This window comes from Pollicipes pollicipes, unplaced genomic scaffold (genome assembly GCF_011947565.3).
Source record: "Pollicipes pollicipes isolate AB1234 unplaced genomic scaffold, Ppol_2.1 Scaffold_4881;HRSCAF=5763_pilon_pilon_pilon, whole genome shotgun sequence".
Taxonomy (NCBI): domain Eukaryota; kingdom Metazoa; phylum Arthropoda; class Thecostraca; order Pollicipedomorpha; family Pollicipedidae; genus Pollicipes; species Pollicipes pollicipes.
Window position 1 is genome coordinate 31,080,116 of NW_023596576.1, and position 122,953 is coordinate 31,203,068.

Sequence of the window (122,953 nt, forward strand, 5' to 3'; positions counted from 1 at the left end):
CACGACAGAGGTTACACCACACGGCAGACTTCAAAACGCGTTGGAAGCCCGGTCACGTCGCACAGGCACCATGACAGGACGCAGAGGTCAGCACACGTAACGCAGGGGTCCACACGTGATGCAGGGGTCAGCAGGCGTGACGCATTGGTCAGCACACGTGACGCATTGGTCAGCACACGTGACGCATGGGTCAGCACACGTGACGCATTGGTCAGCACACGTGACGCGTTGGTCAGCACACGTGACGCAGGGGTCAGCACACGTGACGCAGAGGTCTGCACACACGTGCGAATGGTCAGCACCAGCGTGCGATTGGTCAGCACAGGGGACGCATGGGTCAGGCAACACGTGACGCGGGGTCAGCACACGTGACCAGACTTGACGCGGGGTCCAGCACACTGACGAGGGGTCAGCACACGTGACGCAGGGGTCAACATGCGTGCAGAGGTTGGAAAACATCGTACAAAGATTGGGGCACACGGCACACAGCGCGGGACGAGCCGAAAGCACCAGTCCGCGGAGCGTCGGCAGCTGGTACCGGAACACAAGATAACCGCATCTGTCGCCGCACGACGGGAGTTCACAGGCAAAAATACACGAGGTCACCAGGCCACACGAGCAATCCGGTCATCCGCAACAACGCCAGCCCCGCACGATCCACCGGTGGACGGACGTCACCGAGATATGCCAGTGAAAGATGCCTTGAGCCAGCGCAGGCTGACGGCCTGGCACGTGGAGTTCGGCTCGAACGTGTCGTGTTGGACTGCACAGTAAGTGGGCCTGCGTGTCGCAGACAGAAACACTTCACAGAGGCCTCGTGTATTTCCAGTTCCCAGAGCATGCCCTTCGAACGCCATCCGGGCCCGTAACACAACCCTCCGCCGGACGGCGGGCGGCGCGCTCCAGAAGTCACTCACGGGGTCGCCTTGAAGACGTAGATGCCGAGCACAGCGAGGATCTCTTGCAGCGAGCGCACTGGCACTTTGGGGAAGATATGCTTGACCAGCTCGTGCAGGCTGACGTACAGCTGGGAGAAGTCGTGCGGCGAGCCGTTGATGCACAGCACTGGCCGGGACTCGATTGTCTGTGGTCAGAGTCAGAGGCTCGGCTCAGTGACCCCGCCGCCGTACGAGCAGACGTTCGAACGGTCCGCTATCGGTCCGATACACTGGGCCCTGCATAACCGGCTGAGGCAGCTCAAACAATTCCAAATGCTCCAACCACATGCCAGCTCGCGGGGCCGTGAAAGAGTAGCTTACCAGCCGCCTATGAGGCACGCATGATGTCTTGACCGATCTGAGGCGATGATAACTGCCAACACACCTGATGCCTGATGGGCCCAGTTTTTGACATGACGGAGCAAGCGAGCCTGCCAACCCTCGCGTCTGCCACACGCCACACCCAGGCCGCCGCCCTTCTGACGCGACACCCGGCCCGCGGCCACCACTGACCGTCTTCTGGACGACGAAGGGCTCGGGCGAGGTCTGCGGCGCCCTGAACTGGGCGCGCGGCAGCGGCATCAGCCGACCGACATCCAGCGACGAACGGCTGAGGTCGACCGGCTGCGGCTCCGAGGACGGCGCCGGGCGCTTGGCCGCCGACATCGGCAGCAGCGGCGGCGCCTGGCGGCCACCGGGCACGGCGCTGGCCGGCCGCGGCGACGGGCCCGACGAAAGGCTGCCCTGCGCGGAGGCGGCGGGGCGAGGTGTCACGCGCGGGTCACGCAAGCCGACCGCGGTGGTGCGCCGCTGTTGGGTGGGTGGTGCGACACCCACCCAACAGCGGAAACGCCACCGAGTGAGCAAGTGGAAAGCGCACAGAGCGAGGAAGATGGACGAGGACGAGGACAGGACAGGCGGAGACGGAAAGGGGTTGGCACAGACGCGGGGTATAGGAGTGAGAGAAAATAAACCCTGACGGGCCAGCGCGCTAGAGGGAACATGACGGCGGCTATGCGGGTCTGGTTCACAGGGATAAACTAGGCCAAGGCCTAAAACTCCAGCTCATAACATTAGCCCAGCAACCGTGCTGAGCTAGCAACGTAACGTGGCATTTCTAGACAGTGGTAACAGTACGAACCGACGGTGCGCGCATATGTGGTGTCCGCCGCGACTTAATACCCCAAACCCTGTGTTCATAGGTCATGTTGAGTTATACAGGCGTTAGGCATGATTTCAGGCACACTTATCAATTTTGAAAGGCTCCAGCGCAAAGACTCGCAAGCAAAACGCCGAAGGAAAACTCCCACATACATAGCCGAGGAGTCGAACCTGAAGAAACAAATTCGAAGGACAAAAAGCCAAAATGCAAAAATCCGACTGGAAAAATTGGTCAAATTGGTCAGGTTAGGTCAAACTGGGATGCAATTCAAGAACAAGTTGGACAAAAACCAAATTTGAGGGGATGAAAGTAAGCGGACTAGTGGAACACAAGACTGGAAGCAAAAACTATCAGGATTTGACGCCTGGTACAAAAGGGGGACATAGCAGCGGCCACTAGGGAGCCGCAAGCGGGCAATCCGCTCGCGGTGGAGGTCGCTGCTGCGTCACGGGGCCAAGCAAGGGTCCGGGGCACGGACGACAATCACGGACATGGGCCGCGCCAATGATGACGCTTCTAGTTGAAGTACTCAGGAAAAATAGAAAAGGGTCAAAATGGAAAATAAAGCGAAAAACGTCAATGAAAGTGATGACCATGGGATTAAACAGAGCCTCGGCTCAAGGAAAAAGCCATCAAATTGGTTTGCGTGGACGATTTCGGCTCAGGGTGCGTGGTTAACAGAGCTTGCTGCGTTGACTCCCTGAGCAAAACACCCAGTGCCCAATGCAATGCTAGTTGCAAACATAATTTTGGCTCCGGCTTCCTTCGCCACGCAGCATAACTTTGATTTTTTCATGCATGCAACAGCACCAAAAGCCTAGACAAATTTATATCTATCTACTCTTTCCGCTCCGCCTTTTCCGAACGACTTTTTTGTCCGCACACCATCCTGAACACCCCTGCGCGAGGCTGCGGACTACGCAGCATCGAAATATGACGCCATCGGCTTCGGTTGGATGCGGGACGGCCACTTTATAACAGAGCTCAGCACTGAACGGGAGCGGGCACGGGTGGAAGCTTCAAGCGTCCACTCGACCCGCGAGAGGCAAGACTAACATCCGAACGCCGAACGTCCGCACGGCCGGACGAATGTACGCGCATGGACCGTGTGGTCGCGCAGCACGTCGGAGGACGGCAGCAGCACTGACCTCCTGCCGCGGTACGCTGGGCGCGCTGTAGGCTGACACCGCCGACGGCATGTGCATCTGCGCGAACAGCTGCTGCGGCGACAGAACGGCCTGGTAGCCGGGCGGCACCACCGTCTGGTTTGCCAGTCTGCCAACAGATGGCAGCATGTGAGGTGGCGCCCGGCGGGGCTCAGCTGGGAGCCGGGCGAGCAGCTCGCTCGATGGCCGGATGCACCAATCAATAGCCGAGCTGTGCTGCCTGTCAATTACGTGTGACTGACGTCACCGGCAGGATCACCGTCCCAGCTGGGGTGGTGCCGTACCGCTGCAACTGACAATACTGGAACACAGTGACTGCCGGAGCGCGAATTGACACCGTTCTGTACAATATCATGATATGCGGCGGTGAGTGCGACAAGGATTCGAATTTTCCTACGCAAAAACTTCTGACAGTCATACAAAATATTGAAGCCTTCATATGCAACACCCATGCTCCAAGCAAATGACCCCTGATCACCATGCGTCATGAAGTATCAGTCTAACTCCCGTATTCGCCAGGAATGCGAACAGTTCTCTAAATTCGAGTAAGCGCAGAGCGCCCCGAAAATTGCTCACTTTTGTGTTTGATAGCTGACATCCGCATCTAAAAGTGTCAATTTAAGCAACAATCGTAATGAGAAATTGCAAAATGTCTGAACGTTAGGGGGAGGGACACTTCATTGCCCGACCTGGGGCCCGTCAGACTTGCCGCAATGCTCCACTGCTGGCAGCTTGCCAACGACGGGGCATCCATGTCGAATGACTCAACTTCTTTGCCACGAATACGAACACGTGTGCACGGAGTGGTACACGGAAAATGTTGAGTCACGGCAAAGGCACAACAGTTCATTTTCACCAATTCTTCTACAAATAGTCATGCGACCATGCAACCAAACAAGTGATGGGTCACGAGTCAATAATGAGGAAGCAACCCGACACACACACACACACACACACACAGACACACACACACACACACACACACACACACACACACACACACACACACACACACACACACACACACACACACACACACACACACATTAAATATATATATATATATATATATATATATATATATATATATATATACACATGCCATGTTCAGAACCCATCAACAAGCACAAAACCCCCAATGCATCAGCAATGCAGCAATGGCATCAGCAAAGCAAGGTATTATGATGGCTGCAGGGTTCGCAATGGTTCTGGTCGAAACCGTTCATCCACTCGTGTCCATAACACCAGTCTTATCGAGGGCGAGCACGCCTCAAGAGACTGGGTCCTCCTTTCCTAAGCCCTGGATCGCGGCTGGTATGTGACCTTAAAAATCAGGGCCCGGCTGGTCACCCGTGGCACCGGCAGGGATTATTCAGTCGAGGCCAGCTTCACCCCGTGACGTCATCAGCAGGATTTCCTGCATCGAGCTTTGGTGAGTCGAGAGGCAGGCCAGCGACGTTACGTACCGCGCATATAAAACATGGCATAGGGTGCATTCATCTCTGCTGACCAGAAAAGCGATGAAGCTACTGCACGAGCGCGAGATAAGATGAACACTGCAGCGACAACGCAGTGCACATTTGCATATGGCAGACCAATCCCAATAGCCAAGTAGCCAATAGTTTCGGGAACTGCAGTCCCTCTAAAATGAATAACGGATTAAAGTCGTCTAATTCCGCAATTAAAATGGTCAGACAAAGCGAAAAAAAATGCTTACAATCTTATTTTTCCTTTGAAGGGACACACTTCTGAAACAAAATCCTTCAAAAAAGAAAGAAAAGTATGAAAACCATGTTACTACCACAAACGTGATGCAGATAGAAGATAATTTCGCCACTTTCCAGCGTGTCGTTCAGCTGACCTTGTTACGTACCAAACCCGAGGGTGTCGTCATGTATGAGAGAACTGCCATACTTGCTGCCACAGTTAAAAGTAACAATAATCTCGCAACCTGTATTAAAGCCAAACTTCACAGCGCAAAAAACAAACGAAACTGTCGATGTCATTGGTACGTGTGGCACGAAGAAAGCATTTCCCCACATTTAAAATTGCAATTCATCTCCCGCCCTACGTTCTCGATGTACGCACGCTGAGATCGAATTACATTCCTGACCTTACGTCTGACTTCCACCCCAGTAGCAAGAGCATGCCATCGTAAGTTACAAGTCGCTTTCTCCAGGTAAGGAGGTCGCACCGTGCCTCCACCTGCTTGCCGTCGGCCGGCGGCGGCGGTGGCGATGGTGGCCAGCCCTGGGGGAGGGGGGGGGGGGGGCAGCGGAACGGCACTTGACCGGCTTCTCCCGGCCCCGAGCGAGGCGGCACGGAGCTCACGGCCGGCCAAAACCGGCTCAGGGCCCACCCATGGACGGCTGGGTCAACCACAGGACTGTATACGATGGGTCAGCAGAGGGATGTGTCTCGCGTCACGTGGCAACAAGAAAGAAAACAGAGCTGAAACGATGAACGAAGTGAATACTTCAGCAATTCAAAGGCATTGGACGTAGTCAAATGTTCATATTCTCGTTCCGTGTTTTTTACAGGCCCCAGAAAAAAAAACATTATCTAAAACCAAAGGACCCCCCATCAAGTCCCGAACACATGGAACTGCCGCTGTTGCGTTCCTAAAGGCAATGGGCTAGACCGCAGCCACAACCAAGGCACCACTACGTTGCATCCCTTTTCATGATTGACGGGTTCAAGACTTGCCCTCGAAAGCACGCGATCCGTTCCACATTCTGAACCTGACATTTGCTAACGCTATTGTGCAACCAGGGTAGCCGAAATCACGACCCCGCCTCAAGCCCTCTTTTCACTTCTGACCCTTTCAAATTTTACGTTCATCATGTTAAACGAACGGGGAATTACAAATTTGCGATATCTCCTGCCGCAGTGAGAAAACCAGGACTAATCCCACAGGTGGCATTCAAAATCTTGAAAATGTGGAGCACACGTTTTATATAAATTTGCACGTAGCTACAACTAAAACAAGACGGGACAATCAGTTGCTGCAAAGGGGGTCCGTACGTCCAAGTTTGACCGGTGGCCAGCCGGTGAAGTCACAAAATTTTCGGTTCCTTGAAAGAATCTAACCGTCGCCCTGATCCGCAGTTTTTCATAACGAGGACTGGTGTGGGAAGATGGACTTCCTGCCGTTTCCAAACTAAGATCAAGCACCGCAGAAACAACAGCCAATGGTTTTCAACGAGATTTCGCGATAGGTACTAAGTTTCATGCCACATATCTGCAAATTGATCCCACTAGGCTAGGTCAAAGGTCAACTGTCCTGCAAATTGAATTATTCAGCTGCGTATGCTCGTATGTACGAAACCATGCCCAAGGTGACCTTACACGGGTTCAACTCAGTGTACCAAGGAAAATACTTGTATGTGTTTTAAGCATATAGTCACGACGCAGAACCCTCTCAATACTCCAGTGTTGGCCCACCGCACGAAGTCTGCAGAATCGTCGGTTGCCGCCCGCCGCCCGCGCCGGTCGTAGATCGGCGTGCAGTGCTCCCACAAAATGTCGATCCTAAGAAACCCCAAATTCAAAACACGCGCCATGGACACCCGGAGGCTGCCGAAAGTTTGGGCGCGCTTGCAGATCGCAGAGGGCATCCTCAGAAAACCTTAAGGGCCATATCGAACCCCCCACCCCATCCCTATCAGAACAGAAACTCAAAACAAGTTGGACCCGCAGTCCGATCGATAACATTTCGATAAAGGCTAACATTTCGATAAAGGCTCGACAAGAGGCCGAGTAAAGTGGCAACGCTAGGTCAGGTTTGAGTTTGGTCAAAGTGACAACGCTGGGTTAGGACTATGCGGTCGAAGTGAGTTAGCTTCATAAATTACTGCCCCATTATATTCCTATTTCTGACGGTCTCTTGACGGCAACGGTCTGCGAAATTTCTGGCGTGACATATAACGACATCCCGTGTTCTTCATTTGCCTAGTTTAAAGCGTCTATCTAGAATTTTGACGACAACACTGACTCGAACACAAGTCATAAAATTCACAAGAGCAGGAAGAGGCACGTGCCCCTGGGGCTACCACGTGAAGACGCCCTTGACTGACAATCTGGTGTGAACATAAATTTGTCCGGTTTGATCCAGCGGGGACCTGATGGACTTGGATCAAGGCTGCAGGATTTAGACTAGGATAGTTTCCAAGGACTTTTACTCAGAGACTCGGGTATCGTGAAAAGAAACAGACTCGGACCCAAGTTCTTGAGTCTCATATCACATCCAATCACATCAGATCTTGTAGTCAGACCCATGCCAGAGCACTGGAACGACTGCACGCAAATAGTTCACCCCCAAGGCGTTATGTTTTACAAGACGAGCATTGTTATCAGGTTTACTTATGTCTTCATCTCACTTGAACTTAACTGAACCACATCGGAGCTTTGTGGAGAACGTCGACAGAGAGGAAGAGAAAGAGAAAGAAAGATATATCTCTCTCCCTCTATCTTCAGTGCTACTTGCCACTTATTTCACAGCTAGTTGTGCTGACATGAATGTAATCCTTAGTTAAACTCCCATACTTGTGCTGACAATGTCTATCTTCCAGACGCGAGGCGCTTTCTTTCTGTTCTTCATGCCTTCCGTTTACTTCAACGCTATTAAATTATTGGGAACGCAACCACACATCACACCACTGTCACCTCCCCATGGCAACCCCTGTTCAGGCAGTCTAAGTCCCTTCTTATCGATCCCACGTTGCATTCCCCCAAATTACAGATATGCGCCCCCCACTTCACCCCCACCTCGTACTCTACCCGTACACGCAAACGCACGACCTACCACATCAAACTCGAGCTTCTTGGTCAGACTTAGGTATGTAATGTGGTAGCGCTTAAAATATCCATGCCAAAAATCCTGCCAAAAAATGGGCTGCAAAAAAAATCCTGGCAGCAGCGTCAGTGACGTCGCAAACCACGTGGCTTTGTGACCACGTGATGTGACGTAGGGGGAATAATGGCCGTGGCTGGTGCTGATGCGCGTGCTGAGGACAGATCGAATACGGCCTTCACCGTCCGGATCGCTGCTAACACCAAAATGTGCAGAATCTATGAGGTATGGCACATTGAATGACGCCGACGGCATAGATTCCTTGTAGTCCGGGTTGCTCCGAACTTACCGCAGGCCTCACGCCCAAGTGGAGGGGCCGTGACACAAAGCAATCGACCGGAAGAGCCTGGTATTTTTCACTCGTTCGACAGGGGGACCGTTCCCAGCTGCCTGAAAGCGTTCCCTCCCTGCGACGTGCACACTAGCAGACAGCCACAGACAGCCACGCTGAACCGCGCAAACACCCAGCCATGGCTACCCTGTGCCGTAATATCCGACCACCCCTCAGGTGCCCTGGGACATGGCATGGAGCGCACAGCACCGAAGGCGAAAAGGGCAGAGATATTGAGGATCGAGCCAATGGAAATGGGCTGATGGTAAGTTCCACTGGTGTGCTGGCTGTGCCTGCATGCAGTGAGACAGCGTACCAATTGTGTTTGCGTAAGTGACTAATCAAACCCTTATTTTGCACGCTCAAACACCGCTCGCTTCAATGAAATGAGAATGTACATTTCAATGCTCACAAAGATGATCTGCCAAGGCTTCAACGAGACCAACATTTGAACTGTGCCATACCTGGCATTTTCTGTCCACATAAAATGCACCAAAGACCAATGGGCGAGCATCGCAGCTGCCACATCGCCTGCCCGGGTCGCTCTGGGCTGGGCCAATACGCCAGCTGTAAATTTACGTTAAAATTCTCTTCCCCCTTGGGCTCCCAAGTATGTAACTAATCACGCCACTAGCGAGTCAGGACACTGACCCAGTAAGCCTACAAAAAAGCCGCGGTCCGTACAATGGATGATATTCATCCCCTTGACTACTGCGCAGCGAAACGCAATGCATAGTCCATACGGGTACCCGGCACTAGCGCCAGAACGCCATCTACCGCAACAATCATCACATCTAGCGGAAAACGTTAACGGATCAATGGCGTGTGATACCGCGCACAATTTCCAAGACTGCAGCATACGAGGAATGCCGCGCTACGTAGACTGACGTCAGCAGCTGCCCTCCGTTGGCCAGCTGGCTACCCGCCACAGACAATTCGCCTGGTGGCGCATGCGCACGATATCCACGACGTGTTCAAATGGCGCGCATGCGCGGGGTGGCGTTCGCCGGGCGTTGAACGGCGATGGCGGCGTCACCGCGGCCATTGCTGCTCAGAGGCTGGTGGGGGAAGGATGGCGAACGTCGCCTTCGCTACCGGGGAGCATTCACGGCCCAGGGTTGAGACTATAATGGCCGTCATATTTGCTTCCAATACATCGTGAGGCATGCAACATGCGCTGCGCTTAAGTCGGAAATCCACGCGCCGAGCTTTTGAAACGCCCTAGCAACATGAGGAGGCCGGCGCATCGCCACGGAACGGACCGTTGCGCGGTCTGAGACGTACACGGCGTTCCCACGCGGCTGCGCGTCGCGCGCGCCTGGTCCGCCGCGGAAGTTGGCGCGTAAAATGTGTGTGGTTCTCAAATTGCGAGGGTACGAGCATGTCTTGCCACACAACACGCGCGTATCTAGTAATCTGAGAGCCACTCACCCATTAAGAGTGGGCTTGCGCATGACCCACTTTCGCGCAATCCAATCACTGGAGCCTGCGCTACCTGACTGATGCACGAGATGGGACGACATCTGTAGGCAGTGTCGTATTGAAGTGGGAACGGTGCCCCCCGCCCCATCAACTAATGGCATGCACTAAAATGCGAGCAATGTCTTCTTTGAAAACATCAAGGTAGACGCGTTAAGATTTGAAAGCTGAAACAAAGTAAGGTGTGTCATGTAAGAAATTTGGTGCGCCTAATGAGCACAACGTCGTTTATAATTTTAGCTGTCCTCCTTACCCAGGCAAACCCCACTTCTCCATTCAGAAATGTGGCATAAGTTCCGGCTATACACGGACATTAAAAAATATTTCGGAAACGTAGCCATATTCGATCACGACTGTACACAGCCCCCTTCGCACAACTCCGAGGGTACAGGCAAAATGCGGCCTTGTGCTGCTGGCCTGGGCGCGCGCCTACTTCCAAATCAATGAAGAGTATAAGGAACATGAAAGATGGAGATGGGAAGCCCGCCACATCAGAGCGAAGTGTTTTTTTTCACAGGAGTCCCGTGGAACCCGTGCTGTTAGCCGAGGAAGGCATACCTGTTCCTGAACCCCGAGGCCAAAATCCTACGGCATGCCATCAGACCGAAAGGGTTTTTTATAAATTTATTCCGAATGGTTTGAATGGGTGACTGCGTTCACAGTACCTGCTAAGCATAGCTTGTTGCGTGCACCCTGAACCCACCACCCAAGTCGTACCGCCCAGTTCAACGGATAATGTTGCCTCCGCCCTTGCGCCAGACAAGGCTGAGAGAAAGATGCATCGCTGGTTGCACTAAATGCCTGCTGTACGTGCAGCACACAGGAATTCGGTCAAAACAAAGGTCGGGTCACTCGGCGCTGGACAAAGTTTGAATAAATCGATATGATCTGGTAGTTCACATTAGCCGTCTGGTCTAAGTAGCAGGTGAACGGGCAATCTCCAGCCACATTCGAATGCGAGTGGAACAAATTCAAACCATCTCCGCAATGCGGCGGCCGCAATGCGTCCCGCCGCGCCTACTCATAGGCACGCGCATCCAGTCAGCCGGACGCCGTACCGATCTCAAAGCCAGCGCCTTTTGAGAGCCGATAAGGTGATTTTAACTTTGCCGAACTCTCAGTGGTGTATCAGCAAACTGACTTAACTACAAAGGTCCACCTCATCCGCCCCCACAAGTAATGTATGGCATGTTCCAGAACTGCAAGCAAGTGCGGATTTGGTTCTGATTACGATCAAAGGCCGCGTGGCAGCGTTCGGCTCCACTGGCGACGTTTCCGGCGCCGAGCTGGAGCCGCAGGCCCGTCACAGTTGGCCGGCTTCGTCAGTGGGTCGCGCGCGTCTGTTCTGCGCGCGGCGCGGGCGGCGCCGCACGGCCGTCCACTCACCTCTGCGAGCCGGCCACGGCCCGCGCCAGCGGCGACTGGCGGAGCTGCCCGTTCACCGCCGTCAGCACCGACGTGATGGGCACCTGCGGCAGCGGAGCGGCCGGTCAGGACCACCGCCGCGCGCCGGCACGGCAGGATATGGCATGGGACGACATGGCACGACACGACACGGCACGGTATAGCAGGAAGAATCGGGGTGGACCACGGCACGGCACGGCACGGCACGGCACGGCACGACATGGCACTGCACGGCACAGCACGACGAATCGCGGCGGACCACCACACGGCACAGCACTGCACGGGGGCACCAAACAGCAGTGTTTCGAAGCGCCCCGAATCACAGCGCTGGGCATGACCAGAGGTGCCTTTTCGAGACGCAGGCGAACATATTGTCGGCAGCCTCATGGCCGGCCGGTTCGGTATTTTCGGAGTGGATTGCCCGGAGACTCAGGGAGATCTAAGTTTTTGTTTTCGACAAGTGCTTCTCGGAGTTGGTAATTTGAACGTCTAATGTTCTAAGACTGCTGCATTTGCCGTAATCCATCGGTTACATCAGAATATATTTAGGACATTCTGACGCAATATCAATGGCTCGACAGCATACTTCAGAACATTGCGCCATCTCCCATGTTTGGTTGTGACGGAAGCCAGACGTGTAACATTTACAAAACATATACATAACTTAACATTACATGTAAGCATACAGTGAGTGACGTGGCCAGAGATGACTCTAGCCTCTCATCGATTTTCAGGCTATCTGACAACTTTTGAATAGCAGCATATTACAATTTTGTACTGCCAGCACAGATCATACAGACAGATGAGATTAACCCTGGCAATGACGACTTTGATAGGTACAGACTATAAGTGAGAAGCAGATCTTAATCGAACTAAAGCAATCTAGGGGTGTAAGTATGTATTGGCCCTCCGGGCACGCACCTTGCTTCAAATTTATTAGTTCCAATGGTATGTACGCCAATAAGCGATGCCGCTAAAACTTTGACGCCATTTAAAAATTTGGGTACACACTCAGTACAGGTAGATCGAGAACGCAAGGCGTTGTCTTATGGGCATAACAAGCTTGGTGCCCAGCGGCACGCTAAGCTCCTTTTTTGCGAAAAAAAACTTTCGGTTGTGAGTGTGCCCTGCGCCCCTCTCATCGCAAAATTCTGCATACGGCCCTGAAGCAATCCAAACAGAAACAGAAAACTGCCGGATTTTGAGCTGTGTCTGCAGAGTTGCGGCCTTTGCTCTGAGGAGCCCAGAGTAGCATAGTTTGATTGCATAACCTTTTACCTCTATGTACGCATGCACATCTGAGTGCACACCCACCTCACGCACTTTCACAATGCGTTAGGGGGGCTTTTTGCAGTTTTTATTTATAAGAGTTTATTTATAAATTTATATCATATATTTACATCATATAAATGTAATCTTATATAGCTGTATATTATATAATTTTATATAGAATAAAATTATAATAACCATAAACTTACAAGAGTTAGGGGCAGTTAATTCCAGTATGACCGATCCCACGGGTTATGGCTGATCAGCCACTGCCACGTCTTTCGGCAAAGTGAGTTGGGAGTTCTTACTGTTCATAATCGACCTTCGACAACCCAGGAGCTACTGCATAAATGAGGTCATGAAGTAAGTATTGGCTATATTGGCAAAAGTCGACGTTTCAAACCGTGATCCTAGTCACGAGCGAACCACACAAGGTCACTGCAACTCTCTGGCTGAGCCGCCTACGTTTCTTGCAGCCCCTAACTCCCGATGCCCCAAGTATCGTGCGTCAGGTATTGGGATGCAAAGAGCTCGAATGATTATGTTCACATTTTCTAATGCCAGTGTCGACATGTATTTGGAGATCATTTTTGGTATTCACGTCTCCTGGTTAATCATCGTTTGTTGAACTTGTTGGCTCGCGACCACGGGCACAGCTTGAAATCGAGCGTTGTTACTTTTGTCCATGCTGACTCCATAATGTCATTCAAAGAGTACCTCTTGGTACATTATAGGTCGGGTATTGTTAGAATAAGAACTTACTGTCAAAATGCCGATAACCCACGAGTTTGTCGTTGGCGTCATTGGATCTCTAGGATCCACTCAGCTGTTAGGCTATACGGCGTCGCCCGCCTTTGGCCTGGGGGGGGGGGGGGGCGAAGTCGGGCACAGCGCGGAATCAAAAGGGCCTTTCTTGCTTATGTCAGGCATGACTTTCATTAATAAAACCACCCTTTTTCACACCCATACATGAGCACCATAAGCCTAATGCCATCTGGAGACCTGGGGGAGGGGGGGGAGGGGGGTAATGAAGCAAAAGCCCCCCAAAAGCTCTGTAATGGAGTAAAAGGGGGTGTAATTGAACCAAACGCTACAAGACGTTACCCGCTACAAAGAAAAATAGAAAGCACGGCTCAGCTATTGCATGGATCACTGGTAACGCGTGCCATTAACTGCGAGGCACGCAATTTGTTCTCACACATACCCCGTTGGTAAGCAAAAGCTGGGCGTATGTGGCCGGTGTTGTCGCCACCGCCGCCGCGGCTGTGCGATGCTGATCCTGCAATTGCTGTTGCAATTGCTGCAGCTGCTGCAGATTCTGTTGCCGCTGTTGCCGTTGCTGCTGCTGATGCTGTTGCTGCTGTTGCTGCTGCTGGTGTTGCTGTTGCTGGTGTTGCTGTTGCTGCAGCATGCCGGCGTTGAGTCGGTTTGTGACCCACTGCACCGCCTGCGAGCGGGACGACAGGTGGGCGGCAGCGGTGCCGTTCACGGCCGGCGTGCTGGCCGGCTGGCGAGCGGTCGACGTGCGGCCGACCGCCGCCGACACCGGCGTCACCTGGCTGCTGCTCGGCGGCGGCTGGCATTCCCAGAAGCTCGGCTTCGGCTGGTTGGTCAGCTTGAACTCGAATCGCTTGATAGGCCACCACGTCTGGAACTGGGTGCCGCTGGGGAAGTGGCGCTTCACGTCATCCAGGCTCACCACGTCGCAGGTGTCGCTCTGGAAGAGCTCGCTGCGGATGCCTTGCACCTTGCAGCATAGCTTCAGGTAAGCCAGGTCCCAGCCGGTCAGCTGCTCGGCCTTGTGCTTCAGGTGCTCCGTCTCGCCCTCGAAGTAGAAGAGTGGCACGAAACGCACATCACGCTTTTCACTGTTCACTTTTATCCGCTTTATAGTGAAGGGCACTACCGACTCACCGTTTATCCGCAAGAAACCGCACCGGTCGTCCGGTTTGCTCTGCATGTTCACCATCTTTCGCTCGCACAGCGCTAGGAAATCCGCAAACTGTTTGGCATCGTCCACTAGCACGATACAATCTTTGGGCGTGAACGCCTCACGCCCATAGTGATAGTCACAGTGTCGGTAGTTGATCTCATTCAGCAATTTCGCCTCGTTCTCTGTCACAAAATAGCTTTTGATTGAGGTGCAGTTGCACACGTCCATGGGAAGTTTCTGCAGGTAGGAGCTGAGGATCATCTTCTCCACGGCGCGGACCGGACAGTAGCGCTCGCCCTTGCGGAACAGGCAGGGCAGAGGCACACCGCCGACCTCGGACCAGCCGAACCTCAGCCGCACGCTGTCCGTATCTAGGACTTCCGGCGATGGCTCCGGGCTGGCCCTCTTCTGCCCGCCCGGACCCGCGAAGTAGCTGGTGATGTTGGCCTGCCCGGAAAGGCGTTGGCGCTGCGCCTGCAGCTGGGGCCGTTGCGCCTGCAGCTGCTGTTGCTGCAGCTGCTGCTGCGCCGCCTTCTGTCGGTGCTGCTCCACCATCCGAGCAGCCAGCTGGTTGATTTCGTCATCATCGGCCCGCGGCTCCTGCTTGACGCCGCAAGGAGCGGAAACCTCCATCCTAGAAAGGTCAAGAATTGATGTCACAGGGAACTGCGTTCAGCAAGCCGAAGATCTTCTACGCAATTCATGACGGCTGATTGTGCTTTCGAACACTGAGGCGATACAAGAATAGAGAATAACAACTTTGCCCCTCCCCCTCCCCCGAGGTTGAACCCAAACACCAGTTCCACTTGTCCAGCGAGCTCATAAAGTCATGATTATCACAGAGGCCGGCGACCAGTAGGACTGGGCGGGCCCTGCCGCATAGAAACACCCTCTGCCGGGCAGCGCACAGTGGACCAGATCGCTTTCAAAGCCGCAAATAATTTAAAAAGAACGGCAGAATGAGACACTCATGGATTCTGCGGCTCTTTTATGCGCCGAGCCCGATCAAGTAGCTTTTTTGGCTCACAGGTTGCAAGGGTCTCGGTATGTTGGTCCGGTGTTTTAGAACGCGTGGACTGCAAATGGCCATGCAGCAGGAACCCGGGGAAAGGATGAACTAATAAAGCAAACGGTATGTGATAATGCCCCTCACTATCGTTTAGCCATCAACTGAGTCAAGGCCGCAAAACAGAAACCAGTGAGTTGCTTGTCGTGAAATGAACCCAACGGCATCCAAGCTAAAAAATACGAGCCAAGCGGTGGCCTTTTAAGGCCAATGTGATGGTAAGAGTTGTAAAGAAAATTGCAAACTATATGTTCTTCCGTTCAAAGCAATAACTCGAGTAGATAGACACACCGGATGATAGCCGGAGGACTGCATACAACATTGAACTCATTGGAACACTGAAATCCACTCGCGACAAACTGATAACGCCCCGTTGACCAAATTCGACAGCACGTCTGCACACCATAAAAGCTTTCGGCTGGAATGGTATTTGGGTGTGCTAAGCAGACATAAACTGACACAGTGCACTGGAAATACAGTATCAGCGACCCAATCGACCCACACATGGCACAGTCTCTCGAAGACAGCAGATGCCAGCAGAGTTCAACTGTGGTCAGTGACCTCATATGTTTTCAGGGCACACGTATTTCGACAACAGCGGTCATCTTCAGCGGTGTTCCTGCCGTTGATTGAGGGTTTTGGTGGTTGGTTCTGCCTGCATACACACAAAACGGACGCAACTACACAACTGTACCGTACCATTCACTACGTCTTGCGCCTTGTCACGTTACATTTTACAAGTCTTAATTAGAGGGCCAACATATCTCTCGTTGGTCTCTTGTCCTCTGCACACCTTGCCCGAGTTATTTCCTAAGCCTTGTCACTGGAGCCTGATTCGGCTGAGTCTTTGTGTTTGCAAACTTCAGTTCGGACAGCTGCTTGACGGGTCGCAACGGTCTGCTTGAGGTGGATGCGTATCCGGTACCACTGTCATCCGCGCGTGCAGTGCACCATCCAGCTTATTTCTTTGCTGACTGAGACAACACTCACTGTGTCGTCTAGCACTTTTGTCGCCAAATCGTCTGCGATGTAGGAACTTCTGCAGGTAAATCTTGCACCGTCTCAGTTCACCACCCAATGACTGTGCTCCCCTCTTCCGTGTCAGAAAGCTAGATGAGTCAGATCAAGCAGTCAGATGAGGTATTGGTAGCAACTTCACTTTGCTGAATAAATTCGAAGATCTCGCTCTTGCTCTCTCCCGGAGACTAGCAGCGCAGGGGTGCACAGGAATGACTAAGCCCTGCCGATATGTACGTGATGTTTACAAAATGCTGCCGGCCGTGAGTGATTATTTGTTCTATCCTCGCGTTGCGTCTCCGTACAGAGGCAATACGCTGGTGACTGGTGTGGAACATGACGTAATTCGCTGCGCTTATTTCAAACTTTAAGCATGATTTCGCCGACGTATGGATAACGAAAAGCCAAAGTGGGCAGCAGGCAGAGTGGACAAGGCCGTGGTTCGCCACCTCAAACTTTTTGGGAGGCCCATTTTTCAAACTAAAGGCATTGTAGCCACCCGAAGTTATAAAAATCCAACTAGACCACCGCCAGTGTAGCATCCTGCCTGATCCTCCACCATAGCATACTGTTCTGGATTAAAAGGCTCAGGAGGCCTTTTCTGGAGCAGGTGCCCCTACTTTGGGATAGCGGAACCATTCGATGGACAACCAGAAGGCCCCATCCTGGATTGACATTTCTGTACTTGAAACTGTACATGGTTTCAGTGTTCGTGGTCTCTGGCCGAGTTAGACACCCCCATTGTCTCAGGGGTCCCCAAAAACTGTACAAACTGCGTCATGTCCCCCCCCCCCCTTTAATACGACACCGTCCAAGATCCCCGGCCCGTGGGAGGCTTCATTTTGTCCACAACGCCTCCGGAACACCCTGCCTTAACTCATAATCCGTGGCACCGCCCTGGCAGCAGACATATGTACCTGCTCACTAGCATCTCCCCTTCCCAAAAATTGGCTTTTTCGAATAAGTTCCAGGATTTTTTTTTCGCTTGCTCTAGGAAACGTTATGCAACACAATAGTTGGATGCCTCAAGCCCCAAGGGACAGGGCGATGTATCCACATCTGGGATGGAGGGCGAAGGCTTGACGAAGGACACCCAAACTGATGGGCCCAATGTTTCAGCCAGCCAGAGCCTTGGAGAGGGAGGGGCATAACGTTGCCAAAGGGCCCCTGATAGTTCAAGCCGCTCCTCCCCCCCCCCCCCACATAAAAAATAATCGAATATGGCTCATTTGTTCATGAGGGCGAATTTTGTTACATTTTTCGTTTTTACCTTCTATTATTGGAGAAGAACCCAGAAGCTACCGCGAGATCAATCCAGCCTGAATTTGGACGTCAATCAACTGAAGAAATCATGTGTTAAACAGCCGTATGAAATAAATTACCGACGCCAGTCGTTTTACAATGGTTCAGTGAAATTTCCCAAATCGACAGACTCAGAACCTTTGTCAGAACCTGATCTGAGCTGCAGAGATATAAGGACCCCGCGAAAGTACATCCAAATGGATCAACACTTTGTATTAACATGGCCATGCCATGCTTGTCTGGAAATGTTCAAAACTCAGTTCGAACTGATCAGTAATGTTAACCATGTAACGAAGTTTTGAGCATGCGCGCTCACAAATCTAAGCAAAAAAAAAAACACCTACACCAGGCGTTACAGTCTCCGTAGGTCGCGCAGCATCGGCCTCGTAGCTAACACTAGGTCGTGACCAACGGGTGGACGACAATGATGACACAGTTAACACAAGAACCTTTGACGGCTTTAGCACTTCAAACCGTGCATTTAGAAGACAGCCGGGCGTACATTTCACCTGTGCGATTTTTAAATTGATGAACTAAACCGATTGGCCTTTACAGCACCACGAAGTGGTGCTGGAATCTGGTGGTAGAACTGGAGGCGTAAAGGTAGAATCTCCATGCTTCGTGTTGCTTTCACAGTTAATCTGTCCCAAGGACAGCCGTCAAGTTGTTAGCAGATACGATCAGCATAGCCTTTGAACGGTGCGAATTAATTTTCTAAGACATTTGAAAGCATTTTTTCACGACGGTCGCTCTCGCCCGCGCGGGACCCGCCCGGTTTTACGGAAATTGTAACCCAGGTTATCGCTGTCCTTGGTTCCCAGATTGCGGGTGTGCAGGTTCAAACCTTTTGATTATTGGTCTCACTTGTTCATTCTGAAAAACAATAAACGTTCTCAGAACATGGAATGGCCTCGTTCGTTTCTTAACTCATTTCGGTCCGCTCTTTCAACGCTAATAATGAAATTCCCTGTTTCTTTCTGGGAATGCGCCCCTCTCCCCATGAAAATAGCTCTAGAGGCAGGTTACAGGTTCCGGTATAGGGATGAAGGGCCATTCCGTCCACCGCGGGGTGGCTTCCAGCAGCCATTCTGGCCATATTGGCGGGATTCCCTGGCCGATTCAGAGGTCCTTAGAGATATACATCATGTCACATTGGTCCCCTCCCTGACGCGGAAGGCCTTCTGACCCGCGTAGACCGTAGTTGATCCCTGACCGACGCAGGAACCCCCATTGACGCAACAACAGTCCTGATCGCCGCAGGTGGTCCAACAATTGACTCTTAGACCCCAGTTCAGCTCAACGGGCCCATGCTGGAGTTGGGTTGAAGGGCCCGCCGTTCGGTACTGAGATCCCTGGCTGGGACAGAAACCGTCTATTTCCTTAACGTCATTAATCATCATGAGCAGTCATGCTTTCTTTCACTGTAAGCGGGCCCGGACCAACGTTAAAGGCCTTTGTGATTCGAGGTCCCGTCCCCATCCGTGTTGAGCACATCTTTCTCTAACCGACTCAAGGTCCTCGTTAACACAGAATACCACGTTCGGTACTGAGGCCCCTGACCAATAAAGGAGCCCCACATCGTTGCAGGGGCCAAGACCAAGGTAAATCGCGGGCTCGGCCGTGTCCCTGCTTGGGAAATGGGCCCGAGCTCAGCCCAGACCGACACGGAGCCGACTGTTCGTTGCTAGTGATCTCTGGCCGAAACAAAGAACTGCTCTCTCTCTCTTAGGGTTCCAGTTGGCGCAAGAGGCTTTCCGACATTTCAGATCACGGCCCTATGCCCCCCCCCCCCCCCATCATGTTAGGAACCTCGAACACTGCAAATCGCGGGCCCCGGCGTTGTTCCTACTAAGAGAAGTGTCAGACACAAGGCCCAAGAGCGGACGTAGCCAAGGACCTCCACTCCATTTCGGTCAGGATCCCGATAAACCGAACTGGAGTCACCTGCCAATTATTGGACCCCTGTGTCGGTAAGCGATCCTTTAGTGTTCATGAGGCCCCTGCGTCTATCCGGGATAAGCTACTCCAGTCAAAGGGCCTTCCGCGCCAGGGAGGGGACCGATGCATGATGCACCCCTCTTGGGCCCTCCCAATCGACCAGGGGGACCCGGCCACCGTATCTTCAGAACAGTAGCTGGCAAGTACCCTGGGTGGCGGGTTGGAACGGAAATCCCCCCTTCAACCCTTGACCGGGAAAGACAAGGGGGCCCTAGTGTTCTACTTACGGGGCTACCTGTCCGCGAAAGGTAAGGGGCCTCCTTAGTGTTCAACCCATTGTGCCCCTCAAGAACTCTTTCGTCGGTATGAAGACAAATGAAGAAAACTGGGACCCCTCGACATAAAAAGGGGCCAAATCTGATGATTTTTCGGGTCACTTTTTCACGGGAACCCTTATCAAGCTATGTGCCGTCCTTATCCCTTTTCTCGGCGTAGGTGTTCAGATGTACCCTTTCCGGACCTACGATGCCCACTTTCTCAGTATTAAGCGTGTCATTTCACGATTTAAGAACAGCCCTTCTTGCGTCTACAAGGGGCCCTTCGCACACCTGAGAGGACCCTTTAAGTGCTCACGATGGGCCCCACCCAGACCCGAGAAGGAAGACCTTTTCAGACCGGAAAAGGCTCCCTCCCGCGCTTGAAACCGTTAAAGAGGTTTCCTTCCTTAATATTGGTCCTTTCCGGACTTCAGATGGGCTCTCTACACTTACTCGGATGGCACACAATAACAAGTCTCTTCCACAAACCCGCCAGGGGCCATTTGGGTCACCCGAAATATGGGGAAACAGGTAGTTTTGGCTCTTACCTCATACGTGGGGGACAGTTTGTCTCACGGATACACCACCATTGGCTTTCTGCGCCTACGATGGGCCCCATTCCAGACCATAGATGGGATGTTCTTCTCTGTTTCTCAGCCTTTGCTGGGTCCCTACCTGACTTAACAAGAGCCGTTTCTGAATTTATGATGGACCCTTTCCAGACCTGAGACCCACCTTTACGACCCTAATTAGCTCTGTAAACAAATCCACGCATTAAATATTGATCCCGTCCTCAAACACTTTCCGGAGGACTCTTTCAGCTCACATAACGTCAGCCTTACGTATCGTCATTGTTCATGACGCCGTAGAGGTGACCTAGCCAGGATATGGCCATGTGAAAGGCGAGATCATATTTTGGGCTCGATTTCGTAGCACATAATTAGAGGATTATTGGATAAGGTCGTTTTATCTAGGATCATTCAAGTGATACCCATAAGGGCTCTTTCAGGGCGTTTCATAGACCTCCAGTGTAGCCGCCTCTTCACTCCCATCCCATCCCGTGGCTGTCGTGATATATCATAATCAAAACAAACAAAACGCAAAGCGCAAAAGGTACCGGTCAAGGCATATAATATATATATATATATATATATATATATATATATATATATATATATATGCGAGTGTGTGTCTCCGTTGTGGGTTCATCCAGTTAGCTAATTTCATTTTACACATACGTAGGAAGTTAAAACATTCCTACGGGCTTGGCCCACCCACAGATTTTGGGTTACTTCCCTAAAGTTGTGTTGCGAGATCCTGGACTGAGTTACCGCATCTGTCTTCTCATTAGTTGTTTACGCGTTAAGCCGCCAAATCTTGGCAGCATTGTGTTAACATGGGCGCAGCCTATCGGGGGCATCGTGGTGGCATTACCACCAAATGTATGTGCCAATGTGTTCAAGCATTGTCGACTAGGCGATCCGAAAACTGAGTCGATAAATCCCTGATAGTCATTTCCCGACAGACTCACCGCGCTGACGCAGCGTTTTGGCTGGTCAACGTACTGAACATCAGCGCGAGACGGCCGTGCCACTCCGCGCCACAGCTGCGCGTGGAACGGTCCCACTGCCAACATATTTCGTTCAAGGACGTCGTGAAAGTACGGCGCAATACTCAGGACCGTTCCGTGCGCGAGTTATGGATCGGGTCACGAGGACCGTTCCGCGCGTAGCACGGTAAGACGCACCGGCCACATAACATCGACGTCGTGTGCCGTTATATTGTAACGTGGCCCTCTAAGTCAAAGGCATGATTCGACTGCCATTCGACCGGGATAGACATACCACAACTTTATCATTCAGGATGACAGAATGGCTTGCAAAACAGTTAATGATGTTAACGATAACCGACCTTCCATTATTCTGGAATACTGGCTAAACGTTATCAGGTATACTTGCGTTATGCCCACAAAACTAGACGTTTCAAGATTTGCTGATGGTCAGATCATAAGCGTCAACTGCAACGTTTAGTTTTGACAATACAACATATATTGACCAGCTTTATGACGTATATAACCTGTACCTATGATGTAGGCTATTCAGGTTGATAATGTAACATTGATAAACCCGTACCCCTCGATACATCGGTCACACCTTAGGTAGGTTACTTTGAGAATAAGAACTCCATACTAAAAATGCCAGGAAACCCAAAGCTGCAGGCCTTCTCCTGCCAATATCAAATATAATTGAAATGTAGCATGTCACGTTTAGCGACAGACGCAGTGCGTCGGCTGCTCTGATCAGATGGCAAAGCCAACTGCATCTGTGCGTACGCGTTCGTAGTTGTGCGCATCGTCATGCTAATATAGTGCGCAATGACCTTTTTGCATCGAAACGATATCAAAATACTATACGTTCTGCACGACATGGCGTATTTTGGACACGTGCAGAAGCAAATGAACAGAACCATGAACAACGTCGTTCAGTGATTCGGCATTAATGGAACCATATGTGTCGCCCAACCTTGTCTATTCCAAGACACACAAATCATCTATCAACTGCAACGACCCCGTCGATTACACATTCCTTCACTTCACCACATGACACACACACATGTACGGGTACACCAAGTCCCTGTGATTTGGGGAATCACATGGACTGGAGGGACATAATGGCATTGTGGGTTCAATCTGCGATCTATAGAGAAACCTCACCTTCAAAGTGTGCGGTATAAAACAACTTTTAAATGCGCATGTGCAACCAAAATTGGAGACCCATTTGCAAAAATTGAACAAACATGTTCCTAATCCTCCTGTGGCTCACAACTCACGTCACTCACGACTACTCGGAAGTTTTAACTGCATCTTTCCTGGGGCAAACACAAGATCATAGTAAAAACAACTTTTCACCTCTATCAAGTGCGAGCAACGCTAACCACAGTAGGAAACGAGTTTCACCATTCGAATTACCACTGGAACTGCAATTTCGCATCGCATCGGTGATTAGGTTCAAGCGCTGGCGGGTTTCGTTCAAACACCAAAACGAGGGGTTGTGCACCAGAATAGATGCTGCCCAACAGCCCCTTTGATGAGAGTACATTTCAGCTTGAATGAGACGGCAATGCTTCATTTGTTCCGCTTGAACTCAAACGCGTCCTGGCTACGAACGCGGCGGTTCAGGCGTGCGTACTTATCACACGTTCACTTCGCTGCTCCTTTCAGGTGGCCCCACGATGTCCAGGATTTCATTTCCTTCGCTCCCGCGTCATGACCGACATTTGTCAACTAGAGACGTGGGGAAATCCACAAACAGCACTTGCAATACCGCTGAGTATATAACTCATGTTCCAGCGTGGCTGTGCTGCCACACATGATGGCAAATTCGACAGCCAGACAGGGAGTCATTCTTTTCTTAGCCTCCCCTTCCTCGAACTCGAATCGTACACGTGCTCCTCGGCGATGGTGTTCCCAGCGGGTTTCGTGGTGGCAACATCGCCCTCGTTGGCGCAGGACACACCTGCCTTCAGTTCCGCAACTCTTCTCGTTGGTAATCATACTGGGGCTACGACGGACGGTGACGCACTCCTGCTGCACTCTTCACAGGTCGAGAACACGACTAGGTCGCTAGAGCGATCGCTCTACCGGGTTGTTCGATCATGGGCGTTATAGGCTGCACTCTCCAACCAGTCCTACTGAGAACATCAGCCTTCATCTTGGCCAAACACACACGGGAATATACTTGGTCGAACGCAAAATCTTCGAGTCAGTTAAGATCGCTTAGCGAGGTTAAGCCATCTCCGGTTACTAAAATCGATGCGTGCAATGAAGGACCTACCAGAAAGAGCATCCCTCATCTGAGTTTTTGGTTGACTTGAGTTACCACTCGACATCGTACAAACATCGCAAGCAAGCAGACAATAATTTTGAACATAATTCTTACCTTTGATGACTTCTATGCTATCTCGGTGATAAAGTCCACTCCATTTCATAGAATCACCTCATTCACACGAAATATTTCCCCACATCACAGACCGATTCCATCCAGACGCGCCGGCAGTGACTTGGGAGCTGCCCTCAAGCGACATAATTGTCCCCGCCCCCTATCGCACCCTATTGGTTCCCGGAAAACAGCCCGGCACATGCTGCGTCCTCATTGGTTCACATTTTGTTATCTCTGCGCAGAGGCTAGGTGCCGTGGAGGCGTAAATGCTATCTGAATACACGAGCGTCGTATTCTGGAGCCCTGCTCAGCGGCTATTATGCTTATCTCTGATTGGCTCCCGTTGATTCCTAGCCTCTACGTGGGTGAAAACTTGGTGGTGGGAGAGAGGTTGAGGAGAGAGTACGCTCTCCGCTCTCAGGGGAAACAGCTGACGCCATGACTCAGCCGTGACGCAAATGCCGGCGGGTTTCCGAAGCGCTGCGCGCGGAACGGTCCCAGGTGGAGACCACTAGTTCTGAGGGTCAAACGGTATCACGGGCACGGACTTTGAACCCAGCGTGGGATCCGTGTTCTCCTCGAATGGCAACTGCAATATTGGTGTTGAACAAACGGCGCAAATTGATGCAGTGAGCGGCCCACAGGCGCAGCCATGGATAGAGCGGGGTGCCCCTCCACGTCCCTTGGGCCCGCATTTTTCGTTTTCACCATAGATGCCTGTGACAGATAGTTAAACAAAGTTGGAAAAAGTGGTGCATTGCCGTCTCACGGAGCTCCAGCCCGCCCCTCACGCGCCCTTGTAGTCCGGACCACGCCCCTGTAACAGGCGACAGTCCAACAGCTCTCCTGTAAAGATAACAAAATACTCCCGGAACTAGCAGCGTACATTAGCTTGGACAGTTTCCTGTGCTGGCGCGGAGCGTTTCTCCATTTCAACTCATAGGCAAATCATTACAGCATCGGATATGAAGTAGGACAAGCCTTGAACGTATCGAACGACTGGGTTACTGCGGCTGGCGTCGTTGTCTTTTCATCCTCGAAAGGTAAGGCGCTTGCGCACCACAGCACAGCATTTTGTTGTGGATTTCACTAACATCCGGTCAGAAATTGGGGTTCGAGTAATATTTAAAACGTGCCCAGGTGGCCTTGGATATCCTTCGCTCAGGTGGGGAGGCGGACAATTTGCCCCCCGCCCCTTAGATCTCAGGAACTAAGAGAGCTAGAGATACCAAATTCACAGAGTGTATTGGCCTGTACGTGACCTCACGCAGGTCGAAGTGTGAGATTCCTAAGTCATGACCTTCGGGTCAAATAAGGTCAACTAAGATCAAACTCCAGGCTGGTCTCTGAAGTGCCCGCAAAACCTAGATACCTGTCCTAAGCAGAAGTTTAACGGCTCATTCAATGTCAGTGATCTTGTTTGACCTTTCAGAGGTAATGGCTACAAAAATCATACCAGACTGCTTTGAGTTTGCATTTGAATGAGCGACGACGATTACGCTAGGCAGTGTGTTCCTGAAAAAAAATGTTGAGCTGGGTCACTTAAGGTTGGTGAGGTTTCCTGACCATAAAGAAGTCCATGAAAGATTAGTATGCGGTTCCTGTTGTCAATAAACTTAAAACAAGCACCGGAAACAACCCCACACAGCAATCCCTAGAGCACTACAACAAGTTGGTTTTAAACTTGGTCTGGCCTTTACGTCTTACCCTAGGTCAATGGAATTTGTTTATTCAATTTTTGTGCTACCTAGGAATGCATCTCTGAGATGTATGGCTCCGTTGAACACTGGGTTGTTGCATTAGATTAAGCGACTCCCTAGAAATTGACTTCGCTGAATCCGTGAACTGACTTTGACCTGCCGTAGGTCAGCGACCTTACAAGGTAAATCTAGATCTTTGATACCAAACGGTCCGCTATTCAATTGTCTACAGCTATGCGAAAGTTGGTGCGGCCACGCCGCGCTGTTCAGAAATTGTTCTGGAAAACCTTCGGGAGGGGGCAAATTGCCCCCGCCCACGCGGTACCCATGTTAAATGGCAAAATAATTTTCTGAGCAGCCCAAAACATTTGTAATTTTTTTAGATAAACAGGTAAGTTTGCAAATCAATGGCCGTAATTTTCTAGACCTATTTGACAATAGCTAGTTCTGTTATTTTCGTAGGATATATCAGGCTTCGATTTAACGATGAACGATGCTCCAAACTAATCATTTCTAGAACGAAGAAAACACTGGAATCCACGTGGGCAGCTTCTTGGGCAGAGTCTACACAAACCAGCGCATTACGAAATCGTCGTTCGTGCAAGGTAAGTTTTGTCTCACTGTGCCGTACAACTACGATATGAATGTTGCTAGATTGTGTGTAGGCTACACTTTGTCCAGCGCCAATCAGCCCCATTGAAGTCAATATTTTGCACACATGTTTCGACGCAAGGATCAATTGACAGGAAAAAGGAGGAGGATTTGATATGAATCAGGACGATTTGCATACACTTTCAACTTAAGTGTTTCATAAATATTGTTTTCTAAACCCTATCCATTTCAAGCACGAGTTGGGTCAGTATCGAAAGCCCTAATGATCGCGACCACTAATGCACCGTAACGCCTGATGTATCAAAACCGCTAATGCTTCATAACGCCTAATGTACGTAGCACCTAATGTGTCATAACCCCTAAGGTATCGCCACTCCTAATATATCGTAACGCCTAATGTATCGCAACTTCAGATGTACCATTACACTAATGTGTCATAAGATCTAACGTATCGTAATCCCTAATGCTCGTAGCCTTTAATGAGTCACAACTCCTAATATATCATACTACCTAATGTAGCATAACGCCTAGCGTTTCATAACGCCTGATGTGCCGTAAAGCCTAACGTATCGTAATACCTAATGTTCACAACCTCTAATGTATCACAACTCCTAAAATATCATAACACCTAATGTACTGTAAGACCGTTTATGTATGGATTTATATTAGACCGTATTATTATTATATTATATAAAACCGTAAGATAGTGTATCATAACCCCTAATGTTTGTGACCCCTATGTGAGTTGACGGCAGTAGGTTTGTCGTACGCGATTCTGACCCGCACAGCTGGGCAACACGCAGTCCCCTAAAGTCTACCGAACCAGTCGCCAGTGCTCCGAAGCCACCGCAGTCACGTTGGAACAGTGCCCGTATTGTCCGGGACGGTTGAGAACCCCGATAAGTTGAGAGTGAGTTATACACAAAATGTGGGTGTTTGGTCGCAGGGGTATACTGTGCTGTTACCAGGTGTTACGAAGCATTAGCGGTTTTGATACATTAAGCGTTACGATACACTAGTGGTTACAAACATAAGGACTTCCGATAATGATCCGGTTATCATTCCACACTTCTGTCCCAGGTTGGTAAATTTTAGCCATGTTATATACTAGTGGTATCGCTTTCGAAAATCGGTTAGGGGCTCAGCTGAGGACGTTGAACTGATGTGCTCACAAGACCTCATTTTTACCCGGATTTCAGCAAAAATAATTTTCTTCGTCGATGTTAGAATTTAAAGGAAGGTTTTTGTAGACTTAAAATTGTTTACATTCGGAGGAATGACACTCCATTTCGAGTTAACATGAAGCTGGGGGGAGGGGGATTATCAGAAAAATATGCCCAATGTCATGCAATGGGTTATTGAAACTGGGTCTCGGCCAACAGCAGACTGTAGGTACCAGCACCACCATTCGGCCATGCAAGATATGTGAAAAGCGTGACTCAGGTTCAAATACTGATCAACCGTTTCCCTGTCCTGCAGCTTCCTCACTTTCATGCCACCCTCTACTTTTTTCTGACTTTCATACAAGGGGCACTGAGAACGGATTTTTCATCAATCCCTAATAATATTCTTGTACTCCATTGCACTTCTCAGAGCACATCGGCTTGGAAAGCACAAAAATAAATATGACAAGAATAAAAAATGAGTTTTCGGACAGTACTCAGCTTGCCTTGTCTTCCAGTACAAAATGCGCCACAAATGCCCGCGTGATATAGTAGACTTCAGTGGAAGCTCAGATGTGGTCGAAAGGGTTGAAAATCGCCAGCCCTCGCCAGCGTCGTCAGCTGATATTAGGGGTTACGATACGTTAGGGGTTATGATCCACTAGGTGTTATGACACATTAGGATTTATGATACATTAAGAGTTGCGATACATTAGAGGTTACGAACATTAGGCGTTATGATACGCTAGGCGCTATGAAGCATTAATGGTTTTGATACAATAGGCGTTCTGATACATTAGGCGCTGTGATATATCAGGAGTTGCAATACATTAGGGGCTGTGAAACATTGGGTGATATGATACACTAGGCTTAATGATACATTAGGTGTAACGACACATTAGGGATTATGATATATTAGAGGTTATGAACATTGGGCTTTGTGATACGTTAGGAGTTACGAACATAAGGGGATATGGTGCATTAGGGGACACATAAGTACTTGTGATACATGAGGTGTTTCTTAGGTGTTATGATACATTAGTGGTTATGAACATTGGGTGTTGCGATAATCCCCCCACGAGTTACCAGAGGGACAATTTTTATCCCAGTTTCGGTTGTCCTTCAATAACAACGCTTGCAGTGACAACCTAGCTATGTATGTAAGCTAGTAAGGAGTCAGGTATCACTGCTTGATCAGTGGCAGATCTAGATAAAAGTTAAAGGACGGGCACATTAATATTTGGGGGTCTTCCAGGTTGGGAAAGAGCCTTCTATAGTACCGACCAAAAGTGCAGATTTCCCATTTTAGTTCAGAGTTGGAGGCTTAGCCAGAAGCAAAATGTTATCACATAAGTTAAGTAGGATTAAGCAGGGTAGCTGCTGCCCTCATCGCTCTTCTCCAGAAACGCTAAGCATTGTAATAACGGTATTATCCCTGCGCTGGCGATTGCAGATCTTCTTGGTTCAAATCGGTGAGATTTGGCTCGTTTTTCAAGATCATTACACGTGAGGCGTCACGGTCTTATCCACAGGTTGATGAACTTCTTTTTTAGTGCCGCCGCCGGATTACGGGTATCCACAAATAAAAGAGAGCCCCCTAGGCGGTAGCCAAATTATGCGTGAAATGCCGTGGTAATCGTCCTGTGTCAACGTGCGTCTTCATGCGTCGTTATTATGGAGAGTAGGAACGCGCGGCGCCATAAGCTGTTTAGAGAATGGCAGGCCAGTATCCGCAGTGGGTCCTCGCCGTCGAGCGAGTGTCACCAGGCTAAAGGGGATTCCCATTTAATTCCGGTCCTGCTGATGCCTCCATCTCTCTTGCAGTGTAACTCAAATTCCACATGCGTGTATTCCTAGGAGCACAAATAATGCCGAAGCTGGTAATGCTTCTGGAATGCAAAGCCATCTGTCAGCTATCTTATGCGCAGGTGAACCGAACTTGTTGCGAATTAATTGGAAAACATGACCAAGCACGTGATGGCTTCTACGAATTCGGTGTTATACCAGAGCTAATGTGGTTAAAAAATATCCAGCATGCATGCATCACTAATTCAATGCTGTTGAATTCGTATCTCGACTAGAATAAGGACCTCCTCTCAGTTGTGGCGAGATACTGTCCCCAGCAACAACAGGGACCACGGTGGCCTCCTCTCAGTTCGAAGTGGCCTTCTGTTAGCCGGACCGTGACAGCATTACGAAAACAATCCGCCATGGTGAGGGCCTCTTTTAGTATCAAAGACCCCACTAACTATCGAATGTATCCGTGGTGCAGGGCGGCGGTCTTCTCTCAGTCATGGCAAAGGCCTTTCACTGTGTTTTGGCTCTCCATCACACTGGATCCTTACCATATGGGGAGCTCCTCTCATTTCTGATGAACGCTTTTGGAAACCAATGGGACTTCGCCTTGGTCGGAGCATGGTTCTCCTGGTGCACGGCGGCCTGAAGGCATCCAACTTGTCCGTCCTGAATGCTCAGGAAGCAGCTGTCATGACGTTGATCCTGACTTCAATGTCCGCCCCGGTGGCTCAGTTGGTTAGAGCGCCTGCCTTCCGGTCCACCCACCCGCGACCGAGTGGGTTTAAGTCGCTCACACACACATGCGTTCTATTCATGTATTCACATATCATGGTATCCCATTACTGTATTCATGTATCATGCATATTCATGTATCGCTCGCTCGCTCGCGCTCGCTATTTGCCCTTGGTAGGGTACGGCCTGCGGTCGGTGGCAGCGGCCGCGCTTAGGTCAGTTGACGTCAGAGGGCAGCACGGACCGTGCCGAGCATTGTAGCTACTCTTAAACATTCGTCACTAAGCATTCGCCGTTGATCTGGCATTGCGCGATCGGGTGGTAGGGATCAGGGCTCACACAACAAAAGCACTGCTTAGCATGAGGTCGGATCCTAGAAATCCCTGTATCCAAAAGGTTCGGATTAAGTCTTAAAAAAACGAAAACCTACCTGTGTGGCTAAGCCGTCCGCTGTACTGAGTTGGGGCCTCTTACCCATGTCATGCACTCCTGTCTTATCCTGGCTCTTAACCACTTAAGACCATTACATCATTCAGCCGTCTTCTTATTCGTGAAACGGATGCATCATGACAGGTCGTGCATTATCATCTCTCGTAATTCTCCACAACGGGAACCATCCCTCTGTTGTAAGGGTATTACGTTGGTGAACGCGGCCAGACGTCCTGGCGGTGTCGTTACCACTAACCATGTCCACCGTTATGCAAACTTATTATCGTCGTCATTGGGGCTGTACGACGCAGTCAGCTGCTGTGGCTATGTGACGTCGCCTGCCTCTCACGCTGGCAGGAAGGGCTGGTACTGCGGGGAATCGAACCCCGCAGCTCTGCATTCCCAGACGTGCAATGGTGAGTATGAAAGCGTTAACCACCACACCACAGGCATCTTGTGCAAACTCATGAAATGAAACACAAAGTAAAAACATGAAATTTCGGATGCCTTGTATTTTACTCTGCTCATAACTGTGACACGACGCTGTAATGCATGGCATACCCTATTTTGCTATTAAGAAACATTTAAACGCCGTTGAGGACCGAGTCATCATATCTTTCACAGTCACTGATGACACCAGGATCCCTATAGGTACAATAAGTAAATCTTTGCATCAACAACGTAAGTTGTTAAATGCATTTTCGAGAAACATTATGCACATAGATAAGCGAATAGTAATAGCCTTATTCCCCGTAGAAAAAAAACAGGAGAATAGAGATATACCCACGGTAATATTTCGGCAACATGCCTTTATCGAAACGAATAGCAGGAACAGCTTCAAAATTGTCTGTCGGTGATCCTAAGCTTTTTTTTAATAGCGAACCACATTTCTTACAGGTCACTACCATCAGGGAATTAAACAAGAAACAGTTGCCAGCTATTGCTACGATACAGTGCATGTCTAGCCAAGAATCAGAATGCGCAAAAAATGCGTGTTCAGGCAAGCATGTTCAAGTCAACAGGCATCACGCATCATACTTTATTTAATTAGGCAAGTGAGTCCAAGTAAACATGCATCATACATCGTGCACTTATCATACGTGCAAATGATTTCAATTAAACAGGCATCGTGCATCACGCGTCAAGCATTCCTTCTACATGTAAACGATTTTAAGCTGACACGCGTCACACATCAAGGCACATATCACGTTCGAATAATCGGCCATGATGAGCCCAAGACGTTAAGGTTTGGTCGCCAACTTTTTATGTGAAGAGGTTCACTGATTTCCTGACTGGGTGGCCTCGTGCTCTATAGATGATTTTGAGCTCTAAAAGGGGCATAGGGTCCATACCTCCCTTATTTCAGTCTGAGGGTACTTTGCCAAAAAATGGTCACCGAAAGGGGTATTCGCTGTTTTGTTTTTAGCGTCTCGCAGCGTTGATTATGCCTCAAACGAATAGCGCACATGACCTTCCGACATAGACCATGTCCCCTGCATGCTTTTCACACAGTTAACACTTAATTTTGTAAACCGCGTTCTTGCGTGCAGACCCCCTGAAACCCAGGCTTACATAAATGATATCGATTGCCACACGGGCATTTAAGCTTCGAGATAGAAGATGTCAGCAGAGACTACTTTATCTTATTGTCGTTCTTTCAAGCTATGCGCACGCGCAGTTTTGATTTCCTAACGCTATGCTAGATTTTCCAGAGCAAGTGCTCATCTATGTAAGAATGCGTTAAGAATCTGTCATCCGATAGAACGTGTTCCCACCTCTCATCACCCATCCTCCAAAGCATTCTAGATTCATTGACTATGAAATAACCTAACGTATGTTAAGAGAGCTTAGGCTATATTTAACTACAGGGACAGCTATGAAAAACTGAATAGGAACCTAGCCCCCCAGGTAGGGGCTGAAACAAAAAGGGCACTGAAGGGCGCAGTTAGCGGGAAATTTTCGAACAAAACTATCGAAGATCTAACACCCCAACACAGGGGAATGCCTGCGCTCTATGGCCGCCTAATGATCATAAACCTGCAGTGTCCCTTAGACCTGTCATATCTGCGTGAGGAGGTCCTACAGAAAAAAATCGTGTCTTTTGGAGAAAATACTCAATCAACTCTTAAGGTTTGTTCCGGGCCATGTGTAGAACACCAGTGACTTTTAAAAGTTTTTGTGTAAAAATAGCTTCCAATCGTTCTCTGGCAGAAGGGTCACAAGATAACAGTATTTTTCAGTGTAGATGTGGCAATAATGTGGCAATTTATACGACAATAAGCTGTCAATGAGGCTGTCGCTGCCGTGCAAGCGAAGGTAGACAAACATGTCCATGAGATCGATACTTCTGGGCTATCAAAAGAGGATATCTGCGGTTTTTAGACCTTTGTCTTCAGGAAAATGTTTTTTCGTTGGGAGATGACTAATGCCGACAAAAATGGGGCATGACAATGGAGAACCCATGCGCTTCTTCCCAGGCGATGAGACTTTTAACCAATTTGAAACGAAGGCTCTACACGCCAGTCCATTAATACCAACCTTCTTCGCTAAATTTCTTAGCTAGATTTCTTAGTCAGAGAGGCATGTTGGCATGCTGACGATCAGAGTGCACTATGAGCTCACTGCACCTATGGAGTCAGGCGTTCTATCACGTGCATTGGGTTAAAAGAAGTTCTTTAAAAAGGTTCACAACAGACTTGGAAATTTATAGAACAGTTCAAAATATTCCAACGTCAGCGTTTTGACTTTTAAGAGCCACCCATGGCTTGGTAACCGTTTCAGGCATTTACTTTGTGCTCACGCTGGCAGCAGGCGTCTACACATTTCAGTTATATATATATATATATATATATATATATATATATATATATATATATATATATATATGCGTGTGTGTGTGTGTGTGTGTGTGTGTGTGTGTGTGTCCTGTTCTCCAAACAAATATATAAAGTTTCGAAGATGTTGGGCAGCATTCATTACTCAATGCTCAACGCTCAAGCCCCAACGCTCGAGCCTCAAGGCGATCAGTCAAGTTCCCATTCAACCTATGGTCAGCAAGAAATGTCTGTAAGTGTAGAAATGATGTATAGAAACGCACTAAAAATTTCCGCCACCACCGCCACCAAAAAATCCACCGCCCGCCGGGGAACGTACCGCGATTGCCGAGCGTCGATGACTCCAGCACCACGATTCTTATAAAAACAATCAGAAATTCACGTTATCACTGACATTACTGTATGTGTAAATTCTGGATTTCTTAAATCTGAGTTTTGAGCAGGAACGTGACCATGATGGCCTGAACCTCGCCTTCAGGATTACGGAATTCCCGGAGTATTTCCCAAGGCTAGGCAGCACCGATACACATTTCGTTCTTAAAACCGAGACCGCGTTCATGATTCTTCTAGATATCGCGCTCATGGTTCTCCTGGACATCGCGTTCGTGCTCCTAGATATCACGCTCACGATTTCGAAACCCGACGGAAAGCATCAGCGGCCGCGGTGGCTGCCAGTAAGGTGGCGGTTTTTTTCTGAAAATGCCTGGATGCGGTATTTCCTTAAACAGACCGTTTTCGCCGTCGTCCAACGATTCGGCCCGACCATCGGTGATCGCGCCGCCGCCCTCCACCATTCGCAGCTGATGCCGACGCGAGACAGCGCGGCTCCCGCGCGCTGCTCGGCGGGGCCGCGGCGGCGGTCACTGCACGAGCGTGGCCAATTAGAAGGGACCTGGCCAACGCCAACATGACGTCACGATACACAACTCGGCGCTGGCCAGTTACAGGAAGACTTGCCACGCAGATCTGATGTTATGCCATTCTGTTCAGCACTGACTAAACAGAAGCACTTGCTTCAACAGTTTGATACCCGCAGGCATGAGTTTCTACCAGATTGGCCACTCGACGCATTTCAGCCACCGCGCGACTAGCCCTGCCATCTAGCGAGGAAAATGTTACAGCGGGGGGGATGCCGGCTATGCCTGCGCACTGCAGACAGACCAGATGCCATAACCGCTAATGGGCACATTTATGATTTTTTCGTGGTGTTTGTAGCCGTGGAGCCTTTACAACTCATCTCTGTACCATACATATCTTCAAGCTTCTCTTATTTAAATAAACTGGAAGTTGAGGGTGGTTACCTGTACCTTGTTATGTCGAAATAAGCATAATGAAATGTGACACCACTTTTATAGGTTATGAATCTTTTTTCGTACACTTGCCTTTGTGCTGAACAAGCAGCATAACGGAGCACTGGTGAGCCTCCTCTGCAATGAGAGCAGACTGATATGCTGCAGACTTCCCGCGAATGCAGCTTTACATGCTGTGTGAGAAGGTCAATGGGCTGTATGGGAAGGGTGCCAACAGGCGGAACCGGACAATGCTCAAAGTATGTCCCTGTATGTTAAGTTCAACTCTATCTGGCGTTTTGTCCCAGAAAACTAGATGAAGCTCCAGTTCGGAAAAGCTTTCTTGCAACCGGCCAGCACCGCCGCCCAAACGCAGTGATTCCGTACAGCGGCTAGACCATGGCACTACGTTAACTGGCTTCCTAATTTCCCCTGACTGGTCGTTTTTAGCAATTTTTGGCTCATTTCATTTTCACCGTGCTGTGTTTTACTGTCCCACGGTTGCAATTGACTATGATCTGGCATTTATCCACCTCCATGGAGCGTTTTATAAATACACCTATACTGATGACGTGAACCGGCGTTCGGCGGTTGACTTCGAGCCTTGATTGACAATGTTGACAAAGAAAATGGCTTCGGTGGAACAGCTGCTTAGTGATATCTCGTAGCGGGCTTCGTGTATCACACATCTATGCATCATCTAGTATCACGTCGTGTCAGGGTGAACCTGGGGGCGGAGGAGGCTCAGCGGCAGGAGCCTCCACTCTCCTCGGTCCTCACCTCACTGAGTGTGAGGTGAGGAGTGTGAGTCACACTCCTCGCCTCACACTTCGGATTCATAGGTGGATCGGGGGAGGTGTGTTTTAGGTAAAATGCGAACCTGATGTGGTCAAGATAGGAATGCGTACTAGTGCGTAAAACTGCGTTTCCTCCCGCCACCCTGGGCTGGCTAGCCGCCTAGTACCTCCATAGCTGTAACATAACATTCCCCTCTCCCTCCTCTCCCATTCCCCTCGGCACAATTGGCAGTCGAATTCCGCACCCCAGACATACACATGGCATGGTTACCAATCAATCCGAACGCGCGTTAGCCCCGGCTGGTCGCTGGTCGAAATCGCATCATTCGCTCCCGCCGCTCCCCACTCCCCATTTCCTTGGATGATCGCTTCCCATCCATTCCCGCTGACCGGAGGCTGGATCCGCTGCTGTTTGCGTGCTCATGCTGGCTTGTTAATCTGTCAGGCAGTCGCACCGCGATTTGTTCTACTTAACTTATCGGCTGACCCGCCGTGGAACACAGGTGACGGGTGTTCGCGTGCGTCCCGCTCCTGACTATGATAAATTTACCGCTAGATGGCAGGAGGTCCGCGCGTGGTCTCTGAGAACGATAGTTGAACCCGGGAGTGGTAAATCCCGTAGCAACTTCATCCCTTATACCCATATGGAGAGCGGGGCCATCAGCTTATTACGCGCGGAAACAGACGCGGAACCGTAGGGCGCGTGGCGTCCAGTCTGTTTCCACCAGTGTTAATCACGGCTGTCGGTTTGTATCTTTTGGAGCGGGTCACTGCCCCCCCCCCCCCCCCCCCACCTACCTGATTCCCCTCCCAACGGTGATTTTGCCTCCGCGCCCCGTTAGCTCGCGCCCCGCCGGCTGGGGAGACTGACTTGTCTCCCTCGGATCTTCAACGTTCAGACGCCGCATGGAAAAACAAAGATATCATTTTGAAGGACTTGTTAAATGATAAAGAATGCGTACCAAAAATTTGCCTTTAACTTTGTGTTTATTCTGCTGGTAGTTAGCAGCCAGCTTAAGTATATTTTGCCTGTTTTTCCAAAAGAATTAACCTAAAATGGCAGCATTTACTTATCATTCACCTCACATTTTAGAATTAGCCTAAAATGGCAGCATTTATCATGATCTGGAGTCTTATTCGAATAGAAAGCCTAGATTTCGTACAAACCGCGATGTAGGAGGTCGCCCCCGATCTAAGAGGTTACATGGAATCGCTTGCATATTTCTCTTGGAACATCGCCAAACAATAGGTCGAATTTGAGGTCACGAGAGGTCACAAAAGGTCAAGAAGGTCTTTCAGGTAGATGCAGTTAAAGCCCATGCTAATGCATCAAGACAGATATTGAGGACACGCAAATGAAACGTTATTGCTGTGGTGGCTCCATTCTGACCATTTTTGTTTCCTTACATAGGTCAGGTCAGATCAGGTCACCGTTCAAAATTGATAAGCCAGTAGCCTGCAAGAACTATACTTTTCTTCACGATGTGCTTCCAAGTCTTTTTTATTGAATGCAGTTATCAAACGCAAAAATCCAGACACAAAGCTGTCATGTTAAGGCGACCTAAAAGTCATCTGACGTCGACTTTGGATCAAATTTATGAACCATCCAAATAAAAATGTTAAGTACTAACTGGGTCCATGTGATAAGTACAACGCTTTTCTGTGGTCAAGATAAATGCGTTGTGTACCTACAAGAACTCAAGATTGTATAGTTGTTGTCTACGTTATGCATAGTCCCTTCGACGCTGGACAATGTATTTATAGCAAACTGAAAACAGGTACTTTGATACATGAAATTAGACGTCATCAGCTTCACAGACACGATAAGGAGGTGGTTACATGCCTTGCACTCGTTCATCTGGCCTCTCCGCTGCTGACAACAAAGGCCATTGACCCTGGATGACCTTATATGACATTGCATGTCTCCACATGACTTATTGTGGCCTCATAATGCATTAGAATGATGCCACAACATATCTTCAGTGAGGTGTTTGAATTTTTCATTCCCATTCACCCAATAAAACTGCCTATTTCGAGCTTTCCATTTGTTTTGCAGAAATTACCCGTGGAGACCGGTCATGACCTGTGTCAAGGTCATTTGATTTGACGCCCTATTATGGTTGTGCATTTAATTAAGTACTCTTTTCCTCGTATACAAATACAAAACTACACAAGAGACGTGCAAATTTGCATTGTTCACGAGAAATAAAAATTAACCTGACTCCAGGTCACTTATCTCACGTTTTCCGAAAAGTGTGAAAGATACAAGTTTTAGGCACTTTCATGATCTTATATTATCGTAAGTTTGAACAAAGGAAAATAACCCGCAAAATGTGTGTGATCAAAGATTTTTAGAGGTTGGCCTCTTTGCCCTGGCTTAGGTCACTAATCTTGGTTGATCAAAACTTCAGATTTCCGCAAAGGATGCCTAATTGATAGAGCAACAGGTACTGAAAATTTCGTGTTTCCGCTAGCCTTTGTTTTTGACCTATGCTCAAAAAACATAGGGGATAGTCAACTTTCCCCCGGCCGGGCGCCGGCTAAATGGGAGCTCAAAATTATACGAGCTTTAAAGAAAAAATTTGGGAAGTGTGTCATAACTAAAAGAACCACAGGAAAAGAAGCCTGCGCTGTCATGTCTATTTAAGAACAGCCAGTGGTACAGCCAAGTGGGAGGGCTCACTGGGTTTTAGTCCTCGTCGGGTTAGAGCACAGTTTTTCACCATAGCACTACTGAAGATAATTCCGGAATCCGATGATCAGGAAAACTATTTTGGCTTTGAATCTCAGGCAATACCATAGACAGCGAAATGTATAGCCTAACAATCGTAATTTAGTAAAAAGACTAGTGAATAGACGAGAGAGTGAACATGTGCGTTTCTCAGCTGAAACAATGTCTTAAGGCAACAGGGCAAACCAACATCAATAACGCATTGATACGCCAGGTGCTGTACCTTTTGGCGTTCATGGGGTCTATTAGTCTGTTCTGAGTACATGGGTACTGTAAATGGGGCTGAGACACTTCTAGCAAAATAAGCCCCCTCAATCATGGAAACCCCCATCGTTAATTTTGACCGCGCCCTTGAGTGCGGGTGACTGCAGACTTGTGTTCGACTCGAGCTGAACCACGAATCGGCACATGAGTTATTGTTTGGGACTGAGTCGTGAGCTGTGTCGGCTGGTAAGGAAAATGCCGTTTTGAGTATGAGCTAAATCATATTCTTCGTAAATTTCATGAGCTGAGTCGTGAGTCGATCATTTCTAACAGTGCCTTGTCAGTGAGTCACATGACTCAAATGCAAAAGGTAACATGAGGAAGCATAACACTCCCATACCAACAAACAAACCACATCAGTTTACTAAAATGAACGTCATGCAGCCTTAGTGATATTTTTGGGGGGTAAAATCTGTTCAATGTTTGTTGTTGTCATTTCTAGGCTACTTTATTACCATGTTTGCTGTTGTAACGGGTGGCAAGGTCGTCTCGTCTTATATGCGTGTTGTGTGTTGAGGACTGTTATCTCCAGATGATTACATCAACAACTATTTTCGCACAACATGCTACTTCCAAGTGAAAATTTGGCACCCAAAATTACTAGCCTTAGAATTCGGATAAAGTGGCGCACAACACTTGTCTTTCTACGCAGTGTAGAAACCTATTTTGATTCTTAACTCATCATAGAGTGACCTGATAAGATGACCTGAGATGAACTGACGGAAATGATAGCCGGCGTCTGTGTTGGCCTATCTCCAGTTCAGCTGCTTAGCTCTGTTCAGCTCTTTATCTGCTTGCTGCCCGAAAGACGGGGAACGAGTGAAGTGGATTTTTCTGGACTTGTGAGAAACGTCATCGTGATTTGTAATATATATATATATATATATATATATATATATATATATATATATATATATGTATATATATATATATATATATATATATAACTTCAAGTGAATGTTTCACATCTGAGGATATTGAAGCAAGCATCAGATATGATGAAGCCATAACACTGTGATGTGCGTGGGCGTTTGCTTGCCTCCCATGTCACGGTCGTGCATCCAAGCTGTGTTGAATCGATAGGTTTAATAAGGTCACTTCCCAAGGTGGTTTGGCCCCCTACCTATTCGTCGCCATCGGATTTATAGACCAGAAAATTATCCAGAAACAGCGTCAGACTTGGACGGTAACCGACCGCCCTGTCCAGTTACCAACGTGGAAACCACGCATCACTGCGCCCTGCGGCCTTGTCCGTCCCAACCTCCCCAAAAACGTGTACAATCTTTTAGAATGTGACTGAGCGCGCGGTCGGCGGCCAGCCCGGAAACGTGTCGAAATGCTGATCGGACGCGTGGTGTACAGCTTTTGGTATGCATCAATGCGCCGCGGGCTTGCCCCACCACCAGCCCGCGGCATGCGTGGACTGTCGGTCCGCGCGCGGCTCCGGCTTTTGAATATCAGTGCAAGTGGCCAAAGCGTGGAAAATCCGCGGCCCAATAAGGTGGCATTGTCGACGCCTGAAATGGCGCTTTTGTTACCTCACGCTACGTCACAGAGCTGAAAGGCCGCGCTGTCAGTTTTGGCAGCCGCGTAGCGGAAATCCCTTCACAGCATGTGGTCTCTCCAGCGTTGGGACGTGCTGCATCCCAGCAGCTCACGATGACTGAATGAAAGTTCATGTACTGAACGCGAGGCGCTAGCTACCTTGGACAAAGCGTAAGCATAACTGGCGCTCTGTGTGTGACTCCCATGCTGTTTACTGGGCACGGAAGTCGTCACAAATCATGGTCTTTCCAGTTAGCTGCTTTCTCCGGTGTGGCCAGCGGCACATTCACGCGGAAGCCCGGGACATTTACCCGCCCGCACCCCTTACCAGCTTTATTTCATGCATGCGTGAAAAAATGACGGCAGTAAAAAAAACTTATGGATAAGCACATAACATGCGAAGATCGTGGACGTGCGATGTTTTATACCATGCGACAAATTTCGTGCGCTTGGGGAGCGCCAGACTGAGTTTTCAGTGAAAACTTAGAGCTGTGCACTCACCCATTGCGAAATCTTCCATACGCCTCTGGATGCATATTTTTTCATACATGCGTTTCCTAGCAACCGCTGTCAGTAGTGTTAAAATAGTGCGGACCGAAATCGTCCAGGTCTGGCAATTTAATGCTCTGCTCTGGCAATTTAATGCTTTAATGCCCATTAATGCTCTGGCAAAAATGTTTTGCGTTACGAAATATTAGGGTGGCAATTAATGGATTCAGAACATAATTTTGCATCCTCATCCATATTTTTCTGTGCCTCTTAGACTAACTTTCAAGAACCGTAAAAACAGCGCTTTGAAGCATGGAAGTTCAGGCCACTAAAATCTACTTTGTCAAACAGACAGTGAATGAAAGCGATCGAAAGGCAGCGAAGCTTCCCCAAATATTTTACGCTTGCTTTTTCTCATGTCTCTATGCTTTGTTTTTTTGGCCCGTAGATTTGGCGTCACACAGAGCCGTTTTGTGGTCAAAAGATCGCCACGTGGTCTAGGGGCTTAAGATCGGTTTTCGTCGAGGGTCTCACTCTACTTCTCGGGCCCCATCAAATCGCAGCTGAGCCCACGAGCGTACGCTCCGCTTCCTCCTCATTCTCCCACTGCAGCCTTACTTTCCCATGTAAGGAAGTACCGGACGCGAGGCGCTAGCTACCTTGGACAAAGCGTAAGCATAACTGGCGCTCTGTGTGTGAATGCCATGCTGTTTACTGGGCACGGAAATCGTCACAAATCATAGTCTTTCCAGTTAGCTGCTTTTACGTTGCGGCCAGCGGCACATTCACGCGACCGAACATGGGCCGCTACAAAATAACACATGCCTATTAAAATCCCGCGGAATGCAGGCTTCCGTGAAGGATCTTGGAAAATGCAATATCTTTAGACTTGTTTCCTCTTCCTGGTTCCCTTTTGCCACATAACTCTCAGATACAAAAGGAAAACATAGAGAGAGAAAACATAGAACCTAATTGTACGCTATTTTTTGACTTGGCAAGACAGCGAGGCCCACATAAGGAGATAACGGCATTTATATTCAGATTTAGACTTAATTGCATTCATTTAGCACATTAAGACTTAATTAATGTTTACGGTATATCGGATTGATCAATTCTGCGCTCAGTACTTCTCGTAACATATTTTGTGAAACTAGAGCTCTGATGGGAACCTGTACCCTCTAAAAAAATGTTGACTATTTTGCACCTTCCTGGATATCCGTTTTTAAAGCAACATAACCTAAACCATGTTAATTATACAAATGTCCTGTATCTGTACCATATTTCATGTTGTAACTTGCATAAACACCGACGTAGAACCGGGAGACGAATCCGAATTGGAACGAACAGGCCTCGCGCTATGTGAACAGGAAACTTCCCTCATTTCTTAGAACCCGTTGGCTGTACTCTGCTAATGGCCTAGTCATTGAATGAGATGGTGAACTGCACCGGACGTCATTTCTCATTACCAGGGTCCAGTGGTCCGTGTACGATAATGCCGGCTTAACACTCGAAGAAACACAAATCGTTGACGGTGATTTCAAAGACATTACCATCTTTAACGTGCCGTGCAAGTGCATCCAGAGCGACAGAATATACCTCAGCAGACACAACGCGTGCCGCCTAAACCAGACATGCTCATCCCGCCCCAAGAACTTCTCACAAACACAATAAAACAACATTCACATGCTATACATGTGGTTTATGCAGCCATACAGGAGACCGCACCAAGTGCGGTGCACAGTTTCCTGTCCTCAGGCGAACATATCATCAGACCATGAAATGCATCTGTAAGAGAACGTGGCGTGCACTCGCCTGGACTCGTCCAGTAACCGACGGGAGCATGCGAGCATCGGGTCTCTGCCGCCACCTCAGCGACCGACCCTTGACCCCCGGCGAATCGGGAGACCCGCGGTCACGTGACGCCCCCCGGCACCCAGTCCGATGTAGAGCTCGGAAGACAGCGAGGGCGAGGGCGCACACCCCGGACAATCGCACCACACTTCCACCTGATCGCAAGCAATGATGCCACTCTACCAATGTACAACCACTCATAATCGTCAATGAGATCAGTGGGGACACTGCAGCCGTACAACTCGACTGCTTGCCGGCGAGCGCGACCGCTCGTCCGCGGTTCCTGGGACTCCCTCCCTGTGGAGGATCCGGCCGAGGCGGTGGTAGCGCCGCACCGCTGCTGGACACGAACAAGCCATCTTTGCGCACACCGAACTCATTCAATTTATGCTCACCACAGCACAATGACTTCCATCGCGATCACTCTACGATAGCGATGGGCGCTAAGCAGGGTCCGCGACCAACGGGCTCGATGGCACGGCAGGCGGATCTGACCCCCCCCCCCCCCCCCGTAGACTCATGATTCGACACAATGTTCGTCATCGGCAGCGTGCCTGTGCCGTCCCCAAACTCCTCACCCGCACCGGGCATTCGGCTCCCGTCCGAGCCTTTCTGCGGGTTCCGGCGCCGCAGGTACCGCACGTGCCAGGGCGTGCCGTCGATCTCAACCACCTGGTCCGACACGACCCGCGTAACTACGCCCTGGCGCGACACACCGGTACACCGCGTTGCGGGCCCCCGGCGCCGCATCCACGCCGCATCGCCGGCGCGAAACGACGATGAGACGGGTTCCTACATCAGCGGCGGCGCGGGTTCCGCAACGTGCTGGCCGGTCGGCAGGTCGGTACCGGCTGCGTGGAATACCTACGTCACCAGCGCGCTCAACGGGTTAGCACCATCCCGCGGAGTTGCATTGCACCGATGCGCCGCTTCACTGACGGAGCGCTGTTGGCGGGCAACCATCATCTTTAAAGGTCGGTGGTGGCGCTCCACGATTCCGTTGCCGCCGGCCTCGTGCGCCGCGCGAGACCGCAGCCAAACTCCACACTTCACGGCGAATGCAGCCATTCGCTGGCTCCGGAATTCACTGGTATTGTCCAGCAGAAGCTCAGTCGGCGCGCTGCGTTCTACGAACACTCGATGCAGATGATCCGTCACTTCTGTCGCGTTAGGACCGTCGCCGTGTGTTCCGAATGCTGCACCGGGACGGCCCGCAGTCTACGATCGTGAGGTAGAGGCGGCCTTGGCAATGGGTTACGTGTTTCGCGAGTCGGGTCCATGTTGTCGGGACGCAGAGTGAACCGGACCGCCAGCGTGTCGGCGCCGGGTCAATCGAACGGCACACATCGCACTGGCTGACGACGGCTCGCACATCGGCCCGTGCGACGCATCTGCCGAGGTCCCGTCTGGCGTACCACAGGGACCGGAAGACCCCCTGGTGTCCCGTCCGTTCGTGTATGCTTTTAATCCGGGCACAAACGTCGCTTGTCGTGGGCTCGCGAGCGGCTTCTTGGACAGCCGGGGGCACCGCGACTTCTTCCAGCCCGATAGTCGCTGAGACCGAAGTCGCATCTCGTGGGGGGTGGTGCCGTGAAACATTTTGGCGCGGCGGCTGCTGCGGCTGAAGTCGCATCTCGAGGCTCTGCCCGCAGCCATGTCTGAGGTCCTCGCCTGAGCGCGTCGGCAGGATTGTATTGTGACCGCACCAGCCGGAGGGTCACCGAGAGGTGGAACTCGTCGACCAACTGTCGCATGAGGCTAATCCCGCGTCCGATCAGCATTTCCCCTTGCGCCTTTGTTCTGAGACGAGAACGTCAGCTCAAGGCGTCACTCAGCCACTTAAACACTGTGGCCGAGTCCGTGCGTAAGCTGAAGCGTTTAACGGCCCATGCCAGGTCCATGTTTACGCCACTCATCGCCGCATCCACCTCGGCCGTGTTGATGTGGTCCGCCGCCTTGGACTCTGGCCGGAGCCGCGCGGCATCCTCGAGAACGCCAGGATCCTCCGGATCCTCCAGGACTACCCCGTTCGCGATGGCGCTCGCGTCAGTCCATACCACGTGCTCCCGGCCGACCATTCGCCACGGCCCATGAGCAGGGTCAGCTGCCCGTACCCGCGTTGCGACTTCCCGGATATGCGCGCGCAGCGCATCATCCGACACTTGGTCGTCCCACCCGATCGTCAGGCCGTTCACTCGCCTCTTTAGCCAGGCAGCTGTTGGCCGCAACCATCCCGCCACGGGGAGATGCGCTGCCAACTGCCCGCACCACGCAAACACTGCACGCCAGGTGAGCTCGGTCGGCGGTGGAAGCACCTCATTGTATTGACACCACCGCAGCTCATCATCCGGTGCCTCGACTCGAAGGCCAAGCATTCGCACTCCGTCCGCGACGCGCTTCGGCGGCTTGCAGGCCAGCCCGTACCTCGCAAAGTGCTCCACCACCTTGTCGGCGCTGACCACGTCTTCGTCGACGAGCAGGTCGACCACATAGGCGAGCACTCCCCGGCTCATCGCCTCGCCGTTCTCACGCAGCACCGCCTGAACAACGGCCTTCATAATCAACGGCGCCACATTGAGGCCGAACCCGAGCCGCGTGAGGCTGTAGGTGCGGCCCTTGACCTGCACCGTCTGATACGGCTACAGTCGGCGCTCCAGACGCAGCTGCAAGTGCGCTTTTCGCAAGTCGACCACGGCCAAGTGGGCACCATGCTGGTGCCAGCGGCGCAACTGCTCAGCGCACACGTCGGCATCCGCGGTGTGCGCGGTAACATGCCGGTTGAGTTCGCGGTAGTCCAACACCGGCCTGACCTTCCCCTTGTGCGGCTGTTGAACTGCCATCAAGGGAATCAGGCCCCGAGCGGGCGCGTCCTCTTACTCGTCGTAGGGCCGGAACCATCCGTTTGCCACCCACCCAGCCAACTCTCGCTCGTAGGCCTCTCGTGCTTCAGCCGGCACAGCGTATTCACTCACGGTGTTCCCCAGACGCTCGGGACCACGTCCGTGTGCTCACTTCCACGCCACACTCCAGTGAGCACCGTCGAACCGAGCCGTGAAATCCGCCGCTTCCAACGCCAGTCAGCTTCGCGTGCCGCTGCCCGGCGCCGCCGCGCCGCATGCCGGCTCGTCACTTGCCGACTCCGGCGCCTCCTGCGTTACCGCACCCAGCTGTACGTCAGTCAGGGACCGAACACTGATGCCTCCTAACGCGGTGATGCCGGACGTGCCGATCAGCACGTCCAATCCCAATGCCCTGCGGCACTGCGGGACTAAAGCCCTGCGCACAGCGGCGGTCTGGGCCGGGCCGGCACCCGGGACCGGCACGTAGGGAGCGGCTGGGTACTCCAAGACAAGCATTGTAAATTCCTGCACCCACCACCTCTATTCTTCAGTACCATGCAGACACCAGATATCTTGCACACTTCCGCAAAACAAGTTTAGACTTTAATGCATGCAATCACCTCAAACTCGGTATTTGAACAACTAGAAAGGTCTCAGCCGTCAAAGCCCCATTAGCCTGTTGCTACAGATATGTGCTGTTAGGCCCGGATTTTTCCACAATCTGAGTAAGAACATTTCAATGGCGCGCTGTCTGTTTAACCACCAAACTTGCCGTTTCATGACATCAACTTGGCCTGACACGTTCAGCGACCCAGCACTCGGTTTTGCTTGAGACAGTCCTGCAGGCTGTGCTGCGCCGCGGCACGACGCTGTCCTAAATCTCACTGGTACGGATGGTCACTTCCTCCGACCTTCGGAGGACGACCGGCGAGCGCACGCCGCGACCACGGAGTGGACATCTCTGCCGCCTCCCCAGCCGGAGGACAGGGATGGTGGTCACGTTTTTCCGCTGACTTAGAGTTGACGCTGCGCGTAGAGCCGGCTCCGGCGGCTCTATCTGTCATGTCCGTCATGGATGCGGACAGCGCCCTGTCCAAGGTCGGGTCTTGCTCAGGGTGATCGTCCAGATCCTGAAGAAAGGACACCTGCACCCTGCCTAGGCGATCCGACAGGGTGTTGCGTGTACCGGCCGTTGAGTCAGTTACATGCGGGGGATGCTGCGGACCACCGCGGGTGCCGACAGGTCTGACGGTCTGACGTGACGGCGGATCCACGAAGCCATCGTTATCGCTGTCGTCATCGACTCCATCCCGTGCGTTCTCCGTGGGAGGCTGAAAAGCTGGCGTCTCGGCGACCTCCCTGAACGGCCCCGTTGTGGGCTCTATGACGGGGCTGGTCTTCTTCCTCAGGGTGGCGAACCATTCAGATGGCGTATTACGTCACCTTGCCAAGAAAGAACGGTCCAATTTCATTTGAAAATCGGCGGATTTCATTGGAAAAACACAATGTGTGCTCTCTCAAAACTGCGTGCAATCTACAGAGACAATTGGCTTGTGTTTGACCAACTGTTACAACATGGTCCTGTTTGCAAGCTGTAATGTCGATCTTTTAATTCCAATGACCTGAAAACGTTTAAGTTTCAAATTGCGTATGCCTCTGGTTGTTTGAGTTTGAGTGTGATACTGTTCGAGATAATGACAACACGTTTTGACCTCTCATAAACACTTACTGCAAGTACCCTTTGCAAAACATAGAGCGGCTAATGTGAGATACAGGCACGGCGGAACAATGCCTTGAATACTGATGCTCTGATTACATATGTAGCAAATCACCTTAAAACCTTGTACTCGGTGCAGGTCTTTCGAGACCTTCCGTCCTAGCCTTCTGTGTTTTGGGCAGCCCCTTGCACGCGCCCAGGCACGTAGATAGAGTCTTGGCAAGGGGGGGGGGGGGCAGGGATGACAAAGGGCCCATCAGAAATCGCCGTGCATGGAACCCTTGTTAATGAGGGCAGGCTTTTTCTTTTAAATGCATGCATTTATATATGTATATATATATATATATATATATATATATATATATATATATATATATATATATATATATATATATATATATGCCTCTTGCCGCGAGATAAATTCTGTCTGAAGTTTAAAGTCAGTAAACTGAAAAAACCTTGCGTAAAACGACTGCAACAAATAAACCGCCGGCGCTCTTAATTTTACAATGGTCCAATGGACTCTTTTTAAAACAATTCAACTCAGAAACTCTATCAGGATTTTGAACTGAGTTCTGCCGAGATATCGAGCGCCCCGCGAATATAAATTTGAAATCAACATGGGTTAACAGCTTGTATTAACATGGCTAAGCCATGTTTGTCTGGAAATGTTCAACATTCAGCCAGAGTAGATTAGCTATACAACCTACATACAACCTACCACCTACAACCTACGTCTACGCTTTGCCTGATTAGCTCGAAAGGAGTGCCACAGCGCACAGTTTTGATCCCAGACATTGAACGAGAATTGTTCAAGCCTCATTTGTATGCACTTATATACGCGCGCGCGCGTATAAAAGCCTAGTGCGCGCGCGCGCGCGCGTGTGTGTGTGTGTGTGTGTGTGTGTGTGTGTGTGTGTGTGTGTGTGTGTGTGTGTGTGTGTGTGTGTGTGTGTGTGTGTGTGTGTGTGTGTGTGTGTGTGTGACACACACATTCTTCCTTGCGTTTAAAAGTAGGCTCGTTGCTACTAGTTGCTATCCTTTCCAATAGATGGCACCTCAGTCGCCATCTAGTGGAAAGCAGCTGGGGCCCGGACGCGTCCTGGGTCATGCTCGATTATCGGAGCCGATCGAGCGGAGCACGCGCTTGGTGGAACGGGAGAAAGTCATATAAAGATGGACACAAACTGACTTTGAATTACCAGGTCCTATGAGACTCGCGTAAGCGCCGTATTCAAACAATGCAACAAAGTTTTTGACTTACGACGTCTCCAGTGAATATTTGGTTTTGTGAATCCTTTGCTTTCCAGATGTGCCATTTATGTTATACACCGTGTGCGTATATGCAACCATCCGTCATATATATGTATAAAGCATGCTCCGAGGGCATGGCACAATGGAAATATGCAATGACTTTTTGAATGGGGGTCCAGCCAAGGTACGTGCCTTGTACGCTATAACTTTGCAATGAAGATTTCTGCAAATTCATGAACAGCTTTAGTCACGCCTTTTGTTAATCTGAGATGAAGTTATATTGAATTACATAAAGTGCGCTTCTTTTGAGTGCCAGAATTGTGCACCAAACCGGTAGGTCATTTTCTGCAGTGCACTAGAATTTCCGACTTTGAGTGTAAAGCAACACCCCATGAGTGGAAATTTTTGACACATACTTAAATTATATTTCCCTTTCAGAGGTTTTAAGATGTCATCCAAGTGCGAACTCACTTGAAACCAGCAAGCATGAACAAGGCTCCACAGAATCTGGACGCCTATGGCTACGTCCCGCCTCGCCTATTTTTCTGTCATGCTTATACATGCACAGAGCAACGACATTAGGTGCCTTCAATCCCGGGAGCCCCATCCACTCCAGCCGCTTGCACTTATCAATTTTGGTTTAGTTACGAATACATCACAAAATACAGATGAGTGACGAATACAAGGTTTCCACATTTTTTTTTTGGGGGGGAGGGGGGTCACATCACGCAAACACCACGCCAGCATAGCGAAGCCTAGTAGAAACACCGTCAAAGGCTAGTACAGAATTTTACTCAATGCACTCATTACTCAATTACTTTTCCTCGAAGAAGCTTGACCATCAAATTGCGCCACTCCCGAAATACAAGAGTGAAGAAATTCAGAAATGCTTTCTAAATAAAATCTAAAAGGTCAGTTTTGGCACGCATTTTCACAGATTTGTGGTCAAATGAATTCGCTTTAAAAAAATTCAGAAAATCTTTAAGTCCTTCTGTTTATTTTGATTGCTCTTTTTCTTGATCTCGAACAGGTATGATACAAGTCCAGTTTTCTTTCCTGTGTGGTAGTCTTTAAGATAGCAACTATGCCCCAACATGTAAACCAATTTTTCTGCAAAATTTTGCGACTGCGAAGTTACACATGCTTCAGATATATACATATCTATCTATCTATCTATCTATCTATCTATCTATCTATCTATCTATATATATATATATATATATATATATATATATATATATATATATATATATTGGATTCATTCGCTAGCCGCCTTAACATGTTTGATATGCACCCAAGAGCAAACCACACAGAGAATTGAAGGAGACAACCTAAAGCAAGTAAATCATTTTTTGCCGCCATTTTTGTCCCGTCAAACCCCTAGTAAACCGTGTTTTCTTGTTCATGGCGTGGCTCAATAATGATAAACAAAAGCCATTACAGTTCCACTACATCACCGCGATGGATTATCCCTCCGTACATAGCTTTGGAGCAGACCTGGCGCAGCAAATACAGAAGTGTTGGGTAGCGAAATTCTGCCCTTTAAAACTCCTTCCTCATTTAGAAATCCTCCTACTTGTTTCATATTTATGTTGTAGTTCGGTGGGCATGACTGATATTTATATTTTGTGGGTGGGTTGGATGATGCTGTCTGTCAGCAAACCATGTGAAAGATGTTGATCTTTTATTCCGGGAGCAAATAGAAGCCTGCACTTGAAAAGGCAGTAATTTTCTCCTGTGGGGAATCTAAATGCTAACGTTACCTGCTTTCAAAACAAGTTTTTTGGCCATTTTCTGTTTTATATCCATCAAATTGTTTTCATGACACCAAGTATGATGCCACAAGACATGTAATTAACTTATTTTGTCCCATAACTTTGAGCATTTGCCCCAAATTTGTTGATGTGGTTTCTCATCTGTGCTTTAACAACGTATTGCCCGTAGTTCCCATCGGCTGCTGACTGGCAAATGACTACTGTGGGTACGCACTACATGTTTTCAACACAAGAATACTCTAACCTGCATAGCACTTACAATGTGACTTTTGTTTAGGTGTTCAGCAAATAGTGAGACCATCCCATCTTTAATGTGAAGCCAAAAGCTCAGACTTTTAGCTAGTTTTGTGGCCATTTGTTTGTTATGTTATGTTTGGAATGGAAAGGTTGTTTTGTGGAGTATACTCACTATTTGCTGGGAGCATACACTCGACAGAGGGTAACCATGACGGTCAGAATTTAAGTGTGTCCGCTACTGTAAAGAAATAGGTGGGGTAGGTTAAGAGGATGTTCAACATGTGGACAACTTTAAGTATGGTTAAGCTGGTTACTTGCATGGTAAGTAGCAGTAGGAATTTTTCCGGAATCTGCGACTCACAAATGCTGCTGTGATGCGAATAGGTTAGACAGGATGAGTTGAGGTAAGGCTTTTTAGGTTAGGCTTAATTAGGTTACTTTCAGGGAAGTAAGTTAAGGCATTTTGCAAAAAAGTGACGTAATGTTTGTGTTCCCTGCCCCCATCTTAACAAAAGCCAAAAGTATGTCAGTTGATTGTTTGGTTTGGTAATGTGTTGATGTGCAGTATTCCAAGACTTCTTTTATTTGAATGTCTTATGCTTATTGAATTTTTTGTTGCCGAACTCCTTTGCTCTCTTTTGTGTTCAAATTCCTGGGGAAGGGAAGTGCAAAGAACAGCATCAAAACGTACGTGTGGCCTAGTTTGTGGTGCTCGTCACACTATTATGAAAATACTGTTCTTTAGTGTATTTTGTTTTAGTGTAATGACCTGCGAGTATAGAAAACATTGTTGTCATGTTTCCGTGCTCATGTTTACGATATTATGCCCATGTCAACTTAAAATGCATGTCTTTGCTTGCTGGGACGTCTCTCACTGACTCGTAAGCTCCAGTCTTTGTAGTTCGCATTTTTTTGCTCCAGTACCGTCTTTTTGCAGGGGAATTTTTCACTGCCATCCTGGCTCAAAATCGATTCAAGCTCATTGTTCCTCTGCAATATCCTTAAGCTCTAGCAGCTGTATGCGAAACAATTTGGAGCCCGAATATCGGCAATTATTACACCTCTTCTGTTTGCTCAAGAGAGTGGATAGGGAGTGACCCTATTTCAGACAGGAGTAATTAATTAATGAAAGAAACGGCATGTATAAGAAAACATTATATCATTGATCCATAAAATATTTCGAGCGATATATTAATCCTACGCTACGGCTTAGAGTAAGGACTAGTTGTTTCCAACCACTACCACTACCAACCACTTCTGCCGCTGCTGGATACCGGCTCATCGCTGATTTTGTGGTTTTGCGCCCTGTTTACCAGTTTTTGTTTACATTTCCGAGTGAAAAGCACATCAACTTAACCCGTTATCTTATACTAAGGTGCCAGCATACATTCTCAGTGTAGCGTAGGATTGGGTCAGAAGCGTTCCTATTCACTAAGTCACGTGGCTGATGGATGGAGACAACTGTATTCGTTGGATATATCACTGGTGGGGAGACTCAACAACAAACTTAAGAAAAAACATTTATTTACATTCTTGCTTGGTAATAAATGAAACATTAAATGTACACTGGCCTTGTTATATTGCGTTTTTAGCAGGGCCTATCAAGCGTGTCATCTCACTGGCAGTCGCCACCGGAGTTGGCTACATCGGTACTGATGGGCCCAAACATTGCCTCCTTGGATCAGAATCGCATCGACGCAAAATTTTTTCGTGCCGGTAGGAATTGTACATAATGACCCTACTTTATACCTTCCTAAGTGCACCACCGACCGCTAGGGTTTTGTTTTGTTCCAAGTAAAAGAGAACAATTGAGACCATAAACATGTGTTTGATGTTTTCAACCCGAAGGAATCAGTCGATTAGATATCTCAAGGACTCTAACTGGCTCTTGGATACCCAAAATACCTGCATAAATTTCAAGCAAACTCCGCTGCGAGTGGTTGCGGGCTTGCTTCGCTTGTTGACGAAGTACCATGAACGATAAGTGTTAACATTGTTTCGGGATGCATTTAACACCATTCATGGGATTCCCTGGCCTATCCGAACTCTGGTTGCCGGGATGCATGACGGGAGCCAGGTGTGATGTGCTGACTACCAGGCACGCTCAAATCTTGGCTGCAGATTTTTACCCCGGTTGGAGCGTTGTGTTGTGTTTCATAAGTTTAAGAAGACCGCACACGCCACCGCTACCAAATTTCCTTGATTTTGCTTCTGCCACTTGTCAATCACGCTGATTTTTTGTTATCAGACCCTTTAATGACTCCAAAATGTTTTGCGATAGCAGTGAGCTTCGCTGAAAACTTATTGCATTTCGTGGATCCTTTTGTCGTACCCGTTTCGTGGGTCCTCGTACCATACCCATTGCAAATTATACTTCACTCATTTCTCTGGCATTTCTCAAAGCGAGGAGTTCGGGTAATACATTTGATCATCACTGTGACTCACCTTTCTGGCCAGAACGAATGAACGATTAAATGAATGACGGCTGCCGGACGCCGGCAACACACGGCGCATGAGCGTTTCGTCGTTTTACCGAAATTAAAAGGGATGTTCCAAGTTTCAAGATATTGAAGCAAGATCAGATATGATGAAATCAGCTCATTTATAGCTATCGGTCTACTTTCAAGTGGAAGGATTTCCCAAGACAACACAATTTCTCTGTTTGGTAAATATAGAGTAAAAGGTCATGGTGTCTTGCACAAAATGATTGAGAGCCAGTCGGCGGGACATTGAGCGACTTGACAGTCGTCTTTTTCTTGGCCTTGATCGCCGCATGGCTAATACCATGGTATCATGGATGCCTGGGTGACCCTTAAATGTTTTCCCGAAACAGTGTGCACGTCTGCGCGGCTGTTTAGCTCAGAAAGTAAAGGGGCTTAGGTCTTAAGAAGGGTAGGACTGTGAACAGCGCTGACTGATCATTGAAACAGCTTTTTCAATTCAAAACCCCGCACAAACGTTGAGCACTCCCTTTGAGACGCTGACTGTCGGCGGACTGCTGAGCGACCAACCGGTGGCGTTCTGACGGCGCGAAAAGGCGGAATTGCAGCTCTTGAGGTAAAATTGATGCATGGACTTGTTAGTGCTCAGGATGACAATTAAATAGATGGTAAATACGGACAGTGAATCAATGCATCCGATGGGGAAAATTTTGCAAGGAGCCTGACTACGGTTTCGACAACAGGGTGTTGCATCTGGCGCCGTATTCCGAAATGCCGACTTTTCTCGCTTACCAGACGGCTGTCAGCACAACCGTGCATCGCACAAACTCGTGTTGGGCACGTGAATTGACGACAGTATGTCGACCAACGCGTTGGTCGACGTACTGTCGTCAATTCACGTGCAAGCGCTGTAACGCTTCGATATCGAATTCGCGCCTCTACGTGCTCTGGCTGCCGAGCTATGGTACAAAGAGAATGGTACAAAACGTGAAAAACGGGAAAAACGGGTAGAGCCATTGTGGTCGCATCTGTACACGTGACATGTGGCACGTGCTAAGACAAACCTGATGTCACACGATTCCCCGTTCAATTATCTATCTAAGCATGCCAGTTTCTGGTCGCTCCAACCCCCCGTTGCCGAGATGTGGCCACGGTTTCGAACGGCTTCCCTTATACTTTGTCGTGGGTCACATTTTCGAGTTACTCGTGCGAAACCAATTGGCCTAAAACAGGCTTTCCGCCATGTGCCACACTCGAACCCCCGACCGTAGCGCGGTTTTCCCGTGAATAATCATCTCGTGCACCCGCGCGTCATGTCCAAATTTGACCGTTCAGCGACCCGCCGTTTGGCCTGTGGACGGCGTCACGCAAAACGAGACACACAGACGGCCAGGCACGCTTACACTAAACAAATGATGTCTAGACAACATAGTGTATCGTCAGTGTCGCCCGAAAATAATGATGAGCTTGTTTTGAAGTCGCTCACAGCGACAATTGGTTTTTGATGAATAGCGACACTACACGACATTAGTGTTGTTTAAACTTTTTGAAACTTAGACACCTGAAAATGTTGCTTTCTGTAAGGTCTTAGCAGCATACTTAAGTGTCACGGCTCGACACCGTCTCTGCAAGATGTTACCTTCCTTTGTTGCGCTTCGGTTGTACCTCACCGCGAGCAATATTTCGCATATCTGCTTTACCCCAGCTGGTCTTCATGGAACCGCTGTAAGCGATGTTATTGGTGTCTGGAACAGACATTTGATTGTCATTCAGGTAAAGTGACGAAAACGGAATCAAGCAAAAGGACTTCTGTCGTGAGTGTGCCTCTGAACTTTTTAATTAACTTGTATTCCATACGCCTAACAGGTAGTTTGAGCACCAGGTGCATGTCAGCCACTAACCACTTGCTACATTTATCGGAAGAGGAAAGCTGAGTAAGCCCCGCGCGGATGCTGGGCTGTTCCGTCCTTCACTGCCCACTCTAGAGGCCGGCGGCCTGCTCACGGGGGGGGGGGGGGGGGGGGAAGTGCGGCACTTGAAGGACCTAATCATATTATGTACTCATTTTCTGATCACGCCTCTGGCATAGACAGGCCAGTTTTGCTGTGCATGCCGTACTTTGCGCAGGGAAGGGAAGTGCAAAGTGCGGTATCAAAACATTGGTGTGACATAGTTTTTGGTGCTCAGCACACTTTTATGGAATTACTATTCTTTAGTGTATTCTGTTTCAGTGTAGTGGCCTATGATGTGAAAAAACATTGTTGTCATGTTTATGATGCTATGCCCATGCCATGGTATCATGGACACACATTCCAAACGGACTTTCCAAATGTGGCAATTTTGTGGAAGTCATGTGGGTGGAGATCGAGTGGGTTCTCGGGGTGCCATACATCTCCACCGCACTGCTCAGCTCTATCACCTTACCAATGGCGAAACTGTTCTCCTGGCTGTTGCACAGCATGGTCTGAATGATACACTGGGTGTTGTTGAACCACGCGTTTCTGAGCGCGAGGAGCGAAATGATGGTCACGCAGCGCAAAGTATTACTGCTAATTTAGAGGTTTCGTTCTGCATCCCTGTCGAGACCCCTACCGTCTCTGACTTTTTCTCGTCATGTATTAATTTTTGGAATAAGGGACAGTTTGTGGACACCGGTTTTGAGCTAAGAAGTAAGAGAGAGAGCTCTTTACTGTTCTGGTGTCTTGCTATGTCACGAAGTCCGTGGCAGCCTTGCCGATTATCGCAACTTTGGAATGTAAAGCACGGAACAACAAATATTCGAATTGGCTTCTTGGTTTAACGCAAGCTCAACAACGTCTAATTTCATGCTATTTTGGTAGTTAACGTACGAACATTGACGACCGGAGGCAGCCATGCAGTTTGACCGGCTAAAATGCCCCAGGACACGGCTCGGTCTCCATACCAGTGTAAACTGGGGTCCCCGCCCGTCCCCCGACAGGAACCCGCGCGCGTCTCCGCGAGCCTAAGGAGCGGTAGGGAGGTGGGGAGGGGGGCGGGGGCGGGGCAGAGGACGCGTCACACGCGCCGCGGCCCAGGGCCGGGGCGGCCTGGCCGGACCGACCGGCTGGCGGCCAGCCCAGTTGCCTTCAGCGGCTGGCGGTGGCGGCGCGGGTCTCGGACAGGTGCCGGCGGACGCGAGAGAACTGCCGCCCGGCGTGCCAAACGAGCGCTGGAGACGATGGGCGTGCCGAGAATGCAGACCTGCCGCCTGCTGACGATTCTGTGTAAGTGGTGGTGGTGGGGATCGGCCGGGTTCTCTGTGTAAGTGGCGGTGGTGGGGATCGGCCGGGTTCTCTGTGTAAGTGGTGGTGGTGGGGATCGGCCGGGTTCTCTGTGTAAGTGGCGGTGGTGGGGATCGGCCGGGTTCTCTATGTAAGTGGTGGTGGTGGGGATCGCCTGGGTTCTCTGTGTGAGTGGCGGTGGTGGGGATCGGCCGGGTTCTCTATGTAAGTGGTGGTGGTGGGGATCGGCCGGGTTTCACTGTGTGAGTGGCGGTGGTGGGGATCGGCCGGGTTCTCTATGTAAGTGGTGGTGGTGGGGATCGGCCGGGTTCTCTATGTAAGTGGTGGTGGTGGGGATCGGCCGGGTTCTCTGTGTAAGTGGCGGTGGTGGGGATCGGCCCGGGTTCTCTATGTAAGTGGTGGTGGTGGGGATCGGCCGGGTTCTCTGTGTAAGTGGTGGTGGTGGGGATCGGCCGGGTTCTCTGTGTGAGTGGCGGTGGTGGGGATCGGCCGGGTTCTCTACGTAAGTGGTGGTGGTGGGGATCGGCCGGGTTCTCTGTGTGAGTGGCGGTGGTGGGGATCGGCCGGGTTCTCTGTGTGAGTGGCGGTGGTGGGGATCGGCCGGGTTCTCTGTGTGAGTGGCGTTGTGTGGTGGGGGGATCGGCCGGGTTCTCTGTGTGAGTGGCGGTGGTGGGGATCGGCCGGGTTCTCTGTGTGAGTGGCGGTGGTGGGGATCGGCCGGGTTCCGCACGCTCATGTCCATCCGGCGCGGGGAAGTGTCCGCGGGGTTGTGATCTCGCCCCGCATGAGCAGATACCCAACGAGGATCTATGTTTACCATGGACTATAACCACGGGGACCTATGTTGATGGGAGAACCCATATTTGGTCGCGCGCTGGCTGGAAATCCCTGAGCTGGTTGCGACGAAATACTTTCACACGCTTTCTTCGATCCCAGCGGACCCAGAAGAATGCGTCAATTCCAGCTTGATTCCGTTTGTGACATTTCCCATAACAGCGGCTGCACTATTCATCCGTAAAACATTCCAAATATGTCCCTAAAACATTCGAGTTTGTGACTAGCTAGTGCTGTGGTATGCATCGATATCCGTGCTAACTGATCGTGAAGATGTGGCGCGCCATGCAAGGTCGATCCATGCATTATGCAGCACACCCTTAAATCGTCGCCGTAGAAAAAAAAAACACCACTCAGGTCACTGATGGGTGCAGTTAATGTCGTAAAGTGGGGAGGAGAAAAATTTCGAATGTAGGTTCGTGCTTGAAAATCGATATGCTTTAACATTAGAGATCTTCCAGATTGATACATCCTCCCAGCCCGCCCGGCCTACACTTAATATGTAGCGTAATAATTTTTGCGCGCCCTTAATGCGTTGCACACTTACAGTTGATCACCTAAACGGTCCAAGTTTAAATTGGATTAAGGCTTTCCGCTCGTAAACATGGATACCGAAAGAAGTATTTCGGCCCTGCTTGTATTTATTTCACACATTCGCTATTTCACGGCATGCATCACCATGTTTCGTAATCATCATTCCATAATTCATTTTCGGATGACCTTTTTGCCTCCAAACAATTATTTCGCTCAAAGCGTTCAATTCGCTCAATGCCCTATCATAAATGACGATAAACCAATAAAGGGGTTTCGAAAACTCAACTAAAAGGGAGGGTCCCACCTTGGCAGCATATTGCAAAGACATACTTTGGCGATCCCCAGAACTGCCCCTGTCGTTGGTATTACCAGCACTGGGAAGTGCAACTGTATCACCAACGGGATTTTATAAGCAACTTACTTTTATGCATTTTGTTTCCAAATCATGCCGTTAGTATTTGGGAACAGTACTATATTTATTTCTTCTTTTAGTGGCCCCAAATGTCATCCAGTGCATGGATGATACCGGCGCACTCAAAACAAAGTCCGCCAATATCAAGTTCACGGTCGTTCTGAATCCTTTATTGATTTCGCGCCCAGTATGTGAATTGTGAAGGGAGGATATCAAGACGCCCATATTGTGACCTTTAACGTGCGATGGCTGGATTTCTTGAAGTATTGCATAATAATTACGGGACAGCATTATCTGCATCCAAATTAAAACGTCTGGTCATGCCGTGTTTAGAAGTCGTGATTTCAAATCGATGTGAGCCACTGATAGCCTCCAAACAGTCAAAGGAAATAATGTTTTGTTCCCTTATGCGTTGTGTCCCACTGGCACTAATGAAATGTTCAACAGCTATTTCTGTCATTTTTTAACTCTGCAAGCGGAGACTGAATAGCTTCAGGTGGAATAATAAAAAGGTAGGAAACATTGTGACGTTAGTGTGGGAGTTCTGAACAGTATAAGATAATGTAAGGTATAATGTAAAGTATAATGTTGGCTCTTGCCATCATGACAAGCCCTGTTTGCCCTCTCGGCTGAGCCCCCCCCCCCCCCCCCCTCCTCCTGCATTTCATCAAAGGCACGCTAAATAAGCAACTTAAAGTGACACGTACTTTCAACTGGGCTTCGACACAAGCATGGGACCAGTGCCGGCCGCGGCGGGCTGGTAAGCCGTCTCGAGTGGCGTTGATCCTTGTCAGGTGTGCGGTCACCAGGTACCTTTTGCCCGGCCCGAACTCTGCCCCCGTCGTTGCAGCGTCACCGCCCTGCCTACCTCCATGTCCGCCAAAAAGTGGACCCCCTTAGCGTCCCTTGCCCTTCTCCGTGCATTCCTCTCCGCTCTTCTGTCTGCATCATCATCGGACTCTTCCTCTCGCTGCTCCGGGGTCTACTTCCTATCCCTGCTGTTTATGTGTTGCGTTACAAAACACAACAGGCTGGCGCTCTGCCCCGTGCATTGGTTACCGTCGGTGCCCGTTGTCTCGATCGTCGTTCTGTAGCACATTGTGAGATTCATTGTACGCGTGGGTGTGGTTTCGGGGCACGCCCCAGCACACCGCCGGTCGCGGGTGGCACGTAATGGTACGTCCGATGATTCACGTCCTGCTGTCGCTGGATCTGCGGGGATGCGGGGGTGTCTGCACATCCGATGGCATACGCCATCACATCATCGGCTAGCGTCTGCCGGTTCTCCCAGCCGGCTGACATGTCTTATCGCAGGGCCGGCTGCGGATAGGGGCCACTAGGCGCGGCTTGACACGTTACCGGCGGGAATTATTCATCAGTCACCCACGCGCAGACCGGCGCCGTCGACGGGGCTGCCCGCTACTACAGCGCATTTCTGGGCCGGCGTCATGAACAGCTGGCGATCGGCTGTCTTTCCACGTCGCGCAAGGACCCGGGCGTCCGCCGCTCTTCCGTCTTCACACGTAACGCGAGGGGCACATATGTCTGCCGCTCCCCGGACTTTCCACGCCGCACGCGAGGGACACGGGCTCCTCCGTCTCTCCGTGCCGCGTAGGGGCCGGGGCGTCGGCCACTCCTCTATCTTTCCACGCCGCACAGGGGCGGGGGCGTTGGCCGCTCCTCTATCCTTCCACGCCGCACAGGGGCGGGGGCGTTGGCCGCTCCTCTATCTTTCCATGCTGCGTGGGGACCCGGACGTCCGCTACTCCTCCGTCTTCCCGCACCGCGCGAGGGGCACGGGCATCCGCCGCTCCTCCGTCTTTCCACGCCGCGCGGTGGATCAGGCCCCCGCCTCTCCTCCGACCCGGCACCGTCGTCGACCTCGCACCCAGCGCACGTTGCGACGGAGCCAATCTCAAGTCATCGCACGTGCCGCTGAGCGGAGCCCGACGCGCGACGGCACGCGCACGCACGTGTCGGCGCGTCACGCGTGCGGCGCGGTGCGCGCGTCTCAGACAGGCACGCGTTTGTCGCGGTCTGGAGCGCCGCGAGGCAGCACGTGACCGAGGTCGAGGCGCGTTGGGGCCGCCAAGTTGGGCCGGCAGCCAACGGGCGCGGCTGTGGCTGGGAGACGTCTGGAGCCGCGGCCCAAACGGATCGACTTTCAGAGACGGATGACGAAATGCTACAGAGGATCAGGAAGGGTGTTGTGGGAGCAGAAATAGATCGTATGATGTCCAAAAGACCTGGCATTTACCCGACGGTCCGGCTTCAATCGCGATGACACAACTTTTTCTTTGGAAGATTAAGATAGTGGCATTGGTGTGCGTAGATCCTATTTTGTTAAAGGGAGTCTTCCAACTCAAGGACATATTTCAAAAACATACTCCAGTAAAACCTCAGGACTAATTACGTGTAATAAAAGCACTGGTTGTTTCACCGCAGCACCGTCAATACAAATTAACGATGTTGATTTTTGTTATTTTCGAGTCCAAATTGCGCTGCCAACGTTTCTTGACAACATTATACTTTTTCCTTGCAGTCGCGACCACCGTCATCATGGCCGCCACCATGCGCGACTCTGCTTGTGCTAATTAAAGAACGTTTGTGGTGAGCCCAGCAGGCAAGGGACTGTAATCGAGAATGTGTCTGGATGAAGTTTGAACCAGTTCGTCAAATGAATCATGTGGTACTCCCATTTCCAAAGCCAACGTGCGCCTCGAAAACAGCCACTGTGATAAGCGTCGTAGGGGAGAAATAAAAACCATGGTGTAAAGTTTCGTTAGATCGGCGGGATAATGACTTAATCTTCTGATTTTTTTGTCTTAACAGAACGTTTCAAGCTTTTGTAGCAGATATTGCACAAACATTTGACACAAGTCTGTTGCAAAAATTACAAAGCATCCACGCTGCAAAAAGCAAGGCAAATGAAATGCATTATTTTCATAGTGGTGAGCAGGGAGTCAAATGAGATTTCTCACGCAAGGTCAGCTACCTCTAATTGAAGTTCTGAGCTGTTCAGAAGGATTTCGAGAAAACTCATACCACTCATCGAAGGAACGGGTCTATGCAACAATAAGTGAAAAGTACAAAAGAGGTGGGATTCTCTCTTTAAGAAGTGATCCCAATGGCCGACAGATGTCACATTGCTCGGCCCGATGACCCGATCTATATGATTAGCCTATTTTAATTCCAAGCAATACAAAAACAGAAAAAGGAAATAAATCATATTGGGTTGCATCATCTTTGCCGCGTTGTGTGCGTGTGGGTGTGGGAAGAGGGGGTGGGGGCTGACTTAAACTTTCAACCCGCAACCGGCATCATTTTACACGTTATTTCCTGGAACTCTCCACAGGCATTTCTAGGAACATACTTGCGGAACGCTGGGATTAGGAGTCTTCGGATCTCAAGGACCTGCGTATACGTCATGGGATATGTATGGATTACAATGGGTACAACGGCTGCATTAGTGTGGCACATAGATGTGGCCGCCTTCCTACCTGCATCTCAAATGACTGCCGGCTGTTCCTACTACGCCAGTGCCAGTGCGAGTCCGGGCTTACGCATTTTCTTAATCACTCTTTCGCCCAGTCGCGCCATTACCCGAAACACCCGTCGTCTCCACTCACAGGCACGGATTCAAAATGCAGATGGCGGTTGAATGACGGCAGAGGAGAGCATGGCAATTTTAATGAAAAAGGGGCCAACATTGTGCAATATTCGATTTGTTTAAAGTTTCGCTGGATTTTGTAGTATTTCATGGCATGCCGATGAATGCAGATGCAAGTGTCTTGAAGTGTGCAGGCGGCGCGTGTGTCTTAGGCTTTTTCTGAATCCAGAATGTAATGGATCTCATTAAATTCCTGTTATTTTGGATGCGATAATACTTCGAGCATTTTGGAAACATTTCTCACATAAAATAAATCAGTCGCCAGTTATATGTAAATGCATGGCTGTATGATGATCACATGACATAAACGACTTCTTTAGCCTGATCTGTACGGGTGCAATACCAGCTACCTTACGCTGGTAAGGGAAGCCGCCGTCATAGCACAGAGGCTAAAGGAAACTGCAGAGCCATGCTGCCAGCTGGCATATGCTAGAGGAAAAAGAAGTGCTTGTTTTGTCCACGCTGCCTCCCGCATGGTTGACTGATATTAGATTTAGCGCCTGCAATTAGTTTTTCAGCAGACCTTAACTATGGAATAAGGACGCGAGGAGTAAACAAGCAATGCATGTGGATCGAAGTTTACGGAATATTTCGATGGTTTTAGCGCGTGCCAAAACCCTTAGCCTTTTCCGCAGAACCCGCTTTTTATGCATTTTTAATTCGGTAAGATATTCAGTCGCTATCGAAGCACGATATTCGCGAGAACGGCTATTGTGATGTCTAACGCCCAATTTTCCATTCCCAATGCTCAAATGTTCACGTTCCACAGCAGCGGTGAAACTATTTCATTCATACGCCCTTTGTGCCAGGATTTTTTGTGGTCGTGACATATGTTGCACGGATCCCCAAACAGCACCGAGCGTTTAGTCATGAAGCGGTCGATTGCCTTACTTGACCACCTGAAATGGATGCATTGCGTGCTTTATTTCTTGCGTGCCCCGCTCGTCCATCATCCGTCTGCATTCCACCGCGCCGGAAGCTTTAGCTGTCACGACATTGCCGCATTATTATTGTTCATTGAAGAAGGAAATCAACACGCATAAAATGTCAAGACGTATGGTGCGCACTTCAGTTATTAACAACATGCATGTAGACAATTAGTAATCCGCAATAGCTGAGAGTCAGTGCTTGACTTGTTCCCTTATCACTTCTGTGGATAAATAAATTGCATTCCCTTTGTTCATATGGGATATAAAGACAAAGGAAGGATAGAAATGTTAAAGCGATTAGATCAAACCCCGAAGGCAGCATTTCTATTTCATTATTCTCAATCGTGCAGAAATCCCCTTTTGAGAAGGACTCTTCACTCCTAAGAAATCACAAACACCAGAACTTGGCCTCTTTCACGTTTCATCTTCCACTGTAATGGCATGGATTTAAACGCTGCGTCAATGAGGTATCACCAGGCGGCGCTCGTTTATTTCAAGAGCAGTGCTAGAGAGAATGTTCCACATTTGTTATGGGGGTTTGAACAAAAACAACTACCTTGAAGATCATTCGGTGCAGTTCGCACCCCTGCTGTTCGTACTACCTAAACTGCCCTATTTTCTGAGGTACACGCCCGCGAAAATGAACAGACTTTTTCGGGAGGACTATTTCAATGCCGACCAGGCTTCCATAACGCCATAATAACGCCATCCAAATATTGTCACTGTATTGGCTATACGGCAATCAAGGTCAAGGAAAATTTTGGAGCCGTGCATATCTGGCGCTCGTGAGCACGATTTCCAGATAACGCGGCCATCAATTGGTTCCCAATCAATGTTGTACAAGGTACGATGACGTAATCATACAATGAGGTGTTCAGGAGCATATTTATTAAACAAGGATATTGCGTTATTCAGAGCAGCCTTTTTCACTTAAAGGTATACAAATACGTACAAATGAGATTTTTTTTATTATATCTGATTCATGCTTCAATATTTCCAAATGCGGAGCATTCCGTTCAAGGCCAAAACTTAGAACTATTTCAGGACAAAGTAAGAACTGCCTTAAAAAAACATTACGCATGAGCTAGGAGAGCGCCCGCGACTTCTTATGTATCTGTGCCCTTGGTATTCTCGGTTCCTTCGAGTTTTTGCAGTTTTTAACGTTACAGGGTGTCACTGTCGGTTCTCGACCCGCCGCCGCGGAAACAGGAGCTCTACATCAGCGGCGCGCACTCGCCCGCCGATGGCTCGGGCGCAACAGGCGCCGGCAGCCGCGTTGAACCAAGTCGTTTCGACGTCTGGGGTCGCGCATTCTGGGTCTGGGGTTCACTCTGTGCCGACCACGTTTCACCCGGTGGTAGGTTAGGTTGGCGTCACCGTCTCAGCTGGACAATATCGCACGGCGGCAAAGTCGGTCACCTCGCCCTGAACGTTTGACGAGAGGATGCGGAGTCTGGGCACATTTGCAGAATGACATTAGATGGCACGAGCTTCGAAGCGTTGACAGTTACATCTGTGATGTGAAAATCAGCTTTGCCGCTGTAATCAGTACCGCTTCGCTGCCAGCATAGTCTGGGACCTGAAGTACCCAGCATCCGGGGATGCATCTCCTCTGGACGCTTGCTGACAAATGTTCTATATTTGGGTCCGGTTATCTCCTGAATGAAGCCGTGTGTTACAACAAAGTGACAATTAAATGGGACAATGGAAGATCTTAAAGCCACAGATTTTTCACGTTTTCAAACGTCCCATGAGTAAATCATGTTCTGCCGTCTCCAGCGCCAGCCCACCTCGTTCACACCGCAGCATCCATCGTCATAGACCGGTGATATCGACAGTTTATTTACCACCAGACGCCGCAAATTAGGCGAAGTCACATGCCACGCTCCGGCGGATAAGGCCGTGGAGTACCATGAAATGCTGCTGCCGATCAGCTGCCATGGAAAACTAATTTGCTGTTGTTTGCATTCAGTCAAGATGAAACTTTTAAGGTGGATAGTATGCCGTGATGCATGCGATGTGCGCTGAACACAATAAGTTGTAGTACTCTTTGAATCACATCATAATGTTTGCTATCAAAAACGTATTTAATTTACATCAGCTGTGAACCTTCCCTTGATTTGAGACGCTTTGGAAATACGGTCCGCGATGAAACTTAGCCGATTTCCCACGCACCCAGCACACAACTGGGTCTTGAGCACCGATCGAATGTAGTCGTTTTCTCAGGGAAGGACCAGCAACGCCCGACCACCCCGTATTCGTGTGAATGATTGGCTGTGCGATGTCGCGATTAATTAGCGCCAAACACAGCTCCGCTGTAGAAAAGCTCCAGAGCCGCGGCTGAGCGTTCAGCCCATCTGTAAAACATCACTTAGCACGTTCCAGAAAGAATCTATGCACCCTGCCGCACTCAAACAGGGAGCTAGAAATTTATTTATGCAGCGTAAAAGCGCTCTGCAATTTCTCCACCGACTGTTAAAAACAGCACACGCTACAGGATGCGCATGCGTGTCATCTCGAGGTTGTCAGCGGGTATCACTGCCCTCTTCGTCCTCTGTTTTACTGCTGAACTGTTCGCCATCTCGCGCTGCCTTGATGGTGCCTAACAACTTCAGCTTTCGTACTCCACAATCTTAACTAATTCACTCAGCTCCCTTCTATTCACTGAGAACGTCCACACGTCCGACACGTATCTAACACTGTTGATGGCAACAAGACTCGCTGCGCTTGGGGAGGATGATAATCGCACAGCAGTGGTCTGTATCACACACCACATGGGACTAGCTGGCAACGAGTCCGCAGACCAGACGGCCAAGTCTGCGACGCTCCTTATCACCTGACAGTACATTGCGAATCCCCGCAGATGACATGCACGTAAAAGCGAATTAACATATGGTTGTCAAATGGCAGGCCAGATGGAGCGATAAGCACCTTTCAAACAGGCTGAAAGCTATCAAACCAACCGGAGGCGTCTGATCATCACCGTCTCCGAAATCACGTAAAGAAGAGAACGCATGCACGCATACGCATTGGCCATACGTATAGCACGCACATATTTCGACTAAACAGCACTCAAGAACTTGCCCCACACGGCAGGTGCGGATAAGTGCTGACGGTCACCCATGTATTGATCGACTGCCTACAGCTACCTTCCGAGAGATAGCAACTCTTTGGTTGCCCCAGGTCGCTGAAGTCTTTAACCGGAAAACATCCTGGGATAGAAACGCATCGTGTGCTGAAATTTCTGGGCACTATTGGCCTGCATGTCATATGCTCACCGCATTAGCAGTCTCGCCTTACATTAAGGTAGCCCCTTGTTTAAGTCTTAGGGACGGTTACGCTCATGGTTTTGCGAAATCTTGAATGTCTTTGTTGATGATCAGTGAGACTTGATTGATGATCCCCGCGTGGCGTGCTACAAGTGAGGTAATAGGAGACCTGAGAGTTTTCAGCCATCGTGATGTTAACGACGCTAAACTATGAGCTGGCTGTTCAGGTTCATACTCTTAGAAACCATGCAAACAGGAATGGTCGATACATTGGAAGGCCTCTCTCTCATGAGAATTAAGCAGACATTAGTTCGCCCAATGGGCAGTCTCCCCGGCCTTTAACATTGCAAAATAGGGAAGCCCGTTGTGTCGTCACTGGGGATTTGCCGCGAAGTAGAAGATTTACACGAGCTTGGTCACAGGCACTAGATGTCCATTGCTAACAAACATCGATGGATATTAAATGTGTCGGACTGTCGCAGATAACGTGCTTGTTTTGGTCCTAGTAAAATGATTGGAAGCAACTAGCTTGCATGTAAATGCCTCAAAATGTGTGCAGCAAAATTTTTAAAGATCTGCAACCTTAGTCTTACAGCGATGGATCACAAATCGTTCGCCACTAGCTGTACCAAATATCATTGGAACGAGAACGTTGCTGACGGCTGCATGAATGCGCGGCGAGTGGCCAATGTTATAAATCAGAACGCCACCGATGCTCCCTTTTTCTTCAATTTCAGGCCAGCGAATGTTATAAGCCGTCTGGTAAAAAAGAATGGCACGCAAAATACGTCATGAACGAGAAGACAATGGGGCTGTTTGAGTGTCATAAAACCATTTGCGAGACAATTTCTAGCGCGGCACTGCGCCATAGTTGTAAACGAACGACAGATTTTACGTCAGATAAAAACGCCACCCTTCCCCGACGTTTTCTGTCGACTGCGGCATGACACTCGTGCATTTGAAGTGAGATTTTAGCTATTTAAGATGGGAAATGAAGCCATGAATGTTTCAATATTGTCCCATCCATACTTTTATGCAGTCACTTGCACCCAATGTTTCTTATATTCCGTTGAGGGGAGAGCATTGGTAAGACACTTTGCCGTGCACATTACTAGGGCATGCGACCATGTACGGAATTTGCAATTAAAAACGAAATGCAAGCCAATTCTTGTTGCCCCACGATGCACTTTTTGGCCTGCCCCAGTTTCAGAGCTGCAGCGACATCCTGTCACAACACACAAATGAATTAATGTAAATGTAAGTGACGAGCAGATGACTAACAAAAACAATGTACCTGGTTTGGACGGCATCATAGAGAAGTCCCATTGTAAGATGAAACTCCGTGCTTGTTGTAAAATCAATCCTTAACTAAAAGCTAATGGCTTAAGCCCTTCGACCAACATAGATGAGTCAGCATTGCCACTCACTGCTAACAATCGCCTACAAATTTATATGTTATGGTTACGTTGAACAGCATGCTTGATGAACAAGGTGTGAACCTGCAGATACATGCAGATAACCACACTTTATAGCAGGAATCTATCATACTACCATATTCCCGAGAACTGTCATGCATTAACATCTAAGGGATGCCGGTAGTGTAGTGGTTAAGGCGTCTGCGTTAGCCACTGCTCATCTGGGAAACCAGAGGCACGGGGTTCGATTCCCCGCGGTACCCGCCCTTCCTGCCAGGGTGAGAGGCAGGCGACGCCATATTGCCTAAGCAGCTGAGTGCGTCGTAAAGCCCCAATGACACACACAATAACAACTAATTCCATATTAATAGAGTAATGGAAAAAGAACAACCATCATGGACATTTTGCACAGCTCAAAGTGATCATACTGCTCACAACATTTGCAATTAATAGCAGTGTCCTAGAAAAGGATGGGTTACTTCAATGAATGCAGTACTTTCACAGCCGATGCGGCATGCCGCAGCTGTCAGGCTGCTTCAGTCCAAAGTATTGTTCACACGAGTAATAACACATGCACAACGAGAAAATACTACACGTAGTAAAATGACACTGCAAACCCGCTGATCTTACACAAGGCTGGAGACATGACAAGAACATAGAGTGATGGTTAGATGGGTGAAATGCAAGGAACTGACAAAACTGTCAGTGCACACAAAACTCATGATCGAAATATTGTGCCATCTAAGAAACCAACAGCAATACTTTTCCACCTTTCCCAACAGCCAGCATCTCACAGAAGTTGCAGTCAATAAAAATAGGTTTTGAACTAGATGAGCAAACACATATGCCAGGAGCTGCCGAATATTTTTATCAAACTGTCCCGGTCACATACAACATTACTTTGTACTTTCTCAATTCAATTCTCCGAAGGTGTGACATTGATGACGTACAAGCAATGCTTCCCTGCACACAAAATCTCCTAAGACATTAGCATGTGCATCCATAATAATACAACACTGTGTTTTAAAATTCTTAAGGCAAAGACATTTTTTGCAAAGCTGTATCATGCGAGCTTTTACCAAGCATGTGCATTAACGAGCCATACGGGCTTACCCCTAGTGCCAAAATGAAATGCTACTATAATGGCCTACAATGGATTAATTACATACTGTAATACTGCAATAGGCTCAACATGTTGGCAAGGTCGGGTGCCGGTAGTGCAGTGGTCGACGCGTCTGGGTTAACCACTACGCTTCTTGGAAACCAGAGGTACGGGGTTCGATTCCTTGTGGTGTCTGCCCTTCCTGACAGGGTGAGAGGCAGGCGATTATTGATATATCACATTTTACTGGGAGTCATTACACTTAAAGAATAACAAAACAGTGTTCTCTATTGGCAGTACGCACCCCGCACGCACACTCCCCGTCACATCAATATAAATGCGAGCCGTTGGCACGCGCCACCAGTGGTCAGACCCATTTCAAGCGCCTGATTCAGATACAAATGTCAAAAAGTTGCGATCCTTCGCTTGCACAACGCATGGAACTAGAAAATTGCAAGTTTGCTCACAATTTCTGTGCAATTTTTTTGTTTGTTACAACACCGCATTTCACTGTGAGTTACCCCCAAAACACAGGCTCAACGAAGGTGCATGGTAATGCAGCTCATCAGGTTTTACCTGCGAGACACTGTTTTTCACAAATTAAAAGTCATACAATATGTGTTGGACATTTAGTACGATTTATGCTTAAAATTGCCATAACATTTTCAAAGTTTTAAAGTACCTTGAGACCTTGAGACCATGATCCCCTGAGAGCTTCTTTGCTCCGGTGCACAATGCGCCAGCCGAGTTGCCTGTAAAAAAATGCGTAAGTAGGAGAAGAAAAAATGACATTAGAAAGGCCGCGTTCGATATGTCGTCAGCACATTTGTCAGCACCAGTCACGGCCAGTATTCACCCTACGTCATGTCACGTGACCATAAGGTCACGTGGCCTGTGACGTCATGCACCGGCTGACGATGATACCAATATTTTTTTGTCAGTCCGTCAGCATGGAGAGCAAGCGCTACCAGAATTTAAAAAATCACTGACTGAAGCGGGAGTTGGATTTGGTAGCCGTTGCTTTGGCGAATATATTAGATGAGGTGAGTCACTTGTCTTTAATTTTAGGGGAAATACGTCGCAAGATAGGTGAGGAGGGGATTGACCTGCTAAGAATGGCCATGAAAAGGCAAGTGACAGTGATTAGTGTCACGCATTCTAGCTGTCAAACGTGCTGACGATAGATCGAACGCGGCCAAAACAAGACAGATTTGCCGTCACGTTTTCTTTTTTCATGATGTTTGGGAAAATGCCGTGCTTTTTTCGGTGCCGTAATTTTAACAGACAGTGACATTTTTTCCGTAACATTGGCCTCAGTGGTAGCAAATATGTAAGCTCCCGAAATCGTAACGGCCGGACAGGTCCGGACCGAAGCAAATCGAATCATACCAGAGATATGCCCAGGCCGAAACCAAGCCAGGCCCAAACCAAGCCAAACCGAACCGAACCGAACCGAAACCAAACCAAACCAAACCAAACCAAACCAAACCACACCAAACCAAACCAAACCAAACCAATCCAAACCAAAGCAAACCAAACCAAACCAAACCAAACCAAACCAAACCAAACCAAACCAAACCAAACCAAACCAAACCAAACCAAACCAAACCAAACCAAACCAAACCAAACCAAACGCAAACCAAACTAAACTAAACTAAACTAAAGCAAATCAAACCTCACCTCACCTCACCTCAACTCACCGAACCCCGAACCTGCTGTAGTTGAAAAAGAACCCTTCAGGCAAAACGCTTTCCGACCGCAGCCTTGCTTTGTAATTGCGACGCATGTGCTCTGTCTATCTAATTATTATATGCTTACGCTAGACGAGGCCATAAGACTGGCGTGTTATGCGACATCACCAGCTAATGGGTTTTACGTACGGCAAGCCTGCCCACTTCGGTGTTTGCAGCCGGAGGTACTGAACCAAATATTTATATTGCTGACCATGAAACACGCCCCCGCCAGACACGTTAGCAACATCTTGCTCTGTTGACTGTTCCGACCAGCCAGCTGTAGAAGTCAAAACCCGTGGATTGGCTTGTTTATTTTAGAGTCCTGAGAAGCTTTGGTTAGTCAAGGTTAGCTGAAAAGGGTATTTACACCAGAGCTTGCCAGGCTCTTAAAAGTGACCCGATCAGGGTAAAACAATCAGTAGAGATCGTCTCCATCTGCAACGCAGATCGTCTCCATCGGCACCGCAGACCGTCTCCATCAGCACCGCAGAGCTGTTTCGACTTGACCGGGATAGAGACTGTGCAAGGTTCGATGTCACGACAAGGGATTTCTGCCATCAGACTTCTGGCGAGGGGAGCTGACTGACCAGGCCCAAAGCCACACCAGTGCAGTCCTGGGACTGGGCGGAGCTTGGACCCTACCAAGTGGTAACCTCTACCCAGTCCACATGAAACGATCTTTTTTTTGGTCTGGGATTAAACCCACATTGTGATTTGATTTCCAGGCGCCGCTTTTGAAAAAGGGCAACATTGCTTGCTAATGTGAATATTTGACATTAAATTTCGTCAAGCTAAACCTTCAACGATCACAAAACGACGTTACGGGGATTTTGATGCTTATGGTGGCGCATACCGGTAGGGCAAATGCTGCTCTCGGCTACGACTTAAGGAATTAGAAGTGTGGAATTAATACCCGACCAACGAGTTAGGCTCACTCAAACGTGTCTTTTAGGAAGATATGTAAAAAGGCAGCTGCGGCATACTCTCCCGATGCATTTGGCTTGTTTTTCTTCACCAAGAGTTTCCTCCCCACGCTGCAATAATCCTGTAAAATATTGATCTCAACTCTGGGCCTGTGGGGCGGTTGGCGCCATATGCTAATTTTTATTCTTACATGGTTTTAATTTAAAGCGTTACCGCCGAAAACAATACGTAAAAGTAGTTAATTTTAGTTCTACGTTGTTCAAAGGCTCTCGTTTGACTGTTTTTCCTTCACCGGATTAATTTTTGAATGCCGGCAAATCCCTGGTGTTAAAAACAACTTGTGGAATCAAATTCACTGCTCTTTCCAGAACAGAACTGAATCTTTGTGTCGATGTGATCCGCAGGGTGTCTGCTTATGCTGACGGAGGCCCAGGTGACCGACTCGCTGCCGAAGCGGTTGATGAGCACCGCGTTCTTCCCGCTGCGCCACCCCCAGGTGGGCCGCACGGACTGGCTGGCGGCGCGCGACTTCAGCGAGCGCTACCTGCGCGCCCTCGGCCTCAACGTGACGCGCCAAGTGTTCAGCACCACCGTACTCTTCGACCAGGATATTGCGCAGCTGGTGAGTGGCCGGCTGGCCGGCTGGTTTGGGCCTCGCGGCCGCATCGGGGTGGACCTCGGTGTGGGGCCGACGGCTGGTGCGCGCCGCCGGCAAAAGTTGCGGAGCCACTCAGGCACCTTGTTTGGTGTTCGCGTGTAGGATCGGTATGCACGGATAGCCGGTGTTGACTTGTCCGACGTGAACAGCAAATGGTTGGGGCACTGCCGAACTACGCATACTGCATGAGTGGTTCATGGCGGTCGCATCGGCGCCTGCTGGAAAGCCATAGCTGAGCTATAATGAATCGGCATCGGGCAACGTGGCTCGGATGCGGCGATGCGTCATTCCGATGTCAAATTATATGATCACATGGAACAGCACAGCCGTGCGAAACCGTGCTGTAAGCGGATCGAGTGACCCGGCTGTGATGGAATGCGCAGACTGCAAACACTTGGTATTTTTAAATTCTCAAACGTCCTTGAGTTCATGCCTGTGCTGCGGTTAACTCGGTCAGCCCCTTCCGGGTTTCGTGCCCTATTTCTGCGCGAAACCGCGTCGACTGTAACATGTGCCGCTGTTGTACCGGGTCGTTCTTGACCGTCGGTGGTGGTTCATTGCGGTGGTGACGTTTGGCAGTAGTGCAATATCAGCGGCGACTTTTGACATTGTCACAGCGAGCTGCATCAGTGGCGACTGGCACCGGTAGCTTGGCTCCGCTGCAGGAGAAAGCTGGGGGCATCCAGGACTTCCAGGGCATCGATTTTCGTGAGACGCCACATACATTGAATTCCCGATAACACGAAGGGCGCGCGCCCCGTTTCCCACGTGTCTGAACTCCTGGGTGACGGTGCCTGTTTCGGTGGGCGACTGCTGCGGGGATGGCCGTCGATTACAGGGCAGAACTCGCCAGCAGGCCTGTCAATGGTGACCTGAGTCGGTGGTGGAGCCGATGCAGTCAGAGACATATCCAGCAGGCCTGTCAGTGGTGACCTGAGGGCTGCGGTGAAGGCGATGACAGTGCACCTCGCCAGCAGTGCCTGTCAATGTGACTAGTGCGGTGGTGGAGCCTGAGGCGTGTGGTGAACCGATGACAGTGGAGACCTCGCCATCAGGCCTGTCAGTGGGACCTGAGCGGTGGGGGTGACCGATGAACAGGGCAGACTCGCCAGCAAGGCGCTGTCAATGGTGACCTGAGGCGGTGGTGTACCGATGACATTGCATGACTCTCTCGAGCAGCCTGTTCAGATTGGGTGACACTGTAGGGGCGGTGGTGAACGCTGCGTGCAGACCGCCGCAGGCCTGTCAATGGGGGTGACCTGAGGCGGTTGTGACGCGATGACAGTGCAGACTTCGCCAGCAGGCCTGTCAGTGGTGACCTGAGGCGGTGGTGACCGATGACAGGGCAGACTCGGCCAGCAGGCTGTCAATGGTGACCTGAGGCGGTGGTGACCGATGACAGGGCAGACTCGCCAGCAGGCCTGTCAGTGGTGACCTGAGGCGGCGGTGACCGATGACAGGGCAGACTCGCCAGCAGGCCTGTCAGTGGTGACCTGAGGCGGTGGTGACCGATGACAGGGCAGACTCGCCAGCAGGCCTGCCAGTGGTGACCTGAGGCGGTGGTGACCGATGACAGGGCAGACTCGCCAGCAGGCCTGTCAGTGGTGACCGATGACAGGGCAGACTCGCCAGCAGGCCTGTCAATGGTGACCCGAGTCCAGCGTGAGTTGACCCAGTGCCGGTGGTGATCCGCGCCGCTGGCGAGCTGCGCCGTCAGTGACCTGTCTCGGTGGCGCGGTGCGTCAGCGGGGCCGGTATCATTGGTAACATGTGTCGATTGTGACCCATGCCAGTGAGGAAATGTGACAATGTCGGCAAAGTGACAACAGCTGCTGTGTCAGTGGCAACATGTAGCGGCGGTTACCCGTGCCGTTGGTGATTTGTGTTCGTGGTTACCTGTTTGTGGCCGATGATAGCTTGAGCCAATTGTGACCCCCGCTGACTGACATTGTGTCAGTCACGACCTGTATAAGTGGTGCGTCGTGACAGTGGTCATCTGTGCTAGCAGTGAGCCGTGTCAGTGATGAGCTATGCCTGTGGCCGTAGTGGCATGAATCAGTGGCGACTTGCGTCGATGGCACATTTGTCAGTGGTGACCGGTGCCAGTGGTGAAGTGTTCCAGTGGCGACGTGTGTCAGTGGTGACGTGTGTCAGTGGTGACGTGTGCCAGTAGTGACATGTGCCAGTGGTGACGTGTGTCAGTGGTGACGTGTGCCAGTGGTGACCCGTGTAAGCTGACCTGTCGCCAGGTGGAGGGCGTGAACCTGTTGGCCGTGGTACCCGGTCGTCACTGGGACTCTGACGCCGAGGATGACATCCTGGTGGTCGGCGCTCACTACGACACCGACGTCACCAACATGGGTCAGTGCGCGACACCAGCGTGGGCTAGTGAGCGTCGCCAATGTGGTGTTAGTGAACGTCACTTACTTGTTTCAGTAACATGGGCCAGTGAACGGCATTGGTATGGCCCAGTGAACGACACCAGTAGGGGCTAATGCCTTAAATACATCGCCGGAGCAAGTGGACGTCCCACCACCGCAAATAAAAACTGATGGCGCACCTGCGGTAGACGGTCAGATTGAATGCACAGCGGCGACATGATCCAGCGCAAAAACCAATGGTTTACTAGTCATTTCTCAAAGTGTCGTGGGCAGAACTTGTAGTTCTTAGTAACCTGATGACGCTAGTGACGATGCACTGCTCAGTGGTTGGAACAAAGGAAGGTGGGGGAGGGGCATTGGTCAGTCACCTTGTACAAAAAATATAACATTGCAGTACCGTGTGCATTAAAAATTTACCTGAAAATATGCTTTGCCCCCCACTACACACACACACACACACACACACACACACACACACACACACACACACACACACACACACACACACACACACACACACACACGCACACGCACACGCACACGCACACGCACACGCACACGCACACGCACACGCACACGCACACGCACACGCACACGCACACGCGCACGCGCACGCGCACGCGCACGCGCACGCGCACGCACGCACGCACGCACGCACTTTTGCGTAACGTTGCTAAGTCCTGATGGACTGGCATAGCTGGTCAGTGTGCTACAAGGGTGTACCCGCGTCCCGGAGACTAGAGGTCGCAAATAGTGACCGGGGTGGCGATCTGACCTAAAAAAGTGTTTTGCCGGAGTGTGTGTACGGTTCAGACACGAATGTATGCAAAAAACTTGCCGTTTGTGGCGGATATTGAGGGGGGAAACATTCATGGGGATAAGTGCTTATTAAAGTGGGTGTGGTCACGCTCCGCCCACGCGGCGCAGCGGCAAAGTGCGATGTTCTCTAAATGTAACATTTTGTGGAAGCTCATCTAGCTGATATAATTGTGTAGAGCAGGATCGCTGGGAAGGCCGTAAAGGGTTGCGTCAGTCGGTGAAAGTCAATGCTGATGCCCATGAGGCAGTGACGAAAGCCGTGAGTAGAGAAATAGCCTTCACTCTGTCGCCTAATGGAAGCCACCGACATGAGATGAACCTGAGATGCACTTTGCGGTCGTTTATATCCGCTTATCTCCCTCAGAGATAAATCGTCATTCAGTTCAGTGTAACTGTGACATCAGCGCGGCCTGAAACAACGTCGGCCCAGCGGGTAATGGAGCCGTCCCACCCGTTATCATCCTGTCCCTGTGACGCCGGGCCGGACCAGCGTCAGAGCCCCCAGCGGCTAGCCACAAATAAGACACTTGGCCTCGGCGCCCGCTGCCCCACACCGATTAGCGCACATCGCGACTGTGTGACTATAGCACGTGGTCCAGTCAGCCGTGGGGCACAAGTTATATACAGCCACAGGCAGAGCCGCTGGCGGCCAAGCGACATCATTGTTCTCGGGGCCACACCACGGATTTTGAGTTGGGGAAGGGGGGCGATTTGGCAGGGGGCCTCCCGGACAAAATGCGGCCCCTCACAGGGGCCGCCTCCCAGGCAGCGTCGCATTCAAGGGGGGACGCTGGGTACACGTGCTTCCTATCAAGTTGATACAGGTATAGCATTCATGCAAATGAATGCCAGTGAATGAAAATCAAAAGTAGGTTTAATCAGACTCATACAGGGCTTCTTCATTCGACAAAGAGCTTGTGGCTTCGTGTCCGAAAATATGATATTCTGTGCTAGAAAATGATTATTTGATGCATAGAACGCCTCCTAATCCAGAACAGAATTATGACTGCCCATAACCGTGAGTTTATGGGCAGATGTGTGTGGCTCAGAAATATGCCTGTTGCCGTGGCCTCCAAAAATGGCACTGACGAATGACAACGAGAATGCTAGAGTTTTATACAGGTTACAGTTCGGTGAAATTGAGACGATACGTCGGTCAAACTGAGTGAGCCATACAAAAGACTGTGCCTTGTAAATGAATTGGGAATTACCTCACCTTGACCACGCCTCTGTCCACATTTGAAAGCGTCACAAATTATACCGAAAGTAGATGACTGGCGAAAAGTTGAAGTTTAGAATAACCACAGATGAAAACCGGAAGTGAACCAGCGTCTGACGCAGGGCGGCCGTCTGGACGCCCGGCCACCGGTACCCTCCCACGGCTTTGGTCAGCTCTTGGTGCGAGACCGCTGCCACTGCCCACAGAGGGGTCCTTGCAATAGCCGCCGACGTCCGCGGCGCTTCCCGGGCGCGACCTTGGCGTCTGGCGTCACCGCCTTCGGCAGGTTTGGGGCTCTGGGCTCATCGCTCCGCCGGTGTCGGCGGGTGTCAGGCGCGATGTCCGGGCGGCGAGGTGTCATACACAAACAGAAACAGAGCAGCCCTCAGTTCGATGGCGTGCGAATAAACAGCCGGGAGCGACACACCAGTGGACGGCTGCGGGGGTGGCGGCGAGATGACAGGGGTGATGACGCTCCTCACCACCCCTGCAGGGGCCCTGTGCTGCGGACGGCGCGCCCATCCGCTCGCTTGCTCATTTGAAGCGTGTGGGTGCGAACAGGTGCGCCAGGCTCGGTGGGTTGCACGCGGTGGGTAGTGATGAGTCACCCACGCCCACTATGATCAAGGCTGTTGATAGTGTCCGACTTTTTGCGATCGGAATGACAAGTATCGACTGGCTTCGTATCTTGATGCTGTGTTTTGTTTTGTGAACAAAACACAGGGTAAGACGTGGCCGTGCTGTGCGACCATTATGAGCCGGATGGCTGGAGCTGTGTGGTGCGCCCCGCTGGGGCTGGCCGACAGGCGGTCCGAGGGTGGGTGCAGCTGGCCCGGTACAGGGCCACTGGTGGTCTGAGCGGCGCCTCGCGGATGTGCTGATTCACAGGTGGTCTGAGGAACGCGCCCCTTCGGTACGGCCCGGAAGCGGTCTGAGGGGCGCATTTCGCTCGTTGACTGTGCCAGTCGGGGCCAGTTTGAGGTCTGAATACTGGCGGGTCTGATGCGGCGAGGCACGCGCTCAGGATTCTCGTCAGGAGGGAGTCCGACCTTTGAGTGTTGTGTGATCCTTCAAAGAAGCTCCTCTATCGAAAGCAGCAGAAGGACGTTGGGATTCCCAAAGCCTTTCTGTGACGGATACCATCCAGAAAGCAGTATTTGTTCCTTGGAAAAACGGAAAAATGTCAAGCTTAAAACCATTTTGAAACATTTTAGAAGCCTGCGAGACCATTTTGACGATTAATTTACAGTCACCGTACCCGGTGCTGCCCTTAGCAGGGCCCGATGCATGCAGATCAAAATGTCGCCTTTGTTTTTAGTGCCTTTTGATGCTATGGTCCCATGTGCCGTAGTAAGCATTGACATGAGGCGCTGTTTGACGACTGTTGTTTTCCCCTGGGCTTCATATGCTGATAAATCCTTGATACTTGCACTGCCTGGATTGTAATGTGTCGAGAGGTCGTTATCGATTATTTAGTCGGCGCTTTGATGCCAGGCGGGCGATGTGCTGCCTGATCCGTGGTGCGTCTCTCACGCACTGATGTGTTGCGCCATCCGTCCGTCAGGTGTCCGTCCCGGCTCGGGGATGGTGGCGCTGCTGGAGCTGGGCCGTCATATCCAGGAGCGGCGCACGACTGGCCTCCAGCTTGACCACACCGTCATTTTGGCCGCCCTCGACTTAATGACGTCAGAGCACGTGAGCGACGCTGGTTGGAGGGGATGGGAACCGGTCCATTACCGGTGGGTCTTAGTGGAACGCAGAACGCTCGGCGCAAGGGCACGACTTCTGTCTGACCTATAATTGCTATGCAGATGAAGCTCCTCCGGTGCTCTGATATATTTTTCCTACATCCAACGGCGGTAGCGCAACACGTGCGCCGAATCTAAGTTAGCACAGGTGAGCTGGTTTGGAAAGACTTGCCCCTGAATTCCTTGCGCAGATGTGTATCTATTGGCTCGCAAGAAGCTGATAGCATCACAGGCGTAGCAATAGCAGGGCATGAAGACGCTAATGCGGGGCTCGCATGCGCCGAGCCAGTTTTCCTTTGCTCATCACGCTATACGTCAACCGGTCTTCAATCGATCTCCGGCCGATAGCGCTGTGTGCGAATATCATTGCCACCGGCGCGCGTCGGTCGAGCTCAGCCGACCCTCGTGTGTCGAGCTCAGCCGACCCTCGTGTGTCGAGCCCAGCCAATCCTCGTATGTCGAGCTCAGCCGATTCCTCGTATGTCGAGCTCAGCCGACCCTCGTGTGTCGAGCTCAGCCGATCCTCGTGTGTCGAGCTCCGCCGACCCTCGTGTGTCGAGCTCAGCCGATCCTCGTGTGTCAAGCTCAGCCGACCCTCGTGTGTCGAGCTCAGCCGATCCTCGTGTGTCGAGCTCAGCGGATCCTCGTGTGCCGAGCTCAGCCGATCCTCGTGTGCCGAGTTCAGCCGATCCTCACGGGCCAAGCAGCGCGCTGACGACCGCGTCCGCTGTCAGTCCTGGGGCAAGGCGGGCGACTCCGGCGCCGAAGTGTTCCTGCGCGGTTACCTGAATCCGCTGCTCACCTCGCGGCCCTCCCGGCGCTTCCGCGGCGCCATCATGCTCGACTCAGTGTTCAACTTCAACGCCTCGGTCGGCAGCCAGGTGTACCCGGGTGGCTTCGCAGAGGTAAGTGCGTCCGTGGCGGACAGGGGACTCGGTTGTCGGAGGCGGTGCCTGTGCTGCAGACCGCTGTTCGGATGCCGGGGAGCGGTATGGGTCAAGGGCGGGCCGCACTTGCGCCAGGTTATATAATCGCGCGGTCCATGCATGCATTCCGTTGACAACTGACAATACTTTGTTGTTGATGGAAACGCGTGTGTGGGCAAGATGAACAATTAATTTTAGTTGTAGTCCATGGACTAACGAGGTGACATGACAACTTTACTATATGTGCAGTCAATGCAGTAGTTACGATAGAATGTACTTGCTTGAGATGTCTGCGGGATTAGCTTTTATGCTATCAGTACGTGACTGTTGTGTTTGTGATGTATGCTAGCATGGCTCAGGTAGTCTGTTGCAAGGCTGTAGAAACAGTACAAACAAAAATCCGTTGGCTGTCGCAACGAATATACTTTAAGCAAATTTGTCGATTAAGGAACGTTTTTAGTGCTGTGGGGTCTTTTCGACGCAAGGATATGATTGACAGCACTTCCGCTAAAATCGCTTAATAAACAAAATCGCGCCGAAAAGGGCTTCCATCAGACACTTCCCGACCGACACTACGCCTCTGTCAGACGTTCCCCGGTCAACCCTGCGCCTCCTGCAGACGTTCCCCGGCCAACCGTGTGCCTCCGTCAGACGTTCCGCGGCTAACCCTGCGTCTCCGTCAGACGTTCCCAGGCTAACCCTGCGTCTCCGTCAAACCTTCCCAGGCTAACCCTACGCCTCCGTCAGACGTTCTCTGGATAACCTTGCGTCTCCGTCAGACATTCTCCGGATAACCCTACACCTCCGTCAGACGTTCTCCGGATAACCCGACACCTCCGTCAGACGTTCTCCGGCTAACCCTGCGCCCCCGTCAGACGTTCTCCGGATAACCCTACACCTCCGTCAGACGTTCTCCGGATAACCCTACACCTCCGTCAGACGTTCTCTGGATAACCTTGCGTCTCCGTCAGACGTTCCCCGGATAACCCTACACCTCCATCAGACGTTCTCCGGATAACCCTACACCTCCGTCAGACGTTCTCCAGATAACCCTACGCCTCCGTCAGACGTTCTCTGGATAACCTTGCGTCTCCGTCAGACGTTCTCCGGATAACCCTACACCTCCGTCAGACGTTCTCCGGATAACCCTACACCTCCGTCACACGTTCTCCGGATAACCCTGCGCCCCCGTCAGACGTTCTCCGGATAACCCTACACCTCCGTCAGACGTTCTCCGGATAACCCTACACCTCCGTCAGACGTTCTCCGGATAACCCTACACCTCCGTCACACGTTCTCCGGCTAACCCTGCGCCCCCGTCAGACGTTCTCCGGCTAACCCTGCGCCCCCGTCAGACGTTCTCCGGCTAACCCTGCGCCCCCGTCAGACGTTCCCAGACGTTGAGCAGACGGGCCGCGGGGACTTCCTGGGCGTGGTCAGCCGGCCCGCCTCGGACGCCGCCCTGCTGGAGGCGCTGAAGGCCGTCTGGCCGGCCGGCGCCGGCCGCCTCCAGCCGCTGAGCCTACCGCAGCAGCCGCCGGACACGGAGGCGCTGTTCCAGTTCCTCAGCCAGGGCCACGACGCCTTCTGGAACCGCGCGGCTGGCGGTGTGGTCAGCTCGCTGCCGGCCGTACTACTGACCGACACAGGTGAACAGAGCTGGTCACATGGGGACGGGACGGTACAGGACACGGGTCACAGGTGAAAGGACAGGTCACATGTGAACAGGACTGGTAGCGGATCAGCAAAGCATGCTTTTTGGGAACAGAGCATGCCACGTGAGTCAAATGCGGATACGCATGCCTGATGTAAACATGGGAAGACACAAGAGCATAACGGAGCAGAACAGGCCACACGCCGTAGCCGATGATGTCACGCGCGGAGTGACCAGGACAAGTCACAACTATGACGTAACCGCCTCATGGCACGAAGGTTGCGAATGATTGAAGGTGCTAACTCGCTCGGACCGGTATTGGTGAGGATAATCAGACCAGCGCGCTGGTCATGCAGAAGCTGGGACCAGACGTCATGGCATGCACCTAAGCTAGCTTACGGGTTCCCTGCTTGAGCCACCTAAGCTAGCGTTCGGGTTACAACTTCCCTGATAGACATGGTCGTAAGATCATCCGGTGCAGTTAACAGCCGTGCTCTTTTTAAGACCTAAACTAGTTTTGTTTCTGAGCTACACGTGTTACGCAGATAATTCTCTGATAAATTTCGTTGGTGAGGTTTCTCGACTCTTTCGCTTCTTCTACGCTTAGGCGGCACCTCCTCCATACTGGCCACCATTATATTACGCGGGGATCCATTATGTTACGCGTAGTTTTTCCGATATATCGTCGTCATCGTCTCCCTCAACTCGATTTTTTTGTCGTCCTAGTAGTAAGTACTGGCTCCTCATTTTTTTTTCAGGAATATTGCCGTGTTCTCCCGACAGATTGTTCACCGACAGCTAACGGCAATCACGAGATTCCCAAAACCCAGCTTGCGTAAAAATAGCAAGCACCATGACTGGCGCAATTTAGATGAAGTTCCTGCGTGGTTTTTAAAGCTACGTACTCGCACATGACGTTGTGTAATGTATAATGTTGTGAACTAATTAACCCCACGAAAGAACAGAATATCCTTGGTAGTAATATGTCTGCTGGCAAAAACAAATTTTCTTAGATTACGTATACATGTCATTGTCGCTCGCGACTGTTGGCTAGATGGTCCTCTGTATTGGTCTACAAGCAATTATCACGGAGGCAATTCCCTGTCATAAACCAACGAACTGGGGCGACTGCAAAAGGTGGCGAAAACGTTGGCTCACCGACATTACACGGGCTTTTACGGAATATATGTTTTCGTCCTAACATGGGCAGCAAACGTCGCTTTACTGGGGTTCCGCAACGAACATTCATACGTTCACACCATCTCACGCCTGCTTGTCACCGGTCACAATAAAGGGAGGCCTATGGCGTGGTCGCCACACACAGTCTGCGCAGGTTATATGCAACGATCAGACCCGCTCAATTATGGGCGAAGCCTTACAGTCATACGCCACTCATGCCTCGGAATGTATCCACAGTAACTAGCAGCCACTGGGTGCAAGGCTCACCGCGGCATTACCACGAAGTCACCACCCTCTCTCGTCACTGAACCGCGGCATTACCACGAAGTCACCACCCTCTCTCGTCACTGAACCGCGGCATTACCACGAAGTCACCACCCTCTCTCGTCACTGAACCGCAGCATTACCACGAAGTCACCACCCTCTCTCGTCACTGAACCGCGGCATTACCACGAAGTCACCACCCTCTCTCGTCACTGAACCGCGGCATTACCACGAAGTCACCACCCTCTCTCGTCACTGAACCGCGGCATTACCACGAATTGACCACCCTGTCTCGTCACTGAATACGCCGACATCATCCGTTGGCCAGCCGGAATTCCTCGTCGGCTCATACCTTGCCTGCCTGATGTGTAGGCCTACCTCCATCGTCACCCGCGAGAAATCACCGAGTCAAACATCTGTGACGCATTTAGCCCGTGGTGATAACAATCCTTTCATTACACTTGTGGAAAATTCACAGCCGCCCCGATCTGCGCGCAGTATATGAGCTATGTAAGACAATTAATTTGACGTGTAAACATGGACCTGACCACGACGTGTCCTCTCTCAAGACACACAATTTAGGGCGCACATTATTCATTAATCTGCTATTTTTCTAAAGACCGTTCACTGAAGCGCATATAAAAAAACAGACAGGGGTGGGCATGTCATCTACCAGCACACATTGGCGACGGATTTATATATTAGACGTGCCAGTTACTGTGATACGATGTAAGCACGAAAAGGAGCACGACACACAACAGATCAGAATTATTGTGCTAGCACGTAATCTCAAAAAGGCCTACGGAACGCGTAGTCCTAATTATCTAAAAAAAGAAAAAAGGCCGGGATCGCAGAATCGCCGAAGGGTAGGCGATTCCTGCGCCGGGGTTACACTTTTCCGAGATTAAACCGCCGAGCACCCGGCCGTCGGCACGCCGGGCCGATATGGTCTCCCATCACCGCCTCCGTGTCAACGTCTCTCCCTTTGCTGAACGTTCCTCTGTACCGGTTGAACGTGCCCCACTCCGACGAGGCTGGTTTTTTTTAAAGGGCCGCCCCTATTGATCGTCCTGGTACGCATGTCCGAAACGAGTACTCGGGCCAAACGCAACCAAAATTTGCAGACTTTCGGGAGGACTATTTCGAGGCCACCCAGGCACCCATGACGTCATAATAACGTCATTCAAATCATGCTTTTTAATTTGCCATGCGGTGATCAACCCCAGTACGAATATAATTGTAGAGTCGTTTATATCTGGCGTTCGCGAGCACAATTTCCAGATAACGCAACCGTCCATCGGCTCTCAATGTTGCGCAAGGTAGCATGGCGCGATCAAGCAATAAGGTATTGAGGCATGTTTACTAAGTAGCGAAATTGTGTTGTATAAAACTCTTTTCCACGAAAAGAAAATGTTTTACATTTGAAGATATTTAAGCCAGCATTAGATACAATGAAGCAAGCTCAATCGTAACTGTTGGCACACTTTTCAAGTCGAAAAGACTGCTCTAGACAGCCTAAGTCTCTGTTTAGTAAATATGTTCCTCACTGCATCATGATTTCATTACGTCACCGTACCTTGTACAATAGATAAGCCAGCGATAATAGCCTTATTTCTCGTGGAAAAGAAACAGGGGGATATAGACATGATGCGTTGATATTTCGGCGACATGCCTCTATCGAAACGAATGGCAGAAGGGAATTCAAAATTGCCTGCGGATGATTCCTGCTCGTTTTTCAGGTTTTTCTTTCAAAACAGCGAGCCACAGTTTGGACAGATCACCAACATTCAGGGGATTAAACAAGGAACAAGTGCCAGCCAGTGCTATGATACAGTGCACATCTAAATAGGGATCAGAACACGGGAAAAATGCATGTGCACTTAAACGGATTTAAGTGAACAGGCATCCTATATCGCCCATCAATTATACATGCAAACGATTTCAACCAAACAGGCATGGCGCATGACGCGTCAGAAATCACTCATGCATGTAAACCATTTTAAGCAGGAACACGTCATACTTTAAGGCACATATCACTTTCACATCATCGGCCATGATGAGCCCTGTACATTAAAGTGTGATCGCCGACTTCGCGTAAGAATACATTGACTTATTTTCTCTGGATGGTCCAGTGCTCTGAGGTAGACTTTGAGCTCTAAAAGGGGTATAGGGCCCATACCTCCCTGGATATCAGCCTGAGCGTATTTTGCCAAAAAGGGTCACCAAAAGGGTATTCCTTGTTTCTTCACCACCCATCCCCCACATGGTAGGACGCGGCAACACGTCCTGTCGAGCGACGGATTCTTAACACTACATTACATAGAATGAGGACTTGTTTTAGAAAAACATACATGTGGTTCGAAAATCAAAACTACGCCTACGCATAGCTTTGGAAGAACGACAATAAGTTAGAAAGCGTCTCTGGTGGAGTGCCCTCTCTTGAAGGCCACGTGCCCAGGTGGCAGTATGTCATCTATGCAAGTCTGGGTTTCAATGGGTTTGCACGCCAAAACCGTGGTTTACGCAGTTAAGTATGAACCGCGTGAAGAAACATGGAAAGAACATAGTCTTTGTGGGGGAGTCCATGCGCTCTTTCTCGTTTTAAATGTAGTGAACGCCTGCGAGAGGCTAAAAACAAAGCAGGGAATACTCCTTTCGGTGGCCATTTTTTGGCAACACACGCTCAGGCTGATTTCCAGGAAGGTATGGACCGTGTGCCCCTTTTAAAGCTCAAGGTCATCTATGGTGCGCAGGACCACCCAGGCAGGGAAATAAGGGAATCTATTCTTAGGAAAAGTCGGCAACCGGACCTTAACGTCCAGGGCTCATCATGGCCGATTATGCGAAAGTGGAATGTGCCTTGATGCGTAATGCGTGCTAGGTTAAAATCGTTTACATGTATGAGTAATGTGAGACGCGTGATGTGCCATGCTTGTTGAGTTGAAATCGTTAAAATGTTTTATTGATACATGATGCGTAATGCCTGTTTGCTTGAATTCACTTACACGCACATGTATTTTTCGTGCATTTTAATCCTTAGTTAGATATGCACTGTATCGTGGTAGCTGCTGGCAGTTACTCCTTGTTTAATTCCCTGAATATTGGCAACCTGTACAAACTGTGGCTCGCTGTTTAAAAACAAAACTTGAAAAAACTGATTATGATCATTACCAAGCAATGTTGCATTTATCACTGCTATTCATTTCGATACAGGCATGTTACCGAAATATCCACAAATCCATTCTTCAATTCTTCTGGTTTTTGAAGAGTGGTGAGGCTACTACTACAGCCTTATTTTTATGCATGATGTTCCTTGCAAATTCACTTAACAATGTACGTGCCTTGCACAACATTGATTGAGAGCAAGTTGAAGGCCGTTATGTCTGACAATCGCGCTCACAAATGCCAGACATGAACGCCATGAATGCCAAGGCGACCTTGATATACTATTCCCGACATACCTTCCCCGTTTTTCGCGGGCGTTTAGCTCAGAAACTAGAGCTCTTAGGTCTTAAGTAGGTCACAATTGTTAACAACACCGGAAGGTCTTCAATCTCACTATTTCAAGTCAATACCCATGTCAATGTGGAACACGCCCTTTAAAAGTACACCGATAAGTGAGCTTACTCCCTCACATCTGATTCTTGCTTCAGTACCTTCAAATGAGGCACATTCCCTTTAACGTTATTGAACCGGACTGTTGTTTTGATGTGTTCCCGATGTGCGTACAACTCATCAATCAGTCTTTGGCACCGTCAAAAGATGCAGAAAGCGCCACGCATCTGATCGGTCACGGCGACAGACTGGAGAGGGACTGGAGAAACTGCACATGATGCTAAATCAAATGTGCGTGTGCTCAAGTAAGGAGGCCACAGTTTCCCGGGATGACAAGGACATGAGTAAGGAGGCCACAGTTTCCCGGGATGGCTTCACCCACATGCATGCTGCGGAAGGACAACTAGCAAGAATCCGAGGCCGGTTCGCCGGTCGCCGACAGCCAGAAATCAAGGCAAACCAAAGCTGGTAACAAGCCGCGTCATTTGTTTCGTTGTTTAATGCCGCCTCTGGGAGGACTCGGTGAGACCGCACGGGATGACCCGGTGGAACGGGAGGTTCTCAAAGGCGGGACGGGCTTCCGCTGTCCGTGCCACGTGTATGCTGGGTGTATGTTCGTACCAGCCAGACTCAACGGTGGTAATCGTACGACTGCGCCGTAAACATGGCTCGGATGCCGGGCGCCATAACCCAGACGAGGCATGTAAGGCTTGCGCCAGTTGCCTACTGCTGCATCAGCGCGTAATACCAGTAACGGGTTTAGCTTCTCAGCCGTTTGCCAATTGGCGTTTCGACCATTCTCACCACCTCTGAGCTGGCGGTCCGAACACAGTGCATGTTGGACTGCTCGCTGTCAGTCACTTTTCTCGTTGACATGATGTCGCTCCAACGCCCTCTATATCGCACGATTCTGAGCAACCGCCTGAGCCCAGCGGACCAGGTACAAAGAGCACAAAGTGAAGTACACTCTGCATGGATCAGAAGGGCCTCTAATCTTTCCTCTTATCGTTCGCTGCTTCGTTTCATTTTATCACACAATGCATCGTGATATGGTTAAGGGAAGCTCATGTTCTGCTGTAATCAGATAGCTTACTGGTGATGGGAAGGGAAAACTGAAACAAATCGCTGCCTGCCACTTTGTGCATAAATCTGGGCCATTCCCACACTTTTACGTCAACTGCACTTTGGGAGACGCCATGAGATGAAACTGCAGGTAGAAACCATTTCTCACCCTTTTCCTGCTGTCTGTCCACCCGCCCAACTACCTGTCCCACTAACCAACGTCTGTCAACCCCAAACCCAACCTCTCTCTCTCTCTCTCTGTCATATATGCTCTCTATCGCCTTTCTATCTCTCCTATCGATCTATATCTCTCTCGCTTTCTCTCCTATCGCTCTCTTCTATCTATCGCTCTCTCCGCTCTATCTTCTCTCTCTCTTTCTCTCCTCTTTTCTCTCTCTCTCTCTCTTTCCTCTCTCTCCTCCTCTCTATCTCCTCTCTCTCTCTCTCTCCCTCTCTTCTCCTCTCTTCTTCTCTCTCCTCTCTCTCTCTTCTCTCTCTCCTCTCTCCTCTCTCTCTCTCTCTCCCCCTCTCTCCTCTCTCTCCTCTCTCTCTCCTCTCTCTCTCTCTCTCTCTCTCTTCTCTCTCTCTCCTCTCTCTCTCTCCTCTTCTCTCTCTCTCTCTTCCTCTCTCTCTTCTCTCTACTCGCTCTCTCTCTCTCTCTTCTCTCTCTCTCTCTCTCTCTCTCTCTCTCTCTCTCTCTATCCTCTCTCTCTCTCTTCTCCTCTCTCTTCTCTCTCTCTCTCTCTCTCTCTCTCTCTCTCTCTCTCTCTCTCTCTCTCTCTCTCCTCTCTCTCTCTCTCTCTCTCTCTCTCTCTCTCTCTCTCTCTCTCTCTCTCTCTCTCTCTCTCTCTCTCTCTCTCTCTCTCTCTCTCTCTCTCTCTCTCTCTCGCGTGACAGTGGTCCTGACGGTCTCCAGGGCGGTACCGCCAGCTGCCCAGGAGGTGTCTCAGCGTCGACACCATCTGCGGACCAAGGGAGATGCTGACGCCCGAGCGCATGCGCTTCTTCAACCAGACGGTCAAGGCGCTGACCGACGCCGTCCTCACTATGCAGGGTACGTTTCGCCGTGTGCGGCGGCGTGAACATGATGGCTGGCAGGTTTTGACATGCAGTCATCTATTGCGATGTTTTTGGAATGTGACCGTTGTTTCATCAATTTCTGCCGCATTAGTACTGCCCGGGAAGCATCTTGGCTTTTTTCCCGACGTGAAAGTGTTTTGGTCGTGTTTTCGGGAGCTGTATGGCTCCAACGCCGCCGGTAATTGCGCTGCATACGCAAGTAGAGGAAGTGAAATGGAGTATACTGTGAAAGAGGCTTTATTGTTTACGCGAGGGAGTGCATAGCTTTTTAAGCGAGAGACTGATTGGTTTTGCTTAGCTTGGCGAAAAGGGGCATCTTAGCTTTATCAAAGCTAGTGATTTGTCTGCCTCCATCAAGTCATCACTTGCCTCCCATTGCTTGCAGGCTCTTCCTCCAGCTCGGCCGTGATGGGCAGCTGGCTGCTGCTGCTGACCGGACTACTGGCCTCTTGCGTCTCCCACTAATCTGTCTCCTCGCCACGGTGCCCGGCCTGAGGAGATGTACAGGTCATCAACCATGAAGCGAACGGGTGCCTTTACTGGTCGTGGCAGCAACTGTTTATTTCCGACGCGCGGCTGATAACATGATAATTCATCATCTCTACGCCCCCTGTAGTGGCTCCACCATCCAGCCAACGGAAGTAATGCTCATTGCCACTGAATGACGAACAGCGCCCCTCATCTGGAGCAGTAAGCGTCAGCACTATTTCGACGAGCGATTGTCTGCAACGACAGACGCGTTCAGGCCAGTCACACGCGACAGCAGAGGCTCGTTTGCTTGAGAGCAGCCAGCGCGACAGCCTGTAGCGTATTGGCTGCGATGTGACAGCTTGCACGCGTTTGCGCTGCGGCGGGGGTGGTCGTTCTCGGCGATACCACGGCGTTGCAAGTGTTAGCAACAGAAGCCAGTGTGATCATTAGCGGTGATGGCGCCGATTACGACGAAGCCGGATACGGCGGTGTGTGTTGCCGTTGTCTTCAGTGGTGGTGTGATGTGAGCGTTTCCGTGTCATCAGCAGCGCCGTGACCATTGTCTTAAGTGGTGGTGTGATGTGGGCGTTTCCGTGTCATCAGCAGCGCCGTGACCATTGTCTTTAGTGGTGGTGTGATGTGAGCGTTTCCGTGTCATCAGCAGCGCCGTGACCGTTGACAGCAGCGCTTGCCGTTGTCTTCAGTGGTGGTGTGATGTGAGCGTTTCCGTGTCATCAGCAGCGCCGGATACGGCGGTGTGTGTTGCCGTTGTCTTCAGTGGTGGTGTGATGTGAGCGTTTCCGTGTCATCAGCAGGGCCGGGACCGTTGACAGCAGCGCATTTGACACATTGGCCATTGGGACTCACGGCTGCACAGATGCATTGGCTGTTTACAGCGACTGGTTTCTTTGAACACATCCCGCTTGTTGTGGCGGGGTGGACACCCTGGACGTTTACTCTGGCGGGACCACTGCGGCGAGCGTTTGCAGCGGCCGCCGCCAGGGCCATGAATCAGGCCGTTGAGGCGGGCCGTGACAGCACCGGTCCCACAGGCGCTGATCACGTGCTGGGCGTCGCCGTCGGCACGCTCGGCACGGCCAGGCGATCGCTCGCCCGGAGGCGGAGCCGCGGCGTCCGCTCTACTCGACGCCACGGCAGACTGGTCCACGCCGGCCACCTGCCTGCAGAGGATGCGGCAGGGACCCCGGGGACGCGATCCCCAATACCAAAGCAAAGTCGGGCGCGTTCTTGAATAGTCTTGCCATCGTTTAAAACGAGAAGCAAAAGCATTGAACATTCTGTCAGAGTTCAGCCATGTTCGGGACCGGCTTCTCCAGCTCCTGCATTATTTTCGATTCCATTTACGCAGCGCAGGGAAATGTTCTTCCAGTGGCACGTGACTGTAACAAAGGCAAACACGGCCGAGTGTTTTCAACGGAGCGCTAGTGTTCCGCCGGGGCGTCACTGTATTGGGATGACCGTTGAGCTAAAGCGCAGACGCAGCATGACAAACGATCGCTGAGTGTGTGGTCTGGCAGGAGCGTGGCGACACAGCGCCGGCCCGGTGTTGACATAGAGACGCTTTTTGTGCAGCCCCGTCACGATGACGGCTCTCTAGAAAACGGATCCGGCCACCGCTGGGAACCGGCTAGCTAGGCTTGCGTGAAGTTTCGCCGTCTTCCTGAATTCTGTCCCCGTTAAAGGAAAGCGAACAATTTTTGTCATGAAACGGTTAGTCGTTGCGTTTGTGTCACCAATGTTTCGCTGTTGCTATGTAAGCAAGCGTGCTTGCGCACAGGCGCCTTAGTAAGCCTTGGCAGTCTCTCCAAAGCGTATATTCTAAAAACAGAGTGGTTCACGTCTGCGTCATTGTCACCTGTCTCTGTAAAGATTAGCAGAGCATGACTGCGCTGGCGAGGCCTAATTTCTTTCCTTCGCCTATCCTCCCGATGCACGTTCAGCGTGGGCACGTGTGTATTCCGTGAAAACAACGCTTGAACAAATACATTATTGCTGTCTACATGGAAACTGGTTCAGCAGCCCTGGGTACGACTTGATACGAATAACGGATCGAACACAAACTAAATGAGGCATCGGTGCGCTCTGCCTGTTTCCAGATATTGCTGCGCTTCGCCCGTTTCCAGATAATGCTGCGCTCCGCCCGTTTTCACATCTCGCTGCGCTCTGCCTGCCACCAGGTACAGAGGGGTCCTGTCGGGTCGGACGTCGGGGTCACAGGGGCTCAGCCGGGCCCCTGACCGACGGATAATCAGCACGGGTCACACAGGGAGCAGGCCGACAGGCGGCGGTCACACGAAATCACCATGGTTTTTCAAACGCAGCGGCAGCGGCCGCTCGGTTGACGGTGGCGGTCGCACCGCGGGATGCTGGGGTCGGGTGGGGTATGGCACGAACGGGGGCGCCTGGCACCGCCGCCAGCACCGTCGCCCGGCAGGCATCGGTCGCGACCGTCCCGTTCGGCGGGTTTCCGGCCGTGACGTCACAATCCGGGCAACGGCGGCGGCGGCGGTGGCCGTGGCCTCAGATCACGATCCGCGCTCAGAGCAGCTTCTTCACTGCGTTCTCGACGGCCGGGATCGGGTCGTCGCCAGGTCCGAACCGCGCTACGGGCTGGCCCTTACGATCCACCACGAACTTGGTGAAGTTCCACTTGATAAAGTTCCCCAGCGTGCCGCCCTGCTTGTTCTTCAGGTAGTCCCAAAGCGGATCAGTGTCGCTGCCGTTCACCTTCACCTTGGCGAACATGTCGAAACGCACGTTGTAGTTGGCGACGAACTTCTTGATGTCATCGGCCGTGCCCGGCTCCTGGCCGCCGAACTGGTTGCACGGGAATGCCAGGATGCTGAGACCCTGCTCGCTGTACTTGTCGTGCAGCTCGACCAACTGCCGGTAGTTGGTCGGGGTCTTGCCTCATTTGGAGGCCACGTTGACCACCACGCACACCTTACCCTCGTACCGCGAGAGCGGCACCTCGTTGCCGTCGATGTCACGGCACGTGAAGGCGTAGATGGACGCCGCGTCCTTCGCCGCTGCCATGACGGAGAGGTGACGCGCGCCGAGCAGAGCACAACCAGTACCCACCACCGCTACACCCGCCGCCGTCCTGAAGCGAGCGAGCCCGGCTATCAATGCCGTAACCATGGCGCCGCCCGGCAGGGTCGGTGCAAACACACACACACACACACAAGAGCCGGTTCGATGGCACCAGCCTCCGTCTACGGGTTCGCCTTTGGCACCGTGCCAGGACGCGCCGTCCGACGAATTTTCATTGGTGCAGCAGCCAGACCAGGGACTTCGCGGCATGGTCCGGCCAACGCCAACTTAAGCGCCCGCCAACACCCGCGCTCTCAACATCTGCGGCCGCCCCCTCCCGCGCCCTTCGATCGGCGGGCCACGTGGTCCAGATAGGGTCGCATGGAGCTCGGGTCGCAGTCTCGGCCGTGTGAAGACGCGAAGCGCAGTAAGCCCCGGCTGTGGCATGGAAACATTTATTGTTCGTGAGGAAAGTTGATATTGCGCACCTCGGTCGATGCTGGCCACGAATTTCGGCGCGAGAGGAATGTTCAACCACACGCAGGGGCGGATCAGTGAATACCATGGGCAACCAATTTTTAAGCGATCTAATTGCTTGTCACCATACGCCTGTCGTGATGACGCAACCAGTGCAGTCCTGGAATGACGCGGCCTTGAAACGAGGTCCTCATACGATTGTGTATACGGTTTGTCGGGACTGTACAGGGAAATACTTGTTTGAAGCGTACAAAATGCCAGACTAACACAGACAGCGTTAAGCAGTGCCTCCTGTTTCTACTTTCTACCTCTTTGCCATCATGCCAATCATGTACGTGGGCCTGGATGAGCATCTTGGCTAAACCTTGAACGCGGGGATTGGCAGCGAACAAAACGAAACTGTAGACGCCCCCTGACGACGCCCTCGCGTAACACTCCTGACCTCGGGTGGTGCTAATTACCCGCAGGTTCCCGTCCCAAGCTGCGCACCACGGGCTGGGATTCTACACTCTGGACTGGACAGAATGCGACTCCAGTTCGCTGAAACTTTCCGAAGTAGTTGCTTCCACTGTCGTTCACAGAGCCAGGCAATTTCAAGGGAAAGCTGACAACCGCGGATGTTGCCAGGGTAACTATGCGAGCAATCTAAAACACGTCTGCTGAAGAACATGGCGAAATTTCCGGTTCCCTATACCGACAATTTCACACTTCGAAAGAGCCTGCGGCGCGATTTCTCGACAAACGCCAGTTCTGATGTAACGCGTCTGAACGCCGGCAGCAGGCCGCATCACACAGCCGAGCGGGCCACCTCACTGCAGGCGGACCCCGTGAGCGTGCGCATCGTGTTGTGCATCAGGCCCCACACATCCATAGCACGTCCGCTCAATTGAGCTATTCGCGAAGCAAACGTTTTTGCGAGCACTTACAACGCAAGCTCAATACCACGTGAGCTCTTCGATGCGAACATTATTCACGTAGATAAGACAGCAGTAATTAGCTTTATTCGTCGGACAAAAGCCAGAAGAATGAAGATATAGATGAGTTGATATTTTGGCAACATGCCTCTATCGAAAACAAAGAATGAATTCACAATTGCCTGCTGGTGATTTTACTCCACTTTTCTTCTTTTTTTTAACAGCGAGCCACAGTTTTTACAGAACACCAGCATTCAGGGGATTAAACAAGAAGCAATTGCCAGCCATTACCACGATACAGTGCATATGTAAGAATGATAATACGCGAAAATGCATGTGCACGCAAAAGCGTGCAAGCAAACAGGCACCACGCATCATGCTTCATTCAAACATGCAAGCAAATTGCAGTAAATGAGCATCATGCATCACGCATCATTATATATGCGTGATTTCAATTGAACAGGCACCGCAGGTCACGCGTCAGGCATCTCTTACACATGTTAACGATTGTAAGCCAGCACACATCTCACGTTCGCATAATCGGCCATGATAACCTGAAAAACCGAGTAGGATCATCGGCAGGCAATTTTGAATTCACTTCTGCTCTTGTTTCGATGCAGGCATATCACTACAATATTAACCCATCTATATCTCCATTCTCCTGAGTATTTCTTCTGTGTTGTCTACGCAAGCCCAATACCGTTGTCTGTATGCCCAATGACAAAAGCACCGTCCAGCTGCTCGCGACCGAACTGTTCGGAGGCGAGCCAGATCGCGACGCAGCTATAACACGGGCAAAAGCCGCGCGTCGGACCACGACGGAGCAGCGTATACACCGAGTACTTTCAAATAAAACCATATGGTCGTTATTTGTCTATATTTCGACTACACGTTTGCGTAGGAAACCAAATCTACCTAATTTGCGTTAACAAGCGTCATTTACAAAACACATACATCAAAACAGGAAGGAAAACTTCACAATCGCTCACAAAGCAATCGTTGGAGATCTACACCTGGAATCCGTGTTACAATTACACATCCACCAATTTTCACCCTGTCCATATGCGAGCTTCCCGCGGTGTCGTTAGAAGAGTTACTGGTGAGACCGACGGTGTGCCTAGCTTGGACACAAAGAACAAGCATATCCATTAGGGTCAGGCATGCCGGTAACTTCGTATCAAAATGGCAAGGAATGGTTGAAACACACTATCACTCGATTTTAATGGCAGTGCCTTCATCACGAATGACAAAAGTACCCGTTCAGCCACGCGCGGTACCGTTATAAAACAGCGGCCGGCTCCCACCACGTCGGCATGTCCCTGATGAGCGGTTAGACCCCGGCACCGTCATCACCCGCCAGTCCGCGGCCGCCGGCTAGATAGCCAGCGCCGAAGTCAACCGGCTCAGGTCGGCCACTAACTTCTGGTTGTCGCCACCGCCGAGAGATGGCGCTGGGCCCACCGCCACCGTCTTAGCCTGAGCGACGGTGCGCGCGTCCTCGACCGCCTGCTGCGTCTGACGGTAGAGCCCGTCCGACTGGGCGAGCAGCTGGCCGAGGCGGCCCTGTGGCGGCGGCGGCGTGGCGGCCGCCTCCAGGCGCGGCCGCAGCGCGCCCAGCCGCCGGCGCGTCTCCGCCAGCAGGCAGCAGGTGCGCTCGCACAGCTCGCGCAGTGCCGCCAGCTGGCGGTCGTCGGCGCGCGGCCGGCCACCCTGTAGCCGGCTGAGCCGCTCGTCCAGCTCGGCCAGCTGACATCCGGCCTGCGCGGCCAGGCGGGCCAGCCGGGCCGGGTCGGCCGGCTCCGGCTCGCCGCCCAGCTCCTGCCGAATGTCGGCCGGGATAAGGTCGGGACGCGAGCGTAGCGCGTCCTGCACCTGCTCCGAGCGGCACAGCTCGCTCAGCAGCGCCTGGTCGTCAGCCGGCAGCGCGACGGGGTGCAGCCGCTCCTGACGCAGCACGGCCGCCACGTTGAGCAGCGGCGCCCAGAAGGCGGCGCCTCGGCCGGCCGTCTGCGCCTCAGCCAGCAGCGCCGTGTCGGCGCGGCAGAAGCCTAGGCCGGCCAGTGCACTGCGCACGGCCGCCGCGTCGGCCGGGTCCGGCAGCCGCTCGTCGAGCGCCGGCTCGATCTGCAAGCAACACCAGTGCAGCAGCGCCGTGCGATGGGGGCTAGGCTGCAGCAGAACCTCGCGCAGCCAGCCGGTCGAGGCGTCCTCCACAAGCGGACAGTGCAGCGAGCGCAGCGTGGCGCACACCTGCGCCAGTGGGTCGTCCATGCCTGTCGGTCAGGGCCAGCCAAGCGGCCGTCAGTGGCGGCGGCGGTGCAGACGCGCACTAAGCCTGACATGATGGCCAGTCACTGGTGCAAGCAGCCTTTGACTCATGAGGAATGCCTGAACATTAATGTCAAGGGAAGTGTGATGCTGGACACATCAAAGTCAGGGGTAGATGACTGCTGGGTGGACAGGTATGCTAATTTCATATGAAGCTGTGAAAGTATGGCCAACAGAGTAAGACAGACTCTATGAGTACCTGACCCAGCATTAAGACAAGAATTACATCAGCAGTGAACTGTCCCCAGACCCCAGCCAGACCACTTTGGGCCAAAGAGGATTGTACATCATCATCAGTATCAGGATAGAAATCATGCTTGCTGTGCATAATGCCTACCTGCTGCCAGCTCTCAGACACAATCATTCAGTGCTAATTATAAAAAAGTGGTACACTTGGCATGTTGATGGTGGCAATGGACCATGAACAGCATGCACAGCACACAACTGATGGAGCACAGATGTGCAAGAGTCCCAGTGATGAATAACACCCGACAACTTGTGCTTAAATCATAGCACATGAAAGTGCGTGATTAAAATTTGCCCTTAAGACATTAATATACCAGCCTGCCCTTTCCTGCTGCCCAGCTCTCAGTCCACAGGTAAACAGAAATGTGCACACTCATTCACTGCACACATCAACACTGGTCCATGTATGCACAGAAACAGGATCTTGAATATGCTTCCATGCAACGTCAGGGCATTATCAAAGTGATCCTCACCACAAAGATAGCTTTTACTGTAACTGAGCCTTACCAAAGCTGAACCAATATGGTATCTGATGAACAAACAGTGCATTTGGGCTGGCTTTTCCTGACATTATTGTATGCCCAAATTTGGACCCAACAGAAATATTTTGCTTATAGGGGCAATTCTGACAGAACAAGTTAATCTCTACATGTGCTTGTTTGTGTGACTGATGTTGAACATGCATAGTTGTAGAATAGGGGTAGGCTGTCATACATTTTTGAATAATTCACATAAGCATAACATAGTATAACACAGAGTTATACTCTCTAACTGTCTCAGTACAAATTATGTCAAAGGAGCATTAACTTACATACCAGTCAATTCCCCTGCACAAACACTATCATCACCCACCACCATCACTTCCAAAACATATCCAACACATTTGGCAGTACATTTGCATTAAGTCTACAGCAAACATACAATAAACCACGCATATACATGCTGTGATTCAGCCCATTAGAATAGTCACATAGGGAAGGGCTGGTGTAGACAAAGGATTCAGAATTGCTACACTAATTAGAGCAGAATGATCCGATGGGTGCCCTAGCAACATGCATTTTTATACTGTAGGTTACACTGATATGTATGATGACCGGCACAAGAATCAGCTTGTAATTGCTACCAATTATCCCACCACTGCGCAGTAAAAATTCTCTTTTAAGAGTGCACAACAATAATGAGGCATATATCCTATGTAAGGTGTTTCAGCCGATCCATGAATCAATTAAATTACCAAGGAATATCGCCTGTTCATAACGTGTAAGCAATATGACTGAAAGAAACTAGAATTTACGGACATGGATATGCAAAATGCATTATTATCAGATTCCAGTGAATGATTGCCAATAGACAAGTGAGGGCATTCAGTTGTGATGTAAGGAAGCTCAGAAACTTAGCATCATGACCCAATATTAATTAGACCAAAATGCAGTTGAACCCACAATACAATATAATACAACTCTGGTAGAAAAATGTAGAAAGGCCAGACCACACTACCAAACAGAACAGCATAAACTGATAAGACACTTTTTATAAAACCATATGCACCATTCAGACCTAACCTTTTACATGCATAGAAGCCAAACAAATCAACTTGATCATAATTGGGTTTAAGGGTGCTTAAACTGCAACAGCCATTTTGCACTTGAAAACAAGTCCACTCAGTATTGTAAAATTCCAATATGCACTATAATGTGCACTATAATAAAATTAACATACCAACATGCACTATAATATGCATTCACACTTTTTTAGTATGTGCAAAGCCTAGTTGCAGACCAAAATGCAAACACATGCCTATGCATGTGTTTGCTCATGACACACGCTCCTTAGTGCCTGTATAAATATTGCAAAGGACAATATATAAATCTGCATCAACTTAAGCAAGGGCCTTAGATGGACATAAGCTGATAATAGCATAACCATAAAAATAATGCTGCGCATCATAATAAACTGCCTGAATCATGTGACCTCTTTAAATCAGTAAATATAAAATAAAAATTAAACACACAAGTGATAATCAGAGCATAACAAAAGTGGATCATCTTACCACTCAATAGGACATAAGATATGACAATATGACAATCATACACAGGGATGGTGTTCATGTTTCATGAGGGGCAAAAGATGGTAGTGATCTTTGATTTAATGGATCAGCAGAGCAGTCAGGATATTTAGTCATGGCCAATCAATGGATATATTTTGCCTTTATCTCATTCATTGGTGAATGCTTCCAACACAAATAAGAACATTACTCAGAATTACCAACGAAAAGTTGGTTACATCACAAATGTGGCAAAATAAATGTGGAAAAATAGAACGAAATAAATGGTTACATCACAAATGTGGAAGACTGATGCTTCCGATTGGCATATTAGTCCCATTCTGACTTGATCCCATATTCCATGGGATCAAGTCAGACTCTTAGAAATGTTCCCAAAAAGTCGCGAAATATGCAGAATGCCGACCTCGTACATGGATACCTATTTGGGTAACTGAACAAGTCGGCAAAGCAATAACACTGTGTGGCTAGACACTGACCACTAAAAGTATGTGTACCGCTTAGGAACACTCCTAACCTGCAGTTTCTCCAACCGAGAGGCCGGCACCCACGCACAGAGCACGCACCACAACCCGCCAGGAACGCCACGCCCAAAACGCCGGTCCCCGACCCCGAATACGCGCCTCCCACTCCCTGCAATACCCGTTTCAAAGTTTGTTGCAAGCAAGGCGATATAAAGTGTCGCAAGTGCTGGGCGTTCGAATGGTGCTCACACTATGCATCCCCGTTGGTGCGCTGCCGAATTGGCGCCGTGCAGTGGCCGATGCCCAACGTAAGTCAGAGATGATTGGTCGTTAGCCGCTACATACCAAGCACTTTGCGTAGCTTTGGCAGTAAAACAGCCTCTAGTAGGTATCTTAAGCGCGCCAATGGTTTAATATTGTTTATACTAATGACGCCATCGAAGATGCGTTTGGATAATCAAAGACGAGAAGCTCGAAGGTCTGAGGATGCGACTGGAATATAAATCCAATTCGGATCGTTTAACACTGGTCATATGGGCTAATGTGTTTGATGACAAGGTATAGGATATAACAGTAGTTTAGCTTTATATCACTTTTTGGAACAATAGCGCCATAGTCGTCTTTGTGTAAAATTGTTATAGAACACGCCTTAATGGACGAGGCGTATCTTATAAGTTAATGCATGCGCTCAGACCAATGGTGAACATGCACTAGGTGGCTTCTAATTCAACCCTATCGTTGTTCAGCCTGACTCAAAGTAGTGGAACTCTCGTGACAATACATAGCTACGTAGTTTTATACATTGCCGGCAGTCTTCGTGTTGCGGGTACTCGGCGCTTATGGCAGGGTGAAATAAGAATCTAGTCCTGAAGTATGGTGCCGATGTTCTCACCTTGTGTGTCCAGGATTGTGGGAGGATATTGCAGGAATGGTAAGAATGGTGCAGGGGTATTTCAGTTGGGGGGGGGGGGGGTCATCAATTCTTGATATCTTCAGTTTTTCAAAACTTTGAGAAAATGTTACACATAGCCTAAACTAACACTATTTTGGTGAATGGAAATAATAGGTCTTGGTTTTGTCTTGAAGAGTAGTATCAGCCATAATGCTTTTTGTGTATTTTGTTTGCTAAATGGAGAAGTGTGCTGCCTATAGCAGTCTTTTCCACTTTTAATGATGCTATTAGTTGTAAGAGCTTGTTTTGTTGCATCGGGTGCTTCTTTAATATCTTCAAATGTGAAACATTTCCTGTGACAATGAATCTAAGTATGTCTGTGTCTATATAAAATTGCATTGTACATTTAAAACTGCCCTTGTTTGTGGAACTTTCACAAAAATGGAGCATGTGAAAAGTGGAGATGAAAATAGCCAAATAATGTGAGATTAAATGTGAATTTTATAGGTCATCATTACATCAGTGTGAACATGATGTTCAGAAAATTACTGAATGGAATACCACAAAGTCATTAGGACATGCCTACAGCAATACCCATGTCATTTTATGTTTAAGTGACGGTAAAACCTCAGTATATTGTATTGCAATCTAGCAGAGGGATCACATATGTGAATTGTGATCAAGTGAATTGTATTCAAGCTCATTCATAACATAGCATCCATGTATGTTTGAAGATGTGTTGAATCAGCTGATATAATTAGCAGTGTGTTCAAATGGGCCTAGATTTAGTTTTTTTTTTAGCTCTAATACAATACTTTTATAATATTATGTAACAAAATTATTATGTTTGTCATGCAATCATGGAGCAAGGTCCTTAAACATTTTGGGTGTTTAAAAGTGTGGTCATAAATACATTTTAAGGCATCCAACCTGTACAAATGTTTCTGCTGCACACTTTTCAAGTTGTGTGTATGCTCACCAGCCTCTGGTTCCAGTTGCCCTCCGGCATTTGTCTTCACACGCAGCATCCACCACCAAGAATGAGGTGCCTGTTCCAGCACAAGAGTCTCAAGAGGAGGCATTGGCAACCAAAGAGAAGGAGACTTTCTCCCTCCCTGACTACAGGCATGTCATGGAAGGCCAGACCCTGTCATACCACTAGATATGGATCTGCCTGTTGGAACATAGTTATAGTCAAATTTTGATGGCATTTGCCTTGTTATCACCAGCATGCCAGAATGCTATTATATTATGGTCCATAAAAGCATGTGCCAACCATGGACTCATTCAGTTTTGTGACACTGATGTATACCAAGAGCAATGTTATTGAGTTACCCCCAAGACCACAGGCCAGTATTATGACAGGTATCATGGCATGTCAGCTTGATGTACCCTGGTACTTGATGTGATCAAGTATGTGCCACATATGTCTACAAGCAACATTTACCCACATCATTGATCATGGACCTTTGTTATTATGATTATGATTATGATCATTATTGTTATTGCAGACCTTGGCAAAATCCAGCAAGTGGCTATTCTAATGCCGTGTCAGTATCTACCACATAGATCAACACAGAACACGCAACACATGCAAATGAGATGCAATGCCAGCGATACGCATACAATGTTATAAAACATGAGCAACTTATGATACAATCAGCACCTGCACGTCATGGCCAGTTGGTCAGTTATGGCCAAGCCTCTGTTGTGACAGTACCATGATGCACCAGGTTCATCTATCCTGAGTTTCTGCCGAACCCGGACCTGACCCTACGCCACCGGCTGGCCGAACGCCTGGAGCGCGTTGACATGCTGCGCCGTCGCTCGCGTATGGAGATTCCCGAGTTCTATGTCGGTGAGTCCGCCAGCGGCCGAGCGGAGCCTCGGCAGTGATCTGCCAGCCAGGGCAGGCAAGGGCCCCCAAGGCGTCAAAGGTGGAGCCTTCACAGTGTGGGACGTGACGTTTGACAGCGGATAAATATTTTTAAAGTATCCCCCCAACGTTCTTTATTAGATCGCCGCTTGTAGGCCTGCGCCGTCCTGATCTGACATCAAGCTGCTCAGAGCGATTCACATAGCTTCGCTGATGTGTGCCTGTCCACTTGCCACGTGACGGAGGCGACCTTCGCGATAAGCAGCGAACGTCAGGCCTGGTGCCGGCGCCGGGGTCCGCCGCCCTGACAGCGGCAGGATCGCGCCGCACCGCGCCGCTGCTTTGGTGGAGCAGCGGTAGGCGCGACCGCTCGGCCCGGTTCTCCCGCGCGTCGTCGTGCTTCCGCGGGGCGGCGCGGCGCCTGACCGGGTGTGCCCGCGCCCCCAGGCAGTGTGCTGGCCGTCACCGTGTCGGACCAGCAGGCGCCCGGGAAGTTGAGCCGCTTCGTGGGCATCTGCATCCTGCGAGAGGGGCACGGCCTGCGCGCCACCATGACGCTGCGCAATGCTATCGACCAGCAGGGTGAGCTGGAGCCGGCGCCGGGCGGCCGGGCGCAACGGCGCCGGAGAGAAGGCTGCCCTGCTGGCAGAGGCGGCAGGCCGGGTAAACAGTGCTTCGCGTAGATGCCACAGTCAGCGCAGAGTCATGGTGCTGATGCTAATGCCGCCAGTGTCCTGCGTGGGTAGGCACTCTGTCGATGCGCGGAGGCGAACGCGCTCGGCCGGAATGCGGTCCAGCCGTGGCCGGTCGGTGACTGGGTGCCTCGAGGGGTGGCGACCGAGTCTGGAGTGTCCCGTCTGACGGCCTATTCCCTCCACCCTTCCCCCCCCCCTCCCCGGCAGGCGTCGAGATATGTTACCCACTCTACAATCCGACCGTGCAGAAGGTGCAGGTGCTGCGGCTGGAGAAACGCCTCGACGACGACCTCCGCTACCTACGCGACTGTCCGCTCGAGTACAGCACGTTCGCATTCGACATGGAGCCGGAGCTGGTGTCCGAGAGCGGCGAGATCCCCGTCAACACAGTCCAGGTGGGTGGCCGGACCGGGCCTGGCCAGGCCGCCGCCGCACCCGCTCGTCGGCAGCGCTCGAACTGGACGGTTGCGGGGCTGTTCTCCAGGAGCAATCAGCGTCTGGGTTGGTGAAGAGCTTATACCTACTGAAATATCGTTTTTAGCGTAAATATTTTAGGTTTGTGTGACACTGCCCCGATTCATTAGGCGTTTGTATTGCTGTTTGTAGTGCCGTTTCTATTGCCGCCGTAATTCCGCTTTGTGATTTCAAAAAATGTATTCCGCCGTAATTCCAAGTTTTGGTACCAATACGGATGAGAACAGTTTCTTTTATATCTGATTAGGGTGAACCCGCTACTTTTGGAGTAAAGGTCTTGGTGACTGGAAAAGGTTTTTAACAGAGTGGCTAGTGCTTGAACACAAAATTGTAGAATTGGCATTCATTGTCATGTGTTCGTGATTTGTTTTAGCACGAGAAACTGCTTTTGGGAAACAGAAGGGGCTGCTCGTGTTATACAGTATGCACTTGAAAACCTTCGGTGGCATAATTTTTCAGCGAGCGTTTGCCTTTATGTGCGGAGAATGTTCGGTCTCGTGGCAAGATTTGCTTGGAAGATTCGCATCTGATACAAGTGCATACAAGTTCGGGTCTGGTGTGTTATTTTTGCAGACGTTGTGCCTGTGTCATGATATGGCATGCGACCGTCTCCATAGCGTTTCCCGGCACCGCCGGGATGCTCGTTGATCGATCGCCGTATAGAAACGCTCGAGTGGTTAGCTGATCACTCCTTGAGTAAAGTGTGGCCGGTAAGAACTCGGCAGGGACGTAGTGCAGCCCGGGTCCTCTCATGATGACGCCAGCGTCGCCAGGCGCCAGCTCTGACGCCCGCACGGCCGGTGTCGGCAGGTGCCGCTGCGGCCGCGGCCCTGGACCTGGCGCTGGGAGCGGGCCGGCATGAAGGGGCTGATCGTGCCTCAGCTGCGCGAGGACTTCTACCAACGCGCCAAGAAGGTGTCCGAGCCCTGGGTCAAGTACGACCTGATGCGCGAGTACCGCCAGTCCGTGCCCGAGGAAGACCAGCAGCGCATCTTCGCAGACGTGCACGAGCATGTGCAGTCGCAGGAGACGGACCAGCGCCGCGTGCGCCGCCGCCGCGAGTTCGTGGCGCCTAAGAAGGCGTCGTGAGGGCGGCGATGCGTGGGTGGCGGTCGCGGTGAGCTGAATAGATGGCGTTGTGGAAGGTCGGTGTGTTGTCGGCTGTAGGCGGCGGCCGGGCGCCGGTGCGCATCGAACCTCGCCGCTGGATCGTCAGCGGGCTGCGACGGCCTGGTCGGCAGTCAATGTCAGACGACGGATAATCGGTGAATAGAGGTTTTCCATCGTGTCGCGTGCGTCGCGTGCTTTTCTATAGAGTAAATCTAAATACAGTGGCTCCACCGAAGGGCCGTTGCAGGTCTGAGAACATCGTGTACGTAATTCAGTCCACGTGGCTGGCCAGGACCCAACGTGAAAGGGCGAGGTTCTCTTAAGCGACTAGTAAGGTTCAGACAGTCGTCTGATCGTGGGATGTACAAGCGATAGCTCGGTGGGGTATGTGTCACGTACATGCTTTCTCCGGGTAATGCTGGGCATCACAAAGTAGTGATCTTCGCGAGTATGACGGGCCATTCACACTCACGCTTAACCTCTTAGTTTAACGTCTTCTCATTCAAAGCAAGTGTCGCAAACTATGTCGCTTATACCATTAACGAAGCAAGTCATGCGTGGAGATCTGGATGGTTGCTCTGTATTTAAGTAGGGAAGTGGTGAGCACTACAAATTCGTCCGACGTAAGAATGGAGCGGCCCATGGCAGACGAGACGATGTCCCTGGCATGGCGCGACGCCGAACCCGCAAGCCCTTCATTACCCGTCCAGGAGCAGGCCATGAGGACCACGAGCCGCGATCAGTTAAAGTGGGCTGCATCCGGTGAGAAAAAAATGGGGGGGGTAGGTTGTCGGGGCTTTGGTTCAGCCCCCCCCCCCCCCAATAATTTGCAGAAATTGACACCCCTACAGGAACTTCATCTAAACTGAGTCAGTTTCGTCGCCTGTTGCTTTTATGCAAGATGCAATTTGAGAATCTCGTGATTGCCATTTGGCGTCGTTGAAAAATCCGAATGATGAGCGTAACAACATTCCTGAAAAAAATGAGAAGCTAACACTCCTAGTGACGCGGGCGGCTAAACAAAATCGAGTGGAACAAAACGGCGGCGACGATATAACTCGGAAAGTCTCCACGTAACATCTGCAAGCAAAAACTTTAGGCTTGAGAGATTTGAGACTTTTGAAACTGACTTAGGGCTACCAAATTTGGAACTGCAGGAGAGAATCAAGTGTGGGACATCCAATGGTAAAGGTTTGGCAGTGATCATTTTGATGAGTTCTGAGCTAAAATTGCCTGCAGGCGAGAACTCTGGACTTTGTCAAATTTGACCTTTGACCCGATTAAGGTCACCAAATTTGGAATCGCAAGAGGGAATCAGGCATGGGTAATCCAATGGTGAAGATTTCACAGCGATCGGTGCAGTAAGATATGAGATCTGAATTGCCTGCACTTGCATGTACATTTTTTCCTTCGCGTTTTCGAAGTGATTTACTCCAGGCTAGGTCTTAATATAGCCTTCCCATGGCTCACCTCATTGAACAAAATCGATTGGTGGAGGTGCCAAGGCGAACAGACGAGCTGTTTCGGAGAACTTGCGTATCTGCGTCATATGCCGGCTTTTTTAGACCTTACCGGTATCCGTGCCGCGTAGAGATTAGTGCTGTGCGCCACTTTACCCGCATTCCAAGCCATAGGCATTGGGGTCTTTCAGTGGGGCAGGCACGGAGCCATGGATAAATAAAGGACGGTTGACAGGTGAATGTCGCCATAGTCATAGTTACATTTTGAAGGTGAGATGCTAAGATGTCTAATATATTTATGTTGTCTCATTATTTATGGCGTCTGATGGCTTAAAAACGTCAGATGAACAAGTCGATGCGGTAAGATCAGTTATCAATGTGGACCATTTCTGATTTTGTGAAACTACGCCTCTTGTTCATAAAAACCTTGAAAATTTGGAGCTGGACTTAACATATTTTAAAAACGTATTTTTGTCTATGCAACCATCAGGATGGAGGATGACTGCATTATGCCATGTACTAGATATGCTTTGTACTGTTCCAAAATTTTTGGGATTGTGTGCACCAGACTTTTTTACATTAATGGTCCTGGAAGGTAAGAATTGTAAATATGCTGGAAAAGTCACTTGGGATCTCAGCTCAACTGAACCCACACCTAAAATCCAGTCCCCACAACTGACAAGGCTGCACAATCATGCATTTATGCAAATTAAAGCAATTCTGATGACTCATTGGGCTGATTTGGAAGATATTCATGGATTCTTCTCACTGAATGGCTCTAGACATTTCTTTGGTCACTAGCAAATAATCCAGGCATGCCCATCACCCATACAGCTCCATTAAAACAGCAGAAGGCTGAAGGTACATAACTCCTCACATGCATTTAGAGGTCTCATTGTCTGAAACTTGGGTGTTTTTTGTGCTTTTAGCCCCGAGACCATTTTTATCCAGAAACATACATTGGATAGAACACAGAAATTGCTCTCTGTGAGTGATGTGAGATGAAGGCAAGCTGTTCCCAAAACTTTCACAGCATAACTGGCAACACTCATGTAACTCAACAAGGGATACTGCTTGCAGGTTGCAGCAAAATCTTTCAAACATATCATACACAACATTTCCTTTGAATGCACCCAGTGCCCATGTCTGTTGCTGCTCACCAGTAGATGTTTAAGCCACCTACCATCCACTGACGACACTGACACCCTCAGATGCGGGGCCCCGAGCCTGCACTCAAAACAACAGCGTCTCATGACTGGCCAGGGAGAGACAAGAGAACACAGAACATCTTGTATATGTCACGATTCAACATTTCTGGATTGCACGTGAAAATCATTGGAACAATAAATTGGAGATGAAAGTACATGATGTCACACTGATATATACCCCTAAATATAGGGTGAATTTATCATAGATCGGTGAAAATTATTTTTAATCTTTGTTAAATGGTATCCTTATGAAATTTGCATTTGAAGCTATCAAGAATGGGGAATGTATAGAGGGTATAATGGTGATGTCAAGCACCATCCCAAACACTCGCTGTGGCACGCGGAAATCCACAGCTCCGCGAGTCTCCAGTTCTTTGGGAGAGTTTAACATTGGAGAGAAGGCATATTCTTCACGAATTCGGAGCCTAGTACGTTAGGAAATATGCATAAAAGGAGCATTACATAAAGCACAACATTTTTCTATTGATTTACAGAGCGTCACCACATAACTGTGATCTGGGTATAAAGCTAGGATGGGGTTTCTTGTTCTTTGTTCAGCGGAATGTTTGGTTTTGTGTTCATAAAGTTATTGAAGTTTTTTGGGATCCACCTTTTATTTGAGCTGGGGTTTGCTAACAAAATTCTCCTACAAAATCTTTAAGATCCCAAAAAGCAATATCAAAACTGATGAATAACTGACAGCGGCCCTGTCGTGGAAGACTGCTATTTCGTGCGCTTCAGTTACATAGCCCTCTGGCTTTTTTCGAGTAGACGCGTATGTAGGCTTGGTGGGCGGTGTAAGCGCGATTGGTTGGTAGCGTAGATAAAGTCAATGGATAAGTTCAGCTCAGTGTCATACATGGAGAAACACATTGTATCGGACTTAACATAGGTGAGCAGATGTAGCGATGCTAACTTTGCATGGCTGGGCTGCTCTGTGAGAAGGAAATCATTCCTCCGCCCCTGCTTCATTGACCTCCGAGCCCCGATCACGCAGCCGCCTGACGTCCCAGATGGTGTAGTTTTGTACATAACTTTGTGGAGTGGATGAGTGGAGAAATCTCTGATCCCAAATAAATGATGCAAACCATGTTCTCCCTGATTTGGACCCAAATTCTTCGCAAAGTTGGGGGAGGGCTAGTATCCCGTCCAACCAAATAGTAAACTATGCCCTTGGTCCCATATTAAGTATATATAGACCAGCAAAAGCCTAGGCAGGTATCACATTGCCCCAGAAAGTGAGAAAGATTGTACATTGGCTATAATGTAGCTGCATTAAGTAATATACCTCAGATGCTCCTATTTATATGTTACATATTTTTTATATTAGTTATAGATGCTCCTAGTTATATGTTACATGTTTTTCATATTTGTTATAGATGCTCCTATTTATATGGTTTGCACAACATTTTAACCTTACATTTGTCATAATGTGTTCTAGAGAATAATTCAACAGGTGCACAATATTTTAAGCATTGGTTTCTATCAGCTGTACCTGGGACTTTTACCTTTACAGTGTGATTGTCAATATCAACAACTTTCTATCAAGCCCACAGCCTCAAAAAATACATTAGGTGTGAGCATAGGCTTAGGTTGGAAGCACTTGCTTAGAAAGCTAGATAATTTAGGGTCTGCAAGCAGCCAATATCTAATGACCTTTGGCTTCACTGAAGCCAGCTAGAACATGGGGTTAACTGTCATTTGCTGCCAAAGGATGTCATTCAGTACCAGCTGTGAGTGCAGTACAAATTCTGCTAGCTTATTTTGTTCTTGCTACAAGCTGTGTTTTTTTTTTAATTTCATAATTTTTGTTGTCTTTCCCAAGACTCAAAACCAAATTTCAGGTACTGCAGGCCATTGATGAACAATTCAACATCACTAGTTCAGGGACAGAGCACAAGGCATTCTGCTGGCATGTGGTGTCTCCTTCCTTCCAGTCATGCAGGACTTTGACCAAAATGCCAGGGTAGGCTGTTTTGGGAGATGCCTGCTGCTGCTCTGGTTTGCTGAATGGCTATTGATTTCACAGGGTCAGCAGCATCAAACACTTCATTTCATCCTCACATTGGCTTCTGGTGCCATACCTCAGTTGGTACAAGTGCTGGACACCTGACCACCTCGTGCAGCGCTAGACACCTGACCACCATGTGGCAAAATGTGGGTGTGCGTGCACTAGAACAGCGCTGATGCATTGCGTGGATTCGCCAAATGATAATGGGCTTAGAGGTCCGTCTGGCCCGAGGAGGCAGTGTCGTCTCACTGCATGGCACCTTACAGTATTGTATAAAACAAATTCTTAGTAAATTCGATTGATGTCGGGGATCTTCATATTTTCATTTTTGCCGTTCGTACGTACGTCCGTTCCATCTCATTTACAAAGTTTTTGTTTCATTATGAATACGCAGGGCTTCGCACCAAAGTGGTGTGTTGGAGCTATTCAAGTAGGCTCACACACTTGAAAGAAGGGAAGTTTGGGAGAAAACCGATGAGTTGATGCCATTGGTTTCGTGTCAGGTGTTAAGCTTATTTTGTGTGGAACTAAATATACCTTTTGATAGACCCATTCATTTGTAACAGCCAAATGAAATGGAATGTGATGCGATGAGGGTACCAAGAGCTGGTGCGCATAGTGTTTATACACTATATTTCAGTATGTATTGTTTCCTACAGCTGTTTTTTATGCCTAATTCGATCAGAATGTGCAAGATGTACTCGAAGGTACTCGCATGCATGTACACGGGAGGCTATTTAGCACATTAAGATGAGGTTTTTTGGCATTTTAGGTTGCTCATTTTTGTGAGCTTTAATTTTGCATGCTGTAAGTTATATTTGTGACCTCTCATCAGTTTTGAACCTCGTCTCGGTAAATATTGGCCCTGACCGTTTTCGTAGTCTTTTAAGGTGTGCTTATTTATCATTGCATGCTAACACGAACAAACTGGAGAAACGGGCAGCCATCCGTTTGAAGGGAATGTTTTGCATTCGAAAAAAGAATAAAACAACTATCAGATATGATGAAATATGCTTACTTAAAGCTATTGGTGTGCAGTTGCTGGGAAAAACTGCTCTATACAACACTGTTTCGGTATTTAGTCAATATGTTCTTCAATGCGTCATTATTAAAAGGCAATTAAGGTGACCTTACAATAATTATGTACGTGATGTTCGTAAGGTAAGCTGTATTTGTACGCAAGTTGTTAAGTGCGCTTGCGAGGAACATTATTTACATAGATATGACAGAAGTAATAGCCTTATTAATTAGGGGAAAACCAGGGGAATGGAGATGTAGATGGAATCATGTTTCGGCAACATGTATTTTTTAGGAATTGTCGGTCACGGACCTTGCTGTCAAAGTAAAAATTCAAATATTTGAATTTTGGATTCCGTGAGCAAGGTCTGTGACCGAAAATTGACAACAAAAAAACTGTGACCAAAACATGATGTAATCCATCTATATCTCCATTCTCCTGGTTTCCTCAAGGGCATTAGGCTATGTATGCTGTCCTATCTAAGCTGTATTTCCGATGAGTTTTCGGTCACAGACCTTGCTCACAGAGTCAAAAATTCAAATGTTCGATTTTTTTACTGCGAGCAAGATTCGTGACCGAAATTTTACTTAGCTTTACTTTTTACTTTTACTACAGCTTACTTAGCGAGCACCGTGCACATATTTATTGTGACGGGTCATCTTAATCCTATGTTAATGCTTGCCATGCCTCACGTTGTACAAGCACTGTGCCATCTTATAAGTATGTTCCTCAATACGTCATTGTTTGATTACGTCATGGAATGTTTGTATGACGTTGAGGTACTGACAAACCAGCCGTATGAAATTGCCGGGGGATTGTAGTACAAAAGACAGTAGTAATACCGTATGTCTGGGGGAAAAAAACCCAGAAGAATGGATATATGGATGCATTGGCATTTCAGCAACATGCCTTTATCGAAACGGATAGCAGAAGCGTTTGGTCGAAACGAATAGCAGAAGCACTTTTGAAGCACAACAGCAAGCAGAAGCACAGAAGCTATTCGTTTGATGAAGTCATGTTGCCGAAATACCAGGCGTCTACATCTATTCTCCTGTTTTTTGTTCTCTCCGAGGATTAAGATTTTACGACCATGTGCATAATGTCCATCGCCAATGCACTTAACGGCTTAAGTAATTTTGCTTGTAGTTCTTCAAACTCATCGAAGGATAGCATCACGGGCTGGGAGTGTTCGCTGAGCCAAATATCGTCATGTGCTCGCAGTTTTGGCCCTCTTTTGTGGTACTTTGCAAATTTATCCCTGAGGTTAAGACGTTTTTCTTGTATTCACGTACTTGGTTATGGCGTTATTCTTTAAGTTATTCGATTACAAGTTAATTTTCGTAATAGTTAACACGTGAATGAACCATGTCCAAATTATTTTATGGTGCTGCACAAAACGTGCTTGGTAATTGAAGCTTGCACAGCTTACTCAATATTGTGAGCCAATTAGCGTCCGCATTATTTGGAAATCACGCTCGCGGACGCCAGATTTGAACAGCTGGACGACAATATGGCCTTGAACGCTGCCTGGCCTGTGGGGTGACAGGATTTGAATGACGTTGCTATGACGCCATGCATGCATGAATGGGCTTGAAATAGTCTGCACATCTTCGTGGGTGTCTAGATCAGAAACTAGAAGGTTTAGGTCTTTAGAAGGAGAGGACTGTGAACTGCACCGAATGATCTTCAAAATGGCTATCTCAGTTCAAACCGCCACACAAATGTGGACCATGCGTTAATACATGATCGAATGAGCAATGTTGCTCGGCTACTGCACTACCTTTTCTCGACTACTGTACTTCTGACTACCGTCCACTACTGTAAGAACCAGACAACGGCAGATGTGACGGCAAGAGATATGTACGAGCCGCGTGAGTCGTGCTCTCAGCGACCCGGACGTTGCAGACATGGGTGTGGCGCGCCTGCTCTGGATCCGGCTGAAGGCGTCGCTGGCCTGCCTGTGGGCGCTGGTCGGTCGGGCCTTCTGCTGTCGCAAGTGGCGCCGCAAGCTCTCCAACGTCGGCCCGCCCATCTCGGTGGACGTGCAGTCGGTGCCGACCGACCATGGCGAGCAGGTGGGACATGCCATGGCGAACAGGCGGGACATGCCATGGCGAGCAGGTGGGACGTGCTGTGGCGAGCAGGTGGGACATCCCATGGCGAGCAGGTGGGACATGCTATGGCGAGCAGGTGTGACATGCTATGGCGAGCAGGTGGGACAGCCCTGGGGGCAAGCGGGACATGCCCAGGCGAGCAGGCGGGACATGTCATGGCGAGCAGGTGGGACATGCTATGGCGAGCAGGTGGGACATACCTGGGGGACAGGTGGGACATGCCCTGGTGCGCAGGCGGGACATGTCATGGCGAACAGGCGGGACGTGCCATGGCGAGCAGGTGGGACATGCCCTGGCGAGCAGATGGGACATGCCATGGCGAGCAGGTGGGACATTTCATGGTGAGGAGGTGGGACATAAAATGGCGTGGCACGAGCGGACGTGTCAGTTGCGTTTATTTTGGGGGCGTTATCGTAATATTTGTCTCTAATGTTGTCAGTCCAACTATGATCGTATTTTTGGAGTTGGGGACAGGGCATGGTAACGAACCTCAGTGGCACGCGCTGTTTGACGAGCAGGCTATCAGCCTGCCAGAAAGAACGATCCCATGCATGGCCAGGGATCCGCACTATAATCAAAGTACGCGCATACTGATATAAAAGTACGCAATAACAACTCGGTTTTGTTACTCAGACGCTGAAATCATTAAAGTGGTGCATGTCTGAACAATGCCTGTGCGAGAATCCGCGTGAACAGTTATTACAAAGCCGTTGCGGGCATGGGTCGAAGGTGACTAATTTGTTGCGAAATGTGTGTGAGGTGTTTTGCTTAAGCGGGTGAACGCCACGAACGAAATTGTAATATCGTGCTCGTTGTTGAGCGTACCGATACGGGGCAAACGTGGTTCGTCTTAGACAAAATATACTTGGTTGCTGCAAGATTTAAGTGCTGTGCGTATCAAAGGTTATACTGGGCAAGGTGGTCGAGAGCCAGCCGTACGTTTTCAAGTGCACTTCCCATATGATATGGAGGTGTTGCTTTGCTATCGTCATTTTGTCTTACTTGTGTTTGGCTTTCTACTAGCTTGCCCCTTGTCGGTAGCAGTCACGTGTGACTGCATGCTAATGTGAACTAGGAAGCTCGGCGGTTATTTTGCATTGTGCGCGGTCCTGGGCATAATATGCACTTTGAAACCGTGTTATAGATCAATACGAACTTAGTTGCTCGTCATTGCGAAGTACGATACGATGGCTAATTTTGAGGTGGAAGTGTAGACCAGACACCTGGTTTTTAAACGCACGCTGAACTCCCGCTATTTGGCGGCAAACTGTTGTAGCGCGAAGAAACAAAGCAACAGCGGGTGGCTGACCCTTGCTATTGGGCCCGTAGCTCACGAATTCCACACAAAAGTGCAGCGGTGGATATCCTGATAACCAAGCCCGAAGGTCGTTCAATGTCTCAAAGTCAAATGGTGACTTTCCAGGTAACGTCAAACCAAGTGTTTGGAAATAAAAGGTAAACAAAGCGTTATTTTTTTCAGCGCCGGGCTGATACTTGGAAGCACCGTGGGTACAAAACCGAGATCCGAATCAGGCCAATTTTGCTATCAAATCTGTTTAAGCCGATGTTTTGATAGTTACCTGCTTTGTTTGGCATAGAGCTTAGCATATGAGAAGTCAATAAGACGATTTGTGTTTTGTACCGGTGTGCTATTAAAACACTCAGCTATATCAAATGCGACGCCTGGAAATCATTTGTTTTTTTAGTGGTCTCATAGAGACCACGCGGAAGAACTAGTCAACACCCCTTTGTCATTTCCCGAGCCCTCGAGGTTTAGTGTGCATAGTGTGGCTGGCAAAACGTGTAGTTGTCTTGTTTCTGGGATGTGCTTGGGACCAAGACTATTATGAACAGCAGTTATTGCCTGATTTCGCGAATTGTGGGATGTTCCTAGTGTAGGCGCGTTTCTCGTATTGGCCCGCAAGAACATTGTGTTTCCCCGTCGGCGTTCGGCATCAAGTCGTGTAGAGCACGGTTTATATATACATATACATATATATATATATATATATATATATATATATATATATATATATATATATATGTGTGTGTGTGTGTGTGTGTGTGTGTGTGGCGTGCGTGCGTGCGTGCGTGCGTGCGTGCGTGCGTGCGTGCGTGCGTGCGTGCGTGTGTGTGTGTGTGTGTGTGTGCTTTCATGCAAGAGCTAGAGTTGATAGCTAAGCTTGTTGGGTCCAGCATATAAAGCCTGAAGAGAAATACACCTACATTTATGAACCGGCCAGAGGTGCTTTTCTATTCTGATCACGTTTGAAAGCCCCCGTCATCAAGTTAGAGCCGTTAAATTACATCGTCGTGCATGGAGCCAAATAAATCAAGCGGAATAAAGTGAAGTTTGCGAAGTGGGCACGGCGGTAGCCGTTTTGTAGCAATGGCTGGGATTTTGATCATGGAATAAGCATGTCCTAGAAAACATTTCAACACCGGGTAAATTTGGGTGATAGGTTTTTCAAGTTTCCAGATGGATTTTCAGCAGCCAGTTCAACGGTATTTCACTGCTAGGTTCTGCTTGACTCCAGCATTGGGGCCATAGTATTGTATGCGACCTCTGTGAACTCCAGGTGATACAAGTTTAACATCTGTAACGATTCGGAGTTGTGCCAGGAGTCACAGCTTGCAGAATTTCTCAGAGAAGCTTTACCTTGGATCGCCCACACCAAGCCCTGTGAATGCGTGCCATTCGCAACTGACATGGACTGTTCGTACGGCGCTCTGGTGTTCGACAACAGCTCTGAAAGTGACTCGCTCGTCGTCGACCACCTTTACGAGACGCTGTTCTCGCATAAGGCGCCGCGCAGGAAGTCAATACTATCAGGGCGGCCGTCAGGAGGCTCGGAGTCGGGCGCGGGCGTGGCATCCCCCTGTGCAGAGTCGTCACGTGCCGCCTCACCCTCGGCCGGCCCCGCGGGGACGGCCGCCTGCGGGGCCGCGGCCGCCAGCGCGCCCTCGGAGGCGGAAAAGTGCCAACGTGAGACGGGGGGAGACCTGGAGGTGGAACTGCCGGCGGCTGTGCAGGCGGTCATCTCGCGCCGTCAGTCGACGCGGGAGCGATTCGCGCGCCGGCAGCGAGCGGTGCGCGACCTGCAGCGGCGCTGCGGCCAGCCGCCGGCCGCCGGCCGGCCGCGCTGGGTGCCGCCCGCGCTGCTGTATCGGCCGCCGCCACTGCCCGCGCTCCAGCGCCAGCTGCTGGAGCCCGGCGAACTGGCCGACACGGTCCCCGAGCCGCCGCTGCTCACCTACGCTCAGATTGATGAGTTCACCAGCCGGCAGTCGGGGTGCGCTGCTGACGAGGAACGCCCAGATAAGGCGGAGCGTCTCAGAGAGACTGGGGTCTCGGAAAGGCTACCGGCACATTGCATAAGGCGGAGCGTCTCAGGGAGACTGGGGTCTCCGAAAGGCTACCGGCACATTGCATAAGCGCAGCGTCTTATCAGAGATGACCTTCTCGCCACCCATGAATACCAATGCGTCAACATAGCTTTGGAACTGGGGTCACGGGTGCTATCGGTGAGTCAGATACGTCCTGATGTCTTAAGCTCATGGACAGGCGACCTCTAGACTCCTTGATTGGGCTTGATTTCACGGTAATGTACCAGTGTTGGATGCCCTCGTTGTTTGGATTTTTACGGGGATATTTTGATGATGGGCGGACTTGTGTGAGCCCGGAAGACAGTTCCTTAAATGCCAAGCTCGATCAGAAAATTGTTCAAGAATTCTAGCCTCTGGCAGTTTGGAAAAGTTCAAGCTTAGGAAATGGAAAGAATGGAAGACACTAAGTCTTTAGTTTTACATCTTGAACCATCATGACACCGAATATGGCGTGGTCTGTTGTAACTTCATTACTTTGACATGCGGGGAGGTAATAATCTAGAATGAAAGGCGTGCCGTTCTATCTGAGAAGTGAGAAGTTAAAAATGCGTTACATCTTCGGCTTATTTAAGAGCGGTTTAGGTGAAAGTAAGTTAAAGGTACTTGTTCCGTTGTTTGACAACAATAAATGAGTCAAAGGTAGAGGGTTGCTGATGAGAAATTTATGCATTGATGTGTGGCATGACAAGGATGTGCTTTACTTTTTTACTTCTTTGCAAACGAGGAAATTATAGATCGTGGGAAGTTTAGCTGTCGCATTTTGAGAATATAAAAACATGTTCAAGAAAAGCAAGTATTGTGCCGGTATTGCTCGATATTGGTGCATGCAACAATGCTGACCACTGGCTCATATGCCAGTGAGGCCGGTGAGCAACCCGAATGAACGGAGGCCAAACGTTGGCATCGTTAGTACCTTTCCTTAAGCTTTATTTACCTATTGGCCAAAGACGGGCCTCTCTTCGATGCACTCATGACGATTCAGGTGTCAGCTTTATTAGTGAACCCAATGTAATCGGTACTGACCTTAGTTAGTCCTAAATGGGTTCTGGATCACGTTTTGCCCTGTATCTGAATCACGGCAAGGTTTGGCGCCTGATTTGTACCCCGACACCTGGTTGGACGTTGCATAAAGCCATAATTTTTGCCCGTCAGGGCATCAAGAAACCTTTTGGTTTACGTGACTCACAAATACTAGAGAAAAATGTATCTTACGCTCTCCTCTGGACATATATTTCCAGGACCGCTGTAAATCTTGTTACGTAGCTTACTCTTAGATCATAATTATTTTTTTCCATCGCGCCTCAAATCCATCGTGACTTCTGTATGCCGCGCCGCAGCCGTCACAATCGGATGCCACAGCTTGACAAATGTACGAGCGGACGAACTTTTGGAAGTTTGCCTGTTGAAAGCATGACCTTTTCTGTTTCGACATGTAATCTTCGTAGGTCAGTACCATATCCTTAACTGCAAATTGTGAGCACAAATTATCCAACTTGCCGTCGCGTACGAAAGCGTAAGCCGCGCTGGACGTGATATCACCTATCACGCTCGGCCATGCTCGGTAGCAGGCTGCGGAGGAAAGCCGCCACAGGAAGCCGAGCCTTGTCGAACTCGCAAACTAGTGAACCGATCGCCGTCAAATCCACGTTTGATTCACAGGTGCAACATGCGTGCCTGCGGTAGGCGAATATATTGGGTTCAAGGTCATGCCGGTTAAACAACAGTTCGGATAAGGTCAGGGGTTATGAGTGGCTAGGAAAACGGACAGTGTGAGGCCCGGTGGGGCCGCTCTCGGCGCCTGGTCACACAGCCGTAATCTGGCCGTGGTGAGGCCCGGTGAGGCCGCTCTCGGCGCCTGGTCACACAGCCGTAATCTGGCCGTGGTGAGGCCCGGTGAGGCCGCTCTCGGCGCCTGGTCACACAGCCGTAATCTGGCCGTGGTGAGGCCCGGTGAGGCCGCTCTCGGCGCCTAGTCACACGGCCGTAATCTGGCCGTGGTGAGGCCCGGTGAGGCCGCTCTCGGCGCCTGGTCACACAGCCATAATCTGGCCGTGGTGAGGCCCGGTGAGGCCGCTCTCGGCGTCTAGTCACACGGCCGTAATCTGGCCGTGGTGAGGCCCGGTGGGGCCGCTCTCGGCGCCTAGTCACACAGCCGTAATCTGGCCGTGGTGAGGCCCGGTGAGGCCGCTCTCGGCGCCTAGTCACACAGCCGTAATCTGGCCGTGGTGAGGCCGGTGAGGCCGCTCTCGGCGCCTAGTCACACGCCGTAATCTGGCCGTGGTGAGGCCCGGTGAGGCCGCTCTCGGCGCCTGTCACAGCCGTAATCTGGCCGTGGTGAGGCCCGGTGGGGCCGCTCTCGGCGCCTAGTCACACAGCCGTAATCTGGCCGTGGTGAGGCCCGGTGAGGCCGCTCTCGGCGCCTAGTCACACAGCCGTAATCTGGCCGTGGTGAGGCCTGGTGGGGCCGCTCTCGGCGCCTGGTCACACAGCCGTAATCTGGCCGTGGTGAGGCCCGGTGAGGCCGCTCTCGGCGCCTAGTCACACAGCCGTAATCTGGCCGTGGTGAGGCCTGGTGGGGCCGCTCTCGGCGCCTGGTCACACAGCCGTAATCTGGCCGTGAACACTCGCTGACGCGCCATTGTCAAAAACGGGTGGCATTGTATGTCAGGTCATGGAAGCAAAATCGAATACAAAAGCAACGCTGCGGCTGCCACGGTCGTTTCAGAACCCATTGCACTGTTCGACGTTAGGTCAGGAGAGAAGATATGGGAACAGTCAGTGCTCTAGCTGCCACGGCTATTCTCCAAAGCTAAACAGCCGATGATGTCGATGTTGTCACAAGCCAATGAGCCCTAACTAAAAGGTCGGCTTGGTTTTTTGTTGCCCGTGGCGAAGTGTTGTGGAAATGTACTTAAAAAGCACAAGCGCTGAACACGAGCACTTCAAGCGTGCTGTCGCCACTTTTCTCAGAACCCATCCAGGGACTGTAACGAATTGTCCGCCTACAGACCCACCGTGGTATGAAACGGATCCTTTGGGGTTATGGTGAACGATGGTGAAATGCCGTGATGTGAAAACAAAGGAAACCAGGGTTTGACTGCCAGCACCGTTTTTAAACCGTATTTCTCGGATCGCCGCGAAACATCCACCACTGAAGGCGCCGTCCTATGGAGTCTGGTGAACTCGTCCTATGCCCAAAGTCTTGAAAACAGGCGCTTCCGGTGTCGCTGTGACGGCCTTCCTTGATGTGAACAGCTGATCGTTCCGAAACATGACCAGCTGGATGCACTTTTCAACGCTTCCAGGTTGGTTGGAAAACCGCTGATTGGAACTTCCAACCAAGTTGTCCTGCCTTGTCCGTGCTCAGAGAAGCTATCGTGGTTATCGTCGCAAAACCCTCAACCATACTTGCGCCGGACTAAAGATAAATTTTGCAAAGGAAAAGCCAGCGCTCTAGCTTCCATGGTCTCTCTCAGAACCCATGGTTACAACTTCCATGAAACATTCACCATTAGATTCACCGTAGTCAAAAGCGTGTGCTCAGAGGTTTTGCCGACCTTGGAGGAATGATACGAACATCCGTGGTATCCAAATCAGAACAGCATTTTTACATCCACACAGTTATTATTCTGCGTGAAATATCGCGTTCGGTTTACAATATAGGTAGCGTACAGCTTTCGTGCGGCGGAGGGCGTGATGTGTCTGTGTCCGCCCGGACAGGACGACCCAGGGGCCGGCTGGAGCTGGGAGGAGCCGTCGGCCGTCGTCACCGTGCAGGACAAGATTCGCGCCTACCGGGAGACGCGCTCGCGCGTGTCCGAATCGGAGCAGCAGGCCCCCGAGCCGGACTTCTTCTCGGTGAGGAGGCCGACGCTGTTGTAACGGGAAGAACACGGCACAACCGACCGGCCTGTGCACTCGAGCTTAAACGTTTGCTGGGGAGAGCACGGGCGTGCGAATAGGCTATGACTACACACATAGTAAAACCATAGCTAACCGGAGTGTTGGGGAGTCTTCCGAAATGGCACTCAGCCTGCAACCACGGACAACTGTCCCTGGAGTTCTTCGTCCCACCAATGCCGGCTCGCGCCATGCAGCGCTCATTTTCAGCTCACTGGGTGGGTGGATACTGTTTCTAATCATATCAAACATCCTGAGCGTGAGCCTGTGTCGCAATGCACTATGGCGATCATTACAACAATACTACGAACACGAATATGTACTGGCTGGACGGTGTTCACCTAGAAACTAGACGGAAGAAGTTGGCTGTGTGGTGGGTGATGGATTATTTTCCGTTCACGGGGCACATCGGGGAAAATTGTCGGTTGTATCTCGCAAAGGACCCGCACCGTTATCCCTAGCGTAGGCCTTGTCCAAATATATGGTAATTGATATGTATGAAGTGCAAGCAATCACATAGGCGCTGTTTTAGTCGGGGTGATCTGAGTGTGCGGATATGAGGTCCAGAGCAGCACCTGACCGCCGATTCGATTGTCTGATTGTCTGACTGCAGGACATGGCTCCGAGCATAAGGCGCTCGCAGAGGGTGCTGGTCGGGTCGGAGGAGCCCTCGGCCGCCGTCGACGCTGCTGGTCTCTCCTCCCGGCTGGCCTACACCGACAGCATGGTGATGCCACAGGTGGGACTCGCTGCTGGTCTCTCCTCCCGGCTAGCCTACACCGACAGCATGGTGATGCCGCAGGTGGGACTCGCTGCTGGTCTCTCCTCCCGGCTAGCCTACACTGGCAGCATGGTGATGCCACAGGTGGGACTCGCTGCAGGTCTCTCCTCCCGGCTGGCTTACACCGACAGCTTGTGAGGTCTCCTCCGGCTGGCTTACACCGACAGCATTGTGATGCTACAGGTGGGACTCGCTGCAGGTCTCTCCTCCCGGCTGGCCTACACCGACAGCATGATGATGCCACAGGTGGGACTCGCTGCAGGTCTCTCCTCCCGGCTGGCCTACACCGACATCATGGTGATGCCACAGGTGGGACTCGCTGCAGGTCACTTCACTGGCCACCACCAGTTGCAGTCTAACCCGGCATGGACGGATATAAAGCCGCCTTTGGATTACCGAGATTTCTATCTCGAGAACCAGTAAACGATTTTGAAGGGTTGAGCCAACGTTTGTCCCCAGACACACTTGGCGCCCAAAAGTGGTTTTGTCACCCAAAAGTCATAGTCACATTACAGGTCAGGCCGAGTCATGATATTCGGATGCGTATCAGCCTAGCTGGCAGTGGCTCAGACGCCCACGTGGGGGGCTGGGCGCGCTTTGGGTGTGCACAGCCGCTCGGCGACAACATGGCGTCGTGGTTACGCTGCTCCATGAAATGGTTGGGCGAGGACGACAGCGGTGCATCCTGGCTGTAGAAGACATACCAGGGGATTATCAGATGTGTAATCTGCAGACGTCTTATCCCGGTACCCATTTACTCTGGCGAAACTTGTAAACACTGACCAAGAGTGGATGCCCCACCCACCCTCCTCAGATGGGATGTAAACACCCCATGCGGAGGGCCACGGACCACCAACATCACGCGATCTTCCCGAGACCGGATAAAAAACGGCAAATGATACTCACGTCAAACATGACAGGCAGGCGGCTCAAAACCATTTGGGGTCAGCTGATGATTGATTCTCTCTATTTCGGAGATAGTACCATTGACTCTCCATTTCGGAGACCAGTATCAGTATTAGTATCAGTATATTGGAAACCATCCACATAGTGGCTATTACGGCTTCATATCATAAAGGTGCGGTATGATAAGGCACACACGAAAGGTATACACTAAGATGATACGAGAAGTGGTGAATCAGTTGAAACAGACCTATCACTGCACAGCGGGTCGTGTGAGATCCGTGGTCGGTGGTCAAAAATCGCATCGCGTATGGCGGTCTTAAACGCGCTCAGTGTTGTGACATGGCGGACGCACGATGGCAGGCGGTTTCAGGCTGCTGCGGCTCGATACGAAGACGCCCTCCGTGTGGTGGTCAGGCGTTGTCCGCGCAGGTGTAGGCTACCGCTGTCCGGGGCGCGCGTTTGTCAGATCGAAGCAGTGGCGCGCGAGACAAGAAAGGGCGCGGACCTTGTGAGGCGCGCCTGCAACTTTCAGCGCCTTAAACACTGATCACTCAGCGGTGCGCCACCGTTACCTCGTTCCTTGGTCATCCAAGGCGAGCTTGTGCCTGGGAACATTGCGCAGCCATGGAGCGGCGCCAAAGAGGAGGTTATCCACCAAGAGCTGCGGCAAATGTTGAGCATCAGCGCCTCCGGGACGCGGCGTCCAGCTGTTTTATCAGGTACCACCAGACATATAATATTCTAGCATAGTACGTTCCAGATAAGTAACCCGAGTGACTTCACACGGAAAAGTGTCTACACTTGCTTGCTGGCTGATGTTTTCTATCGCATTTGACGACGTTTCCAGAAAAGGCCACTAATGGATATGAAAATGAAACAGGGAATTAAGTATTACCGCCTGTCTCACGTGTCACGTGAGTGAAAAAATCTGCCTCTGCTGGGTCGACAGCGTTGGACGAAAACGGAATGTTCTTAAGGCGCGAAGCTTTCTTAACAGCCTCATCATCAATGTGCTGTTAAGGAAGTCAAAGTCACCAGTCATGTCCGTTATCGAAGCGTCAACTCTGCTCATAACGTCTGATCTCACTATGCCGGCCGCTTTTGGTACTGACCCACACTGCTGACCGTATCCGGCTGCCGTCACACTGCTGACCGTATCCGGCTGCCGTCACGCTGCTGACGGTATCTAGCTGCTGTCGCTCCGCTGACGGTGTCCAGCTGCTGTCACACTGCTGACGGTGTCCAGCTGCTGTCCTACGCTGGCCGTATCCAGCTGCCGTCACGCTGCTGACGGTATCTAGCTGCTGTCGCTCCGCTGACGATGTCCAGCTGCTGTCACGCTGCTGATGGTGTCCAGCTGCTGCCCTACGCTGGCCGTGCCCAGCTGCCGTCACGCTGCTGACGGTATCTAGCTGCTGTCGCTCCGCTGGCGGTGTCCAGCTGCTGTCACACTGCTGACGGTGTCCAGCTGCTGTCCTACGCTGGCCGTATCCAGCTGCCGTCACACTGCTGGCAGTACCCAGCTGCTGTCATGCTGCTAACGGTGTCCAGCTACTGTCACACTGCTGACGGCGTCCAGCTGCTGTCACACTACTGACCGTATCCACCTGCCGTCACCCCGCCGGCTGGGCGCTGACTGTACCTGCCGGCTGCCCGCCAGGCCGCTGAGCTGACCGACTTGGTGGAACCGAGCGCCTGGGAGGCGGACGACATCCAGCCGGACGCGCTGCAGAGTCACCAGCGCGCGCTGCGGCTGCAGCAGCTGCAGCGTAAGCGCGAGCAGCGTTCCGGGCCGCCCGTGCGGTGACGCGCCGGCCCCAGCCCCAGCCCACCACGGCCGCCGGCCTGACGTGCAGCCGCCACCGGCGTACCGCGGGACGAGCGCTCAGATGCGGACGGTTGCCTCTGTTTGCGTGGTCTCATGCGGCTGTTGAGAGAGGAGAATGGTCGGTGGCCTCGGCAGTAGTCGTGTTTCTGTTGCTCGCGGTTGATCCGCGGCACGACGCCCTGCTTGCGTTGTAACGAGAGGGCCGGGACGCGGAGCTTTGTTTTCGAATTCCTTGACCGTCCTGTGGCAATCGCGGCCCCTCGCCGGCGAACCGTGATGTGTGGAGAGCTTTGTTATCTTGTATGTCGCTGCGACTTTGGGGGCTAGTGGTGTATGTTGATTTTGTTCCATGAAAACATGAACAAAGGCAGTTATCAAGGAGTCATCGCCGAAATGCCGATTGAGTGTAATCCAGCCTGGGGGAGTCGGCTGGGGTGCGCAAGAAAACGATTAAAAGAAGCAAAAAAAGAGGGTAACAACCCTCTAGTATTCTGCACAGCTGACAAGAAGCGAAGTTGCGCCCAACATATACGGCTTCATTGGTTTCCACTCATTACTGATCCTTATTTTGGCGATTAATCCCACTAGTTTGATAAAGACAGCCACCACCAAGGAAAAGAAGAACGTGTGGTCCTTGCCGTGGTTGATTCTCGTAGGCGCAGGCACGGGGCGGCGAGTGGCGAAGCGAAATGGGGTGCTTCGCCACCCGTGAGTGGCGAAGCATCCCATATTTGGGGAATGCTGAACATGAAACGTACGTTGGCGCACGGAGAGGGTCAACTTCAGAATCAGTTCGGAACCTCCGCCCCTCCCCTCCTCTTCGTTTTCAAGCGTTGCTCCACCTATTATCACTTGACCTTTGATTTGAATTTGTGATTATTAACATTTTGCATGGTTGTCGTCAGACCCTCAACCACCAGGTTGCCATGGAATCCGAGATGGCGTGTCGGCATTCGCCCCGCAAACAGCACTCCAGAATTTATAATACAGCTGCTCTATCAAAACCTCGTCTTCGAGCCTGTCTCGCACTGAAGGGCGGATGTAAGCAGCGGCACCATGAAAGTGCGCGGTTCGAACGCTGGCCATCTGCCAACAGACCATAGACGCCTTGGGAGATTGGCGAGGCGCGCATGACTGCATCACCGTGTTTACGTATCTGGTTTGCTCGCCGTGCACTGAGCGCTGAAAGGCGGTGATCAACCGCTCCATCGACCAGCGACTGGGTCCCACGGGCTCGCCGCCGTCGTGCCGCAGGGGCCGGCTGCCGTTCACGGGCGGGCCGGCAGTCGCGTTGCGCTGTACCCACGGGTACAGCGCAACGTCAAGGCGTGGCGTTGCGTGGCGGGGCAGCGTCAACGTACGGCGTCAAGCACACCGCGCTGCCGCTGTTGGGCCGGTTTGCGCGGCGCCGCGCACACCTCTAGCCTGCAGGGCTGGAGGCCGCCGCGGAACTCCCGGGCAAGTCCGCGGTCTGCACGGCGATACCATGTTCTACTGCCAGAACCGACCGGCGCGGGAGCGACGTCCCCTGTGCCCGACCGCCTGCGAGGCAGACTGAGCTGCTGTCCTGCGGCGCGGCGTCGTCTCTCCGCCCAACGGTGAGTGCCTGGTCTTGTTTGGGGCGTTGCATCCGCTGGGAGACGGGTGGGGCGCCATGCGGTGACCTTGGGATCGCTGGAGTGCGAGCCGGCGGAAGCAGTACCGTGTGTTTGATGGTCTGGTCACGTGGTGCCGTACAGTGCCATCGCTTGATCCAGATTTTCGCAGGTTTGAAAGGTGTCATTTTTGGCAGTATTTTCTTTTGGGGGCGTGGAGCAAGGTTTCTGTCCTCTACGACGCCTATCAGTGTTCCCCACTGAAGTTTTCAGCCATTTTAGCGGCGTTGTGGTATGTTCAATGCCGCACGGAGCGCAAAGGCGCACCCAGAGCTTGGCAAGGGGAGGCAGGGTTGGTAAAGCCCCCCCCCCAAAAAAAAATCGACGGATATGATCCATTTGTTATTGAGGACGTGTTTTCTGATGCGCACAAATCTCTCTCT

General features: G+C 50.4%; 7 protein-coding genes across 9 annotated transcripts in view; 3 read left to right on the top strand and 4 right to left on the bottom strand.

The window, feature by feature from the left end:
• LOC119099922 (uncharacterized) overlaps positions 1-1,625 on the bottom strand; it is a 2,215-nt gene extending 590 nt beyond the window's left edge. The window contains exons 1-2 of the mRNA XM_037223012.1: positions 1,452-1,625; positions 918-1,084 (exon numbers count right to left, since the gene is read on the bottom strand). Of these exons, the coding sequence (XP_037078907.1) occupies positions 918-1,084; positions 1,452-1,604 (320 nt within the window). The 5' untranslated portion in view covers positions 1,605-1,625. The remainder of the gene's footprint in view (positions 1-917; positions 1,085-1,451) is intronic.
• Positions 1,626-11,295: 9,670 nt separating this feature from the next.
• On the bottom strand, positions 11,296-24,227 carry LOC119099923 (uncharacterized). 2 transcript variants are annotated; one of them, XM_037223013.1, is made up of 3 exons: positions 24,113-24,227; positions 13,806-15,168; positions 11,296-11,397 (listed from the first exon to the last, which is right to left on the bottom strand). In XM_037223013.1, the coding sequence occupies exons 2-3, from the start codon at positions 15,165-15,167 to the stop codon at positions 11,311-11,313; spliced, it is 1,449 nt and encodes a 482-aa protein (XP_037078908.1). In that variant the 5' UTR covers position 15,168; positions 24,113-24,227; the 3' UTR covers positions 11,296-11,310. The 2 variants fall into 2 exon arrangements, with proteins under 2 accessions (XP_037078908.1, XP_037078909.1); XM_037223014.1 differs by lacking the exon at positions 11,296-11,397 and adding an exon at positions 13,373-13,460.
• A 31,499-nt stretch (positions 24,228-55,726) lies between these two features.
• LOC119099813 (uncharacterized) lies at positions 55,727-89,535 on the top strand. 2 transcript variants are annotated; one of them, XM_037222893.1, is made up of 9 exons: positions 55,727-55,854; positions 71,099-71,316; positions 73,602-73,713; positions 77,336-77,466; positions 78,254-78,424; positions 79,833-80,094; positions 87,076-87,213; positions 87,625-87,746; positions 88,763-89,535. In XM_037222893.1, the coding sequence occupies exons 1-8, from the start codon at positions 55,809-55,811 to the stop codon at positions 87,702-87,704; spliced, it is 1,158 nt and encodes a 385-aa protein (XP_037078788.1). In that variant the 5' UTR covers positions 55,727-55,808; the 3' UTR covers positions 87,705-87,746; positions 88,763-89,535. The 2 variants fall into 2 exon arrangements, with proteins under 2 accessions (XP_037078788.1, XP_037078787.1); XM_037222892.1 differs by having other exon boundaries at positions 87,625-89,535.
• Positions 89,536-89,669: 134 nt separating this feature from the next.
• Positions 89,670-90,964, bottom strand: LOC119099814 (glutathione peroxidase-like). The gene has a single exon (XM_037222894.1). It carries the CDS (start codon positions 90,870-90,872, stop codon positions 90,270-90,272), a length of 603 nt encoding a protein of 200 aa, XP_037078789.1. The 5' UTR covers positions 90,873-90,964; the 3' UTR covers positions 89,670-90,269.
• Positions 90,965-92,838: 1,874 nt separating this feature from the next.
• LOC119100245 (uncharacterized) lies at positions 92,839-97,451 on the bottom strand. Its single transcript, XM_037223352.1, has 3 exons — positions 97,309-97,451; positions 93,954-94,428; positions 92,839-92,938 (listed from the first exon to the last, which is right to left on the bottom strand). The coding sequence occupies exons 2-3, from the start codon at positions 94,424-94,426 to the stop codon at positions 92,839-92,841; spliced, it is 573 nt and encodes a 190-aa protein (XP_037079247.1). The 5' UTR covers positions 94,427-94,428; positions 97,309-97,451.
• A 457-nt stretch (positions 97,452-97,908) lies between these two features.
• Positions 97,909-102,555, top strand: mRpL19 (mitochondrial ribosomal protein L19). The gene is made up of 6 exons (XM_037224094.1): positions 97,909-98,186; positions 99,143-99,272; positions 99,881-100,005; positions 100,471-100,605; positions 100,926-101,113; positions 102,003-102,555. Exons 1-6 carry the CDS (start codon positions 98,129-98,131, stop codon positions 102,279-102,281), a joined length of 915 nt encoding a protein of 304 aa, XP_037079989.1. The 5' UTR covers positions 97,909-98,128; the 3' UTR covers positions 102,282-102,555.
• Positions 102,556-103,814: 1,259 nt separating this feature from the next.
• Positions 103,815-121,289, top strand: LOC119100948 (receptor-binding cancer antigen expressed on SiSo cells). The gene is made up of 5 exons (XM_037224162.1): positions 103,815-104,032; positions 109,905-110,074; positions 117,221-117,358; positions 118,014-118,139; positions 120,748-121,289. Exons 2-5 carry the CDS (start codon positions 109,907-109,909, stop codon positions 120,892-120,894), a joined length of 579 nt encoding a protein of 192 aa, XP_037080057.1. The 5' UTR covers positions 103,815-104,032; positions 109,905-109,906; the 3' UTR covers positions 120,895-121,289.
• The last annotated feature ends 1,664 nt before the right edge of the window (positions 121,290-122,953 follow it).

Bases quoted from the DNA above. Each gene is read 5' to 3' on its own strand.
- LOC119099923 (XM_037223013.1), bottom strand. From the start codon at position 15,167: ATGGAGGTTTCCGCTCCTTGCGGCGTCAAGCAGGAGCCGCGGGCCGAT. The intron at 11,398-13,805 runs GTATGTGTGAGA...CCGCTGCCGCAG, and splicing joins AGCTTTTGCTTACCAACGGG to GTGCCCATCACGTCGGTGCT.
- LOC119099813 (XM_037222892.1), top strand. From the start codon at position 55,809: ATGGGCGTGCCGAGAATGCAGACCTGCCGCCTGCTGACGATTCTGT. The intron at 80,095-87,075 runs GTGAACAGAGCT...GACGGTCTCCAG, and splicing joins CGTACTACTGACCGACACAG to GGCGGTACCGCCAGCTGCCC. The intron at 87,214-87,624 runs GTACGTTTCGCC...CATTGCTTGCAG, and splicing joins CGCCGTCCTCACTATGCAGG to GCTCTTCCTCCAGCTCGGCC.
- LOC119100245 (XM_037223352.1), bottom strand. From the start codon at position 94,426: ATGGACGACCCACTGGCGCAGGTGTGCGCCACGCTGCGCTCGCTGCAC. The intron at 92,939-93,953 runs GCCGGCCGACCC...CCCGTGTTATAG, and splicing joins GAGCTGGGCGGCGAGCCGGA to CTGCGTCGCGATCTGGCTCG.
- mRpL19 (XM_037224094.1), top strand. From the start codon at position 98,129: ATGGTGCCGATGTTCTCACCTTGTGTGTCCAGGATTGTGGGAGGATAT. The intron at 99,273-99,880 runs GCATGTCATGGA...ATGATGCACCAG, and splicing joins TTCTCCCTCCCTGACTACAG to GTTCATCTATCCTGAGTTTC. The intron at 100,006-100,470 runs GTGAGTCCGCCA...CCGCGCCCCCAG, and splicing joins GATTCCCGAGTTCTATGTCG to GCAGTGTGCTGGCCGTCACC.
- LOC119100948 (XM_037224162.1), top strand. From the start codon at position 109,907: ATGGGTGTGGCGCGCCTGCTCTGGATCCGGCTGAAGGCGTCGCTGGCC. The intron at 110,075-117,220 runs GTGGGACATGCC...CCGCCCGGACAG, and splicing joins CGACCGACCATGGCGAGCAG to GACGACCCAGGGGCCGGCTG. The intron at 117,359-118,013 runs GTGAGGAGGCCG...GTCTGACTGCAG, and splicing joins CCGAGCCGGACTTCTTCTCG to GACATGGCTCCGAGCATAAG.